At 38.6% G+C, this 144,179-nt stretch overlaps 1 long non-coding RNA gene across 1 annotated transcript; it reads left to right on the top strand.

Annotated features, from left to right (window-relative positions):
- The first annotated feature begins 52,557 nt into the window (after positions 1 to 52,557).
- Positions 52,558 to 121,201, top strand: LOC120530566. Its single transcript, XR_005633992.1, has 2 exons — positions 52,558 to 52,633; positions 120,937 to 121,201. It is a non-coding gene; the product is annotated as an uncharacterized LOC120530566 (long non-coding RNA).
- The last annotated feature ends 22,978 nt before the right edge of the window (positions 121,202 to 144,179 follow it).

Here is a 144,179-nt window from a genome sequence, read left to right as displayed (position 1 = left end):
GTCAGCTATTCCATGTTATCTCTAACACCCTATTCACCTTCATTCTTACACAGTATGGTTTTATGCAGAGATTTTGCACACAAGCTTCACATATAAGCCAAAGTTACTACCAGAAAGAATACTTCCCGTCTGGCTTCTTGCGTCAAAATGTCCTGCCACCATCCAGTAACCTATTGAACCTCTGACACGCAGGAATCACTTGCTCAACAGCTTGTACCAATAACTCCAGCCCTGGCCGTATAAAGTATTTCCGCGTTACTCACTTTTGCACTGCATATTATCTGTGGAGTCATGTTAATGTGAGTCTTTAGCTTCTGACTGTGAACAGAAGAGTAGCAGATTGTACAGGGTGGTCCAGATCTAATTATGCAATTTTCATTACGCTAGAACTTATTAAGTTTATTACATATAGAATTCACAACTGAATGGAGGACAAGTGGGATATTACATGGAAAATCAGTAAATTAATTCAATGTAAGTCCATTTTCATTTATTACAAGATATTTCGAACAATTCTTTTGTCTTGCATTGTTTTCCTGCATTACATTAAAAGTTGCATAATTAGATCTGGACCACCCTATAGTTTGGTGTCCCGAAGAGTGGCCTAAATGCCAATGTTATGCATTTCTCCGACAGTTTGCATTATCTAGCAGTCCCTGTGGAAATCCTGCTTCTGACAAAGTAGTGCATGACTAAAGAGGTCATAGTTTTAGTTTTCATCCTTCTGAAAAAGGGAAATTGTGGCTATTTTTCCTTATGACTGCTTTTTCCGGCTACAAAACACACTTCTATAAAAGCTCTGGTACAAATTGCCTTCCTGCATTGCACTTCATGACTCTCATTTTTCTCTCCTTAGTTACACATACTTTGCTTTCTTCCAGCGCATCTTCTTTTTGTGAGGTGAGTCTCTCCTTTCTATCTACTCGCTATTATGATTTAGGTCTTCTGACCTCATACACATGTTTGGATCCGATTTGGTATTATATTATGTTTTTATAAAATTTTCTCCTCCATTTTAATTAGCACAGACAGCACCATTTTGTCATTGATGATTTCAATGGGATTCTTTGCCATCATGTGACTACTTGAAAGTCTGACATTTGGTATTTAAAGATGACTGAATGCTGCTTATAGCAATCGAGATTCCGGATTCTATTACAGTATGCTTAACTCTATTAGTCTGTAACAACCGTTAACAGAGCAAGATGCAGAAGACAGGAAGATATGGAACAAGATGACCCCTAACAGGAGTAGCCAAAAGAAGAAGTCTGTAACAACTACACTCACCCTCAGTCCGAACTCAAAAACGCCAAACCATACTTACCCTTCAATTTCTCACCCACCCTCCATTCAAGCACCCTGGTAGATGGGCAAAAACAACTAAATAAGTAAAAGGTAAAGGTTAAGTAAATGTAAAATGAATATGTTAGAAAAGATAAAATGTTACACACGCCCCAATTTCCCCCATCCCGATTTAAATGCAAATATTTACAGTGATAGAAAAGAAAAACACGAAATGGACCCTGACATCCTTTGTCTTAACTACGAAGCATAAATAATTACAAAATGAAGAACAAACATCCACACACACACAGTCCAATGTGAAAACACAGTAACTGCAGAGAAATGGATTAAAGTCTGTAAAATCCAAATGTTGAAATGACAGTAGAAACACAGTTCAAAGGAGGCCATTCCAAAACATGAATCAAAACAATCTCACCAGTGAGTCCAGACAGCAGTCCGGCAGCCGTAATGGATGATGAAGTCTAAAATACCTTACTACCATGGGTAACTGGATAAAAAGTGATAATCTGTTGTTCCTTTCAGTGAAATAATAGAAGTGTTTGCTATGTTAAGTCCCAGTCTTTTTTGATGCCTCTTTTTCACCCACTTTTATGAAATGTCTGGCCCTTTCTTCTAATGTATACAACCCAGAAACCTAACAACAGGAAATCCCCCCACTGCCAAGAAGGTCAAGTATCGTCATTGGCGAATGGTGAATGAGAAGAGGGAAACTCTTCTTCGGGTATTTTTGAAATAAAATAATAAAAGGTCAGACAAACACAACACTTCTAAACATTGAACAAGCACAGCTGACATTTTATGTAACCCTGCTACAAGTTTCAAAAGTATCTTTACAGAGGCAGGATGGTGCAAGTTATTATGACTCTGATTTAGATTTTTTTTAACCACTAATTCAGTTCAGGGTCATGAGAAGCCTGTATGATTGAGCATTGGGTAAGAATCAGACCTGAATGGGGTGCCAGACCCTCACTGCTACCACACCCATGCTTGTCCACAGTAGGCAAACTTGGAACAAATTAAGATTTGAAGACAAAAACGCACCCAGAGGCAGATAGCTCAAGCTAAATCCATACAGACAGTGAACGGCAAGAGTTCAAACACTATCACTAGGAGCAGCACTAGGGAGCAATGTGCAGCCCTTTAATTCAATGTAATATTATTACTATTTACGGTATGTGTATGGATAGCTGAATTGAATTATTTTCTAACTAAATGTGTAATAAATAACATAATTGGATGATTTTTTTGAACATTTTTCCTTACAAAAGCCAGTGTCTTCAGGCTGAGAAAAGAGCATAAGATTACCATGGCCCTAGCCCAAGTTCATTTCACTTTCCCTTTTCAGTTAATTCTGCACACTTCATGATTGATGGATTATATCTGGTAAAACCACAAGAGCAGTTTAGTTATAATCATCTGCTTTATGCCAACTAAAACAGCTTTCCTGAATGTGGAATGGTTTGCAAATGTTACACTGTATAGCTTGTAAGTGACACTATATAAAAATACTATAGTGATATAATGAAAGCACAGATTCGGAGTAGTAGATGGCTAAGATTTATTGGATATTTGCTAATAATAGGTTGATAATGTATTTCTTTATACTGAGCCTACAGAATGAATTTTAAGATCATGAAAAAACATTCTTTTCACTGAGGGCAGCAAGGTTTGTTAAGACGCTGTTGTGAGTAAAAATAGTTGGATACAGAATTAGAAGTCATTACCACATTTTATGCCATGTCATATATTAGACAAGCAGTTCAACGTGATATTCTTCAAGGATTTGCAAATATAAAGTCAAAATCTGACACGAAAAACAAAAGTCAGATTTATTTATTGATACCAAACTCAAATGCTGCCTAGAAACACATTAAAGTGACAAGCTCCAGCAGAAAAGTATGCTTGTGCTATGTGGCAGATCCATTTACTTGAAGCAAGAGAATGCAATTCATCCTGCTTTCACCTATCACAGCTATCAACACTGCATTCCTTCTGTGTCCTGCAATGGCAGGAATGGGACTGGCCTGCTATTGTGTTACAACATAACTGTAATTGAAAGCCCCCTGGTTACTGTGATGAGTAGAACCAAATAGCACATAACAGAGGGGCAAATCAGCAGATGAAAGCAAATGTGTCCTTTAAAAATAAATGCACAAATATCATAAAAAGTAGTCAAAAATGACAGTATAAGTAAACATTCACATACAGCATACAGAAAGCAGCTTTATGTTTTAAGCAAGAATAGAAGACATGGATTTCACTTTCCTGTGTTTAGTGAAGCTTTGGAGGGGTCTGAAGGAATAATACAGAGAGAATGTCCCACACTTTGGAAAATTTGCTGATAAAAACAAGCAAGAAGAATGAATGTTTTTGTTAGAGAAGCTTTATTTATTTTTTCCAAAAAATCAGGAGCTGTCACTACCTGAAAATAATAAAAAAATTGACTGATGTTTCCATATTGCACAGAAACAATTAGCTTTGCTCTCCATTTAGTAGCAGCCTAATACACTGAGTGACCACTTTGTTAGTTGCTTTCACTAGAACTCAAACTCAAGTTCCAGAAAGTTCACCCAGGTGGTCCTAACCCATGTCATCACCATAGTGTGTGATGATGTGGGTCTGCTCCATGCTCCCATCACTCTTTCAGAGAGCCTCTTGAACCCGACACCATGAGTAATTTAAATGGATGAGCTGGAAAATGAGGACACCAACGAAGCAAGGGGAAAGGTGCAAAGTGCAGAAGTGCTTTAATTTAAAACAGTCAAAAGCAAAAGTGTTCAAAACAAGTGCAGTGCTTCTAAAAGTCAATAAATAAATAATCCATGAAAAACAGTGAAAATGTGGAGCTGAAAATCCAATAAATAAATCCATTAAAACGAGGTTAAAACCATGGCTGAAAGCAGACCTTTAAAAACAAAACCCAGTGCCTTCTTCTGCTGGTGGCTGCCCTGCTTCTTCTATGCAGGCCTTGCACCAGGGGAGTCGCCCTACCTGCAGCTGACCTTCTCTTTCTAGTCTGGTCGCCTTTCGGTCCTTGGCTCCGTAGGGCTCTTACCAGACCAAAACTTGGGTTCCCTAGAGACCAAGGCGCTCACACTGGGGTTTCCATCTCCCAAGATTTCCAACTCCCTCGGCATTATGTGGTGAGCCAACCACCTTCTGGTCACTCCTGCTCCTCTAAAGCACTCATCAGGAACGACCACTTTTTGCTTCCCCCGAGTGTTGGCCTAACACTCCTGAGCTGCTCACCTCACAGCTGCCTGCTCTTTTCAGTGAGCCTGCCCTTGCTCGCTTGCTCACTCAACTCAGACACCGGCTTTTAGCTTCCAGCTTTCTCTTCTTCCTCCTCTAACCCCCGTTCACTTTTCCAGTCTTTCTTCTCCCTTTTTATTCTTCTCTCCACACTCGCACTCTTACTATATATAGTGGGGACGTGGCACAGATATGGCGATTAGCAGCTCCCAGCATAAATTACGGAAACAGACGATTTCTCACCTGTGCATTTATGCGAGGAAAAGCCCATACCACATCACGTCGAAGAACCGTTCCAGCCACACTACCACGCCACCTCGAGTGCGGTGATTATTTATTTAAAAACTGGCCTTTTCTTCTAAGCTGTGGACCCGCTATACCACACAGTGACTCACAGGTGTCATTGAGTAGGTGCTGCTGGTGGAGCTCTGCTTCTTTTGCTTCTTTCTCTCTCATCCCACAAGAGATGACTGGACAGGCTACCGCTTTAAACTAAATGTATGGTTACGTTCCTGTGACCAATCTAGGTCTTAGCCTTGTGGTAAAAAGACATTCAACTGAAATGGACAATTTGGAGATAGATAACACCACTATGACAAACGTAATGCACCTGAACAGAGGTCTGCAGGGGACCATTTTATCAGTGTTGCTTCCACACAAACCCACAGTTTTACCTGACACACAAGCCTGTTTTGACTCATCAGTTTTACCTAAATGGCCTAAATCCAACGAGAGTCAGAAGTATGACACCATTGACCAGCTTCAGAGTGTCATCGGGGTTGCTAGGAAGAAGGATAATTAAATGCTTTCTTTAAGTAGGAGCCAAATGACGCTGAAAGGGATTGTGGTTACCAGTGTTTGTTCGTTTATGTGCTTCTCACTCCACCACTGGAATACAGCCATTGTTGGATTACAGTTTCATTCTGGATTTATGAGCTTGTCCTGTGACTGCTTGCTTGAGCGATTTCATTGGGGTTGGTAAACATGTTCATTCGGGAATGGCTCCCAACTTCTACAGATCTTCACACAATAACTGGAGCACAGTGGGGCAAAACTTTAATAACATTCTGTTCAATTCATTTTCACCATCAGCGCATCTGAGGAACAGGACTATTTGTGGAATGTATTGTGAGTGTTTCACAATTTGTGCCTCTATTTGTGTCTATGTGTGAGTGTGTGAGCCAGGTCAAGGCTTAGTGCATTCCTAAAGTAAAATAAACAAGTCACTCTTTAAAAACTGAAAATCTGAGCACCTTCGCAACTTTTGCAGACTGACGTTTCAGAACTCTAAATGCATCAGTCATCTGGTAGAGAGAGAAGTGTGCCTGATGGCTGGCAGGACTAGATGTTCTTGGCTCAGGAACTCACTGAAAATAAGGCAATCACACAAGTCCACACAGAGAACACAATCCAACGTGTTCTGATGGAGCAGATGACAGAATAAAGAAAATGGGTCATATCACTGAAGTGAGGCGTTGATCCTATAAACCTATAAACACTATGATTTGGTTACACTGTGGTATAGCGGGTCCGCGGCTTTTTGTTTGGACATTGATGTTTGTTTGTAATAAAAGCACTTATGCACTTTTTGGGAAATATCCCCTGGCTTCATGTTTGAGAATTGTCCTCACTTGTCAGCTCATCTCGGTGACATTATCGATGGTGTTGAGCTTAAGGGCTCCCATAAGGACGTAGGGAGTGTGGAGAGAACCTGCATCGTCACATACACTATCATAAAGATGAATGGAGAGTTTATCTCATTGTTTGTAGCTACAACAAAGTCCCATCCTCTTACTCTTAGTTTACCCTACTTAAAATGAAATGGCTTCACTGTGTAGCTCTTAAACAAACATGAAAAGGCCATGAACCTACTGATGAGTCACTTAAAGCACTATGTCACTTACCAGTGAGGATTTCAACACAGGGCAAGTGTGCGTCTGCTCCAAAATCCTGTCACAGACAGGAACAGTTGCTTTATTCAGACAGATAGATAGATAGATAGATAGATAGATAGATAGATAGATAGATAGATAGATAGATAGATAGATAGATAGATAGATAGATAGATAGATAGATAGATAGATAGATAGATAGATAGATAGATAGATAGATAGATAGATAGATAGATCTTTATTTGTCCCCAGGTGGCAATTTGGCAAAAAATATAGGATTTTCATTTCATTATACACACTGTCACATAAAATATTACATGTGTTACAAACTTTTATAACATTGTATGGCAGTATGTTTAAACGCAAGCAAAACACTCGAAACAAAGGCACCATTGTATATATCCGCTTAAATATATATGCATTGTTATACATGTAGATATTGTTTCTAAAAGATGTAGTATGTTTTAAGGTTGTATAGCAGTTTTATATAGTGTAGAAGCAGGGTCTCACATTCTTCTGCACTCAAGCCTTCCACTTTCATGCTGGATCTTTGCAGGCAAGTCCCAAATGTAAGTCAGTCCTTAAACTGACAGAAACCACAACCCAAACCCCACTGGAACTGCACAAAATTTGTGGCTTAAAGTAGCGCTAAAGTGGAGGTAGGGTATCCACCAGGAAAAATAAATAAATAAATAAAATTAAAAAAAAAATGGAACATTTGTTTTAAACCTTCCTATAGCTTAGCTGTAGACAGAAATTATTCAAATATGCAAGTTTTCAAATATCACACTGTCCCTGGCCAATTTACTGCAATTTTGGGGAAAACCACTGTTGCTTTAACATAACATTAATATACTGTAACATTTTGAGGCTCCGGTGTTGTTACCTACTTATTTTTGGTGAAATACTTTATATTATTATTTTATTTAGGGTCTGGGGCTGGCTGGTCACTCTGCACATATTTATTAATATATTAGTGGTCAGTATGCAAGGCACCCTGTTGTTAAAGGCAGACGTTTAGTAAGACTGAAATTTTGAAATCTTTCTCTGGTGATGTACAACAACTTAAATATGAAGAATGTGGTCAGTGAGGATATGCATTTCATAGACATACAAATTACATTATACACAAATACGCAGTCTGCAAAGTAAAACCAAGACAGTATCACAAGAAAAATCACTTTTTCGTGATACATCAAATCAAAGACCACCTCAAAATTGCTTTGACTGCTTATATAATTTTTTGTGATTTTTTTTTTTATTAAGTGCCCCACGATCTCCCTTCAGCCTCCTTGCATCCATTACATGAATTTCCCTAGGTAGCATTGCCACAGGATCATCCCAATAATGGGCTTGATTATATATAACTATGCACAGTTTCGCTGCATTCTAAGAACCTGATTTTTACAGGTTACAGGAAATACCTTCAAAACTGATATGAACTGGGAACAAGACATGGCTGCCTTACTCTGTGCCCAGTCTGAACCCTATTTCTATTACAGTATGAGCATTCTTTCTCTTAAAGGATGGGCTCCCATTAATAACCATAACCCCATCCATCCAGCCTGTTCCCAGACACTCATCTGACCCCATCCAGACTGTGAAACACTCACAGATCACCATATTTCAATCGTGCCTGTCAAGAGCTTTCTGTACTCTCTTACTTGTTTTCATAAATTTAAGATACTGAGTAACTTATAACGTCATGCAATTCAATATACTAATTTCTCACTGTTTTGTTTAGCCTATAATGCACAAATTATTTATTTCCATTTTATAAAATTGTCTGACTTTATGGAGGTCTGACGAAGGGGCTTGTTGTGTCAGGAGGCCCGCACATTTACATTGCTTATATTGTTGATATCTATTAGGATGACTGCTTAGATTTCAGTAGAAGCAAGACAGAAAGGAGGATTATCATACTAGGCAATGTTTTTGCAGTCTTTCAGTGTTTTTTGTTCCTACCTCACTATAATCACACCTTTGCTAACATAAGTGAAACTCAGTTGATAAGTTGATGTATGAGGTGAACCTTAAACTAATTCTCACAACTTGCTGCCCAAACTCAATCTCACCACATTTTCAACAACAAGGAAGTGTTGGCTTACTTTTATTCAGTAACTTTAAATAATATGGCTCTGCTTTAATCTTGAAAATAACATGCTAGGCCATTGCTATTATTATTAAACAGTAAAATTTACTATCTCAAAAGATTTTTCCAATCTGGCATAGACTAGTTAGCATCATTAGACAATATTAATAAATAAATAATTAATGACTGCATAATGGACAAATGTAAAGAATAAATTAATTTATATTATTTTTAACATCTGCCCTGCGGTGAGCTGGCACTCTGCCTGGGGTTTGTTTCCTGCCTTGTGCCCTGTGTTGGCTTGGATTGGCTCCAGCAGATCCCCATAACCCTGTAGTTAGGATGTAGTGGGTTGGATAATGGATGGATAGATGGATTTTTAACATCATTATGTCCAATTATGCACAATTCAGGATATTGTCATCTGATCTACTGCATTATATGAATCCATTTATATAATAACAATAATAATAATGACATTTATATAGCACTTATACTCAAAATGTTTTACATAGACAGTGGAGAGGTACTACAACCACCACCAATGTATGACATTCAACTGTACGTTGTGACAGCAGCCACTTTTGTGCCAGTATGTTCACCAGACATTAGCTATTAGGTGGTGAAGGGGTGACAAAAATAGCCAATAATGGACAGAGGATGATTAGGGGTCCAGAATGATCGGCATGAGATGGACAAATTACCCAGGATGGCAGGAAACATCCCACTCTTTTCAAAAGATCTCCAGGAATATGTTATGACAATGTAAAGTTTGGACCTCGGTTTTACATCTCATTCAAAGGATGGTGCTGTTTTAACAGCATGGTGTCCCTGTCACTGTACTGGGACATTGGAATCCACAAACAGACCACAAGGTAGGTACCCACGGATGGCCTCAACAACACTTCTTCCAGCAGCAACCCAAGCTGGTCTCCCATCAGAGTACAGTCTGGGCTCCATGCTTAGCTTCAGGTGGAGAATCTTTTCTAAGGTGCAGGTGGTATGGCTGATTGATATCTTGTCAGGGATGCCAAAGGCGACGACCTGGCCGGGACGCCTTGGAGGACCAGAAGAGGGCATGCACCCATCTCGGACCACGTGGGGGCCACCACCCTGGTTGCTTTAGGGGGCCACGGGTAGAGGGCTTGGAAGGCCTGTAAGGGCCCGTGGTCACCGCCAGGGGGCGCCCCAATGCCTTGGAAACCCTTGACCTCAGCACTTCCGCCACACTAGGAAGTGCTGGGGGAAGAGAAGCAGGGACACCCGGAGTGCTTCCAGTACAGCCAACACTTCTGCCACACTGGGGCGTGTCAGCGGGAGATTGCCGGGGAGCACCTGGAGCACATCCGGGTGTGGATAAAAGGGGCTGCACCCGTTAATTCGAGGCTGGAGTCGGGTGAGGAGAGGACGAAGCAGGAGAAGCGAGAGTGGAGGTGGCCTGAAGGAAAGGCAGAGAGTGAGAGAGGCCTGGACTTTTGGGGTTTGTGTGCACCTTTGAACTGTAAATATATTGTAAATAAACGTGTGGTGGTGGAATTGCAACATGTCTGCCTGTCTATGTCCGGGGCTCGTTCACAATCTATAGATCATTACAATATCTCTCTCTCTTTCTAATTGATATCTATATATCGTTATCTCTCTCGTGTAGCTCCCCAAACACCAGACACAAATGCGCTCAACAAAAGGCTTTAATTAATTGGAAAACATTTTCCAACCATTTTCCACCAGCACCAAGCACAGTATAAGCGCAATACAGGATTTTTCTTCTTCCTTTTCCTTCTGTCTTCTTCTGCCTCCACTCCTGTGCTCCAAACCTCCTCTTGCAAGCTTTGTTTCCCTTCCTCTCAACTCCAAATGGAGTGAGGCAGCTCCTTTTATAGAGCACCCGGAAGTGCTACAGGTGTCCAATGATCTCCTTCTGGCAGCACATCCAGGTGTGGTGGCATTCCTGCCCTGAAGGGCACTACCGTTTTTACATGTGCTCCCTGGTGGTAACCACAGGCTCAAACAGGGTTGAGAATCCAAGCTCCAAAACTGAGTTACTGTCCTAAGCCAGGGGGACTGCCCTCTGCCATTCCAAGGGAGGTAATGTCCTGTTTAGTTCCCTCCCCCGGTCCTTCCATTATGCAGAGGTCCTGGCCAGGTAAAACCCCAGCTGTTTGTAACAATATATATATATATATATATATATATATATATATATATATATATACATATACACATGCATATTGTGGCGAGTGGCTAGGGATGGTACCCAGCCGGGACACCTGTAAGGACCGGGAGAGGGACTACGCCTCCTCCAGACCACGAGAGGGCAGACACCCTGGTTGGTATGGGGACCACGGGAACAAAGCATGGAAGCTCAACTCTGTAGGGGCCCGTGGTCACCGCCAGGGGGCACCCAGATGCCTGAAAAGCCCTGGACATCAGCACTTCCGCCACATCTGAAGGTGCTGACAGAATGATCACCAGGGACACCAGAAGTGCTTCCAGGTGCTTGTGTGGCAGTTCTGCCACACCAGGAGGTACCGCAGGAAGCTCATCTGAAGGCACCTGGAGCACGTCCGGGTGGACATACAGCAAAAGGGGCCGCCTCCCTCCATTCGTCGTGGAGTTGGGTGGAAGAGGACAGAGCTCAAAGTAGAGGAGTGTAGGCGGTCGGAGTGAGAGGCATTGTTGGAGGAGGCCTGGACTGAGGGTGCTTGGTGCAGGGGCACTGGGTTGTGCAGTTTAGTAAATAGTTGTGGAAATGTATAATAAACGTGTGTGTGGTTGTAAACCAGCAGTGTCTGCCTGTCTTTGTCCAGGCTGGTCTCCACTATATATATATATATATATATATATATATACTGTATATAAGGGCTGAGAATCAGTTAAAAAATAGCTAATTAAACTCATAATTATATATCTAACATTAAAACATACAATCATAAAATAAATACATAAATCATGAAGTAAATACACACTGAATAACAAAATTAATGTAGAATCAATTCAAAGGAATGTCTAAAAATGTAATGGCATAGTTTAAACTTAAACAATGACCTGAAACCTGACCTTCAAACAAAATACTATCCGAGCAAGTACAACCTAACAACCTAGTAAAATCAAATGATCGAAATGACTATAAACTTGAAATGCACTGCTAAACACTGACTTCATTGAAATAAACATCTCTTAGATGAACATACAATAAACTGTTAAAAGTCCACCAATGCCAGCCTCAGTTGTTCATCACCATTAACGACTTTATAATTATACTCTAAACAAGTGTTTTTCAACTGGTGTGTAATGAGAGTTACCCACATTTGCCACATAGGACTGCTTGTATGAAGCAGCTGAGAAAATGCATCCAAACTGCTCACTAAGTACTGTGTCTGTGAAGGCCAACCTCCAAGCTGCTTTTTTTTTGCCAGCGTCTTTGATAGTCCCAGCACTTCAGATAGTTTAGTGCTTTTGTGATCAGTAGAATTATGGTGTGCCTTGGGATTTTTTGGGTTACATAAAGAGTGCCACCACAGAAAAACAGTTAAAAAACATTGCTCTACCTACACCTTTGCTCCTGCCATACTAAAAAAGTTCTCTGTAGCTGTTATATTATGTAAAAACTGACACTGTGCCTTAATTGGGTGGTTATACTGCGTTCTTTGCATACATTATTAAAGATACTGCAATAATGAGTATGGATAATCACTAAAGTTCTGATTCATAGAATTTTGTCATTATATTAGTGCAATAAGCAATGTATGCTGGCTGGTGAGTTAAATACAGACTAGGGACTAAATACTAGGGACTTAGTCTGGTTTAAAGTGCCACTCAAAGAAAACGTATTTTACACGCATGTGATATGACATTGATTCAGTCTTCTTAAAGAAACATGAAACTTCGCTACTTTTCTTTAAGATTCCTCCAGAACTACCATAAACCCTCCTTCCTCCCACACCCCTGCACCTATGTCACTATGTATGTATAAATTAAGGAAATGAATAACAGTACCACTTACTGACATGTGGCAAGGCATTGTGAAACATGTAATTTGAAACTTTTATATAAAATTTTATTTCTCAAAAATTTTAAAGGTACTGGATGTGTATGTAATTCTTAAGGTTGATGCTTAACTTTTTTGTTTTATTGTTTCTTAATGTTAAAAAAAAAAAAAAATTACATGAAAATCCTGCTCTGAGCAATGCACTGCCTGACGTGTTTGCCTTGTTTCTGGCATTAAATGGGCCACATTAATTGCAGAAATTAATGTGCTAATTTTCACAGGCCTCAAATATATATATATATATATATATATATATATATATATATATATATATATATATATATATATATATATATATATATATATATAAACTGCTCAAAAAAATTAAAGGAACACTTTGAAAACACATCAGATCTCAATTGGAAAAAGAAATCCTCCTGGATGTCTATACTGATATAGACTGGGTAATGTGTTAGGAACGAAAGGATGCCACATCGTTTGATGGAAATGAAAATGATCAACCTACAGAGCCCTGAATTCAAAGACGGCCCAAAAATCAAAGTGAAAAAATTATGTGGCAGGCTAGTCCATTTTGCCAAAATTTAATTGCAGCAACTCAAAATTGTACGCAGCACTTTGTATGGCCCCTGTGTTCTTGTATACATGCCTGACAACATCGGTGCATGCTTCTAATGAGATGACAGATGGTGTTGTGGGGGATCTCCTCCCAGATCTGGAACAGGGCATCACTGAGCTCCTCGGCAGTCTGAGGTGCAACCTGGTGGCATTGGATGGACCAAAACATAATGTCCCAAAGGTGTTCTATTGGATTTAGGTCAGGAAAGTGTGGAGGCCAGTCAATGGTATCAATTCCTTCATCCTCCAGGAACTGCCTGCATACTCTCACCACTGGAGGCCAGGAATTGTCGTGCACCAGGAGCCACTGCACCAGCATAGGGTCTGACAATGGGTCCAAGGATTTCATCCTGATACCTAATAGCAGCCAAGGTGCCTTTGTCAAGCCTGTAGCGGTCTGTGTGACCCTCCATAGATATGCCTCCCCAGACAATCATTAACCCACCACCAAAGTGCTCATGCTGAATGATGTTACAGGCAGCATAATGTTCTCCATGGTTTCTCAAGATCCTTTCACTTCTGTCACATGCTCAGGGTGAACCTTCTCTCATCTGTGAAAAGCACAGGGCACCAGTGGTGCATCTGCCAATTCTTGTATTCTATGGCGAATGCCAATCGAGCTGCATGCTGCTGGGCAGTGAGCTCAGGGCCCAATAGAGGACATGGAGCCCTTGGGTCACCCTCATGAAGTCTTTCTGGTTGTTTGGTCAGAGACATTCACACCAGTGGCCTGCTGGAGGTCATTTTGTAGGGCTCTGACAGTGCTCATCCTGTTCTGCTTTTCCCAAAGGAGCAGATACCGGTCCTGCTAATGGGTTAAGAACCTTCTATGGCCCTGTCTAGCTCTTCTACAGTAACTGCTTGTCTCCTGGAATCTCCTCCATGCCCTTGAGACTGTCCTAGAAGACACAGCAAACCTTCTGGCAATGACACGTATTGATGTGCCATTCTGGAGAAATTGGACTACCTGTGCAACTTCTGTAGGGTCCAGATATCACCTCATGGTACCAGTAGTGACACTGACTGTAGCCAAATGTGAAACTAGTGAAAAACAGTCAGAAAAGATGAGGAGGGAAAAATGTCAGTGGCCTCCACCTGTTAAACCATTCCTGTTTTGGGGGTCCATCTCATTGTTGCCCCTCTACTGCACCTGTTGTTAATTTCATTAACACCAAAGCAGCTGAAACTGATTAACAACCTCCTCTGCTACTTAACTGACCAGATCAGTATCCCAGAAATTTCATTGACTTGATGCTATACTCTCATTAAAAAGTGTTCCTTTAATTTTTTTGAGCAGTATATATATATATACAGTTGTACCTTGGTATACGTCCTTAATCCGTTCCAGATCCTTGGACTTATACCAAACAGGACATACCAAACACATTTTTCCCATAAGAAATAATGGGAAAATGATTAATTTGTTCCCATGAAAAAAATCCTATTGTTATTGGCATATTATACATTGATGGGGTTGTATAAAATAATTTAAACACTGCTTAATACTAAAATACATAAATACAAAAGCAATTAGATGAAATAAATGAAAATGACTTGTCTGATAACAATGAGTTTAATTTTACTGCACAACAAAGGAGAGCGTTATAGCTCTTCCAAAGGAGCCTCTTCAGGCGATTGTGTAGCACTGCTGTTCTTCTTCTGGCAGTCTTCAATCCAAATCCCTAAAGCAGATTCCATCCAGACTACTGCCTTATTACATCCACTTACAGCTCGTTTTGCACCCTGGTTAAAAGGACACTTTCCTACTTTTTAAATAAAAAGAATCGTAGCCTTCAACAAATCCAAAACGTTTACCTTTTCGGCAATCATTAATATCTTCCGTTTGCACTTGGGCACGGCCCCTGAAGCAGTAGCAGATCGTTTTGGAGCCATAATGAAGGGCTTGACTATGCACAAAGATAAACACAAAAGAGCACAAAAGTTAACTCTTTACACAGCAAAACACGTTGATGCTGAATGAACAAGACGAGACTTCCTGGTTAACACTGCATTCAGCACGCAGGAACTTAACTGCGTGCTCTGATTGGTTAGCTTCTCAGTCATCCGCCAATAGTGTCCCTTGTATGAAATCAACTGGGCAAACCAACTGAGGAAGCATGTACAGGAAGTAAAAAGACACATTGTCCACAGAACCTGCGAAGCAGCGAAAAATCCGCGTTATATATTTAGTTATGCTTTCATATAAAATCCATGATAGAGTGAAGCTGCAAAAGTCGAAGCTTAATATAGTGAGGGATTACTGTACAGGTTAAAACTTTTTTGAAGGCGCACGCCCGGTATACCACACGTGTTGTTCTAGCACACAAGTCGTATTCCAAACAAAGGTCGTATACCAAGCAAAATATTTCGCCTCTAAACAGGACGTATACCAAGTTGGACTTATTCCAAAGCAGACGTATACTGAGGTACCACTGTATATGTACATATATAGGGTGGTCCAGATCTAATTATGCAATTTTCATTACGCTATAACTTATTAAGTTTATTACATAGAGAATTCACAAAAAAAATATTTTTGTTGCCGATAGATGGCAGCACCTGCCCTGCATTCCAAAATGGCGGGGAGATGGTTGTCAGTCAAACAGCGGGTGTGATGTGTTCTCCTTTTCATAATTGCATAATTAGATCTGGACCACCCTGTATATATATAAAATACATATATATTGTCCCACACGTGCGATATGGAAGAAGCTAAAGAACTTGAATAAAACTAGTACCACGTCAGACCAGAGCTGCACTGACTTTCTCTCTCAAACCTCTGCACATCATTCCCATGAAATCACACAAGTTTCCGGTGCCATTGATAACATCACTTCCGGTACCAGTGCTATTGATGACATCACTTTCTGGAACTGCTGTCATAATGATGTCACTTCCAGCCCCCGAAGACGTCACTTCCAGTTCTGGAACTATTGATTTTCGGTCCCAATGATGTCACTTCCTGTCCCAGTCTTTCAAGCCGCCATATTCTCACACTGAAATCAGTTCTGTTTTGGACTCAAACTTGTGAAGAGCTGAAACCAAATTACCCATTTGCAGCCAGGGCATAATACATGGGTAGCTGCCCTAAACCTTTTTGATGTCCTGTGACTGTTTTTATATATATATATATATATATATATATACACACACACTCCAGACATAATGCTAAGCTACTCTTTATTTGTCATCAGACACTAACAACCATAAAAGCTTAAAGCTGAGTGGTTCAAAATCTCCTCTTTCACACATTATCCAGTTTATGACTCATGTTAGAATAGCAAGTTCCAGATAAAACTGATTTTGTTTTTTCTTCAGTTTCTGTTTTAAGGAAGTATATACTTTTCCTTTTTCTAATAAAAAATCTTTTACTTAACCATCTAGAACTCACAGATCAAATTAGATATATGTAGTGGAAGCAGACAGTTTTCAGACCTCTTCACTTTCTGCACACTTTATTGTATTGCAGAAAGTGTATTACCTATAAATGTACACTCAATAACCCATGTTTTCTGAACTTTTGCAAATGTTTTAAAAATCAAAAACCAAATCTTTCATTTGTAGTATTCAGAGCCTGTGACCTCCATCCTTTTTGCTTTATTTTTCATTTAGATGTGTAGAGCTTTGGGACAAGTTTCTGACTGTGCTTAGGTGGCCCAAAGCCCAGTCCATAGAACATCTGTGGAGACATCTGAAGATGGCAGTTTATAGACACTTCCCATTCAATCTAATGGAGCTTGACAGGATCTGTCATTTGAGAACTGCCCAAATCTAGGTGTGCAATCTTAACCCAAGAAGATATAAATCTGTAATTTCTTTCAAAAGGGCCACCACAAAGTACTGAATTATGGGAATGAATACTGATATGGCTGAGAGATTTCAGTTTTTAATTTTTAACAAATTTGCAAAAACCTTTCTGGAAACATGATTTCATTTTGTCATTATGGATTATTGAGCATAGACTGATGGGCAAAAATCTACTCAAGATACTGTATATAAAAAGATTAGCGAAATCGTGCAACGTTTTCATGCAACACTCATTTTTCTTCAAAACCGTACCTCATATGGTATATATCTATAATTTTTTTCATCTTCATTAGAATACAGTAAGGGTTCTCTCATGTCAATACAACCAATTTAACACACATTGTCAAACAAAATACCTTATATACATCCGCTCTGCTAAGAACAGTAGTAGTTCAATTGTGTGTTAGCAGTCGACAAATAAAGCCAATGTAATGGCACACAGTTACAAATTGTAAAACTCTATAAACATTCACTTGTGGGCAAAATCATAACTGGTGACTATGCAGGAGAAGTCATATTTCTTCCGTGTATTAACTTAGATACTTCAGCAAGTCGATTACCATTCATGTTTCCAATAGTTTTAGCTTTTGCTTATAACAATAAATCAATTTTAGTGCCAGAGTTTTAACCATGTTGGAATATAACTGTGATTTGAGGGGGTCTGGGCCACCACAGGCAGCTCTTGGGGGGTGGCATACCCCCAGTAAAATCCAAATACAATAAAGTACGCAGTAAGTGAAGGAGTCTGAATACTTTTTAAATCCATTGTATTATTATTGTTATAACAATAATAATCCCTCTCCCACCTGGACAGAGGCAGTGGTGCTGTAAGAATTATGTTTTTGGACTTCTCTAGTGCCTTCAACACCATCCAACCTCTGCTCCTTAGGGACAAGCTGACAGAGATGGGAGTAGATTCACACCTGGTGGCATGAATTGTGGACTATCTTACAGACAGACCTCAGTATATGCGTCTTGGGAACTGCAGGTCTGACATTGAGGTCAGCAACACAGGTGCGCCACAGGGGACTGTACTTTCTCCGGTCCTGTTCAGCCTATATACATCAGACTTCCAATACGATTCAGAGTCCTGCCACGTGCAAAAGTTCGCTGATGACACTGCTATTGTGGGCTGCATCAGAAGTGGGCAGGTGGAGGAGTACAGGAAGCTAATCAAAGACTTTGTTTTTTTTTTTACCTCTTCTACGCGGTGGTGTGCTGGGAAGGCAGCATAAAGAAGAAGGACGTCTCACGCCTGGACAAACTTGTTAAGAAGGCAGGCTCTTTTGTAGGAATAAAGCTGGACAGTTTAACATCTGTAGCAAAGCGACGGGCATTAAGCAAACTCTTGTCAATCATGAAGAATCCACTGCATCCACTTAACAGTGTCATCTCCAGGCAGAGGAGCAGCTTCAGTGACAGACTTTTGTCACTGTCCTGCTCCACTGACAGACTGAGGAGATCATTCCTCCCCCACACTATGTGACTCTTCAATTCCACCCGGGGGAGTAAATGCTAACATTATTCAAAGTTATTGTCTGTTTTTACATGCATTTTTATTACTCTTTAATTTAGTATTTTTTTTTTGTATCAGTATACTGCTGCTGGACTACGTGAATTTCCCCTTGGGATTAATAAAGTATCTATCTATCTAATATAGACCATCAGAGAATTTAATGATCCTGATTCCGGTATTTTGATAACTGCAGACAAAATAATCATAATTGTAATATAATAATAAATAAATAAATAAATAAAACAACAGCAGCAGATTATTGCAGAGTCGGAAAGTGGTAAGTATACCAGCATGGCAACCCAGATTCCCTTCACTTATTTGCCCTTTCACTGTCTCTTACTTGCCTGAGGTCAGCTTTCCAGTTTTATAGTTTAGACCTAAATCAGTATTTAATTGTTTTTTGTTTAAATAGTGTAATTAATGATTACTCAGTATAAAAGCCATGGTCCTCTCACTTTCTAGCTGTACTTTCCCCTAGATGTTATGCCATAAATAAATAAATATACTGAGATATTGATGTCTCTCTAATTCACCCTAACAGCACTCCCGCATGTATCCTGCTGTGAGAAACATGAGCTTTGTTCTGTGCTTGTCTCAGGTCAGTGATCATGCACAGCTCTTAACTTTACTTTGAGAAAGCTCTTCAGTAAAGTCTGATTTTTTTGACATTGTAACTGTCACGCTGCCTCTGGGTATGTGACTCTCCCCTTCTGCTTTCACATCTTTGGGATAAAAGCTTTCTGACAGCTGCTGGATTTTGCAGCTCTTGTAAAGGTGACAGTAGAATGTGGCAAAGAAAATGGAGATGTCATGATATTCATGGTGCATAAATAAGCTTAAAAGCAAAACAATGTACAAGTGAACAAGCAGATTAGGAAACAATGAGGATATCAAAACCAAAGCCATTTGCTAGCAGAGACAATAAAGGAACGCTGTGGTATTTTAAAGGGTTAAAAATACTAAAACACATGAAACGAGAAAAATATTGTCCCAAGCTTTGACATGAAGCAAAACAAAAATGATAGGATGAATGAGCAAAGATGTAATGCAAGCAGTCCTCTTAAAAGTTCATGCTCCTCTGCATCTCATGACTGCCACATAATTAATGTCTTCAGACAAATCAAAGAGTAAGAGAGGCCAAAGGGCAAGTCGCATGTGAAAGGCAAGATCAAAGAAATGCAGCATGAAGGAGGTGTGGCAGTGGCATTCAACAATAGCGGAGGCAAGATAGTAGTCTTCAAAAGCCCATTGGTTATTTTTAGATCTATTTCTGTTTAGTGATAGTTTCAACTAAGGGTGTCTGTCATTTGCCCTTACTGCTCCTGTTGCTCCTATTTTATCAGTCTACAGATGTCCTTCCAAGTGAGTATTTAATTTAGCAATCATGCACCATTCTTAACTCCTTCTTAGGGGTCTGCTTGTTCAGACTGAATAATTACCTGAGTGACATTTTCCTGGAGTACCCTTAGAATGATGCAAAACTCAAAACAGTGATGCATTGCCAATGGAGATTCTCCACACCAGAAGGAGAGAGGAGAGAGAGAGAGAGAGGAGGGTTTAGGTACACATGCTGATACAGCACATTATCACACCAGATTAGGACCTGAGTACTGCCATACAACGGGTGACACCTCAGCACCACACCAGAAGGTGACACCAAAATATTCCCTAAAAAATTCCTATATATATTTTAAGTGCAAAATTCTTTTTTTTTTTTAAGACTATATTGGTAATAGATGTCTCTATCTTTTAACCCTAAAAGCGCTGCATGGGGCTTGTTTTGCTTTGGACGTGCTCTGTCTCTGGGTATGTCAGAGGACTGGGACTGTGTGAAGTGGGTTCTAGCCTTACTTGGGGAGGCAAAAGGGAGGTTGGGGGGTTAAGGGGGGGAGAGAAAGAGAGCAGGCTTGATCTATACCTAATCTATCCTATCTCAATCTTTATAATTATAACTATCAACGTAATAATAAGCTGCATGGCAACAACTCTGGGGAAATAGGAAATTAAGACCTAAACTGTCTCACTTCCAGTTAAGACTATAAAATGACATCAAAAACTCAGAATCAGTGTCTCTATGATGGAACAGTTAACTTCGTAAACTGGAATGTTAAAGGCCTGAATCACAAATTAAAGAGAAAGAAAGTACACTCTCACCTAACAGGTCTAAATGCTAAAATAGTATTTTTACAGGAAACCCACTTACTAAGCAAGGATCAGTTCCGGCTGCAAAAGACTGGACTGGCCAAATGTTCCATTCTAGTTTTACAAAGAAAACTAGAGGGTGGGAATTCTCATACATAGAACAGTACCATTTGTAGCATCAGATGTAGTATTGGATCCTGAAGGGAGATATGTAATGGTCATGGGAGACTTATCTAACTGTAAAATGATTTTGATAAATGTTTATGCACCTAATGTTGATGATAAGGAATTTATACAAAATTTATTTGCATCCATTCCCAATCTGAACACTCATAAAGTTATAATGGCTGGGGACTTTAAATGTGTTCTAAATCCACTTTTAGATAGGACTTCCTCCACAGGGGAGCGGCATCTAACACCGCAAAGATAATTACAAAGTTTATAACTGATCACAACTTATCAGATCCCTGGAGGTTTTAAACCCAAATTCAAGAACATATTCTTTCTACTCACCAGTACATCATTGCTACTCAAGGATTGATTACTTCTTTATAGACAATAACTTCTTGCCTAAGATTAAATCTTGTAAATACGATGCTATTGTTATTTCTGACCATGCACCTATGATCTTGGAGCTGAAATTACTAAGCCCCATACACTCACCCGCAGATGGCCTCAACCGCTTCTATTAGCTGACGAGAATTGTACTGAATTTATATCCAAACAAATCAAATTCTTTCTAGAGACAAATACATCCCCTGAGATCTCTGCAGGAATACTCTGGGAAACTCTTAAGGCCTTCTTAAGATGACAGATTATCTCATATCTTTCCCACAGAAATAAATCCGAAGCCAAGAAAGTAGCAGAAATAAAAAGCGAAATTACTAAAATAGATGAAGAACATGCCAGACTACCAAGCAGACTCTACATAGAGGAGGCAGGCTCTACATTCAGAATTAAACCTCTTGACAACTAAAGAAACTGAACAACTAATTTACAAATCCAGACATCATTATTATGAACATGGAGAGAAAGCTAATAAGCTTTTAGCTCAACAAATTCACAAGCAAGAAGTGCAACGCAATCTCGTAATCACTAACACGAACGGAGATAAAATCATCGAACACAAAAATATAATGCACACTTTCAGAGACTACTATAAATCCCTATATACTACTGAGTTTAAAGAAGACAATACACAATCTAATGCATCTAATGCAATCTGGATACATTACAGATACCACAAATAGTGGGGAGGAACTTGATAAACCTCTGGCGTTATCAGAATTACTAGATGCTATAAAGTCACTCCAAGGCGGGAAAAGCAGCAGGCCCTGATGGCTACCCTGCAGAGTTTTACAAGAAATTCTCCGCTCAGCTAGCTCCCTCCTATTAGCAACATTTACAGAAGCCAGAGATAACCAATCTCTTCCACAAACCTTTCGCCAAGCACTAATCACTGTCTTTCCAAAACAAAATAAGGACTTATTACAATGTGCATCATACAGACCAATTTCACTTCTGAATAACGACGTTAAAATACTCTCTAAAATCATAGCTAGAAGGATGGAGAAAGTGCTCCCTCGTAATATCACAAGACCAAACTGGATTTATTAGGGGCCGACACTTATCTTCAAATTTTTAACACCTGTTTAATGTAATATACTCACCAACTAAATCAATCACCCCAAAAATATTATTATCATTGGATGCAGAAAAGCATTCGACATGATTGAATGGAAATACCTTTTTACTACATTGGAGAAGTTTGGGTTTGGCCCGAACATTTGTGCATGGATTAAATTACTGTATACTAACCCAGAAGCTTCAGTTTGCATCAATAACATTTGCTCAGACTACTTTAAACTAGAACGTGGCACTAGACAAGGATGCCCTTGTCACCACTGCTGTTTGCATTGCCATTGAACCACTGGCAATACATTGTCGAAATACTGATCAGATAAAGGGGATTAGCAGAGAAGGACTGGAACAGAAAATCTCATTATATGCAGATGACATGGTACTGTATATATCGGACCCAGAAAATTCTGTGCCTGCAGTCTTAGCAGCACTCACAGAATTTCAAAAGATCTCTGGTCTCAGAATTAATCTGAATAAAAGTGTACTCTTTCCAGTGAATTCTCAAGCATATAATATTAGATTAGACACCCTACCTTTTATCATTGCAGAACAGTTTAAATACCTAGGGGTAAACATCACAAGTAAACATAAAGCTCTTTATCAACAAAATTTCCTCTGCATGGAAAAAATTAAACAAGACTTGCATAGATGGTCAACCCTTCATCTCACACTAGCTGGAAGAATTAACACTGTTAAGATGAATATTCTTCCTAAGCTCCTTTTTATTTCAAAACATCCAATATACATTAATAAATCATTCTTTAAGCAATTAGATTCAACAATAACCTCATTTATTTGGAATTCAAAACATCCACGCATCAAAAGAGCGACCCTACAAAGACAAAAGGCAGAAGGCGGCATGGCTCTACCTAACTTCCAGTTTTATTACTGGGCAGCAAATATACAGGCGATAAGAACCTGGACACAAATAGAAGAACATACACAGGCTTGGACCGCAATAGAAGTAAAATCCTGCAGTACTTCTTTGTATTCCTTGCTTGTGCTCCAATAAACACACGTTATCGGCAATACACTAATAACCCAATTGTGCTCCACTCACTTAGAATCTGGAACCAATGTAGAAAGCATTTTAAGACGGAGAAGCTTCTATCTGTAGCACCTTTGCAAGAGAACCACCTCTTTCAACCTTCACAAACATATGCAGTTTTAATATCTGGAAAAATTTGGAATTAACTTGCTTAGAGATCTTTATATAGACAACGTCTTTGCATCCTATGAACAATTACATTCCAAATTTAACATTCCAGCTACACATTTCTTTCACTATCTTCAAATCAGGAACTTTGTTAAACAGAACCTTCCAGATTTTCCTCATCTTGCACCCTCATCCATGCTGGAAAAATATTGCTCAATCTCAAGGACTTAGACTCCATCTCTACAATATATAAAATCATTTTACAATCCCTTCCTTTCAAAGATCCAAGAGGACACTGGGAAAAGATCTCTCAATTAATATATCAGAAAAGGAGTGGAAAGTAGCAATGCAGAGAATTCACTCGAGCTCTATATGTGCAAAGCATACAATTATACAACTTTAAATTATATATCGAGCACATCTGCTCTCGACTAAAACTCTCCAAAATGTTTCCAGGGCATGATCCAACCTGTGAACGTTGCAACCAAGTCCCAGCCTCACTAGGTCACATGTTCTGGGCCTGCACCAAATTAACATTATTCTGGACAAAAATTTTTAATTACCTCTCAGACAGCCTTGGACTCACAATCCCTCCTAACCCATTAACAGCTGTGTTTGGGGTTCTTCCAGAGAGGCTTAAAGTGGAGAAAGACAAACAAATTGTGATTGCATTCACTACACTCTTGGCACGCAGACTCATTCTGATAAACTGGAAGAACCCAAACTCTCCTCTTTTAAGTCAGTGGGAAACTGATGTGTTATATTATTTGAAATTGGAAAAAATCAAATACTCAGTTAGAGGATCTGTACAGACTTTTTCAAAACATGGCAGGATCTAATCATTAATATTTTAAAATAAGTTCATGAAGCGCAGAGAATTTATTAATTTAGGTATGTTTACAAGCCTTAAATTTTACGCCGTTTGGCTTGCTCTCTCTCTCAGGGTGGGGATCGATCTGTTCTTAACTCATATTTTCTTTTTGTAAAAACTTGATTGCTTTGCATGGATTGCAATAAAATTAATAATAAAAAAAATCCTATTTGAGACAGGCAAAGTGTAAGAAATCTGGAAGCTACCATGTATATCAGTCTCCTTAAACAGAAAGCGAGGTTGGGATATATAGTAATTTCACTGACCACAAATGAACACTGTGGCCTACTGTCAGTTTTGTAACTGTTTCCGTAAATTCAGAAGTAATTCAGAAGTCTTACAGTGCACTCTCTGTAGGAAGAAATTACAGAGACTTTAATTATAGTATCATCAGAAGGACCATAAGGAAGCCATATCATTTATAAGATTGGGTAGAGCCTTTTCCAATGTCGCAATCGGCTAAACAAACTAGTAAAACAATAAAAATACTTATAAACACCTGTATTTTCACAGAGACAAGGCCAAAAAATATGAAGGAGTAGCACATATTGCAAAACCCTAACAGGTCACATCCTTACCCTGGAGACAAGGCATAATAAAGGCAATATAATATTGACTTTACATGAGCTTTGGTTCAACTCCTGACTCTAAAACATTCATTATGAGTACAATTCTTCATAACTAAGTCCTAAATGGGCATTAAAGCACCATATTGCTGAACAAAAAAACTAAAAAAACTAGTCTTAAACAAACTTTCTAAAGAAAAATAATGCATAAAAGGAAAGAAAAAGATGGAAATAATACTTTCAAAATATTTACAGAATGAAATTCAAAGTGACAGTCTGACTTTCTCCCGCTTAAACAAAAAAAGGAAGGCCTTGTGATCCTGAGAATACTTGTCACTCAGCTCACATACTGTCACAAAATGGCTGCCAAGACCACCAGGACATGCCCTTGGGACATCACATGACCACATCCATCACACCACATGACTGATACATAATGATGTGGTGGTCATCTTTGGTTGCTGGAAATAACAGGAAGATCACTGGCAAGCATAACAAAAATAAATAAATTATAAAAAAGATACACAACACCATTTAAAAAACAAACAAACTGGCACAGTGTATTTTTGTTTATTGCTTTATTTCCTCCTTGTTTTTTTGAATAAATATATCTTTATTATTTTGCTATACATCATATGGTGACATAGTGATTAGCTCTTCTACCTTTAGAACTACATGAGAGGGCTTGAATCCCTGCATAGTCAATAACCCATTCAACACCATGAAGGCCAAGGAGCTCATTGTGGATTACCAGAACACTAGAGGCAGAAGACATGCTGCCTCATCCATATGAATGGGTCTGAGGTGGAGTGTGTTCCCAGCTTCAAATTCCTGGGTGCTCAAATCTCTGAGAACATTTCTTGGACAATAAACACTTCCAGTCTGGCTAAAAAAGCACAACAGCGACTGTACTTTCTACAGAGACTAAAGAAAACCTGTCTGTCTCCTCAGATCCTTTTGAACTTTTACTGTTGCGCTGCCAAGAGCATATTGACTAACTGCATTACGGTGTGGTAGGTGAACTGCTTCACAGGCCCTGCAACCGGTGGTGAAAACTGCCCAGCACATCACTGGCATCCCACTGCCAACTACTGCTAACATGCAGTATACGAGGTGTTTTTGCGACTGGATTAACCTTCGTAGGGTACATATGGATTTTATATATACAGTATATAAATATATGCATTGTTGGGTAAAAATGGCAGATCTATCCATTTAAAATGAAATCTAACTTACAATAAAGTGTGCAGAAAGTAAAAAGGTCTGAACACTTTCTAAATCCACTGCATACATATATATAGTATGCATATTTATTGTGTGTATACCTGTATAGTGTAAATAGACACACATACACGTGTGTATGTGTGTGGGTGTAAAGCGAACATGTTGCCTGGTCCTCCCAAAGAAGTTAAGCTGCGCAACAGACAGCCCCTCACCAGACAGCCAGGAACTTCTGCTAACCTGGCTGAGCAGTTCCCATATTCATGTGGGGCAGAAGCAACCAATATAATCTGTGCAACACCAGATAGCCGGGATTTAAAGTTAAGCTTTAACAGAGTCTACAATGAATAAATCTCCTAAGAGATGCTCTGTTGCTCTTTAGATTGCCTCTTTTCGTCACACTCCCAAGGAGGACTAAGCAGCGTGTCGTGCTTGGAACCAGCTGCCGGACATTCCTGATCCTGATTCTGCAAATGACGTCATTCTACTGAGTCTGGCTGCCTGAGGGAACACACACTGTAGTGTTACTGCCAAGTTTTGCTGTATGGCTGTGTTGAGAATTGAAGTTTCCAGAGCTTATCCTTTCCCTGTCCTTGTGTTTGCAATAAAGTCTGAGACTGCCAACACAGACACTCACAAACAGTATTGCAAGGTGGAACATACTTGCACAACTCTAGTCTCATTAGCTAGAAAATACAACTTTTACACACCATTGTAAACGAATGGTGCATCTTAAAAAAGACGAAGCAAAATATTGAATATAGTTATATAATATATAATTATAACCAGTCACAAATGGAAGATTCTACAATGTGGGTGAGTACACTGTAACTCACTTGAGATTCTTTGAAGGCTTGTCCACTAGCACCCGTACAACATCAGATAGAAAGCTTAAAGAACAAATGTAGATGAAATTTAGTTTTTTTTCCATAATGCAAGTTAGTACAGTTTAACCTTAAAACTGAGTATTGAAAATGTCGCACCAATATTATTAAACAAATGCACATAAGGAAAACACATCTATAAAAGCAAAGGAGATTTTCACAGTTTTACACAAATTCCCCTTTAAAATTGCCCCCCTGAGAGTGGTGTACGAAGAGCTAAACAGGAGCTAGAGATCATCTGTCCAAAGAGGAAGCAAGCATTTCATTTTTTGCATAACTGCTAAAGGAAGCAGTGGTTAAAATGACAGTGCTAAAATTCCAGGCATGCAAATTTTAGAAAGCTTGGATCTAAGATTGATAGGGGCAGATGTCAGTCAGGCAAAGGAAAAACACTCTGCTGAGAGATGGGGAGCTGATGGCATGCTCCGTATAAACTAACTTCACCATATATTTTTATAGAGCCTGATGAATACAAAACACAAGTGTTGTTTGTGAGGGCTGAGGCCAACAGAGGAAAGCAGAGACTGAATTTGTTACTGTCTGGTTTTCTATTTTCCCAAAAGTATTCTTTTTTTTTTTTTTGTTTTAAGATGGAAAAAATCTAATCTTCTGGGGATTTAAACATGTCTCTTCTGACAACCACTGCACTTTAGCATTTGTGTCTGTTTATTCAGCTGAGGAAAGCATTCCAAGGCCTGGCTTTTCATGCTTATGTTATTAAGTAAAAGAGTTAACAGTAAAACAAGTAAATGTTGACTAGGCAACATTCTATTAATATAATCAAGTTTCAAGAGTTTTATTCGGCACACACACAGCTATACAGGTACAACATGCAGTGAAATTGTCCAAGATTGTGCAAAACAAAAGCAAACAAACAACAGAATAAATAATAAAATTAAGAAAAAGATAATAAAATTAAGTAATGTAAATAAAATTAACTAAATTAAGTTAAACTAGATTAAGGTTAAGTTCACTTCACTAATGTGAAAGTATAATGTGACTGTGCAGCAAGTTAAAGTGAGCATGCTACGAGTTTCACTTTCTAAATCAAGTTTGCTTATTGCTTCCAAACCAGTTTGTAATACAAATTATTACATTTTTTGTAATATTATGGAACAATACAATTTCAGCAAAAACTGCATGGTACTTGTGATTAAAAAGCTGTAGCGAGTGGATTACGAAAATGGATGGTGTGGCGACTCTCAGGCCGGTCATCTGAATTAATTGTGTTTTTTTATTTTATTTGTTTTATTTAAGCCACAGGACAGGACGATGACATCTATGCGATCACTTTCCTCTACTGTTAAAAGCAGGTCTGCACAATAATAGTATCGTCATCTCTTTTAATCTTTTGGAATATTTCTACTTGATTGTTTCAAATTTTGAAAAACATATTTCACAAATGCAGTTGTATTTTGTTCCTTAATTTTGTTCTGAACAAGCTGTTGTAATATTTTGTGTTTTTGCTGTTTATTTAAAGTTGTTTTTTCTCTTTGTTTAGCATCTAGTGATGTTTAGATTTGTTTGCTCCTTAGAAGCTAGTGTAAGCTGATGCAGGCACTCGCATAAGGAGTAGGACAGTAGAGCAAATCTATACTAATAAAAGGCAAAGCCCTCACTCACTCACTCACTCACTCACTCACTCACTCACTCATCACTAATTCTCCAACTTCCCGTGAAATTTGACAGGCTTATTCCTTACAGCTTACTTACAAAAGTTAAGCAGGTTTCATTTCGAAATTCTACACATAATGGTCGATAACGGTCGACAACGTCCGCCATGTTGAACTTTCTTATTTATGGCCCCAACTTCACGAAATTTGGTAGGTGGCTTCCCTGCGCTAACCTAAACCGATGTACGTACTTATTTCGATGGTATGACGCCACTGTCGGCCGCCATATTGAACTTTCCAACATCACTAATTCTCCAACTTCCCTTGTAAGTACAAGGCTGAAATTTGGCAGGCTCATTCCTTACAGCTTACTTACAAAAGTTAAGCAGGTTTCATTTCGAAATTCTACACGTAAAGGTCATAACAGTTGACAACGTCCACCATGTTGAACTTTCTTATTTATGGCCCCATCTTCACGAAATTTGGTAGGCGGCTTCCCTGCGCTAACCGAAACAAATGTATGTACTTATTTCAGTGGTATGACGCCACTGTCAGCCGCTATATTGAACTTTCCAACGTCACTAATTCTCCAACTTCCCGTGTAAGTACAACGCTGAAATTTGGCAGGCTCATTCCTTACAGCTTACTTACAAAAGTTAAGCAGGTTTAATTTCGAAATTCTACGCGTAACGGTCATAATGGTCGACAACGTCCGCCATGTTGAACTTTCTTATTTATGGCCCCATCTTCACGAAATTTGGTAGGCAGCTTCCCTGTGCTAACCGAAACCAATGTACGTACTTATTTTGCTGGTATGATGCCACTGTCGGCCGCCATATTGAACTTTTCAACGGTCTTTGTTACTTATGGGCCCATCTTCAAGAAATTTGGTACTCGGGTTCCCAGCACTAACTGAATCCTACTTACGTACATATATACGTTCATAGTCTGCAGCTCAGTCACCGTGTGAGGCGGCGTTGGGTCCCCCATCCCAACGCCTCCCATGTTGTTGGCTGCCTGCCTATATAAAGACGTCGCTCAGGTCTCTACATTCCCTTACTTGCTACGCCATGGGATTCACGTCTCCATGCTGATAACTACAACCTTTTAATTGAATCCACGGCTTCTCCGCTGTTTTATTGTTCATTTATTACGATTATAGTTATTGTGTAGGTATTTTAGACTTACTTTACATTGTTCAGCTACCCATTTCCTTTATCATTCCAACCATACCCCCATTAACATGTCTGTCGAGGTGATCACCATCGATCAAAGAACTGTCACTTACTGAGTGGTTTCCATGCCCGGAGATGGCATCTGCCTTTTCCATTCTCTTTGTTACATATTTCACGGCCATATCAGGCTCACTCTTGATATCTGGAGGAACATTGTGTCTTATGTATTGAATGACTGGGACAGGTTCAAGGTGTGGACTGATGATGGTACAGGAGATAATTATACTACACAGGAGCACTATAAGAGTGAAATGCTTAAGCCTTTCACCTATGGATCTGCATGTGAGTTGATGGCTGCCGCTGAATTGTTTGGTTGTCGCTTTCAAGTGTAACAAAATGGCCAAATATTTTACTCCTATTGACATCCGCCAATGCCTCTTAAACATCTTAGATTCACAGGTGACGATTTCAGTAGTGGACACTTTGATGTTTATGAATGTTTAAACTCTCAAAAGCTGAATGTGAAGTTATCAATGAAACTGGTTCTATACTTACAACGCTTGACAGATGCCGAATGTCTCTTCAACACAAGTCCTACAAATACTGTCTTAATTGAAACAAACCATGAAACTCAAACTGATTATGACGGCAGCAATCCAAGCTGTGAGATTTGAAACAAGATTGCTGTTCACATGGCCAACTGTACTGTACGTTGCATGCTCAAGAGTAACCTCAGTGCAGAGCTTGTCATATTACAACCGGAGGGCCGATTTCACAATGTGGTATACAAAGAGATCCTTAACAAATAATTATTGGTATATTTTCCCTCAGTTTAAAAAGGTTTAATTTTCTTCTTAATAAAAATTTTAAGGCAGTACTTTGCCACTGCTAAGTGTGGGTATTTTGCTAGTGCTTAATAAATTTGCTTAATTCTTCTTGCCTATTAGGACAACTTCATCACATGCTGTTTTCTATATTTTGTCTCCCTAACTGTGTTAAACAACCTTGGACATTCAGCAGAATTTATTAAAAGTTTCCTATTGATTTTAGTAGTGGTATATCTTGCTGACTTACTCCTTCAGGACCAGGGCACGACTTAGTCTGGTTGAATATTATGCTTCTATTTTCTCTCAGTACACTAATTTGTTTGCAGATTTCAGACTTGTTAGGTTCCCTGGTGTATGTGCTTGTGTGAATATTTATTGAGATGAGTGACATCTTGGTCAGGATTGTTTTCTTCCTGAAAAAGTTTCAGCTCACCATAACGATGTAATAAAAATATAATAAGGTCATTTGTTTAACTGAATGAAAAAATAGTATGAACCAAAAGAAACAAAGTCCTCACTGGTAGACTGTGTTAATGAAAAAAATAGTGAAATGAATTAAAAATGTAAAAAAATAACAGACTGGCTTCCATCCAAGAATTATTTTTATTGCTTCAAAATGACCAAATACCTGGAACAAAATCGAGCAAATAAATTAGCATCAGATACCCCTGTAACACCCATAATTAAAAATATTACTCATGTTGATGTAGCCACTGAAGTATCCATGCTTGCACATTTGAATGGAATTTGATTGCAGACAATATTATATTCCATTTTCTTACACTGGGATGGAATATAATTACTTCTTAGAAGAAAACACTTGATGTCTAACCAAAAATCTTTATTTTCCATTAGAGGATAATAGAACAAAAATATCATCCACCCATTAGAAATTTGACATAATTTTAGTTGTGGTATAGATGCATGACATGCTACACATATTGTTAGAAACATTTAGAGCTTATTACTCAAAAATGCATTATTTTATAATGGACACAGTGCACAGTGTGTAATGGGTGCCCATGAGTATTTGCTCTAAAACCACAGTAACATTGTTCATCCAAACAGGCTAACCACCTCTTTAATGACATAAATTTATTGTGGTTGACAGATTTTAAATTTTCAGAAAGCATAGAGACAAGGCGGTTTTATGTATGATGTCTAAAGCTTGGAGACATTACAGCGCCACTTTTGCAGATATTATGAACAAATCCTAACTTCTGACTGCTAATTCTTTGTTTCCACAACCTATTGTTCCACTCAGCTCTGTTTATTAGTACCACATACAGGACACCTCATTTTATTAATGCATTTTTAGTTATAATATTGTATAGTGAAACCTACAAAACAAACTATTATGCAAAAAACATGAAGCATCATGTTTTATATTGTGAGCTGGAGGGCTGATCGCACCCCAAATAGAGACAGACGCCCCTGGGAAAACCACAAACCCTGAAACACTGACTACACATTGCTCCTTATCCTTGCACTATAACGCGTAATACAAGCCTCGCGCGGTACTCCACCGACTTATAAGCCTTGCACAGCGCCTGGCAGTTTTGGAATTGATTGTTTGCTTTTATCTCTCTCTGCTCCTAGCGGAACTGTTATATCTGACTTGTCATGGAGCACGTTTAAGCTCATGTGTTTGCGGTGTCTGAATAAAAATCCTTCTTTTTTTCTACGACCTTCTGTGTCTCTGTGCAAATCTGTGACCCAAGCGTGACAAGTGGTACCAGGAGTGGTTGCACAGATGGATGCCCGAAAACTTATTTCAGAAGTCTAAAACATATGCACTTAAAGACTGGAAACTAAACATGGATGACCCAATCCGTGCGCAAATTCAAGATTTGATACATAAAGTGCACTGTTGGTTTGAAGGAGACGTGATGGAAACAGTTGTCGTGAATATATTACTGGCCGGCATACCTGAAGTTCTTCGAGATGAATTTCTACGCCATGATATTAAATCATTAATGATTATGTCCAGACGATTAGAGGGTTCACAGTCCACTTGGAGAAAGAGCGGTGGATTTCGTGCTGCTTCGCAACCTGTGAACGAACGTCCAGGACATTCTCGCCGCTTCGATCGACAAACTGCAGGAACAGAAAAATCTAATGGGGTCAGGTAGGACCCCGGGAAATCCAGTTGTAGATGGGACGCCTGTTTCTGGGGAGACAGCGGCAACAGCTGGTCGACGAGACCGTGGACACTACAGAGCACGTCGACGTGGATGTCGCCGACCGTAGATGTTTCAGATGTGATCAGCTCGGCCATTTGGCAAGAGAATGTCGCTTGTCTCCAGCTCATTCAATGGAGATTGGACTGGCCGAGATTTGTTGCTCAACTATTACATATCCGGATGGAAAAGATGGCTTGTTGATCCGGTGAAATTGGGGGACAGAGAAATCTCAGCATTGTTAGATTCGGGAAGTGACCTTTGTATTGTGAGACGAGACTGTCTTAATGAACAATGCCTTAGAGACTGTGAGACTGTAAAAATACGCTGTGTACATGGTGATGTTAAAGATTATCAGACTTTACTTCTTCCTTTAACTTATAGGGGGCGCACTTTAAGGTTTGGTCTGCCGTTTCGGACTCGTGCCCTTGGCCATTACTCATAGGACGGAGAAATGCCCTTTTTCGAAACTGATTAATAAATGTAAGGGACCAGTAGTCCAGTCCACTAATGAACTTAGTGGGGGGGGAGAAGAAGAAGAAAACCAAGACGAAGAACTGGTAGCGGCGGGGAAAATCTAGAGCCCAACTTAGATATTGAACCCGATCTCTCCAGCGAGACGGAGGAGGTCACCCCCGACAATCTTCCAGAATGGGCTGCTCCTTCTACATCTTCCCAGATTGCAAACGCCCGAACACAAACCGAGTGTTAACGAACAATCAGATTTTGTGCGTTTGCAGCATACTGATAGCTCATTAGAATATGCATTTAAACAGGCTCGCCCTGCTAATGACTCTTATTACCAAGAGCGTAATTCGGGTGTGAAAACCCCACACTTTATAGAAAAGGACGGTTGCCTTTTCAGAGTGATCTCAGATCATTTGGAGGGGGAATTTATTGAACAACTGGTGGTACCTGGAGCACATAGGGAAACTGTTTTGCATCTGGCACATTCACACATCTTGGGGGGGCACCTCGGTGCCGACAAAACTAGAGACCGGTTATCAAAACGATTTTATTGGCTTAATATGGGAAAAGATGTTGAACGATTTTGTACTTCATGTCCAGACTGCCAGATCGTCTCTGCTTATAAGCCTCCTCGGGCTCCCCTTTGTCCTATGCCCATATTGGAAGTTCCCTTTCAGCGTGTGGGATTAGATATTGTGGGACCATTACCTAAGACTAAGGATGGGTACCAATATTTGCTGGTGTTGGTTGATTATGCGACACGATATCCAGAAATGATTCGCTGAAAAGGCCAACTCTTCGGCTGTAGCCAAAGCACTATGTGAAACTTTTACTCGTATTGGTATCCCTAGAGAAATCTTAACTGATCAGGGCACACCTTTCACTTCTCGTGATGAAACAATTGTGTGACAGCTTTGCTATTAAGAAATTGAGTACTACTGTTTACCATCCTCAAACGAATGGTTTAACCGGCGATTTAACAAAACATTGAAACAGATGATCAGGCGAGTTGCTCATAATGATCCCACAACATGGAACACTGTCCTACCTTTTGTTTTGTATGCGCGTGCGAGAATCACCACAGGCGTCCACTGGCTTGAGTCCCTTCGAAGTTGTTATTCGCAGGCGCGCGAGGCATCCTGGATGTGGTGCGTGAGGAATGGATAGGAAACGAGAGAGCAGCTAAGGTCCAAGCTTTGCAGATCGACTAATTTCGTTGCAAGACAGAATTTCTATGCTTTCCTCTATTGCTGTGGAACACCAACAACGAGAACAGGAAACTCAGAAGCGTCTTTACGATAGGCAGCAAGCTCCGTGAGTTCAAACCTGGCGATCGTGTTTTGGTACTGGTTCCCTCGGATCCACACAAATTCTTAGCTAAATGGCAGGGCCCGCCATTATTGAGGAGCGTATGAGTCCGGTAAATTACAAGGTTAGAATACCGGGCCGGCGCAAACCATTCCAGATTTTACACATTAACCTCTTGAAGGAATGGCACGACCGACAAGAGGTTAACACTTCCTTGGCTGCTGTTTCTCAGACCGATGTTACCATTGGTAACGATCTTACTGACACGCAAAAGACAGAACTGTTATCTTTGATAGAACGGAACACTGATGTCTTTTCAGATTTACCAGGCAAGACTAACATTACAAAACATAAAATTACCACTGACCTGATGTTCGCGTACAGATGCGGCCGTTCGGATACCGGAAGCGCAAATATTGTCTTGAAGAGGTAAAAAAGATGCTGACACTGGGTGTAATTCGTGAAAGTAAAAGTGACTGGTGCAGCCCAGTCGTATTAGTCCCAAAGCAAGACGGTTCGGTTCTGTATCGATTTCAGACGCTTGAATAAGGTCTCTAAATTCGATGCTTATCCCATGCCCCGTGTCGATGAACTGTTGGAAAAACTGGGTCAGGCGAGCTATATCTCCACGCTAGATCTCACGAAGGCTATTGGCAGGTGCCTTTAGAGGCTAGCAGTTGTGAGAAAACGGCATTTCGACTCCTGACGGACTCTATGAATTTACAAGACTCCGTTTGGTCTTCACGGGCACCTCTAACTTTTCAGCGTATGATGGATCAGATCCTACGTCCTCACTCTGAATATGCTGGGGCATACCTTGACGATGTCGTGATTTTTAGCAATGATTGGAAAACACACTTAGAGCGGCTTCAAGCCGTTCTTGAAAGCTTGAGACAGGCTGGCCTTACTGCTAACCCTAAGAAATGTAAACTAGGCATGTCCGAGACTCATTACTTAGGCTATTCTATGGGCAAGGGTTTACTTAGGCCACAATTAAGGAAAATAGAAGAAATGCTTGTTTACCGAGACCTGAGACACAGAAACAAGTACGCCTTTCTGGGACTCGCTGGTTACTACAGAAAATTCATTCCAAATTTTGCACATAGAGCTGCTCCTCTTACAGAACTTACTAGAGGCAGAAAAACCGACCTATCTTGTGGACAGAAAATTGCGAACGTTCTTTCAACGATTTAAAAAAAGCATTGTCTTCTTACCCGGTTCTAAGGAACCCGGATTTCACAAAAGATTTTATCTTGCAAACAGACGCAAGTGCATTTGGTGTGGGCGCAGTCCTGTCACAAATTTTTGATGGAGAAGAACATCCAATCACATATTTGAGTAGGAAATTACTTCCTAGGGAACACAATTATTCTACAATTGAGAAAGAATGCTTGGCAATTAGGTGGGCTGTGGAAGCGCTTGCTATTACTTGTGGGGACGAAACTTCACTTTGGTAACTGATCATGCTTCACTTCAGTGGTTGTACCGACAGAAAGATACAAACTCGTCTAATGAGATGGTTTCTGCGTTTACAACCTTACAGTTTCACAGTAAAGCACCGACCAGGTTCTGAACACGTCAACGCAGACGTGTTATCACGACTAAATGAACCTAGTACAGAGAGTCGCTTGATTCACAGGAATGTGAATAAAGCTGAGGGGGAGGGTGTGAGCTGGAGGGCTGATCGCACCCCAAATAGAGACAGACGCCCCTGGGAAAACCACAAACCCTGAAACACTGACTACACATTGCTCCTTATCCTTACACTATAACGCGTAATACAAACCTCGCGGTACTCCGCCGACTTATAAGCCTTGTGCAGCGCCTGTCAGTTTTGGAATTGATTGTTTGCTTTTATCTCTCTCTGCTCCTAGCGGAACTGTTATATCTGACTTGTCATGGAGCACGTTTAAGCTCATGTGTTTGTGGTGTCTGAATAAAAATCCTTCTTTTTTTCTACGACCTTCTGTGTCTCTGTGCAAATCTGTGACCCAATCGTGACAATATACATTGATATACATCCATGTGTACATATTGTCACCTGGAGGGGGTACACTCACAGGAGACTTCCAGTCCAGAATGATACTAATAAGGTCACAATCAGGAAAACTGGTGTGTGTGTGTGTGTTTTAAATAAAAACACAAAGAAAAGGAGTAAACCAAATGAAAGTTCTTTTCTATCATCTGTCCTATCTTAAAAGGGGTGAACAAAAGGAGAGGACTAATGATAAAAGAAAACTATCTTAAGAACAAACCTTAAGTCTCTCTGGGTCAGTTGCAGTGTGCTATGAGCTTGGGATGAACCCAATGTGCTCTGGACTTAGTATGTATTTACTGTAAGAAGGCTATCTTTTGAGTTTAGTTTTGTAAAAGTGTGCCTCAGACCTGCAGACTTGCCGTGGACTAAGACTAAGTACAGTTGCAGCGTGTTTCTGGAGTTAGAGAAGGTGAATTAAGTAGGGTACCAACTTAGGCCACCTCTTAAGTGTACGGTGGATTATTTTCCAAAATGAATTCCATACAGATCAGAGGGATTGTGATGAACACGGAAAAAGTACATATGTGCCATTTAAACAATATGAAAACCATATTTTATATTTATATTTGGACTGAAGTACAGAGTGATACAGAATCAAATATATTTAACTCAATAGCACATAAAAAAACAATGAAATATTTATATTGCTTGATTTAAGAAATAGAAAAATGTGGATCAACAAATATTTAATCTTTTTTTTTTAGTAAAAAGACACAGAGTTGGTGTCTCTAATTAGGAAATTGCTTGGCCAACATTTCTGGAAGTGTGCATTTAAGGATGCACTGTATTCTTGTGTGTAGTAGAGGCATCTTTGCGAGTGTCCTCTAGATCTGATATAAAAGATCTTTCACAATATTTATTATTTAGATTTTGTGCTCTACTGGACAGTTTGCACTGCAATTAAACATTTTATACAAACAGTGTCCCGCCTCTGACTAGGTATTTTATATCCCTTCATGACTGTTAGAGTAATTCAATTATTAGGAAAAACTAGTCTCATAATGAATAACAAAGATCAACTCTTCTGTATTATTTAAATAACTAGGATATGGTAACTGATTGTAAATTGGGGTCCCTTTCTGAGATTTAAGTAAGTGACCACTCATACATTAAATTGGGAGGGTGCGAGTTACTGAATATGTGTGTTGCCTGGAAATGCACAAGTTACCACTGAAACTGATTTACACATGAGTTAAAGAGACACAATTATTCTTCAGATATGATTCTAGCAACGTGTACCTCTCGTAATCATTATGCTCCATATATGGACTTTCATGTGCTCAAAGTGAATAATGTTTACAGTAAATTATTCAATCTAATTTAGTTTAATGTTGGCAAATATTTTTAATTAGTTCATAATCTTTTAATGGATTGGTAAAAAAAGAATTGGACCATGTAATGCAAAACAGAATGCTTTGATATATAAATGCAGGACCTCAATTCCTTGTGAAAAAATTAATATCCTTCTGAATTAATATTTTGATTTCCTTGATGTGTTTAACAAGAATCTTTCAAGTGAACTTCTCATGCACAGCAAATATGATTGTGCTATTGCTCTTTTACTTAACTCAAATGTAATATCCATGCATTAACCCATTCCAAAATTCCAATTATAGAGTAATTTATAAAAGGAAATTTTATAAATGGATATATTGTTCTTTCTTGCAGGGTTTTACTTCATAGTGCAAAAGTAAGGAGGCTTTAGACTGTGCTTTGACAATCGAGAGCTAAATCAAGTGACAAGAAAAAACAACTACCCTGTTCCACTTCTCTCATCATTTCTCAAACAAGTTACAAATTCCATCATTTTTTTCTAAGTTAGATTTAAGAAGTGTGTATTATTTGACCGGAATAAGGGAAGGAGATGAATGTAAAATCACATTTAACACCACAAATGGGCATTACAAATATAAAGCAATGCCCTATGGGCTTGCCAACAAGACATCGATATTTCAGCTATTTGTCAATGACATATTCAAATACTTTCTTGGGGATTATGTGTTTGTTTACATTAATAACATTTTGATTTTTTTCTAACAATTTTACAAACACACATTCAACATGTTTTTGAGGGACTGAAATGCTTGAGAGCTAATCACTTATTAGTAAAATTCAAACAATGTGAGTTTAATACTGATTGACTTCAGCTTTTTGGTTATGAAATTACACTAAAGGGCACAGCAATGGATCAAGAAAAAGTATCATATTTTAAATTGGAAAAAAACAGAGAGTGTAAAGGAGGTCAAGCAGTTTGTGGGGTTTCATAACTATTACAGAGGGTTTTAAGGAATTTCAGTTTCATTATTTCCCTTATCAGCTTAACAAAGAAGTAAAAAAATGTTTGAATCTTTGAAACGTAAGAAGTGTTTTATAAATTGTAATCCATGTTTTCCACAGTCCCCATTCTGAGATACTCTATAACCTCATACCAGTTTATCCTGGAAATCAATGTGTACATAATCAAGGTCGGAGTTATTCTGACACAAAAGTATTCTAATAAAGATCACGTACATCCCTTTTTCTTCTTTTCTTAAACACTGACATCTGCACAGCTTTTGGCAGTTAAGTTAGATTTAGAAGAACAGAGTCATTGGTTAGAAGTTACTAAACATCTATTTGTTATTAGTACAGATCATAAGAATTTAATGTATTTATAGTCAGTAAAGTGTCTTAATGCACAATAAGCTCACTCTTCTTTGTTTTTCAGTTATTTTAATTTTGTAACTCCTAATCAATCTGGTAAAATGAGTGATAAAGCTAATGCTTTATCTCACATATATGATGAAGTTCAATCAGAGCCAGCAAGTATTATTTCCCCCAGAAACATTTCTTGGAGTGACTGTAAAATCTTCCCTGGACAATTTAGAAAGTCTTATGCCCAAGCTGTGAAGCCTTCAATGTTTAAATTACCTCAGGGTATTTATTTCATTCCCCCTTCCCTGCTCAGTAAGGTATTGGACTGAACTCATGGTACCAATATGTTTGGACACCCAGGAGTGTTAAAAAATCTTGGATGTCTTACAAAGATATTTCTGACGGGATGACATGGAAAAAAACACCACAGACTATACTGCAGCATGTTGGGTCTCCTTGTGGGTTTAGTGCAGTCATTCTTTGCTGTACACTTCCATGCAAGGTGGTTACAATAGATTTTATCACTGACCTCCCTTTTTTAAAAGCATATTCTTTGTGATTGTAGGTCACTTCTCCAAGTATTCACAATTCATTCCACTTAAGAAACTGCCATCAACCAAACGTTACCACAAATCTTTCTGGCACATCTATTATGTCTGCATGGCTTTCCCAGCTCTATCATTTCAGATCCAGGTTCATAGTTTATATCTGGGTTTTGTAATGTGTTCTGTAAATTTGACATCAAGATATCATCCTCAAGTTAAAGGACAGACTGAAAGGGTGAATGGGGACTTAGACAAATTTCTTTGATGTCTGAGTGATTCCAGTCATTAAAATTGGTTTGATTCATTAAGGATGGCAAAATTTGCGACAAACACTCTGTATCATTCCATTTGAGTGCTTATATGGTTTCAGTCCTTGCCTTCTGAAACATCCATCTGTTTCTGCATCAGTACTGAGTGTTACTGAGTATTTTAACTCTTTAACACTAGAATCCCTGAAGCCTACGAAAAAACTCGTAATCCATCAGCATTTATGTATTGTAAATGTGTCGATCAGTGCAAGCAGCCTGCTGTCCCATCCCCTGCCTTGGCGGAGCTCAACTCTCCCAGCTCAAGCCAAGGCTCCTTATCTGCTTGTGAAGTTCCTGGAGTTGTATAGGGTAAATAATACAGTATATCATTATTTGGAATACATGCATTTCATGTGTGTTCTGTTTCTACAAAGATCTGGGAATTGTAGGATGAAAGGAAATGCGAGGCAAGAAATGCTGAATATACACCTAAAGCAGAAACTTTTTCCATGTAAAACTAATAATGACATGAAGAGTGTAATGTGTGAAAACTTTAGTCCAAATATCAAATAAACACATGCGCTTTTATTCAAGAATATTTTTTTGTAGGCTTCAAAGATCCTAGTGTTATAGAGTATGTGATGGCTGGTTAGGAAGAATCTAACGATGATCACCGAGCAATCTGCTTGATAATGTTAGACAGAAAGTTTGGTTGGTCAATCAGTATATCTGCCAAACCTTTCTGTCCCATAAGCTTGGCACCAAGTTATATAGGTCTGTATGTAATTTAGAAGGCAAGTGGGATTAGTCATGTACAGTATCAGTTTGCTTTTCCAGCCCACTTTAAAATTCATTCAATGTTTTATGTTTCCCAATGGAAACTGATGGGTTATTCGATGAAGATTGTTCTTTTCCCAGTCTGTGGATGTTGCTGAAGAATACAAAATTCAGTTCATTTTGGGTCACAGATGCTGGGGCAGGGTTCAAGTATCTAGTGCATTAGAAAGGCTTTGGCCCAGAGGACCACTCTTGGGTCCATTCCAGTAATACTCATGTAGCTGATTTACTTTACAGGTTTCTTAAACAATTCCACTATGACCATGACGGGTGTGTTCAGAGACCACATCCTAGATGGAGGACTCTGTTGTATTTTTTCTTCTGATCTTCACTCTCTGTTTTGGACTAATTTCCCAGTTTTTGTGGTTAGTACAATAAGACTGCTTGGGCATTCTCAAGGCTGCTGTACTTAAAAGGGAGCTATCACACCATCTGTAATGTATTAACTTGGGGGCATATTGGGTGTCAAGAGACACTGGAAAATCACCTGCAAAAAAAAAGGAAACAAGACAAATGAAAAATGAACAAAACATTGCAAAATCTTCTCAAAAACTGAAGGACCTTATAGTTTAGAAACTCAGCTTTAGAAAGTAAGGAGAATGTGATGCAAGTTTTAGTGCTTTGCTGCCACAGTATGTCAAAATCTAAGCCCAGGATTGCTGAAGCCTAGTGTTCAAGTGGACTTCTCCCCTAAAGGGGTAAGCAGGCTTTAGCTTTTGTATGTACAACAAACAAAAAATACCAGCAAAAAAGCAGTCCTTAATAGTCTTCCATACCAAGTATTAACAATAAGGGAGAGAGAAAAACATTAAAAAGGAAAGAAAATATCTTTAAATATAAGCACAAAAAAGAAGAATAACACAGGATTGCAAGACAACAAAATACAGTCCACTATAAAAAAACAAATACCACAAAACAAAGAATAAGAAGCCAGAAAAAAATCTGCAAATTTACTCACGAAAGAATTACACCAACTAACAATGCCAATATGGAGGACCTTCTTCTTCTTCAATTTAATGGTGGTTGACAAACCAACTCATGGTGCATTACTGCCACCAACTGGACTGGAATATAAGACAATCTGGGGAAAAAACACATTAACCATGATTAGAAATGCATAAGCAGACATAATATATATCTTATATTAAATGCTCTCTGATAATCTATAAGACCTGACCCTGTGCCAGAAATATGTAGGCAGAGGGTGGTCCTCCCACTAATCTACATGGTGAACCTGCCTCCTGAAGCTCAATCTTAAGGAGACAGAACACATAACTGAACACATTAATACAACACAAAATGCATGCATAATCAAAAAAAACAATATTCAGAACACAAATTTAAAAAATACATAATTAAGAGCATAATAGACAAAGTAATATTTAAAAATAACAAATCAAATAAGAATTTACTTGATCCAGAACTGTAACAAGAGTAAGTTTCTTCTTGATTCTGGTTTTCATCCTAGGAATAGAAGTTGAGGTGATCCAAGATTCAAGTTAAGAAGGACCTGGGCAAGCACTGCAAACATTTCTACATGTGGTCTACTAGGTGTGTTCTGTTGGTGGTGTGTTTAAAAGTAGAAGCAACAAAAGCATACGATAAGAAGGGTGCATAGGATATTAGTTTTATGAATTTTGAGAATGCCTTCTATAAGGTATCTTATTAAAAGCTAGGAATCAGACTAAAAAAATGGGAATTCAGGGTGTGATGTGTAGATGGGTACAAGATTGCTTTATGTACTGTTAACAAAAGGTTTTACATGATAGAACTTCATTGCATTCAAATTAGTGTCCCTCTAGATCAAAGCTGCTGTTTTGAATATACATAAACCAGTAATGGCGCTCTGCACGATACCCTGCAGTGAATATACTTGACTTGAGTATTCACAGTTTTCATTCTCTTTCTCTGTATGTTTAGCATTCATTTGCTCAGAGGTTGAGGCGCTTGCTGCTTCTTGAGTAGCTCTTCTTTTCTCCACCATAGCAGCCCACTTTTTCTCTTCTTTCGTCGGCATTTTTCGCATTAAAACTAATTAAATCAGTGTTTGTGTTGCAATTACTTAGTACGTTTTCCTTAATTTTTTCACTTAAGATGGAACTTAAGTCTTCAATCTGCCTCACGAATAATTTAAGATATGAAGAGGTAGGGGAAGTGATGGCGAAGGTGGTAGGGATGAGAACAGCGCCTGTACGCATGCGCCGCACGGCCTCCCTGCTGGCCGCAGCTGAGAGTTGAATCTACAATAAAATAAAATAAAAATAAAAAGAAGAATAACCTTGGAGGTCAATCATCACCCTGAAAGTGGATAGTTGACGTTATGTAGTATATGTGTACCAAATTTCAGGTCAATAGTTCAAATGGTTTGCAAGCTACAGATGATTTAAAATCCTGGACACACAAACAGACAGCCACGGTAGCGTATTATATAAGAAGATGATTTGGCATGGAATAAAAAATAACATAATTGATAGGTTTGCAGATTATATTAAACTAGGAGGAAGGGTAGATATCTACAAAACTGGTAAATTATACATTCACAATGTGCACAATGTGTAGAGTACAAATCAAGGGAGGTTATTGGTAAGTTATATAACACACTAGTGAGGGCTTACCTAGATTACTGTGTTCAGTGTTGCAAAATTGGCACAGCAGCTCTAGAGAAAGTCCCAAGAAAAGTGACTAGATGGATTCTGGGACTGAGAGAGGTATGAGCTATGAGGAGAGATTTGAAGGAGTTGAATTTTTCAGTTTAAGCCAATAGTGATTACAAGATAACACAACTGAAGTGTCTAAAATTATGAAAGGAATTATCACAGTACAACCATGCTGTTACTTTAAAATAAATTCTTCCTACAAGAATACTGGGACACAGCTAGAACCTTGTTAAGGGATCTGACTAGTGTATGGCAGAGGGCAATGTTAAAGAAACTGGAAATCATCTCAACTGATGACAGTCATCCATTACATGTAGAACTAAACTTCAGTAAATCAGGAAGGATAGTTGCTTTGAAAACCCACACAAATCACTCCACAAACTCCTTTCTTCCTAGTGCCATAAGACTTTTCAATAAGAAATATCGGAGATAATGATTAAGGTTTTTTTTTTTTTTTGGTGTAAATATGTATTATCTAACTGCTTTACCTTAATCTTTCTTGTTTCTATTTGTCTGTTTTATTTTATTCTGTCTGTTATTAGATGCAACTGATAAGGCAAATGTCATGTTTTCTTGTGTAAAGACGACTAAATAAAGAAACCTTAAACCTTAAGGGTAAATTTTGCATAAATGTTATAAACTCTTCTTCAAACAAAGAGCCATAAACATATATAATAATTACCAAGTAGCGTGGGAGACCTTATGACTTTATGGACATATTCAATTCAGTATAAGTTTGGAGAATCTAGGTTAATAGTTTCTAAATGTATATTGTTCTAATCTGCTCACTGCCTTGAACAATGTCTTGCATCTTCTGCATAGTACTTTGGCACTTTCAGCAAAAACATATTCTACTGTGGTGCTTCACAGAAACTATCACAAGTCTTTTTATGAATGTTATTAAATGATACAAGATATCCTCTGGCTGGATTGTGTTTCTCTGTTATTTTAATGTGTCATTTTTAATTAGATTGTTCATCTTTATTTATCTTACTGTTTTCATATTGAGTGTATTCTGTATAGCTTTTTTGTGTTGGCTATAATACCACATTTTCCCCAGGAGATTAATAAAGAATCTAATTATTTAAGGGTCTTTAATTATGAAAGTCACACTGTTTAAACATTTTCTGGTAATTTCAACAGCCTGTTGTCTGCCTCTTTATGTGGAAAATTTCAGAATTTCTTTATTATAAGCAAAAGATGTTTTCTGATTTGAATTAAACAAGTTCAAAGCAATTCACAGTGGCAGTTCTGTAGCAGTGAGTCACCATGAATCATTTTGGACACACTGCCTGCATGTATTTCAAATGATGCTCCTTTGACTCCAAGATCCTGCAAGTGGAAATATGCAACACTAATCTGCTTGCTAGTCGGTTGCCATGTCCAATTTATTTAGACCGCATCATATCTCTTGTGTTAGATTCATTCTGGTCCCCTCTGATTAACATACAATTGTGTTTATGAATTGAAAAACTTTTTGTTTGAGCATAACTCTCTCCTCGCTAAATTTTGTTTTTTTTTCTGAAAGTGTTCACATTTTGGTTTAGGGAAAAATCTCCAGCTATGACCTCATGTTTTATTTCGTTCTATGATTTTATTTAACATTTACTTACTTGATTTCACTCTCAGTCAAAAATTACTGGTGATTCTGTTATTGTTCAGTTTTTATTTGCCTAGGGGTTTCTTGACAATTGATGGCGGCTTAAGAGAGGATAAAAGATGTATGAAAGGGGTCTGCACCATGTGCTGTTCAGCCTTGGTTTTAGATAAGATAAAGTCCAAATATAAAACAGAAATAAAGCTGTAGAAGTGATGAGGTTGAAGTTACTAAAAATGCTGGGGCATCAGAAGGTTTTAATTGGTTAGCTCATGAAAAAGTAAGCAACAAAATTAGTGTGTATTGTCTTTAAGTTCACAATTCCTAGGAAAAGAATAATTCAAGATGTTTGTTTAGGTATTTAAGTTTTGACTGGTGTCCTTTTTCATGAATCTGACTCTCCGCTTATTTGTGTGCATTGTAGTGAATTACAAAGGAGGAGATTAACATTAGTTTTTGCTATCCTTTTAAGCCAACTATCATTTAGATTGCAAACGAAGACCTGCAACATTTAAGTATTGATTTTCTGCGCCACCACCACCTACTCAAAGCATCATGATGCTCCAACAATGATGGACTGAAAGCCAGAAGTCTACGTGACCATCATCATCAGGTCCTTCCATGAAAATATGATGATTTATGTTAGGTAGAATGCCCAGAGGGGACTGGGCGGTCTCTTGGTCTGGAACCCTACAGATTTTTTTTTTTCTCCAGCTTTTGGAGTTTTTTTTGTTTTTTCTGTCCACCCTGGCCATCGGACCTTACTCTTATTCTATGTTAATTAATGTTGACTTATGTTTATTTTTTATTGTGTCTTCTATTTTTCTATTCATTTTGTAAAGCACTTTGAGCTACATTTTTTTGTATGAATATGTGCTATATAAATAAATGTTGATTGATTGATTAATTGTTATAGAAAGTATAAAAATGTTTAAAATTAATAAACATATACTGTATGTATACTCATTGAGCAATATAAATAACTACAGTTGAGCCTATAGGAATGTGACGCCTATAGGCAGCAATTCAATTAATTCTTGCCATGTCTTGCCTCATTACAATTTAAAATTTTAAAAACAACTGCCACATGGTGAATCACTTTCTGTGAAAACCAAGTATGACAGCAGGCAAACTGTGAGGGATCTTTACATTGTTTTTACAAGAGGTTGACATGTACATGACTTGAAAATCCTTGTGTTCTTACTAGTTGTTTTTTTTTTTTGTCTTAGATACATTTCTTGTGGACTTTAATATTTCAATTGCAAAATTAACAAGCTTCATTTTCGTGTGTGTATTTCTATTTACCATCTTTGTTAGAGAAAGATTTTTATGTATTTCTTGTTCATTCTTAAGTGCGACTTGCTGCCATTTCAGAATTTCAGAAGGTAGTTAATGGGTTGCTAGAAAACTGTGTATGGTTGATAGGGACCATCTCCCAGGAGGCACCACAATTTACATCACAAAAATATAATTAAAAATTGAATCACTTATAAGTTAAACTGCGGAATTATGAAGAAAATTATAAAGAGCTTAGCCTTTTCAGTTTAAGCAAAAGAAGACTAAAAGGTGACATGATCAAGATGTTTAAAATTATGAAGGGATTTATTACAGTGAAGCAAGACTGTTATTTTAAAATTAGTTCATCAAGAACACAGCCACACAGTTGTAAACTTAAGGAAAAATTTAGCACAAACATTAGGAAGTTTCTCTTTACACAGAGAACCATAGACACTTAGAATAAGCTACCAAGTAGCATGGTAGACAGTAAAACTTTAGGAACTTTCAAAACTAGACTTGATGGTTACAACTTATAGCTTTACATATCTTGATCTAATTCTCAGTTTCACCATTTTCCCTCTGGTTGAATTATTGTGCTCTTGTTAACAACTCTTGATAATTCTTTTTTGACTATAATAATGATTAAGCCTTCTGGTTTTTGATAGTAATCCATAATATCTCTCTCTCTATTGTGATGAATGGCTGGGGAGTTCAACCTGGCTGACATATCCAGGATTTTAGATGGCGACTTGCCTGTAGCATAGTGGTGCCCTGGATTCCCACAGTGCACTGTGGGATATGGAGTTTGGCTTCACAGCCCTGCTGGGTGCCGCCAGGTGACGCTGCAGGGAGACACAGGGATTTCTGCTTCCCATAGCCCGGAAGTACTCCCAAGTCAAGGGGATGGAAGGACACAAGTACTTCCGGGCTGAAGAGTAATGCAACTCTCCATCTGACCCGGAAGTGCTAACGAGTCACATGGACAGAAGGACAGAAGCACTTCCGGGTCAAGATCTATATACAGTAAAGGACTGGTGGAGACCCAGCAGGGGAGCTGTAGTTGGGAGTGAGTATGATAGAGCTTGCTGGGAGGAGTGGAGGAGAGAATAATTATGTTAATATTGTGTTTATTGTAGATGTGGTGCTTAGAAGGCACTATTTTGAAGAAGAAAAATTAAAAGTCTTCTTAGTGCTTTAAAACTTGTGTCCAGAGCATCTCTCTGTTGTGTTTCATGGACCAACAGTGCCCTCAAGTGTCCACACTATATGTATATATATATATATATATATATATATATATATATATATATACACACACACACACACAAATATAACGTATGACACTTCTAGCCGATAGTTACTTTTTCACATTCAGTTAATACAAATCAATTTGTGCATGTTGATGTTGCTATGGTTTTTAGATGCTCAAATGTGTGTACATTCATTCAGCTTCACTGCTAGTGATGTGCAAATTAAGCTCAATTCAATCTGCCTTGATTATGGCAAAAATGAAGAAATGTTCAAGGATTTTAGTGAACTCAGTGATATGCATTGAAGTTAATGGGGAAAATGATTGTGCAAATAAAGTAAACTTTATATAAAGCAATTATTTATTATCTAAAATGTTAAGATATATTATTTGTCACTATCATAGTTTTTAAATAAAATAACAATGCCCTACAAATTGGGACGTGTAAATGAATGGGTTGGTACTGCAGACATCTGGGGTCAAATCCCAGCTAGAAAAAGTTCGTATTTGAGAATGAATGATGTTAAGATTATACGGCAGCCTGAGCCACAAAGTGGTACTCAGGATGACATTTTGTAGTTTCCTTGAAAAATCATAATGAACGTTTTGTAGTTTTCTGATACTAACATTATGGCTTCACCACAAAGATAATAATAATACAAGAAAAAATATAAGGAAAACAAAATAGTGTAGGATATTGGGCTAAGCTGCATTTAATTGTTGCCACTTCACAACAACATCATAAATTATATGGTAACGAGCACCCAGACTGAGGCACAAACACCGATTGGAAGCTAGCTCAATATCAGACATGGTTATTTAACAATGAATGATCCCCAGCTATGCTTTCAAAAGAATCACCATCCTGGTGTCAAGGCCATGGAAAGCATCTCATAAAGTCACAGTAATACTGAAACTAGCCACATCAATAAGTTGTTTTCACTCTTTCAATGTACTGTAGTTCTCAGTGATCCGCTTTATTTTTCTGCAAGCCTCTACTTATCCAATGTCCCAGACTTCTGCATCTTCCTTTTGGAACCTTCTTGGGCTTGTAAACTGTAATGTGAATGTTCCAGGGGTTTATGGAATGCAAAGTTACACAGTGTAACTGTGTGACTGTTCACTTGTCAATCACCCGTCTTGCCCCACTTATTTTCAATGTAATATATTGGCTACTACAGTACAGTTTGCATCCATAACCACTGTGTGTTGATACTAGGGCTGGGCGATATGGCAAAAAAAAAAAATCTAGGTTTTTTCATAAAGTTTGACCGATTCACGATTTCAATTTTTTTTATTGTGTAACTAGTCAACTTAAAACATTACAACAACATGACTTAAGTAACATTCTCTTTATAAGTAACTTGAAAAACCATCTGGTTAAGGAACATTGTATTTTTAATGGCCATGCCATACATAAATTGGTCAACAAGGTGTAAATAAATGTAAAACAAATTCACGAGTTAAATATCTTTGCAGAAGATTTGAATGAAATATGAAAGTAAATATTGTGCAATTTGAATTAAACATTAAATACTTCTGAATATATAGTAAGAAAATAACCATTTTAAACAATGTAAACATTACATCAGTCAACTCAAAAAGTTATGCAAATTTTCAACAGTAAACAAAAAAAAAAAAAAAAAAAAAAGATTTGAAATAGCAGTTAATTGTACTTTGACAGAAATATTGTAAAGAGCTTTCTCCTTCATAACTGCAGAATATGAATCTATAACCAACAAACTCATGTTAAGTGATTGGCACTGTTATTACAAAAGCAAAACAATAATAATCATCATCATCATTTCAGCTATTAATGAAATAACATCTGAATAACTGCGATTTTAATGCTTGAATTATTAATCATACTTACCAATGGCATTGTGAAGACGATGTCCAAAGCACTGAAGATGGGTCCAGTCGTTCATCTTCATTGCTTTGATCATGTTCGTTCCACTGTCAGTGGTCACGCACACCTGTCGATCCTCCACAAGCTTCCAAGACGCCAGCGCATCTTTAAGCCCATGACCAATTATTTCCCCAGTATGATCGTCAGGAAAATAACATGTCTGAAGGCAAAATCTTCGCAGTTTCCATTCTGCGCCAACATAATGGGCTGTAAGGCTCATGTAAGGCTGAAGAGTACGACTACTCCACAGGTCAGTCGCCGTAGAAAAAAAAGATGCCCTTTCAAGCTGCTCCGCTACTTTTTCATGTGTTTCAGTGTACATTCGGGGAATAACTAAGTCTTTGAAATATTTGCGGCTCGGCAACTTGTATCTTGGATCAGCAGTGTGTAGCATTTTTATGAACCCTGGCTTTTCGATGGTGTATATGGGAACCATGTCCTTAGCGATATGAAACGCCACAGCATCTGTCATTTCTTTCCATCGGGCCCTTTTGTCGTATGGAACGGAATTGGAAAATGATACCGCTAATGACATCTGGCGTTTTGCAATTTTAGGTGGACTTGGCTTGTTTTCATCTCTTAACTTTGAGCATTCTTCCCATTCAGCTTGGTGCCTTTGTCGCAAATGTTGGAATAAATTAGTGGTGCTGCCACTGCCGGTTGAAACTGACTTTCTGCATATTTTGCATTTGACAAAAGTTTGTTCGACGTCTGAACTCTCAAATCCGAACCATTTCCAAACCACAGAGGAAACGTTACTACCTTTCTTTGGCACAAGGTCATCCTGACGTGAAGAGCCGTCCATCTCTATGATGTTATTTCTGTAGCCTATTACGTTCCTTCATAGAGCACTGTACTCACAGGTGAGAGGTTAATTAGGCGCGCCATCATGTGTTCGGAGTCGGACAAGCCTCATAATTATTCTACCATAGGTGCAATTACAATGTATCTAATTTTTTATTAAAAAATCGCGATACCTCAATTTAATAAAAAAAATGAATCGTCTTAAAACGTAAATTCGAATTAATCGAAAAAATCGCCCAGCCCTAGTTGATACTGTGAAATCGCTTGCAATTTTCATAAGCATGCTCATCCACACTTGAGGCAATGATCTTCACATTTTGCATGGATACAGCTTGCTTTAGCATTACCTCAAATGGAGTCGTATGGAAATGTATAAATGTACGTATTAGCTCACGCATAATAAGGGTGCAGAGTTGGAGAAATAGCTGGTTGTGAAATACCCAAACCATACTTATTGGAAAGCTGCACATTACATGTAACATTGCACTTTCATTTTGACTCAGAGCTCTTGGCTGCTTTACATAGATGATGCAATCACATATAACATATAAAATTTGTTACAAATATTGTTCTATCTTTATAAAATTGCTACATTTGTACGAGTTTATTGTTGTCCAGCAAAACATTTCTCCTTTCTTGAGATTAATATGCCCATTCTGTGCCTGAATGCTCTCGTTTGGCAGCTCCTTGTTAGTAGTTTCCTAAACTAAGCACATTGATAAAATGCTTTTACTCCTACTCCTAGGAGTAGGACCAAATTTGTGTCCTTCTGAGATTTTTAAGTGAGTTAGGACTGATTTTCTACTCTCAGCCACTTGATAAATAGAGGCTACATTTGTACTTATTCCTTCATATCTCTGTGAGAAAACTAATCACTCATACATAATAACACTAACAGCAAACATATATCTTTGAATGCCAGGTACAATCTACAATGACATACAGTAAAAATGTGCCATGAAAATTGTGCTTTGAAGTTTTATTGAATGAAGTGTATAAGACAATTTCTGACTAGCCATCAAGTGAATAACTTAAACAACTGTGTTATCCTTGTATTTGAGGGGAAAACTTTCTTTTATTGTTAAGAGCTGCTGCCTAAATTCTGTGGCATATTGTGTGTTTGTGTGGGAGGCATGATGGTTTTAGTAGTTGCCACTGCCAACTCATGGATTTTCTTTTGAATGAATAGAACATTTATTTATAAATATTTTGCATAATTCTCATTGAAAGCATTTTGTATCACATGACACAAAGCTAGTACATCAGTCAGTGAATGGTGGGGATTGACAGAGTGGGCTGGAAAATTAAACCCTCCAAAGCAAGTACAATAGTAAATTTTTACTATTAAATTAAAACACGCACATAGTTTAATATTAATATCTTACTTCAGAAAAAATGTATATGAGTTTGGAAAATTTGTGTGCCCAGTTGGACAAAGTTTAAATAAGAGAGTGACAGGGATGTGTGGACTGTTTTATATGGCTGCTTGGTAATTTTTAATGTTTATTTGCATTCTCCTGCATTTGCATTGTGTTTTTGCTCAAAAGTTGGCAATTTTTTGAAGTTGCCATGCTGTTGCTAGTGACAATTTCAGAGGTCATGAATTAATTGATGTTAGTGGTATAAAGGTTGGCCCCTTTAAGAGTTTCTAAAAGTACATTCATGCATTTAAAAATTTGTCAAGTTTCACCCTTCACATTGGTTACAACTTTCATTTACATCCATGTCTTTCTCTAGCCTGCATGGCTCTTCATAACAAGTCTTTAACGTGTGGGTTTTATTATATCTTTCTACTGAAAACTAAAACATAAAGCCAGACTTGAAGTCTAAACAGTTTCTCACAGGATCTTTCATACAAGAGGTTTTAAAGTTTGGATACATTTCACTAAGCATGGCTGTCACTTATACATGCTGATGTCATGTGTCATGCAACACAGGGATAATATGAACAGTGATGAAAGCATCCTGGACAACAAAATAGCAATACCAATGAAAGAGCCATACTCACAGAAATCAATCAATTTCACAAAAACCATAATGCAATAATTTTACAACGATATTAATAAAATGTACAGAAAAAGAAAAAAAAAACTTTATAAATATAAAAGCACAACAGGCAGACAATTAACTAGAGCATTCCTGACACATAATATTCTCAAACCCTCTTGATTCATTTCAGGGTTATGGGAGGCTGATCCTATCCTAGCAGCATCCAAGAACAAGGAACCTGCCACATGTCATAGCCAGCCAGAGTACTGATGCTGAGGGTGCTATGGGCCAATTCCATGAGCTCATCTGTAAGTACTTTATCTCAGTTTCTTCTAAGGAATAGTTTAAAAAACTTGAATCTTTTAACTGAAGCAAAACATAGGACTATTACCAAAAACAAAATAAGGAAGGATAAGAGTAAATGAAGACATAACCATTTTCATTGGAGGAGAGGAATTTGAGCCTCCAGGGGATTCCAGAGGAATAATCAAAATGAATGTCTGTGTGACCCAGGCCAAGTTACTGTCTGTCCTGTCCCTGATATCTTACAATAAGATACAGCACATGCTAGTATGCATGATTCTGATGTAATCATGTAATGACCTATTGTTTTGTGATGCCAAGAACTTTTCAGCCCCTCTTACACTTCATCCCATGGTCCATGTAGCTGTAGCGCAAAAGTACTAAGTGAGAACCTGTCACGATGATTATCACAAATGCATTTTAGACAAATAACTAACAGATGTCTTTGCAGTTTGAAAAGCTGAGCAAGCTGCTCTAAAACAGTATACCATGTTCAAGTAATACGTTTTCAGCCTGGATTTAAATGCTGAGGCTGATGGGGAATCCTTTATAGTTGTAGGAAGTTTTTGGAGGTAGTCATTGCTCCCATAATAATGCCATTGTTTTGTGATTGTAATGTACTTTTTGCAGTGTTGTAGTTAATAAGATCTTTTAGCGTTAATGTGTTAAATTCAATGTGATTAGTATTATAACACTATTCTCCTTCTTGAACTTGTTCAAATGTTATCATTTTAAAGTATGACAACTTAACATACAATATGTAACAGATTTGTTTCCTTTTGACAAACACTGAACTGAACACTGACTGCAAAACATTGCAGATGATTGTAAAAAATAATAAAATTTATTTAATGAAAAATTTTAATAAATTTTTATAAAATATTCCGTTGCATTGCTTCTTCAGTTCCATAATATACTGCTCAAAAGAATTAAAGGAACACTTTTTAATCAGAGTATAGCATAAAGTCAATGAAACTTATGGGATATTAATCTGGTCAGTTAAGTAGCAGAGAGGGTTGTTAATCAGTTTCAGCTGCTGTGGTGTTAATGAAATTAACAACAGATGCACTAGAGTGGCAACAATGAGATGACCCCCAAAACAGGAATGGTTTAACAGGTGGAGGCCACTGACATTTTCCCTCCTCATCTTTTCTGACTGTTTCTTCACTAGTTTTGCATTTGGCTACAGTCAGTGTCACTACTGGTAGCATGAGGCGATACCTGGACCCTACAGAGGTTACACAGGTAGTCCAACTTCTCCTGGATGGCACATCAATACGTGTCATTGCCAGAAGGTTTGCTGTGTCTCCCTGCACAGTCTCAAGGGCATGGAGGAGATTCTATGAGACAAGCAGTTACTGTAGGAGAGCTGGAGAGGGCCATAGAAGGTCCATAACCCATCAGCAGGACCAGTATCTGCTCCTTTGGGCAAGGAGGAACAGGATGAGCACTGCCAGAGCCCTACAAAACGACCTCCAGCAGGCCACTGGTGTGAATGTCTCTGACCAAACAACCAGAAAGACTTCATGAGGGTGACCCAAGGGCCCCATGTCCTCTAATGGGCCCTGAGCTTACTGCCCAGCAGCATGCAGCTCGATTGGCATTCGCCATAGAATACCAGAATTGGCAGATGCACCACTGGTGCCCTGTGCTTTTTACAGATGAGAGCAGGTTCACCCTGAGAACGTGACAGAAGTGAAAGGGTATGGAGAAGCCATGGAGAACATTATGCTGCCTGTAACATCATTCAGCATGAGCAGTTTGGTAGTGGGTTAATGATTGTCTACAGGCTTGACAAAGGCACCTTGGCTGCCATTAGGTATCAGGATGAAATCCTTAGAGCCATTGTCAGACCCTATGCTGGTACAGTGGCTCCTGGTGCACGACAATTCCTGGCCTCATGTGGTGAGAGTATGCAGGCAGTTCCTGGAGGATGAAGGAATTGATCCCATTGACTGGCCACCACACTTTCCTGACCTAAATCCAATAGAACACCTCTGGGACATTATGTTTTGGTCCATCCAATGCCACCAGGTTGCACCTCAGACTGTCCAGGAGCTCAGTGATGCCCTGGTCCAGATCTGGGAGGAGATCCCCCACAACACCATCTGTCATCTCATTAGAAGCATGCACCGATGTTGTCAGGCATGTATACAAGAACACAGGGGCCATACAAAGTGCTTCGTACAATTTTGAGTTGCTGCAGTTAAATTTTGGCAAAATGGACTAGCCTGCCACATCATTTTTTCACTCTGATTTTTGGGGTGTCTTTGAATTCAGGGCTCTGTAGGTTGATCATTTTCATTTCCATCAAACGATGTGGCATCCTTTCATTCCTAACACATTACCCAGTCTATATCAGTATAGATATCCAGGAGGATTTCTTTTTCCCATTGAGATCTGATGTGTTTTCAAAGTGTTCCTTTAATTTTTTTGAGCAGTTTATTTATTACAGGTATTTTGGCAAATATTAGAGCCGCGAGTCTTTATGGGTAAAAGTCGCCAGGAATTTTACAAGATGTGCTGTCTCCTGCTTTTTGTTTTCCAATAACTGTGTTAAAAACTTGCAGACACAATGGCATGTTTGTAATCTACTTTCATGCCTAAATGTGTTGGCACATATGCTACAATCTAAACAAGATGTTTCTGCAGGATTTCTCCGTAACCTGAGGAATCCATTTTGTTTTCATAAATTTTCAGACCAAACAGTAAATACTATAAGAGTAGGTATCTTATGATAATATGTGAAGTTTTCAAAATCCTAATAGATGTAAGCCTTGGTCTTATCAAACAATTGCATTTCTTCCACCCTGTCTAAGAGTTTAACATATATCTTTTGACCTTTCCCAACAATGGCGTTCCTTTCACTATTTTCACAAATTTGTTATATAATTCTGTGATACTTTATTACTAGCTATATACGGGGTATGAAGTGGGCTGTCATACAGCAGAATGGAGTACCAGCAATTCTCATTTTTCAGCAGTTGAATATTGGCAGTGAGTGGGGCATATCAGCCTGCATCACAAATTTCCAATGTCCCCTCCTCACTCTTACCATGGAGATCGAAACACAGAGGCTCTTTGATACAATGTTACTGTTGCACTGATGCACACGAAATACCAAGGGGGACACTTTGATTGAATGTTAGTGTACTCTGAGGTACATTCCTTGTTTGAAAACATGCTATAGAAATGAAATGCTGCTCTTGTTGTTGCCCCAGCTGTTCTAAACACACCAAAGTATTGATCGAGTGTAGTTTATCTGAAACAGATAGTATATTCACTTGTGCATATCCACTTCAGGCACTGGCTATATAACATTTCCTTTTGGTGATATGATGAGCTAGAATAGTTTTGAATTTTGATGTCTTCAGTTTTTTTTTTCATTTATTTTGGAGTTTTGATATGTATTGATTTTATTTTTGTTGTCCAAATATTTATTTGGAAAATAGTTAAAGAAATTATATTTATTTCATGTAATTTTTGAATATCATCATTGACTGGTTCACCTCCATTCTGACTGTGCTGCCACAACACTGCAGACAGCTCGATTGACTGTACGTTCACAGCACATGACTTCCTCATTTCTCTACTATAAAGGCCACATTAGGAATTTTTGGGTCAGAGTTTGCAGATAAAGCTCCATGTTGCTTCATGTGGCACATACAGTGCACCCAGAAAGTATTCACAGCGCATCACTTTTTCCACATTTTGTTACGTTACAGCCTTATTCCAAAATGGATTAAATTCATTTTTATCCTCAGAATTCTACACACAACACCCCATAATGACAATGTGAAAAAAGTTTACTTGAGATTTTTGCAAATTTATTAAAAATAAAAAAAATTGAGAAAGCACATGTACATAAGTATTCACAGCCTTTTCCATGAAGCTCAAAATTGAGCTTGGGTGCATCCTGTTTCCCCTGATCATCCTTGAGATGTTTCTGCACTTAATTCAGTTGATTCGACATGATTTGGAAAGGCACACACCTGTCTATATAAGGTCCCACAGTTGACAGTTCATGTCAGAGCACAAACCAAGCATGAAGTGAAAGGATTTGTCTGTAGACCTCCGAGACAGGATTGTCTCGAGGCACAAAGCTGGGAAGGTTACAGAAAAATTAATACACAAAAATTTCTGCTGCTTTGAAGGTCTCAATGAGCACTGTGGCCTCCATCATCCGTAAGTGGAAGAAGTTCGAAATGACCAGGACTCTTCCTAGAGCTGGCCGGCCATCTAAACTGAGTGATCGGGGGAGAAGGGCCTTAGTCAGGGAGGTGACCAAGAACCCGATGGTCACTTTGTCAGAGCTCCAGAGGTCCTCTGTGGAGAGAGGAGAAACTTCCAGAAGGACAACCATCTCTGCAACAATCCGGCCTGTATGGTATAGTGACCAGACGGAAGCCACTCCTTAGTAAAAGGCACATGGCAGCCCGCCTGGAGTTTTTCAAAAGGCACCTGAAGGACTCTCAGATCATAAGAAACAAATTTTTCTCGTCTGATGAGACAAAGATTGAACTCTTTGGTGTGAATGCCAGGCGTCACCTTTGGAAGAAACCAGACACCGCTCATCACCAGGCCAATACCATCCCTACAGTGAAGCATGGAGGTGGCAGCATCATGCTGTGGGGATGTTTTTCAGCGGCAGAAACTGGGAGACTAGTCAGGATAAAGCGAAAGATGACTGCAGCAATGTACAGAGACATCCTGGATGAAAACTTGCTTCAGAGCGCTCTTGACCTCAAGTTCTTGGGTGGCCCAGCCAGAGCCCAGACTTGAATCCAATTGAACACCTCTGGAGAGATCTTAAAATGGCTGTGCACCGAGGCTTCCCATCCAACCTGATGGAGCTTGAGAGGTGCTGCAAAGAGAAATGGGTGAAACTGGTCAAGGAGAGGTGTGCCAAGCTTGTGGCATCATATTCAAAAAGACTTGAGGTTGTAATTGCTGCCAAAGGTGCATCGACAAAGTATTGAGCAAAGGCTGTGAATACTTATGTGCATGTGATTTCTCAGGTTTTTTATTTTAATAAATTTGCAAAAACCTCAAGTAAACTTTTTTCACATTGTCATCATGGGGTGTTGTGTGTAGAATTCTGAAGAAAAAAAGTTATTTAATCCATTTTGGAGTAAGGCTGTAACATAACAAAATGTGGAAAAAGTGATGCGCTGTCAATACTTTCTGGATGCACTGTACTTCTCCAGTTATTGAATTAGAGATTTGCCTCTCAACAGCAAATTAATGTGCAGTTTGTAGTTTTTTTGAGATTAATTTTTTGGTTTAGTCTTTTAGCTTCTAAAACAGCTATGTACCACTTTCCATCTGTATCCCGTCTCACTACATCAGTGTACTACAAGTTAGCCCTATTTTTGCATATACAAAATGATTTTGAAGGATTGATTGTTTATGCAGATACACAGTTATTTCGGTTTTTGTCTTTTCTTTAAAATAATGATACAGATAATCTTTGAATGCTCCTTTCCTTTAATTAGTTTTTTGTTAATCTTCAAAAGATTTTATAGACCCTAACATACAAGTGAGCATTTTCATAGCTGGTCTGGTGCATTGTTATTACATTTCTTTGTTTTGCTAACACCTTATTTTAAGCACTGCAGAAACACATCAATTACTCAAACATTGCTTTGTAACAAGACCTAAATAAAGGCTTCTTTTGGTCTTAATAACACTTAGAAAGAATCAGCAAATTGGAAATTTGTCTTTGTGCAGTGTGACATATTCAAACTTGTGATACACTAGTAAAATGAATTGTAAATAGGACATATTTATAAGTTTTATACTGATGTACACACTATCAAGAGAGGTATGTCTCTTTTAAGCTACCTCTGACCATTCCAAAGTTCAGTTATTTTAGTAGACCACATTGCAGAGATGAAGGTATTGTGCTTTATAACTTCTCCCCACTTCCCTTCTACATATATAACATCAGGCAATTGTATAGAGTAAAAGACAAGCAGGAGTTAATTCACAACTTTAAATAATGTATTATTCATAATATTCATAAAATAATAACAATATGCAAAGTACATTTGAATATTGGCAACCACACAACCTGATAAATGCTGATGTGTAGTTTCAGGAGGCACACAGACTTGTTAGTTACTTAAAATGTCTCTAGTTAAGTCATCATTTTTATCCAGTTTTCTTCAGAACAGGCCACATGCCGGTCTCAATATGGCTGCCAAGCTGTGCTTCTCAATGTGGTCTTCTTTTCAGTCCATGGTGTGTGAGATGCTCCTTCATCATGATGGCGTGTGAGAGAGAGGGAGGGATAAATCAACCTAATTGATTCTTTGTAAAGCTCTTACGCCAATAGGGCATCTAGGTATAGAACGGCCTCTGATTCATACCAATCCCAAACAGCCATACTTCAGACCAACAGGGGCACTCAATACCTTTCACGCCTGCCCCCAAAACCATTTGTTGAGCTGATACTTGCCAGCTAGGTAGTCTGCCTTTCCTGAGGGGGTTAACTGAAAGAGTCCTGTTGAGAATCACTTGCTAAACTGGTTTTAGGCACTTCCCCCAACCTTGTCATAAAATTCACTATTATGGTTAGTTAAACATCAAACCATTGCTGTTCTTATCAATGATATAACACTAATATTACATTGCTTTGTCTAAGTTACAAATAAAGGCATACAAATATTTATCATCTTATATTAAAATTTCACACAGCAGTGAAGAATGAAAAACTTCATGTGAAACTGGATTTTCAACAAAACTCAGTGTTTCATTTTGCAAAGAAAACACACAAAGCAAATGGCATTTCACTTCCACTGAAATTTGTGCTAAGGACACATGAAGAAAAGTGTTTAGTGCCTGCCTAAAAGTGCTCCCTGCACTAATTCTGTATGTGTCTGTCATTTAGTAGTTACAGATCTTTAGTGACTCTTTTCTCGTCACATCTAGACATTTTGTTGAGCCATCAGACCTGTTTTGTAATTGTTGTGGTAGTACACTGCCCTGTTTGCCAGTTATGATGACAAGCCAGATGATCATAATCCTAAAGATGCATCATAGAAAGAAATTAAACTGGATGGTCAGCAACATTCAGCGTGTAGATGTCCTACATTTCCTCTGCAGGAATCAAGAAACAGGAAAGGTAATGACAAGGAGTGTGTTTTGGTGTCATTGTGTAATAAATAAATAGCATCCCATATTTTAAAAAAAAAATGCACTGTGCCTCTGCGATGTGTACAAGAGGTTTTAAAAAAAGTGATTTAACTGGTGTGCTGCAAATTTCCTGTGTTATTCAGCAATGGATAAAAAAAAAAAAAAAAAACAGGAAAAAACAGAATTGTGAACAACGCTGTAAGAGCAGTTGTCCTTGTTTTCCAATATAAAAAAAACTTACAAAACCCCAAAAAATTCTTATTAGTGACTTTTTCATTTTGCAATTTTAAAAATTAGTTGCAAAGAATTGATTTTCGTGTCAAAATTGTAAGCAAAACAAAATTTGGCTGTTTCATTCATCACTAGTTATAACCAACTATGGATCTTCCAGAGTTTGATTTCATCCAGGAATGCTGTTCTCTGGAGTTTTCATTTTTCTCTCCTGTTTTGTCAGTGGATCATATTTAAATCATGCTTACGGATGTTATATTCTCATGATTTGTTTATATTAGCCATTGAAACTGGCAAGTGTTAACATGAGTTTAAAGTAAGTTTTATTTTGATAGATACAAATATAGCATGACTTACTGTTACTGCTTTATAGTTTTTAATACATACATTGTGTTTGAACATATAAAGAATCTATACTAATAAAAGGCAAAGCCCTCACTCACTCACTCATCACTAATTCTCCAACTTCCCGTGTAGGTGGAAGGCTGAAATTTGGCAGGCTCATTCCTTGCAGCTTACTTACAAAAGTTAGGCAGGTTTCATTTCGAAATTCTACGCGTAACGTTCATAACTGGAACCTATTTTCGACCATATACTGTATACGGCCATAGCCTGCAGGTCGATCACCGTGTGAGGCGGAGTTACATCCTGTGTCATCACGCCTCCCACGTAATTGAGTGCCTGCCCATATAACGTCAATATTCGCGTGTGAAGGACTGTGCTTATGCAAACGACCTTCGATGCATGTACTCCGAGCGGCTCACGTGAACTGACTGCGAACACAATACGCATACAAGCATATTCATAAGTGCAGCTACTGTGGAAACAAAGCACACAGTGGAAAAAGTCAAAGTCCAGCTAAAGGAAGACAGTGTAAAAAAACCCATGCATGCAGTGTGTGATGTCTCAGATAAGAGTACCGATTTGGGTAGTGAACACTTCGATGAATGAAACCTGATATCTTTACAACGGTTGACAAACACGGAATGTAACTTGAACACAACACATCCTCCAAATTGTCTTTTTCATAACTTCTTTAACACAGTACGTCTCCGCTACAAAGAGCGGGTATTTTGCTATATATATACACACACACACGCATATATATATATATATATATATATATACATACACATACACATATGTAGTTTTACTGTCAAATAATGCAAAGAGTACGTGACACGTACCTAATTCTGGGCTCATCAGGCGTACACACTCACTGCACCCCCTCTCGGGAATCGAACCCAAGAAAGTCAGAGACAAATCCTCTTACGTTGCGCCATAGCATGTGGTTAATTACATTCAATGCATTCGTAGTCTGAATCACAATCTGATTGTATGGTGTGTACGCCTACTGCAGAAACAAAGCACACGGTGGAAAAAGTCAATGTCCAGCTAAAGGAAGACAGTGTAAAAAAAACCCATGCATGCAGTGTGTGATGTCTCAGACAAGAGTACCGATTTGGGTTGTGAACACTTCGATGAATGAAACCTGTTATCTTTACAATGGTTGACAAACACGGAATGTAACTTGAACACAACACATCCTCCAAATACGAACCTAATTGAAAGAAATAATGATAATCAAATCCTTGATGACAGCAACACTCATAACGGTCACAAAATAATTACATTTACAGTCATGTTACGTTATTTTTAAAATGTTCCCTTTTCTTTTTCATAACTTCTTTAACACACTACTTCTCCGCTGCAAATCGCGGGTATTTTGCTATATATATATATATACACACACACACATACATATATGGTTTTATTGTCAAATAATGCAAACAGTACGCGACACGTGTTTCGCGGTGATTCTGGGCTCATCGGGCATACACACTCACTGCATCCTCTCTTACATTGAGGCACGGCGAGTGATTCATTTATTTGACGGTGTGTAGATCGGGGTAATTACATTCAATGCATTTGTGGTCTGAATCACAATCTGAATGTATGGTGTGTACGCCTGATGAGCCCAGAATCAGGGCAAAATACGTGTCGCGTACTCTTTGCATTATTTGACAGTAAAACTATTTCAACCATTCTATGATCTGCTTCTCGCAACTGAAAGAGGGCACCTTGGCAGATGTTAGCCGACTTGCTGACCAACCACAAGCATTACCAGGTAGGTAACCACCCATACAATCACATTGTGATTCAGACTACGAATGCATTGAATGTAATTACCCCGGTCTACATACTGTCAGATAAACGAACCACACACCATTGCGCAACGTAAGAGGATTCGCCTCTGACGTTCCGAGGTTCGATTAAAGAGAGGGGATATAGTGAGTGTGCACACCTGATGAGCCCAGAATTAGGGCGAAACACGTGTCGCGTACTCTTTGCATTATTTGACAGTACAGTGAACCCTCATTTATCACAGTTAATCCGTTCCAGACTCTACCGTGATAAATGAATTTTCGTGAAGTAGGATTCTTTATTTATAAATCGAATATTTTCAGTTAGATTATAGAAAATAATATAGATAGTTCACGACCTTCTAAATACGTTTTTTTAACATTATTAGAGCCCTCTAGACACGAAATAACACCCTTTAGTCACCATTACACTCGTATTACCCAATATATTAGACAAAATAAGAGAACATAAGACATATTAGACGTTACAAATATATTATTACTAAGCTCACCTGCCTTTTAAGGCGACCGACTTTTATCCTCAATTTTTGTGCGCTCCATGTGTACATCAGGCATGTAAGTGTAGGGAATGAGAACATTAAAGTGCCCATTAATAACATCTCCCGAAAACCTACGTTTTTTTATCGCCTCGAGTGCCTGTCCAAAGTGGTACAATGTCAGCCCAAATCTGTACCGCTAAAGACGGAGTTTCATGCACTAAATAAGCTATAGATGAGAATAAGCAAGCACCATTTCCCCTAATATTTACTACGCGTTGAGGCATTTGTACTCCATCAACATTAATTATTTCCAGAGACATAACTTTGTCTATTTTTCCAGCACATCGCGCACAAAAGCAAGGGAACGATGGGAGCACCAGAACTCTGCTCACATTGCGTAACTTCGTACCGCAAGCCGCAAGTAGTAAGTCTGTGATAAGTGGAATACCGCTACGCTTTGCACTCACAGGAAGGAAGGACAATCCTGACCACTTTTATATAGTAGATTATTGTACTGTACATTTAATTACACACACACACAGTTCTTACACACAGCCACTAACCTATGAAGGCACAACCTCAGTAGGAGAGTCTTAGTCAGGTGGTGCAGTATCCAGCAGGTGCGTTGTTATCTTTTTCTGCTGAAGGAGTACTAGGAGTAGGCAGTGGGTGTCTGTGTGCACAGCTGAAGAACATCTTGATAGGCAGTTGCTGGCGCTGTCTTTTCATATGCGTGAGGAGGCTTTTGTAGGGTATTGCCATCTTTGATCATATCCAAGAGTTTCACCTTCTCCTGGATAGTAAGCATCTTCCTCGGGTGCTTAGTTTTATTGTCAGAAGGCTTAGAAAAAGCAGCACGTTTTGGAGCCATCGTGGGGCTTAGATAAAAGTTCTCAGAAAGCACATGCGTAGTGACGTAAGCGTGTATGAGAAAAAATCGCGATAAAGTGAAGCCGCGAAAGTCGAAGCGTGATATAGCGAGGGATCACTGTAAAACTATTTCAACCATTCTATGATCTGCTTCTCGCAACTGCATTGAATATACATACATACATACATACATATGTATGTCTGTATGTATATATGTATGTGTATATATATATATGTATATATGTATGTGTGTATGTATGTATGTATATATATATATATATGTAGATATGTATATATATGTCTATATATATGTGTAGATATGTATATGTATATACTGTATGTATGTGTTGTGGAACCAACCCGGACACAGACAGGCGGACATGTTGTTTTTCAACCACCACACGTTTATTTACACTATTTACAGGCAATAAACTGGTCACCAAGACCCCAGCCAATGGTCACTAAGACCCAGTTCAGTGCACAATACCCCAATACAAAGCCCTGGCCACAAATGCCTTTCTTCAGGCCGCCTCCACGCCTCCACACCTCCTCTGTGCTTCGTCCTTCCACCTCCCGACTCCAGCCCTGAATGAATGGAGACGGCCCCTTTTATATGGTTCCCGGATGAGCACCAGGTGTTCCCGGCATTCCTCCCTTGGCCACGCCACAGCGTGGCGGAGGTGCCGGCTGTCCTCCCGGCAGCTCCCCGGGTGTCTCCCAAAGTCTTCCCCCCAGCACTTCCTGGTGTGGCGGAAGTGCTGGGGCAACAGGTCCCCAAGGCATTGGGTCGCCGCCTGGCGGTGACCACGGGCCCCTACTGGGTGGAGCTTCCATGCCCTGTACCCGTGGCCCCCAAAGCAACCAGGAAGGCAGCCCCCACGTGGTCCCAGATGGACGCATGCCCACTTCCGGCCTTACAAGGCATCCCGGCCGGGTCATCGCCCCTGGCATCCACGACAGTGTATATATATGTGTATATGTACATATGTAGATATGTATGTATATGTATATATATATTTATATATGTGTTTGTGTGTATATATATATATATATATATATATATATATATATATATATATATATATATATATGACAGCAACACTCATAACAGTGACAAAACAATTACAGTGACAATCATGTTACGTTATTTTTAAAATGTTTCTTTTTCTTTACTTCTTTAACACACTACTTCTCCGCTGCGAAGCACGGGTATTTTGCTAGTGCTATAATAAATTTGAATTGAACTAGTGGATTGTCTCAAAGATAGCTGTGTTTAACCTTAATTAATTTGAAAAACCTCAATTTCACTTTCTGTATGTGTTCGAGAAATCGCAGAATATAGTTTCTTGCACCAGAGCATTATGCTCTGTGATGTGATACGCTAACGAAGGTCAAAACCTAGGAATCACTTTTTACTTTGAAGTTATGTCATTTTTGTGTTGTTCACTCAAAAAAATTACAAGTTTGAAAATTGTGTACATTTATATGTTAAATATTTGCACATTAGTACATGTAAAATTGATTGAACTACAAATATTGGCACTGAATTATAGCATACTATAAACCAGTTTTTCCAACTACATTTAATAATGCAAAATTCGCATAAAAATGAATTCTGTTCCCCTAAAAGAATTACTTTTTCTATTCCAGGATACAAAATATTATTTATGCTCTATAGGGTTTTCTTCGTCTTTTCTTAAGTTTTCAATCCTTTAAGTTGACTTTTTTAGATTCATAAGGAAAAGTCAAAAGAAGTAGAATTTCCACAGTTCCTGGCTGACCAAAAGGTGACTGCGATATGCAATTATCAAGTTACAAAAGTTAAAAACTGTAAAATTAAAATGATACCATAGTGCAGCATTTGGGTCTTTCTTTCACCAGAAATAAAATGTAGACAAGTATCACCATTTGGATATTTTGCTAATACTGTTGAAATTAAGCCAATGCTTGATTCCAATCTGATTTTTAAAAGTTTAATGTACAGCATGTATTTAATTAGAGACTACTGAAATACAAAATGTCTCCTCATTGAAAAAACTGGTTGAACTCCAATAAAAATATTTCATTATAGTGCTTTGTTTTCTTTCTTCTAAGGGTAAATGTATCAGCTTTCACCGCAGAATTAGCTTTGCATGAGTAGATAATGAATGACTTACCATGTGTTTGACTGAACTACAGTTTTTCTTTATACCAAAAAAAGAGAAAAAAAGTATGATTATGGACATAATTTGTAAACTACAAAATTTAAATGGATTAAGAAAAACAAATTGAACAATCACAAACATATTTCTGCTGCAAATCAATTGTAAACATTTCTTGAAATAAGCTTCAAACTTTATTCAAAAACACCAGACGCATAAATAATACACTCTAATATGAACAGGAGGCTATATTTATGCAGCATTTATTTCATAATTTACTGTGATATAAACCAAAACATGACTAATAGTGATGTAGATAAATAAATAAATAGATAGATGGCTAAGCACACAGAGAGTGTTATAATTTTCAGTTATTGAAAATTTTTATCACTATATTATATTATAGCATACAATTTTTCAGTTTTAAGACAATTGTACAGATGATAGTTTGATGAAAAATTCATGTTAGCTTTAGAAATAAATCAGCTCAAAGCATCAATCTGTCCATTTCAGCCTGTACTTTTTCCTAAGGAAGCTAAGACATGTAGTTTTAAATGTTTAATGATCCTGTTCCCAAAAATCATTGAAAATACCAAAAATAACACATGAGATTAGTCTACAAACACACATAAATAGCACCAAAAGTAAAAATGTAACAAAATATTTAAATTATCAAAAACAAAGTTGGCAAAAGAAAAGTTGTAATTTTAAATTATGTTACAGGCACTCTGCCAACTGCATTAAGGACATTGAGGGAGTAAATCGTTGAAGAAGATAATATCTTAAAAGATGGTGATGGAAAACACAAACAGTGTAATACTATAAAACTGGTGAATTTCAACAGACCTTACAGAGAGTGCTCCTCATATACTGTATAAATGGAAACATATAGCATAAGTCCAGGGACTGGAAGACTGCACTCCATACACTGTGGTCCGTCAGCACTGATTTAAACAATCCAGCAGGGCACAATTCTGGAGGGTCCACTGCTGTTGTTTTAGAAGGCCAATAAAAACAAATGATCGCAAAACTTGTCTGTTCCATCTTGGACTGTACGACAAGTTCATGCCTGCTTAGATAAAGATATGTAACAATAGTCCCCATGTGACTGTCTTTATCTCTGAACAATGAAATACAAAATTGTGACTTGGCTATGAAAGTTGGCCATGATTACTTTCTTTGAGTATTTGGAGAATGACTCTAAGTAAGGCGCAGTGGCAGCACTGCTGTCTCATAGTAAGGAGGCCTGGGTTTGCGTCCCGGGTCCTGCCTGTGTGGCGCATGCATGTTCTGCCTGTGTCAGATTAGGTGAATAGGGGACAGTAAACGGACCCTTGTCTGTGGTTGGTGTGTATGTGTTTTCACCCTGCAATAGACTGCTGCCCTAACCAAGGTATTGTCCCTGCCTTACGCACCAGTTTAGCTGGGATAGGCTCCAGCACCCCCATGACCCTGTTCAGGAATAATCAGGTGAGACGATGACATGACATGACTCTAAGTAAGTTTGCTTAAGTGAATAGTGTAGCTTGTCCAGTCTAATGCATTGTCTAGAAGAGTGTTTCCCAACTGCCAATTGAAACTCTATGGCGATCAGACCCACTCTTTAATAAACAGTATATATGTTAATGTTCGAGCCACAAATTTGTTGTGGGGAGGAAAAAAATAAATGCAGAACATTTTATAGTACTTCATAAACTGGAATTCATTTCTCTGAAACAGTAAAATAATTTGGAACAAAAGAATGATAAATTTTAAATTTAATATAATTGAGTCTAATTATTTGTGAATTTTAATTCCAAGTTTTGATAACTTATTGTCTTGATTCTACTTTAGTTTTTGGTAGTCTTTAATAGTTACTTTTGTCAATAAAGGTTATGTAATTAATAATGTAATTATTAGGTGATTTAAAGTATGTTAGAAATAGGATGGGATAGAAAAAGGAACTGTCTCACTCCACTAAACATTTGTACACTCCAAATCTACTAAGAAGAACAGCCAAATCTGTGGATTAGTAATGAACAATATGAATGTGATATCTTCTGTTAAGTAATGAAAATGTAGTTAAAGGAGCCAGGAAAGAAGTTTTCCACAGGCCTCTGCCTTCTTCTGTAATAAACAGGTTGACCTCTTAATTTTTGGTACTAACAACTTTAACTGTTAGAAAGCCTCAATTGAAGATGGCATGGTGATGGTGTTAAATGTGAATTTAGGTCTTACTAATTGGGATGAGTGGATATTCTTTTTTTAAATGAGGCGATAAATGGTTGGATTTATTTAGCTACAGTACCACATTTCCATGAATTGCTTATTTTTTTCTTTGCTAATTGTAACTGAATTTGCAGTACATAGAAAGATCTATATTTCTTTAAAGGCTGTTACATTAAACTGGACATGTAATTCTGTGCAGGTCTCAGGGGGCCATGTCTGCCCTATCAGGACTGCTAGTCTAATCCATTAATCATTTTTTTTAATGAAAAACATACTCTTTTGAATTTAAAAATGAATGTTAAAAATACAAGTGTACTTACAAATGCTTGTGAATGCCCAAAGAATTGAATAGGAAATTTTTCTTGATTGAAACTTACCCAGATGGATTATTTCTTGCAATATGAATTCATTGTTACATTAGGTGTAAGCTTGTGTTCACAATAAAGTTATTTAATATAGTCATTGAATAATACATAGCTGAGCAAAAAGAATTCAAAAAGACCTGAAGAAGCTTCAGATCTGGGCAAACACTTGGAAAATGCAGTTTAATGTAGAAAAATGCAAAGTGCTACATGTGGGCAAAAGTATCATCTATACTAATAAAAGGCAAAGCCCTCACTCACTCACTGACTCACTCACTCACTGACTCATCACTAATTCTCCAACTTCCCGTGTGGGTGGAAGGCTGAAATTTGGCAGGTTCATTCCTTACAGATTCCTTACAAAAGTTGGGCAGGTTTTATATCGAAATTCTACGCGTAATGGCCATAACTGGAAGCAGTTTTTCTCCATTTACTGTAATGGAGATGAGCTTCAACGCCGTGGGGGCGGAGTTTCGTGTGACATCATCACGCCTCCCACGTAATCACGCAGTACATAGAAAACCAGGAAGACCTCAAAAAAGCGCTGAAGAAAACATGCATTATATAATTGAGAAGGCAGCGAAACAATAAGAAGTGAGCGAGTGACATATACAACCATATTCATGAGTTCTGCTACTTCGGAAACAAAGCACGATGTAAACCTACACTTTAAATTAAGTTCATAGACAGGCTGCCGCTGGCGTTTGTAATTTAGTGCCTGCCCATATAAGGCCGTCCGTCAGCGCAATCCAATAGCAAACTGCCACGGGTAAATATTCACGGGTGAAGGACTGTGCTTATGGAGAGGAAGATGAGATGGTCAGGGTGGTGTTTGACACAAACTCAGCGAAACTGCGAGAGAAAGTTTTAAGTGCCAGGACTAAGGTAACATTAAATACAGCTATGGACATAGCACGAGATGGCACCAGCACAGCTGGGAACCTTCGATGCATGTACACCGAGTGGCTCACGGAACTGACGAGTGCACAGATAAAAGCAACAGTTCCAAAAGCGCTGAACAAAACCAATTACACAATTGAAAAGGCAGCAAAAATATGAAGCGCCTGATAAGCATATTCATAAATCCAGCTACGCGGAAACAAAGCACACGGTGGAAAAGTCAATGTCCCGCTAAAGGAAGACAGTGTAAAAACCCGTGCATGCAGTGTGTCAGGTCTCAGATAAAGAAGAAGACGAGCTGTTTATTGATGCAGTAAGAAACGAATCGATGAATGAAACCTGTCATCTTTACAATGATTGACAAACATGGAATGTAACTTGAACACAACACATCCTACAAATACGAACCTGATTGAAAGAAATAATGATAATCAAATCCTTGATGACAGCAACACTCAGTAACACTCACAAAACAAATACTGTATATTGACAGTCATGTTACGTTATTTTTAAAATGTTCCCTTTTCTTTTCTAGCTTTTTAACACACTACTTCTCGCTATGATACGCAGGTACATATATATGTATATATATATCCCAATCTACATACTCGAATAATGGATACTTTATTCGCCATCAATGATTGTTTTGGTAAAGCCATACTCAGTGTATTCATTAGATGAACGGTAAAAAAATAAGAGCGAGGGAGGATGACTCATTGAGGCATGCAGGCTGTAGTGCGTCAACTCTATCTGAATTGCGCGATCACATTTGAAAAATATATCTTTTCAAGTTCTATTTAGTCCATATGTGTCAAACTCAAGGGCGCGGCCACATCCGCCCGGCGTGTAATTATATCCGGCCCGCGAGATCATTTTATATACTGTATTATTGTTATTAATGTCCCAGGTATATGAAGCGCTGGTAACACAATAAACTACAGATCCCATAATGCAGCGCTTCAGCTGCCTTGCCGAACACTTACCGCGTTAATCAAGTCTACCTTATGATGCTGCAAGTTATTGAAGCTAGAGTTATTGCGCACTGAGTTTGCACGGCGCTTTGGTGACTTTGAAGAACAAAAAAAGTCCATCTACATGCGGCTCGAACCTTGTGCATGTTTGGTAGCACATATCTGTGTGAGAAGCTCTTCTCAGTGATAAAGACTAACAAAACAGCACACAGGAGTCGCCTCACTGATGAGCACCTGCAATCCATCCTGAGAATCTCCACAACACAGAACCTCACACCAAACAGAAACGAACTTGTGGCCAAAAAAAGATGCTAGGCGTCCAGCTCTAAAATGACATATGAGCAAAGACAACTTAATGATTTGATTTGTTATTGCACGTAAGAGCGGGAGTCAACCGTTTTAACAAACAGCGTATTGCACTGAAACGAAATAGCTGTGTGTGTATATATGTAGATATGTATGTATATGTATATATATGTTTATATATGTGTGTGTGTATGTATGTATATATATATATATATATGTGTGTGTGTATATTATATATATATTTGTATATATATATATATATATATATATATATATATATATATATATATATATATATATGACAACAACACTCATCACTCACAACAGTGACAAAACAATTACATTGACAATCAGGTTACGTTATTTTCAAAATGTTTCCTTTTCTTTTTCATTGCTTCTTTAACACACTACTTCTCCGCTGCGAAGCGCGGGTATTTTGCTAGTCAATTATAAATGAAAGAGAAAGATGGGAGAATCTGTCAAGCAGGACGCTACCTCTGAAAAGGATTTGGGGTATATGGTGACACAACATTTTCATTGACTAAGCGATGTATGAAAGTTATTAATTAAAATCTTCAGTTATATCATAAAAACTGTTGAATATAAGTCAAGGAATGTTATTCTCAAACTGTATAATACACTAGTAAGACCGCATCTGGGGACTCATGCATAATGCCGTGCGTAGAATTCACACTAAAACATAAGGCGTAAGGACAACTGCGGAAATGTGCGTACACACCAAAAAAATCCAGATGCATAAATCTGTGTGTTCACCAACTTCCACGTTCTTCCGCTTCATAAATCCCAGTCAGTGTGAAAAGTAACGCACGTGCATGCGCCTGTTGCCACTCCCCAAACTCCTCCCAGAATTACACCTCTTTGAATATGCAAATCAATATAAATAGCCCTTAAACTCAGCATTCTGTGAAAAGGCAATGGGAAAAGCACGGGGGAAATAGAAGAATTTCAGCGAATACCAAGTGGAGGCAAGGAAAAACGTACTATTTGTTGGTTTATACAGCTTAGAACGCCAATTCTTCAAATCTTTTAAGGAACATTGAAATATGTTTGTAGTACATGTTTAATGATTCCATCCTTTCAGTGTCGCACCAGCCCCAGCAATACAGCGCAAGGCAGAAACAATGCATGAACGGAGCGTCAGCTCCTTGCTAGCACTGAGACACTGTGTCCTCACGTTTAATTATTAACAATATAGATTATTTAAATGAAGTTAAAGTTTTATCTGTATAATATAATAAACATTTTGCTGCATCTCATCTTAAAAATGATATCGTCATCATATGTAAATATGCGCTTTATAAAGTGGTTCAGATTGTGCAATATTATAACTTTATCGCAAGTTTACAGTGAGCTGATTGTACTAATAAGTACAAACAGTTCTACAAGGAGCACTTGATTGAGTGTGTTTATAGTTCTTGGGATGAGACTGTTTCTAATCCGCGAGGTCTGTATAGGAAAGACTCTGAAGTGTTTGCTGTGTCAGAGCAGTTCAATAGACAGCGTGTACTTGATGCTGTATATCAATAATTCTTTTTCAAATCAGCTGCTGTAAAGCTGTGCTTGCCCACTCAGTGATATAAATACTCCGAGTGGTGCAGTGAGAGTAATATGGAAAAAGATGATCCACTGTGGCAACCCCTAACAGGAGCAGCTGAAAGAAGAAGGTGCAATGAGAGTAACAATTCTAAAGCAGCTATGGTTTGGTATAGTTTGACCATTCTGTGGACCATTATATTGTTACAGGTTAATTACAATCAGATGCATTTAACTAATAAACAATATACGGTTAAATGGTAAATGGCCTGTATTTGATATAGCGCCTAACTAGAGTTCAAGAACCCCCCTAGGCGCTTTACAACACAACAGTCATTCACACACACATTCATACGCTGGTGATGATAAGCTACTATGTAGCCACAGCTGCCGTGGTGCACACTGACAGAAGTGAGGCTGCCGAACACTGGCACCACCAATCCTTCCGACCACCACCAGCAGGCAAGGTAGGTTAAGTGTATTGCCCAAGGACACAACAGCTGCATTCTCATGCCGGGAGCCAGGATCGAACCTGCGACCCTCCGATTGCTGGACAACCCGCTCTACCGACTGAGCTACTGCTGCCCTTAAATTCAGTGTATTTATAAAGCTGCATCAGGGATGTAGATCCTAAAAAGTAAGGGAAATCGCACTGGAACAGTAGCACTGCTTTAATGCTGGGTGCCGTCAGTTTACAAAACTGAGCGGAGAACTTGTGTATACCAGGGTTTGAGCTAACATGAAAATGTGCATGGCTTTACGGCAAGTTTAGGTTTTATAAATCGCGATTTGAGCGTGGAAACAAGCTTATGCAACATTTTGTTTATACATGAGACCCTGGAGTATTGTATGCAGTTCCAGTCACAACAGTATATGAAAGAACCCTCATCCTCATTTGAGTTCGCCTCTGTTATAGAACGTTTTTATTTGAAAACTATCAGTGTCAGATCGGGAAGTGTAAACATGACTGAGAGAATAAAACTGAATTAAAAAAAAACACAAACTTTTACAAGTACCATAAATTTATACTGGCTGTTACAGATTCAAATCAAATGTAAGTTTTTATTATATAACAGTAATAAAAATAGCATCTCACTACTCAGAATGGTAAATGTTGAAGGACCCTGGAATTGAACCAAAAACCTCTTTATTATGAGACAGCAGTTGAAATACCGCTGCACCAACCACGTGGACATATCTACTTTTTACCCTAAGCCAACTTCTTTTTCTACAGTTATATTCTTCAATAAAAGTGCACTTGTTTTGTTATACTTGTACCTTTTGCGAAAGTGTTGGATATTTGGACTTCAGTCTTCACACATTATACACTTCATGTCTAAATTTTGTCAATTAAATTAAAACATGAAAAATGTTTCTGTTTTAGTTATGTGTTCAACAATTCCTGCATCACATTTCCTGCCATCCTACATTTACACAGATTGTTGTAGACACAGAACACACATGAAGTGTATGTATTTCAAATAGCGATATATTATTCACCCTCTACAGTTCTTGGAACCTCACACCCAGATAAACAGACTTGAGCTCTGAAAACCTTCTTTGCGAGTTGAGCTCCATTGGTGGGGGGATGGGATAGTAGGATGCTTGCTGCTTGTGCTGATCAACACATTGCAAAACAACAGACGGTAATGGAGAGGTGCGAAAGAATTTAAGGTGGCCTGGGATTATGAGTTTTTTTGTAGGCTTCAGGGATTCTAGTGTTAAGAAGAATCTGGATGAGGTATTGGGACAGAATAGTTATTAGCTAAAGATATAAGCTTGATGGACTGATTAGTCTCCACTCTTATGTTTCAGAGAGCATTATTTTTCAAAAATGACAGTATGGCTATTAGAAAGTGCACCCCAAGAACTTTGGTTACAAACAAGATTGAAAATAAATCTTATATTGTAGAACACTAATCACAAACTAAGGGAGCTTGGCACACAATGAGTTATCATGTTGTCTCTCACTCTCTCTGCTTTGCTACATGCGTATACATGCTGCACCTGCTGTGGGGTTTGTAGTCCTCAAACTGAGTAATTTTACCACATATAACGTTCAGTTAGTATAATATTTGATCAAAATGTATTTATTATGACTACAGCATAAAACATTAATGTATGTTTTGTCTGTTTGTATATTTGTGTTGTTCATTACTTAACTCTAGTTTTTATATAGGAAATTCATTCAGACAAATGCTGGCCACAGAAATGCAAATGGAATCCTTACGATCTGATTTGGGAAATTGGTCTGGATTAAACTTACAAAAAGCATTTTAAGGAGAAATTAAACATATTTCATAGTAAGGGGAGTATAGGAGTCCCTTTCTTTCCACTTTTGTACCCCCATGTCAGAGTTGTGGTTTTCAGTGATTACAATTCTGATAATTGATACATTATATTTTTCTGTATTCAGGGTTTAAAAAAAAATGCTAGGTATTTATTTTTCCTTACAGAGAAATAATTTTGAGGTTTGAGTGTGATAAGTTTTGCTTTGTGTTTTAAAAAAATTCTTATATTAATTACAAATTGTACTTTTAAATCAATTCCTTATAATTATAGGATATTAGTGTTAAAAATCTGCTTTATTAAGTTTCTCAAAAACACTAAACGTGCATTTTGAAATAACAACAACTTTTATTTATATAGCACATTTTCATACAAACAGTAGCTCAAAGTGCTTTACATAATAAAGAATAGAAAAAATAAAAGACACAACAACAACAAAATAAGTCAACATTAATTAACATAGAATAAGTGTAAGGTCCAATGGCCAGGGGGGACTGAAAAAACAAAAAAAAACTCCAGACGGTTGGAGAAAAAAATAAAATCTGTAGGGATTCCAGACCATTAGACTGCCCAGTCCCCTCTGGGCATTCTACCTAACATAAATGAAACAGTCCTTTTTGGATTTAGGGTTCTCAGAGAAGGACTTGATGATGATGGTCATGTAGACTTCTGCCTTTTAATCCATCCATCATTGTTGGAGCATCATGATGCTTTGAGTAGGTGGAGGTGGCAGAGGCCACCACCACAAAGAAACCAGAAAAAGAAACAGAAGAGAGAGTAGTGGTCAGTACGGATTTTAGAGCCACCATGAATAGTTTTTATGAAGAATTGAATATACAGGTATCAGGATTAAGTTAAATTAAGTTAAATTGAAGTTATAAAAAGGCCATGTTAAAGTAATATGTTTTCAGCAGTGTTTTAAAGTGCTCTACTGTACTAGCCTGGCGAATTCCTATTGGCAGGCTATTCCAGATTTTAGGTGCATAGCAGCAGAAGGCCGCCTCACCACTTCTTTTAAGTTTTGTTCTTGGAATTCTAAGGAGACACTCATTTGAGGATCTAAGGTTATGATTTGGAATATAAGGTGTCAGACATTCCGATATATAAGATGGGGCGAGATTATTTAAGGCTTTATAAACCATAAGCAGAATTTTAAAGTCAATCCTGAATGACACAGGCAACCAGTGTAGTGACATTAAAACTGGAGAAATGTGTTCGGATTTTCTTTTCCTAGTTAGGATTCTAGCAGCTGCATTCTGCACTAGTTGCAACTGAATTATGTCTTTTTTGGGTAGTCCTGAGAGGAGTGTGTTACAGTAATCTAGTCGACTGAAATCAAATGCGTGAACTAATTTCTCAGCATCTTTCAAAGATATAAGAGGTCTAACTTTTGCTATGTTTCTTAGGTGAAAAAAATGCTATCCTAGTGATCTGATTAATATGTGATTTAAAATTCAGATTACAGTCAACAATTACCCCTAAGCTTTTTACCTGCCTTGACTTTTAATCCTAATGTATCCAGTTTATTTCTAATAGCCTCATTGTATCCATTATTGCCAAATTAATTGGAAATAATCTACGGTATGAAGTGTAGACAATATACATTTTAAATTATTCATATACCAATCTTCTTATATAATACGCTACCGTAGCTGCCTGTTTGTTTGTCCAAGATTTTAAATCACATGTAGCTCGCAAACCGTTTGAACTATTTACCTGAAATTTGGCACACATATACTACATGATGTATACTATCCGCTTTCGGGGTGATGATTGACCTCCAAGGTTATTCCTCTTTTAATTTTTTTTTTTTTATTGTAGACTGAACTCTTGGCAGTTGCCAGCAGATTGACTAAGTGGCACATGTGTATGGGCGCCGTTCTCGTACCTACCACCTTTGCCGTCACATCCCCTACCTCTTCATATCTTAAATCATTCTTGAGATAGATTGAAGACTTAAGTGCCAGCATAAGAGAAAAATAAGGAAAATGTACTAAGTAATTGCAACACAAACACTGACTTAATCAGTTTTAACGCAAAAAGATGCCAACGAAAGAATAGAAGAAGCGGACCAGTAGGTGGAGAAAAGAAGAGCAGCTCAGGAAGCAGCAAGCGCATCAACCTCTGAGCAAATGAATGCTAAACGTACAGAGAAAGAGTGTGAATACTATGAATGTTCAAGTCAAATGTATTCTGTGCAGTGTGCCATTACTGGTACCTTATAAATCATGGGGCAACAGCATTTTATACCTTTTGGCTAAGTGAGCACTGGAATATAAATATATTAGAAAATTAAAAAGTCTAACTATAAAATCTTCCCAAAATGTTAATGAAGACATTTAACCAAACCTTGACAAAACACATGTATCATTTGATCACACCAACTAAATTCTGTAGAGTCTCACCTTTCATGTCACAGTGTGCAGCCATCATAGCTACCTGGGAAAAAATAAGAATGAAGATAATTGAGTAGTACAGATCAGTAGAGAAGTCAGAATTAAGGAGATTTTCCTAAGGAATAGTCAGAAATGGGAGTGAAAGCCAGATAGTTCATTAATGAGGAAATTATTAATTGTCAGGACACAAAAGGACTAGGTTGTGGTTGAGGCTGATACAAAATCAAAATCTGAATTGTTTGTGATCTCTTTCCTCTAAAGTTTTAGGAAGTATTAAAGTTTGCATGGTACCTTATGTATACTGCATTCACCTATAGCATGATAATAATACTGTTACAGGTCAAGGGGCACGTGCATTGTTAGTAACCACATAATATCATAATGATTGTATATAGATAATGACAGCACCCATAAAAACAAATACACAAAATGGGGAAACATTTGATAAAGACAATCAAAAAATTGAGACAGATGATGTCACAAAATAAATAACAAAAAGTAAAACTTCTCAAATGACATTAATAAATTCATAACATGTTCCTGACAGGCATGATTATATTGCCTGGCTCAGTTACTGTTTTTATTATTTGTGAAGGTTCTCTGCAGGTTTTCTTCCAAGTCCAAAGAACTACATGTTTGGTTGATTCTAAACTTGAAATTGCTCCAATATAGGTTATTGTGTTTTATGTTGGGCTGCCATTTCATGAAGGTTACTTCATACATTGTGCCAAGTTCTGCCAGGGCCAGATCTAACTTTCATCCTATATTGGAATAGTCAAGCAAAAATAATAATCCAACTAGAATAGCACTAATTGGACATTTTTTTGCAGAAATTCATTTGTTTTATTTTTAATGTGTTTTGTTTTTACTTTAAGATTATTTTTTTTACCGTAAATGCCATTTCCCTGTCAGTTTCATAGTGAGTGAGCTGTAGCTTGTCATACAATTAACAGGCAAAAGGCCAGAATTCTGTGTTGGCTGTGGATTCATGGTAATGTTGCCTATGATATCATGGCAAAGACGGCCATGGAATGGCATTACACACTCACGACGCACCCTGATGATATCATCAACATGAAATGTTGTAAACTCCAAAACATAAACAAAAAAAAAGAAAGGAAGCCAAAATAAATTCTGAAATCAAAAAAGAACATTGGTAATAAATGGCAAAGATACAGCACCCCATAAACCCCGATATCCTGACAAAAACACCATAATATTATTGATGCAAGGATACAGCTAATAATACTATAATTATATGTTCTTTTATATCTCTTTGGGAATTGGCACTGTGCTAGTGATGACAGTCAAATAATTCATCTATATGTGTTTATTAGTGACATTATTATGCTATCTTTTTGTTTTCTTTAGAAAACCGATGCCACTTTTTGGATTTCTGGCACAGAAGCGAAGAGTTATGTCTCATCCTTCATAGAGAAAGATTAAACTGGGATACAAGTCTGACATTTCCCATTTTAAAATTATATTGTAATCTGCTATATGGATTACATTCAGATTTGTCTCCAAACGTATATGAGCGAGTTTAGAATGTAAAAGAAAAATGGATTACCAAGACGTAACCTCACATTTAAACCCCACACTAACCAAAACTGAATCCAAGTCCCAAATGCTTTGCAGACACTGTGCTAACCACTGTGCCATCACATTATCCTGCAATTCAGATAGACTCTTAAAAGTTGACTTTATTCACAAAAGCATGGGAAAGTACCATCACAATCAAAACCAAGCTAAGGTGAAATTATATAAGTAATGAATCCAGAGCTAGTTTTTATACTGTATATTAAAAAAATGTTGAAAGTAAATCATTAAAAGGAATGTCACTTTTTCCTTTAAATATATGTATGTTTAAAAGTTTGGTGGAAGGAAGGTTTCTGAGTTCCTGTTTTTGTACTAAAACAATATGACGGATGGCTATCATAATTTTCTGATGGTTCTGTCATGAAAGTAAGCTTAACACATACAATAAGCAGCTATCTTTAAAATATGAAGATTTATTTCATCCTGTTACTCCATTTGCAAAATACACTTTATTAAGTACACCTTGCTAGTACCACATTGGACCCCCTTTTGCCTTCAGAACTGCCATTATTCTTCATGGCATAGATTCAACAAGGTGTTGGAAACATTTTGATCCATATTAATAAAATGATAACATCACGCACACTCTGAAGGTTTGTCAGCTGAACGTCCATGATGTGTATCTTCTGTTCTACCACAATCCAAAGGTGCTCTATTGAATTAAGATCTGGTGGGTATGTGGAAGCCATTTGAGTGCAGTGAACTCATTGTCATGTTCAAGAAACCAGTGTGAGATGATTTGAGCTTTGTGACATGGCGCGTTATCCTGCATGAAGTAGCCATCAGAAGAAGGGTACACTGTGGTTGTAAAGGGAATGATATGGTCAGTAACAATACTCAGGTAGGCTGTGACATTTAAACTCAGTGGGTACTAAGGAGCCCAAAGTGTAACAAGAAAATGTCCCCCACACCACCACCACTAGCATGAACTGTGGATACAGGATGGATCTATGCTTTCACGTTATTGATGCCAAATTTGACCCTACCATCCGAATGTTGCAGAAGAAATCAAGACTCATCAGACAGAGAGGCAACATTTTTCCATTCTTCTGTTGTCCAATTTTGGTGAGCCTGTGCGAATCGCATCCTCAGTTGCCTGTTCTTTGCTGACGGGACTGGCATTCGGTTCAATGTCTGATGTGTTGTGCATTCAGAGATGCACTTCTGCATTCCTCGGTTGTAATGAGTGGTTATTTGAGTTAATGTTGCCTTTCTAGCAGCTCAAAAAAATCTGATTTCATGAACAAGGCATTTTTCATCTACTGTATACTGTACTGTATATTTTCCCTTTTTTGGACCATTCCCTATAAACCTTTGAGATGGTTGTGTGTGAAAATCCCAGTAAATCAACAGTTTCTGAAATACTCAGATCAGCCCAAACTACGTTCAAAGTCACTTAAATCGAGTTTCTTCCCCATTCTGATGCTTGGTTTGAACTACAGAAGGTCATCTTGACAATGTCTACATTCCAAAATGCATTGAGTTGCTGCCATGTGATTAGATCATTAGATATATATTTGTGTCAAAAATCTGTTGTACATGTGTACTTTATAAAATGGCCAGTTAGTGTATGCAAAGACTCACAATGCCCCAGTTTATGTAAACTAAAGATAAATAGAGGCAACACACAGAAGCATAGCTATAAGATACAAAAAAGGATTGATGACGGTATATGAAGCATTAATGACCAAACACTAATTAAGTTGTTTGAAAGTCAGTCTTCCCATTCATCTTTTACCAGTGAATATCATCGTACATTTTGTTTTCCTCAAAATGACGACATGCTTCTTTAAAATTATTCTATACACGTGTAGCAGGAAAGTTCATGTTTTAGTTTAATTTGCAGTATATACAGTTAAGTATATAAAGTAAATCATTTTAAAAGGCACTACATTGAGTAAATTATTTATTTTTTAGATGTAAAATTTAAAACTGTTAGTGAATGCTATTGATCAGTTGTGTATGTTGGTAATTTTGTCACACCCTTATCATATACACAGTACATTTAAGTACTTAAGTACTTTATTATACCGTATATCAAGCTGTTTATGCTGTCAAAATAATGATTAGTTTTATTTCATTGTACAGGTGACCTATGTCTCAGTAAAAGAAGAATATACAGTATGAAGGGTATAGCTCAATAGGTATTTGCAAAGCTAGTTGAAGTGAATGAAAATAAATAACAATAAAAAGAAAAAAGAAAGAATGTTCAGGAGCACGTTATGTCTTGCATTTCAAGAATCACCCCAAGAATTATTAAGAAATTACAAAGTGTAAATTAATCAGTATTAATAAACCATTAATGTTTGGTTTGGGGAAAAATTCTGTGTTTTTTTAGTGCTGCTGCTTGTTGATTTTGTGTCAAAAATAAATAAATAAATGCACAATTGTATAAAGGATATCAAATCAGCTTTCAAGAATGAAGTTTTAGACAAACATAGTTCAATAAGAGCACTGCTAATATAATCATCTGCATTGCATCCTCACATCAGCTCATAACTGTGGCTAAAGGGCACAAAAGGTGAATATCAAGGGGTCATTTAGATGTTTAAAGAGCTCAGATAGAATTTATATTACAAATAATTGTATAGTATTTAGTTTTATTACAATCTGATATCTTTTTAACTCAATTAAACTTTAATTTTTAAATATAATATGAGTTTAATTTTTAAATATAATAGTTTTTTTAACTCTGTAGGCATTAGTTTTTTCTGCTGTGTAGGATGTCAGAATTTCTTTCTTATATTGCTTGTTAATTCACCTTTATGATTTATGGTGCATTAAAATCATATTTGAATTTCTTCATCCACTTATTTTCTGAAGTTCCCCATAGTGGAGATAAGCAGCACTGTGTACACGGCAGGAGGAAATCATCCTAATTAGAAACGTCCTAATCCTGATTTATCCTATACAGTCAAGATTCATGAAAGGCCACTACTCTCTATTGTTGACACATTACAGCAGGCCAGAAATACCAACATGCCATCTGTGCTCTTCCTGCTGGATATCTCCTCTGCTTTTGACACGGTCAATCATCAGATCCTCTTTGCCACCCTCTTTGACCTTGCCATCACTGGAACTGCCATCAAGTGGTTTGAGTCATACCTCTTGTGCAGATCCTACCATGTGTCCTGGCAAGGAGAGATGTAATGGGTGAATCATGTGAGCACTGTGGTGCCCTAAAGATTGGTACTTGGCCCTTTTCTCCCATCCATATAAACCTCCTAAGCTGTATCATTCCCATGGTTTCTCCTATCATTGCAGTGCTGATGATGTGCATCAGTACCTGTCATTCAAGAGGACCACACAGTATCAGCTAGAATCTCTGCATATTTCACTGATATTGTAGCCTAGATGAAGGCAGACCTTGTTTTCCCAGGTGGTCTGTCCATACAGCACCAAATCTCCATTCAGCTTGGCTTACTATCGCTAACACTCATCAAGTCACTATGCAACTTTGAGCTGGTGGTTGATGACCAGCTATCTTTCGGAGTCCATGTTACTACAGTCTTGCAGATTTATGCTGTACCATATCCACAACAATGCACTGTACCTGACAGAATATGCCGCACAAATGCTGGTCCAGGCTTTTATCTTCCCACGGCTGGAGTAATGCAGACCTCTGCTGGCTGGAGTATGTATTACCTAGCCACTGCAGATGATTCAAAATGCAGTGGCACATCTGATGTTCAACCAGCCAGTTACTCCTCTCTTCAGATCACTACACTTGCTTCTTGTAGAAATATTAAATATCATATTAAATTCAAATCCTTGGTGTTTGCCTACAAATAATCAGTGGGTGTGCACCTATATGTATGGAGAAAGTTCTGAGGTCCTATGCTCTTTTTTAACCAATCAGCTCTGTTGTTGATTGGTGTCTGGTGATGCCACCTCTGCATGATATCAAATCTCACTCCAGTTTCTTTTCATCTGCAGCCTTTAGCTGGGGGAATAAGTTGCCCATCTTCATTCATATAGCTGACTTTCTGAATGTATATAAGAAGCGTTTGAACCTGTGTTTGGTGAATTTCTACCTGATATTAGCTCTTAGATTTTATAATCTGAGAATTACAACCACTTTGTATTTTGTTCTGAGCTCTTCACTTGTGGTGATCAGTTTTGTAACCTTGTCTTGTAACAGTAGTTTCTGAAACAGTCCCCCAGACTGATGTTTACTCAGTTATGTTGACCTCATTTGTAAGTCACCTTGGAAAAAAACATATACTAAGTAAATAAATGTAAATATAAAAGAGGGAACCCTAAATGGAATGACATCACTGAAAGTTGTGAATGTTATTCCTTTGATTAATGGAATAAAAATGATGAGCATTGCTAACATTGAATAATGCTTAATAATAATTCATTTTATTTATAAGACACTTTATATTAACACTTTATATTAGTAGTAAATCTCAAAAGTGATACATACAAATATTTAACAAAGACAAAACAAAATAAAAACAGAGATAAAACAACAATAAATAGTGGAATTTTTTTAATATCCATCCATTATCCAACCCACTGTATCCTAATTACAGGGTCACAGGGGTCTGCTGGAGCCAATTCTAGCTAGCACAGGGTGCAAGGCAGGATCTTGTTAATATGCTTTCCTAAGTAAAAAAGTCTAGCTGTTTTTTAAGACAGCCCACAATCTCTGGTAGGGCATTCCAGAGCCATGGAGTAGCGACTGCAAAGGTTTGGTCACCCATTTTACGAAGTTTGGTCATGGGGGATATTTTCAAAACGGAGGTTTCTTGTAGTAGATTGTGATATAAGGAGTTCCTTAAGATATTGTGGAGCATTTCCATGAATACAATGATGAGTGAGCAAACAGAGTTTGTATTCAGTACGGAGGTGAATAGGGAGCCAATGAAGTGACCGAAGGATTGGTGAAATATGCTCATATTTCCACACCCTCATCAGGATCCTTGCAGCACTATTTTGAATTTGTTGGAGCTTTTGAAGGATCTTGTTGGATATACCGATGAGGAGTGCATTACAATAGTCCAGCCTGGAGGAGACAAAAGCATGAACCAGCTTTACAGCATCACAAAGGGAGAGGCATGGACAGAGTTTGGCTATGTTTCGGAGATAAAAGAATGCAGTTTTACAGAGGTGATGGACATGTGTATCAAATAACAGATGAGAGTCTAATTTGACACCTAAATTTATAACAGAGGGGGAGAGGGTAATGAGTGAGTGAGTGAAGCACAATTGGGTTATTAGTATATTGGCGATAACTTGCATTTATTGGGGCACAAAGCAGGGAATATAGAGAAGTACTGCCGGATTTTATTTCTATTGTGGACCAAGCCTGTGTACGTTCATCTATTTGTGTCCAGGTTTTTACAGCTTGTATGTCTGCTGCCCAGTAATAAAACTGAAAGTTAGGTAGAGCCATGCCACCTTCTGTCTTAGGTCTTTGTAGAGTCGCTCTTTGGATATGTGATGTTTTAGGTTCCAAATAAATGAGGTTATGGTTGAATCTAATTGCTTAAAGAATGATTTATTGATGTATATTGGAATGTTTTGAAATAAAAAAGAAGCTTAGAAAGGATATTCATCTTAACAACGTTAATTCTTCCAGCTAGGGTGAGATGGAGGTTTGACCATCTATGCAAGTCTTGCTTAATGTTTTCCATAATTCCAAAATTTCCAAAATTTTGTTAATAAAGAGCTTTATATTTATTTAGGTGTCTAATCTAATATTGTATGCTTGAGAATTCACTGGAAAGAGCAAGCTTTAATTCAAATTAATTCTGAGACTAGAGATCTTTTGAAATTCTGCAAGTGCTGTTAAGACTGCAGGCACAGTATTTTGTGGGTCCATCTGTTACGGGATGATGTCTGAAGCAGAGATCCGTTGCAGCAGCTTTATTTTTTCTCTTATTTCTTATTATCCCGAAGTATCCTGTATTTACCTTAACGTCTACTGCAGTATATAAACATAAGTAACAAGAAGCGGGGTCAGAAAGAAACGGTAAAGAAACCTAAAACTACACCCAAGTCTAGACAGGCATCAGGCCCAAGTGCAAGTGCAAGGTACGGCCTTTCAGTGACTGACCTGGAACAGGCAGGCGAAAGCACAGACTTTCCAGGGCCCTGCTTCACTGCATCATGTCCAGTTGAGAGCGAAAATGGGAGCGAAGGTGCAAGTGATGCAGGTCACGATAGCTCACTGATTCTAGAAGGTCACTTGAAACTAGAGATGACCTTGTAGTCCGCACATTCATCAACTCCTCATGAGCCGGAAGCATCGGCTGTGATGGGGGTTGCCACTTCACCCACGGAGCACGAAAGCCGAAACGATTTGTCCAAACTGAAGGAAATGATCCCAATGTTGGCCATAGCCATAAGTGAGCTCAAGAAAGACATTCAGAAAGTCATTCAGAAAAATATGAAGAAAGAAATAAATGGTTTGCTCAAGACAAATGAAAAGACAAACAAGAATATATAATTGTTTTGATGCAATCTTTAAAGACATGTTGAGAAAAATTGAGGGACACATTCAGGAAAATGCGTCTAAACTGAGAGAACTTGCCGATCAGCTGGAAGACATTAAGCAGACATTCACGGCTCAAATTGAAACAGTGGAACAATTGGCATCTAACGCCGATGGAAAAGCTACAGCTGTGAATTCCAAATGGAAAAAACTCAGAGACAGACTTGCGGCTCTGGAAGATGGATGCAGAACAGAAGGTCTACCTGAGAACCGTGAAAATCCAAACCCAGTGAAATTCATGGCTGAACTATTCTCAAAAAAAATTGGAGAGGACTGTAAATCAGATACCACGATAGAGGCAGCTTATCGCATACGAGAATCAAATACCTCTATGCCAAGGACTTCAATTGTCCACTTCGAAAGATTACAATTTAAGTTTAATGTATATTTGAAAATAACCACATTCGTATTTTAGCTGATTTCTCACCCTCAACAGCTGCTAAACGTGCAGTTTTTTACAACATTAAACGGTGGTTACGGAAAGCCGATATCAGATACAGCCTGTTGTGTCCTGTCAAACTGAAAGTGGATATTCAAGACAAATATCACATTTTCTCCTCCAAGGAGGAAGCAGACAAGGAGTTAAGAAAGCTGATCCCGACGCTTTTTTGAAGTATGAAAGCGGGTCACATCCTGTCATGGTATTGCAAGAAGATATTACTTGCTATCTGATCTGCTTGCAAAGATATGGGTACCACAATTATACATCTTTTTTAATCTTTTTTCTTCTCAGACATTTTTTGTTTATGTTTTAATTACAATTACACATGTATGTTTGGAAGAAATTAAAGTAGTTCTTTCTTTTTTTTTTTTTAACTATTCTAATGGAGGCTGTTTAACATCATTCCCTTGGTTTATTGTTATTGTTATTATTGCATTAGGGTTTACTATGCTTATTCAGGGCCACTTTTTAACACCATTCCCTGGGTTTACTGTCTTAATATTTCAAGACTGTTGATGAATATATTTTATGCTTATAGTATTTAGACTTTATCGGCAATAGATATGTCTACTTTTTCATCCCTTAAATGCCGCTGCTGGGGGGCTTGTTTTGTTTTGGACGTGCTCTGTCTCTAGTTATGTCAGAGTACCGGGACTTTGTGAAGTGGGGTCCAGCCTTACGTGGGGAGACAAAATCTATCCTTTTAATCCTTAGAATTATAACTTCCAATGTAACAACAGGCTGCATGGCAATAACTCGTGGGAAAATTGGAAATTAAGGTTAAAGCTGTCTCACTTCCAGTTAAGACTACAAAATTACATCAAACATTCAGAACCAATGTCTCCATGATGGGACAGTTAACTTTGTGAGCTGGAATGTTAAAGGCCTGATTCACGAATTAAAGAGAAAGAAAGTATTCTCTCACCTAACAGGTCTAAACGCTAAAATAGTATTTTTACAGGAGGCCCACTTAAGCAAAGATCCGGCTACAAAAAGACTGGACTGGCCAAATGTTCCATTCCAGCTTTACAAAGAAAACTAGAGGTGTGGGAATTCTTATACATAGAACAGTCTCATTTGTAGCATCAGATGTAGTATCTGATCCTGAATCGAGATATGTGATTGTCATGGGCAACTTATTTAACTATAAAGTGATTTTGATAAATGTTTATGCACCCAATGTTGATGATAGGGAATTCATGCAAATGTATTTGCATCTATTCCCAATGTGAATACTCATAGAATTATAATGGCTGGGGACTTTAATTGTGTTTTAAATCCACTTTTAGATAGGTCTTCTGTCACAGGGAGGATGACATCTAACACTGCAAAGACAATTACACAGTTTTTACCTGACCACAACTTATCAGACCCCTGAAGGTTTCTAAACCCAAACTCAAGAACATATTCCTTCTGCTCACCAGTGCATCATTGCTACTCAAGAATTGATTATTTTTTTATAGATAATAATTTCTTGCCTACGATTAAATCTTGCAAATAAAACTCTATTGTTATTTCTGATCATGACCCTCTGATCTTGGAGCTGAAATCATTATGCCTCACATACTCATCTCGCAGATGGCGTCTTAACCCACTTCTATTAGCAGATGAGAACTGTACAGAATTTATATCAAAACAAATCAGTTTCTTCCTAGAGACAAATACATCCTCAGAGGTCTCTGCAGGAATACTGTGGGAAACTCTTAAAGTCTTCTTAAGATGACAGATTATTTCATATCTTTCCCGCAGAAATAAGTTAGAAACCAAGAAGGTATCAGAGCTAACCAGCGAAATTATTAGAATAGATCAAGAACATGCCAGGTGTCCAAGTGAAGCTCTTCATAGGAAAAGACAGGCTCTGCATTCAGAGCTGAACCTCTTAACAACCAAAGAAACTGAACAACTCATTTTTAAATCAAGACATCATTACTAATAAGCTATTAGCTCAACAAATCCACAAGCAAGAAGTTCGCAATACAATCCCAGCAATCACCAATACGAACAGAGATAAAATCATTGGCCATAAAAATATAATGCACACATTTAGAGACTACTGTAAATTCTACTGAGTTCAAAGAAGACAAAACACAATCTAATACATTTGTGGATACATTACAGATACCACTAATAGATACTTCTATTGCAGAGAATTGTAATTAGAATTATTAGATGCTATAAAGTAACTTCAGAGCGGGAAAGCAGCAGGCCCTGATGGCAACCCTGTCAAATTTTATAAGAAACGCTCCACTCAGCTAGCTCCCCTCTTATTAGCAACATTTACAGAAGCTAGAGACAATCAAACTCTACCTCAAACTCTTCGCCAAGCAGTAATCGCCATCTTTCCTAAACAAAACAAGGACTTATTATAATGTGCATCATACAGACCAATTTCACGTCTGAATAATGATGTTAAGATACTCTCCAAAGTCCTAGCTAGAAGGATGGAGAAAGTGCTGCCTTCGGTAATATCACAAGATTAAAGGCAGACAAGGATACAAATCTGAATTTTAATGTAATTCCTCATAGTTTATTACTTTCACTTGTCTAACATATATATGGTAATGATCAGTATACAAAAATAATTAAACTTTAAAGTTGCCATTGTTCATAATAGGAGTTGGTTGCAGTTCCAACAGTCACACTTATTCCCACATGATTAAACCTTCCTTTCTCTGCATTAATGACCATGCTCAATTGACTAAGGGAGACCCCCATATTCAGGCAATCATCAAGGGTACCCCCCACCAAGCAGAACATCCCCCGTGCTCCAATGATCATTCAAAATACACAAATGTCCCCTCTTTGGTAGGTTGTGAAACCACACATATGGGAAAAATTGGGTCACAACACCAAACAGGTTGAGAAACACTGATTACAGTTTATTTTATAATGCACAATCATAAAATGCTCCATAATGAAATTCCTAAAGCTACAAGAGAAAATCAGGAAGAAACATCTGACCAACTGGAAAAAAAAGAAGTGTCATACATTAAAAAGTGTTGGCATTGGAAAGCCAGCAAGAGCTGGACATTCAATGTAAAAGCCAAAACATGATTACCTAGTTTGGACATTGATATTATAGCCATGAATCCAGGTCTATCTTTAACCTTGGTTTATCATTTTTCTAAAGTGCATTTTTCAAAATTTCTAGGGTAGAAGATATTCCAGATAATGTATTGCACATGTTTATAAAATGTCTGTGGTAGCTAAACCAACTGTAATATATGCATTTTTCAACAGTCTAATTTCCTGATACAAAAATTAGGATTGTACATTGGTGATTAATTCTGAAAGGTATATAATAACTTCAGCTTCTTTTCTAAAAAAAAGAGTTAAAATACAGTAATCAAAAGTGATTACTGTTATTGATTGCATATATTATACTTGGAATGTTTTAATACTGTATAAACCCAAGTATACTGTATTGGATCTGATCTTCACATCTAAAGCATTCATTTTTATTAACCACTCTGTTATACTTTTTGTAGTTTAAAAAAATACTTTTCTGTTTCATGGTACATTTTTCAAACTCTAAAATAAATAGTGTAAAATACAGCTTCATTATGTTATTTCTATCAGTGGAATCTGACAGAATGTCTGTCTTTAAAATGAAACATCTGTGAAAAACACAACAGACATGCAAATGCCAAATAAAATATGAAACTGAATGATATTATGTGCCAGGAAAATTTGTTAGTGGGTTTGGGTTAACTGCACGGGTTTAATTTCATTTTAAATGTAATGTGATTATGTTTTTGGCTTAATCAGAGCTCATCACCATATTTATGTTGCTTAGTTATATGTGTTTACAAAATCACAGTATACTAATCCAGTAATTTCTAATCAGGTTAATGTATGAAGTAAATTAAATTGCTTATGAAGAGTCTACTATTTTTGCTTTTTAATGTTTATACGTAATTGCTATGTGTAAATATTGCACCATTTTATGTTGTACAATAACTGCTGGAGGATCACAGACAGCTGATGAGGTTTAGATTAGACATACAACAAAAAAGACCTGTTTTTATTCTCAGCTTCTGTCCTCTTTATTTGATTTGCGCATTGCCCTGTTCAAAAAATTAAGTTTTATATCAGGCTTTTAACAAAATAAGAGGGGCTGTGCTAAAGTTGGTAGTAGAGACAGACAAAAATTTCTATTCATTCATTTTTTAAACTAATTTTATCCAGATCAAGATCTCCACAGACCAGGGCTCAAGGCAGGTACCAACACTGGACTTGAATTTCAACTTTACACAAAATCAAACAGTGCCCAGCCAGCACACAAGTGCTTTCACTGTCCTGTAGAAACTGTTTCAGTTAGTCAGTCAGTCATTATCCAACCTGCTATATCCTAACACAGGGTCACGGGAGTCTGCTGGATCCAATCCCAGCCAACACAGGGTGCAAGGCAGGAACAAATCCCCGGGCAGTGTGCCAGCCCACTGCAGGAAGCTGTTTCATAACATCACTAAATACCAGTTGAGATAAAAACCAGTATGTCTACCTGACACTCAGCTGGAAATTGCTATTATATAAGTGTATGTTTTATTAAAATGTTTTGGTAATGATTATACAATGCAAGTACAATTGCAAATTATAGAATGTTTCGTAAGCAGCCAGTTAAGAAACATCACCAAGTTATAAACATTTAAGATTTATGCATTGTGTAACAAAGCTGAACCAGACAAAAGTAAAACATAAAATGTCCAAGTGTTATAACTTTAAACAGACACAAATTCAGTACTCTGCTTGTATTTCCAGTAAAAGAATGCACTTTACTTATAAGACATTCTGCTTTTAGGTCAAGGTGTCAAAATACAATAGATTTTAAAAATGAAGACAAATAACACAATGCATGAAACCTAAGGAAAAATTAGCTATAATTCTGAAGAACCAAAGAGAATGGTATGATTTGGAGGCAGAGTTCAAGTCAAAATTTCAACGTAAATGATTGCACAAGAATCACAAAACCGAAGTAGAAATTGCAAACAAAAGAAGGGAAAAAAGCAAAACATTGAAGGGGCTCGATAAGGCAAGGCAAGTAGTCAAGTTGTATTTCTATGACCCATATGTCAGGAGGGCAGGTTGCCAAAGATAATGGTAACTGACAAAAGTCATTGCCATAGGCATAACCAAAGGCACAACCTTCCTTTTGGCGTGACTTTATGAACTAAGCTCCTCTTTGTAAACTGTCAAGAGGTAGTAGAACTATACAAAGAAAAGAGGCGGATAAGTAATAGTTCTAAAGTACTCAATCATAAAATCTGTCAAATCAGTTATTTAGACAGTAATACATTCTTACAATTGTCATCAATGAGTTTGTTTTAAAAAAAAAAGCAAAGGTGAATGTAAAAGAGAATGGAGATGTAACAGTAATAGTAGAACCTTTCATCTTGAATAGGTTTAGTTCTAAAAATATAATTAATAACAACACTTACAGGAAAGTTTTTCCCTTAAAATTAGATTTAGATAGGGAATAAGGAGAATTATTTTCCTTAGACAGAACACAGGTATGAAAGTGTATCGAACCAATTTATCTTTGTGATATTTTCCCTGAAGACACAGCATAGCAGCAAAATACAAACTGGAATCTACACTAATTAAAGGCAACGCCCTCACTCACTCACTCACTCACTCATTCACTCACTGACTCACTCATCACTAATTCTCCAACTTCCCGTGTAGGTAGAAGGCTGAACTTTGGCAGGCTCATTCCTTACAGCTTACTTACAAAAGTTGGGCGGGTTTCATTCTGAAATTCTATGCGTAATGGTCATAACTGAAACCTATTTTCGTCCATATACTGTAATAGACTGCAGCTCGATGGCCGTGGGAGGCGGAGTTGCGTCTCGCATCATCACGCCTATCACGTAATTGAGTGCCTGCCCATATAAGGTAAATATTCGTGGGTGAAGGACTCTGCTTAGCATATTCATAAGTAAAAATATCTGAATCACAAACTGATGTTAATTATATTTTGTCCATGAATACTTATTTAATAATTCCAAATAGTCTGTCCGCTTCCTTTCATAGCTTTTCCGATGGTTGTGCTGCTTCCAGGCATGTATTTTCGTATTAAACCATTTAACCAATCACATTTCAGCCATCATTTGTTGCCAGGCAGAGAGGCCTTCACAATCCGTTTTGCAGGCTCTCTAACACAGAATAAATGTTGATTAACCTGTTGCTTCAACCAATCAGATTTTGAGTTGGTGTCAGTAGGGCCCTCTAGCAGGCGTACGGCAACGTCACCGTATTCAGACCCATTGATTGGATAGAAGCCGATATGACAAACTCTACGAGGCCACTGAAGGCACTGAGCGCAAGATCCTTGCGTGCGCTACGGCCAACTCCATGGCAGGATTCTGGACAATATTATTTGCCAGACCCAGACCAGATTTCAAGACCACGAAAACCAGATGTTTGTCACGCTCCTCGAGCCCCAGAAGTTTCGGGAATACAAGAAAAATTTCCTGCATGCAACATTCTCCAGTTTAACACAACAGCCACGGAGTGGTTTTTGATCTGTCTTGGCTAAAAACAGAACTGGCTGTGATGTATGCCATGGATGATTTTGCAGGAAAATCTCCCACTGATCTCCTTGACTTCCTTCATCAGAAAAATCTGAATGAGAGCATGGGGCAGCTGTTTACATTGGTATATTTGGCGGTGACCATTCCCGTGTACATTGCTTCTGTTGAGCGGACATTTTCAGCCCTAAAGCGAATTAAAACTTATGCCAGAAATATGACAGGGCAGGTTCGACTTTCAGCATTAGCTTTGATGGCGATAGAAAGGGACTTTTTGATGGAACTGAAGTGCATGGATAATCCTTACGACAGAGTAATTGAACTGCTTTTGAGGAAAGAGAGGAGGATGGATTTTGTTTACAAATAATCCAAATTTTTGGTGAATAAAATGTTGCGATTTTCCTAAATAATATTGCAAGTTTATGAGTTATTATTGATGTTTTTTATGTGTGTCGCGGCTGTGGTTGCAGTAGAAAGGAACTTGTTCACCCCGGGTGTCTATTCAATAAAGGCATTTATTGTGGCTACAGGAGTTATCTTATATATATATATATATATATATATATATATATATATATATATATATATTGGCCCCGCCGGGGAGCTCGGCCGGGACGCCCAGGAGGACGTGAGGAGGGCTTGTGCATCCTCCAGACCGCGAGGGGGCGTCCGTCCTGGTTCTGTTGGGGGCCACGGGTTGAGGGCATGGAAGCCCTTCCCTGTAGGGGCCCGTGGTCACCGCCAGGCGGCGCCCGATGCCGGTTTATCCCGGCGGTTGCCGGTCGGGCAGGAGCCCGCCGGACGCTTGAGGACCGGAGGAGGGCGAGTGCCTCCTCCAGACAGAGTGGGGCGTCCGTCCTGGTTAGGCAAGGGGCCTCGGGTACAGGGCTTTGAAGCCCAGCCCTGTAGGGACCCGTGGCCACCGCCAGGCGGCGCCCCGGTGCCTGATTATCCCGGAGCCCGGCACTTCCGCCACACCAGGAAGTGCCGGGGGGAAGACTTTGTGTGGCACCCGGAGAGCTGCCAGGAAGACAGCCGACACTTCCGCCACGCTTGGGCGTGGCTAGAGACGGAACACCTGGGGCTCATCCGGGAGCCTTATTTAAGGGGCCGCCTCCCTCCAGTCATGTGTGGAAGTCGGGTGGAAGTGGACTGAGCAAGAGGAAGGACTGGAGGCGGCCAGGAAGGCACAAGAGACTGTGGGCCTGGACTTTGGGGAATTCGGTGCGAGAAGGCACTGGGGGTGCACGTGAGCACAAATTGTAAATAATATAGTGTAAATAAAAGTGTGTTGGGTGAAACAATGTTGTCCGTCTGTCTGTGCCGGGGCCAGGTTTCACAATGGCGCCCAACGTGGGGCCATCCGTCTGGTGCAAGACGGGGGCCCCATAACGATAAATATTTTGTGAACGCCCGGCGCAGCAGCGACCCACACACTGGCAGCGGGAGCGCCCGCATACCCGCTGAGCGCTTTACCCGGAAACCGCCGCCGGACTGAAGAGAGGCCATCCCGGTGCGGAGGAGGAGGGCCTCGCTGGGCGCAGCGGGCTCCGAGACGCGCTGTGGAGATGGACAGCCAGGCCGGCGTTGCCGCTGAAGGCCAAACCGAGGCAGGGGCCTCGCACGCACGGGATTCGGAGGTGAGTACCCTGCCCTGCGGGGTTGGATGTACCTTGTTCTCCGCAGGGAGGGGCGAACCGGATCCGCGTCTGTGGCAGGAGCACGCCGGGCCACGGGCTGTCGACAGCGCGCCGGGCGCCGCGAAATCGGCCGCAGCGCGGTGCGGCGAAGAGGCACGTCTTCGCAGCCAGAACAGGGGAGACAAGATGGCCGCGGGCCGGAGGTCCCGCCCGCTGACAGGCACGGGATTGGCCGGTGTGTCTTGTGTGCCCGCCGATGATTGGATAGAGGCGGGCCCAAGGAATGCCAGTCTCGTGTCAGAGAAGAACCCGATTGGGCCAGAGGGAGTGGCCCAGAGGAGGCAGGCGTCGCGTGGAGCTGATGAACAGGTAAGCCCACCGACGCCTGTCTCTCTCTCTCCACCAGCGGCTCGGCGTGTGTCGGAGGAGCCCCTTCCGCCCGCCAAGCCGCCCTTAGAGGAGCTGCTACGTGTTCTCGCCGCCAGTGTGAGCAGCTGATGGAGATGGCGGTCGGCGTCGAGAAAGACACCGAGTGAGACGGAGGATCGGCGCGGCGCTGGAACCGGAGGCAGGCAGAACACGGCGGGAGTGGTGAGTGTTGCCGTTCCCGTAAGAGGGGGGTTCGCCCGAACATGGCCGTGACCGACACGGGACGACCGGCCCAGTAGGCGACCTCCCAACAGCGGATGCGGCGGTGCAGACAGCTAGCGAGCGAGGAGCTCGAACACGCAAGGGCTGGTAGGATCGGGCTGCTGAGTGCCCTGGGTCCTAGCGCCCTGCGCTCAAGCCTGCAGCTGTCTCCTGTCGCTCTGCCTGGACGCAGACGGGCTGGATTTGAGCTTTGCTGTGCTCAGACCCAGACCGTCAGCGTCAAGAAAAGAAGGAGGAACCGGCGGGTGAATGCCGGTTCCTCCGATAGAGAGGACGCCTGGCGCTGGGTGCGCTGCCCGAGAAGGGCGTCCTCTGGATGGACAGAGGAGATCCCTGGGCGGCTGGGCGAGCTGCCTGCGAGAGCGGTGCCGAGGCCGACGAGCGGACGGGCATGGAACCTGCGGCGGAGGACTTCAGCAGGCAAGTTGGGGGCTGTCGGAGGGGGCAGGAGCACGGTCGATACGGAGACCGACGGGGCACTCGGGGTGAGTGTCCTGGCTGTGCTTCTGGCCCTCTGTTCCTTTATTTTACAGGCCCGAAGCCCGACGAGCGCTGAGGCCGACGCCGACGGGACCTGCCCGCCTGGAACGGGCGCCCGCTGGAGTGCTCCACGCCGGGAGGCCTACAGTGACCCGCTGGGGAACAGCGGGGAGAGCGCGCAGACCACAGGGGACGTTTTGCGGCGAGGGTGCCGAAGACAGATGTCCCAGGGTGCCGTGTTGGACCCTGGGGACATAGTAGGACCCTCGCTGGGGACGTGCTGCCCTTCGGTTGTGCCGCTCGACCCACGCGGTCCTCGCTAGCGGTGGGGCACTGTGGCCCCGGCCGGGCGGAGCCCGCCGGACGCCAGGAGGACGTGAGGAGGGCTTGTGCCTCCTCCAGACCGCGAGGGGCGCCCGTCCTGGTTCTGTTGGGGCCACGGGTTGAGGGCATGGAAGCCCTTCCCTGTAGGGGCCCGTGGTCACCGCCAGGCGGCGCTCGATGCCGGTTTATCCCGTCGCGGTTGCCGGTCGGGCAGGAGCCCGCCGGGACGCTTGAGGACCGGAGGAGGGCGCAGTGCCTCCTCCAGACAGAGTGGGGCGTCCGTCCTGGTTAGGCAGGGGCCTCGGGTACAGGGCTTTGAAGCCCAGCCCTGTAGGGACCCGTGGCCACCGCCAGGCGGCGCCCGTGCCTGATTATCCGGGAGCCCGCACTTCCGCCACACCAGGAAGTGCCGGGGAAGACTTTGTGTGGCACCCGAGAGCTGCCAGGAAGACAGCCGACACTTCCGCCACGCTTGGGCGTGGCTAGAGACGGAACACCTGGGGCTCATCCGGGAGCCTTATTTAGGCACGCCTCCCTCCAGTCATGTGTGGAAGTCGGGTGGAAGTGGACTGAGCAAGAGGAAGGACTGAGGCGCCAGGAAGGCACAAGAGACTGTGGGCCTGGACTTTGGGGAATTCGGGTGCGAGAAGGCACTGGGGGTGCATGTGAGCACAAATTGTAAATAATATAGTGTAAATAAAAGTGTGTTGGGTGAAACAATGTTGTCCGTCTGTCTGTGCCGGGGCCAGGTTTCACATATATATATATATATATATATATATATATATATATATATATATATATATATATATATATATATATATATATATATATATATATATATATATATATATATACCCCGATCTACATACTGTCAAACGAACCACACGCCGTGGCGCAACACAAGTGGCTTTGCCTCTAGCGCTGACGTCCAAGGTTCGATTCCTGAGAGGGGGTGCAGTCAGTGTGTATGCCTGATGAGCCCAGAATTAGGGCGAAACACGTGTCGCATACTCTTTGCATTATTTTACAGTAAAACTATTTCAATATATATATATATATATATATATATATATACACATACTGTATATTATATATACACACACACATACATATATATCATTGCTTCCCGATTCATTTTACCCTCGCACCCCGTGACGGACAATCCCGATTTCGCACCCCCTTGGTTTGAGAAGAAGTATGAAAAAATATGAGGTTAACTCAGAAAAATAGATCACCAATTGAAGCTTTATGAATAATGGATACTTTATTTGCCACCAATAATTGTTTTGGTAAAGCCATACTCAGTGTAATCCTCCTTCCATTTTCTAATTTTTTCATGACTAGCCATGATTAAATGAACGGTAAAAAAGTAAGAGCGAAGAGCACAATAGCATGCAGGGTCGATGTATTACGCGTCAAGTCGATCTAAAATGCGCGATCAGATTAAAAAAAATATATCGTTTCAAGTTCTATTGGGATATGAGTAGGTTCTGTTTAGTCGACAGAAACCTGTTTGGTAGGAATGTAAGTTGAATTTAGTCTTTAAATTTCTATGGTGAAGAAAAATTTATGCAATGATGACTAAATTTAACTTACATTCCTACCAAACATATTTCTGTCGACTAAATAAAAATTACTTACTGCATATTTAAAATTTAAATAGAACTTGAACAGATATGATAGTTCATAATACCAAAGCAACACTAAGTGCACGTAAAAGTGGAAGTCATCTGTTTTAACAAGCGGCGTATTGCACTGATATGAAATAGCCTGCCCATTTAATTATTTAGGAATAGATAGATAGATTAAGATTTTGTACAAATAATGTTTTTCATTTTTCTTCCTCGATGGATTCTGGCACCCCCAGCAACAGCTGCTCGCACCCTAAAGGGTATATATATATATATATATATATATATATATATATATATATATATATATGTATGTGTGTATATATGTAGATATGTATATATATATATGTATATATATATATGTATATGTATATGTATATATGTTTATATGTGTGTGTATATGTATATATATGTAAGTGTGTAGATATGTGTATATATATTGTGACAGATTAGGGCTTCCTCACACCCTTGTACCCTAAGACACCACGTCAGACACCAGATAAAAGTCCAATTATAGGATTTATTATAATAATAAAGTGCACAAAGCACGCTCCTCTTCACAATACTAAATAAAGAAATACACAATAAACAATAAACCAATCCTCCAAATTCCCAGACGCTTAGCCACCCTGCCTCCCAACTCAGCTCTGTGTCTGGGCTTTCCCAGTGTCCTTTAATACCCCATGACCCGGAGGTGTTCCTGCCCCACAGTCCACAAGTCCTTACCACTTCCGGGTCAGGGTAAAGTCTTTCTTTCAACCTGGAAGTACGCCATTCCTCCCGCTCACACGTGACCAGGACGCACTTCCAGGTTATAGGGCATATGAGTCTACGAGCCTCGCCACAGCGACTCCTTGTGGTCCCCAAGGTATCCAGCAGGGCTGTGTATAAAAACTACAAAGTCCATGAGGCCCTGCTGGAACTCGGGGCACGTCCATGCTGTCGGGACATCCATCACAATATGTATATATGTATATATGTGGATGTATGTGTGCATGTATGTATATATATATATATATATATATATATATATATATATATATGTGTATATATATATATATATATGTGTATATGTATATATTTAGATATGTATGTATATGTTTATATGTGTGTGTGTGTGTATATATATATATATATATATATATATATATATATATATATATTGTAATAATAATACACCAAAGACATCATAAAGGTTTGGGGCAGCCACCCATATATTGTTTTTCAAAGCTGCAAAAGGGTTTGTGGTATCAGGGAAAGGTCTGTAGGGAACTGAGAAAGACAGTCAGCGCACTCCGCCACCCACCGGTCAGATGTTTCATTACACTAACTCAGGCCCTTTAGCTGCCTCCTACTCGCACGTGTATGACAAGGCCCCACCCCTCAGCCCAGACCCATCGGGTTGGGCGTCCTGCACCGAATGGTCATGGGCAGTACCTCAACTGCGTAATCGCCCATTTGATCGCAAGGGCTTCCCTTTCCAACGCTGCATACCTGGTCTCCCGATCCAACAGTTTCCGGCTTAGGTACATGACGGGGTGTTCAACACCATCGACGCTTTGACTCAGCACGGCACCCAGGCCTGTGTCCGAAGAGTCCGTCTGGAGAATAAAAGGGAGAGAAAAATTAGGAGCTTTTAATATTGGTGCTGACGTAAGAGCCTGTTTTAAGTCAATAAATGCTGTGTCCACCTTGTCAGTCCATACCACATGATTAGGAGCCCTCTTCTTTGTAAGATCAGTCAAGGGCGCCGCTCTCTCTGAAAACCGAGGTACAAACCGGCGGTAGTACCCGGCCAACCCGAGAAAGGCTTGGACTTGCCTCTTGGTTCACGGACGAGACCATTTTACAATGGCATCTATTTTTGAACACTGTGGTTTCATGGTACCCTGACCCACCAGATAGCCCAAATATTTAGCCTCTTTTAATCCAAAGAAACATTTCTTGAGATTAATACGAAGCCTGGCTTCTCCTAGTGTCCACAATACCGCAGTGACCTGCTGTACGTGTTCCTTCCATGTACTGGAATAGATGACAACGTAATCCAGATAGGCAGCACTATACGCATTATGGGGTTGGAGCACTTTATCCACCAAACGCTGGAAAGTCGCAGGAGCCCAGTGTAACCTGAATGGAAGAACACGATACTGTCAGTGTCCGCTAGGAGTGCTAAACGCGGTCTTGACCTTTGTCCGTTAAAGGAATCTGCCAGTACCCCTTTGTCATGTCAAGCATGGTAAAAAATTCAGCTTGTCCAAGCCTCTTGAGGAGGTCATCCACGCGAGGCATGGGATAAGCATCGAACAGGGAGACCTGGTTAAGCCGACGGACGTCATGGCAAAACCTCCAACTGCTGTCAGGCTTACTAACCAAGACAATTGGGCAGGACCATGGACTATAACTTTCCTCATTCACTCCTAGTTCCAGCATCCGCTTGATTTCCAGCTCCACTTCTGCTTTCTTTGCCTCAGGAAATCTATAGGGGCGCTCTTGGACTATAACCCCTGGTTCAGTCACTATGTCATGCGCAATCAGAGAGGTCCTTCTGGGTTTTTCACTCACCACGTCTGAGACGGACAGGATAGCTGATTTCAGCTCCCGTCTTTGTCTATAAGTTAATTCCTCGCCGAAATTAAGGCTGTCTATGTGAGCAAAGAATGAGCAAGGCAGAGCGGATGAGGGATCTGGTTCCCTTTCCTTCTACGGCTTCAGCAAGTTCACATGATAAACCCGCTCACTTGGTCTACGATTGGGTTGTTTCACCAAATAGTCGACTAATCCTTTTCTCTCCTTAATTTCATAAGGGCCTTGCCAATGGGCGAGCAATTTAGAATGGGAGGTGGGAACTAATACCATGACATGATCCCCCGGATGGAATTCTCAGGGTGTCGTGCCACGGTTATAATAACGGAACTGTGCTGCTTGTGCCTATTCCATATGACTTTTTAAAATAGGTCGCATTTTCCCAAATCTATCGTGTAACTGCGACATATTCCAAAATATTTGTAGAGGGAAGAGCCTCTCCTTCCCAACCTTCTTTTAAAATATCCAATATACCCCGGGGTTGTCGTCCGTATAACAATTCAATAGGAGAGAACCTGCAAAGAGGCTTGTGGGACTGCCCGATAGGCAAAGAGAACGGGGGGGAGGAGTTGATCCCAATTCCTCCCATCCCCGCTGACCACCTTGCGAAGCATCTGCTTGAGAGTCTGATTAAACCTCTCCACTAGACCGTCGGTTTGAGGATGATACACCGGGTCTTTAAGTGCTTTATTTTCAGTAACTTGGCAGTTTCTCTGAACGTCTCCGAGGTAAAAGATGCTGCTTGGTCTGGTAGGACTTCTTTAGGAATACCGACGCGCAAATACTCCCACTAGTTCCCGTGCGATTGCTTTAGATGTAGCTAAGCTCAAGGGAATGGCTTCCGGATATCGGGTCGCATAATCCACGAGGAATAATATATATTTATGTCCTCGGGCTGAGGGCTCTAAGGGTCCTACAATATCGACCCCAATCAACTAAGGGAAGGGGAACGAGAGGAGCCCGGTCCCTCCTAGGAATTTGCCATTGACATTCTGGACAAGAAATACAAAAACGGCGAACCTCCTTGTTAATTCCCGGCCAATAAAATCTGAGCTTGATCCGCTCTAAAGTTTTTTCGGAGCCTAAATGGCCTCCAAGGAGGTGGGCGTGAGCTAATTCACAAACCTGCCACCGGTAGGTTCGTGGGATTAACAACAGTTTCCGAACTTCCGCCCCATATTCGGCGACCCGATATAATAGATCATTTTCTATTACAAAGTGAGGTCCTTGTGGCATGGGCTGGTGTGTGTGTTGGCCGTTGACAAGGACTACTGCATTTTTTGCAAATTTTAGGGAGTCATCATTCCACTGCTCCCTTTTAAAAGAAGCCGGTGTTTGTCTAAACTGAAAGTGAATGTCGGAGAGAGGATCCGGTCTAACCTCAAGGGGAGGGGATTCCTCCCAACTCATCGAGACGCAGGTTGATGATGAATTTGCCTGCGACGGTACAGGATTCTCCCCGTTCCCCTCGTGGGCTTCCGTATCTCTCTCCGCCGGCTGTGTAGAGATAATGGAGACAGCTTGAGACGAGTTATCCTCCTCTATAACTAGGCCTCTATAAGGCCTAAGTTTTTATCGGAAGTAGTCAATAGTTTACCGCTTTTATTTTCCGACCAGTCCCGCCCTAGAATTACTGAAAAGGGAGGATTGGGGTGAACCGCCATGGGAATTCTTTTTAGCGATCCTCCCTGACTTACGAAACACAGGGCGGTATTGTACATCCGGGTGTCTCCGTGAATACATTTAATACTGGTCTTTTCTTTAATTCTTTGTTGCGGTAAGACATAACGGCAATCAACAATGGAAAGGTTGCTGCCGGAATCAAATAAGGCATTGACTTTGTAACCATTAATGACTATGCGTCCCGTATTCGATACCGTCGACAAGTGTGTGACAATATGTGTATATATATATATATACTAGCAAAATACCCGCGCTTCATAGCAGCGAAGTACTGCCATAAAAGTTTTATTAAGAAGAAAATTAAACCTTTTTAAACTGAGGGAAACTATACCAATAATTATTTTTTAAGGATCTCTTTGTATACCACATTTTGAGTTCGGCCCACCGGTTGTAATATGACCAAGCTGTGTGCTGAGCTTACTCTTAAGCATGCTACGTACAGTTGGCAATGTGAACAGTATTCTTGTCTCAAATCTCACAGCTTCATGGTTTGTTTCAATTACGACAGTATTTGTAGGACTTGTGTTGAAGTGACATTCAGCATCTGTCAAGCATTGTAAGTATACAACCAGTTTTATCGATAACTTCACATCCAGCTTTTGAGAGTTTAAACATTCATAAACATCAAAGTGTCCACTACTGAAATCGTCACCTGTGAATCTAAGATGTTTAAGAGGCATTGGCGGTTGTCGAAAGGTGTAAAATATTTGTCCATTTCGGTACACTTGAAAGCGATAACCGAACAATTCAGCAGCAGCCATTAACTCACATGCAGATGCATAGGTGAAGGCCTTTAGCATTTCACTCTTCTAGTGCTCCTGTGTAGTATAATTATCTCCTGTACCATCAGTCCACACCTTGAACCTGTCCCAGTCATTCAATACATAAGACACAATGTTCCTCCGGATATCAAGAGTGAGCCTGATATGGCCGTGCAATATATAACAAAGAGAATGGAAAAGGAAGGTGCTATCTCCGAGCATGGAAACCACTCGGTAAGTGACAGTTGTTTGATCGATGGTGATCACCTTGATAGACATGTTAATACGGGTATGGTTGGAATGATAAAGTAAATGGGTATCTGAACAATGTACAGTAAGTCTAAAATACCTACATAATAACTGTAATCGTAATAAATGAACAATAAAACAGCGGAGAAGCCGTGGATTAAATAAAAAGGCTGTAGTTACCAGCAGGGAGACGTGAATCCCGTGGCGAAGCAAGGAAGGGAATATAGAGACTGGAGTGATGGACGGCCTTATATAGGAAGGCAGCCAACAACGTGGGAGGTGTTGGGATGGGGGACCCAACGCCGCCTCACACGGTGACCGAGCTGCAGGCTATGGACGTATATATGTATGCGTTGGGAACCTGCATACCAAATTTCTTGAAGATGGGCCCATAAGTAACAAAGACTGTTGAAAAGTTCAATATGGCGGCCGACAGTGGCATCATACCACCGAAATAAGTACCAAATTTCAGCCTTCTACCTACACGGGAAGTTGGAAAATTAGTGACGTTAGAAACTTTAATATGGCGGCCGACAGTGGCGTCATACCATCAAAATAAGTACATACATCGGTTTCGGTTAGCACAGGGAAGCAGCCTACCAAATTTTGTGAAGATGGGGCCATAAATAAGAAAGTTCAACATGGCGGACATTGTCGACCATTATGAACGTTACGTGTAGAATTTCGAAATGAAACCTGCTTAACTTTTGTAAGTAAGCTGTAAGGAATAAGCCTGCCAAATTTCAGCCTTCTACCTACACGGGAAGTTGGAGAATTAGTGATGTGTCAGTGAGTCAGTCAGTCAGTCAGTCAGTGAGGGCTTTGCCTTTTATTAGTATAGATGACAGCAACACTCATAACAGTGACAAAACAATTACATTGACAATCATGTTACATTATTTTCAAAATGTTTCCTTTTTTTTTTCATTACTTCTTTAACACACTACTTCTCCGCCGTCTTTGTTACTTATGGGCCCATCGTCAAGAAATTTGGTACGCGAGTTCCCAACGCTAACTGAATCCTACTTATGTACATATATACGTCCATAGCCTGCAGCTCGGTTGCCATGTGAGGCGGCGTTGGGTCCACCATCCCCACGCCTCTCACGTTGTTGGCTGCCTTCCTATGTAAGGCAGTCCGTCGCTCCGGTCTCTTCATTCCCTTCCTTGCTTCGCCACTGGATTCACATCTCCCTGCTGATAACTGCAGCCTTTTTATTTAGTCCACAGCTTCTCCGCTGTTTTATTGTTCGTTTATTAAGATTATAGTTATTGTATAGGTATTTTAGACTTACTTTACATTGTTCAGGTACCCATTTCCTTTATCGTTCCAACCATACCCCCATTAACATGTCTATCGAGGTGATCAACATCGATCAAAGAACTGTCACTTACCGAGTGGTTTCCTTGCCCGGAGATGGCACCTTCCTTTTCCATTCTCTGTGTTACATATTGCACTGCCATATCAGGCTCACTCTTGATATCCGGAGGAACATTGTGTCTTATGTATTGAATGACTGGGACAGGTTCAAGGTGTTGACTGAAGAAGATAATTATACTTCACAGGAGCACTATAAGAGTGAAATGCTTAAGCCCTTCACCTATGGTTCTGTATGTGAGTTGATGGCTGCCGGTGGATTGTTCGGTTGTCGCTTTCAAGTGTACCGAAATGGCCAAATATTTTATACCTTTGGACAACCGCCAATGCCTCTTAAACATCTTAGATTCACAGGTGATAATTTCAGTAGTGGACACTTTGATGTTTATGAATGTTTAAACTCTCAAAAGCTGGATGCGAAGTTATTGATGAAACCAGTTGTATGCTTACAACGCTTCACAGATGCCGACTGTCACTTCAACACAAGTCCTGCAAATACTATCGTAATTAAAACAAACCAAGAAACTCAAACCGATTATGACAGCAGCAATCCAAGCTGTGAGATTTGAGGCAAGATTGTTTTTCACATGGCCAACTGTACGTTACATGCTAAAGAGTAAGCTCAGCGTACAGCTTGGTCATATTACAACCGGAGGGCCAAACTGACAACGTGGTATACAAAGAGATCTTTAACAAATAATTATTGGTATATTTTCCCTCAGTTTAAAAAGGTTTACTTTTCTTCTTAATAAAAATTTTAAGGCAGTACTTCACCGCTGCGAAGCGCGGGTATTTTGCTAGTGTTTAATAAACTGGACAAAAGCAGGAGCAAAAACATTGTAGGCTGAAAGTAGGGTTGGTTCATTTCTTGTATTCGATGTAGCCATTATATTCTCTGACGTCCTGTGAGATTGTAATGGAAAACAAAAATTTGATCAAATGGAATGATATTTTTAAAAGGAAGCAGAAGATGTCATAGTCTTATGATTTAGGCCTGAACATGTAATTATTATACTGAAAATAAAAAGGCATTAAAGTAGAGAATAAAGTAATTTACTGGTAGAACTCCTGGTACTCACAGTACAATGCTTATCACAGTTACTTCACAGATTGAGGAGTCTGGGGAAGAATTTTTGCCTGGTCTTTCATTCTCTTCTCATGTCTGTATGAGTTTTTTGAGGTGCTCTGGTTTTCCTCTTATGATGCCTAGGTTGCCCACACCTGGCACACTCTATTGAACCAGGGACATCTATAAACACAAACCGAGATGAACTGAGCCATGAAGAAACATAATACAGTAAGGGTTGATGCATCAAGTGCTTAGTACTTTTTATTACCAAAAGCGATCCAAAATCAAATAATCCATAATAAAATCCAGTGTCATGGTGAAGGATGAAATCTCAGTCCATAAATAGGATAAAATCGAAGGTAAAAAAACACAGAAACTGTTCTTTAAAATCACCACTGAGCCTCTGTGCTTTCTTTAAAAATCAACGCCTCTTAATCTCACCCTTTACGGGCACCTCAACAGGAGGAGATGTCCTCTGACAGGCGTAGTCAACCCTTTAAATACAGCTAGTTTCCCTGTTGGAACCCCTCAACATCTGAGGGCACAACGCAAGCCCTGCTTTTTTCTTCTGCCACCATCCTTCAGCCACTCGCAACGATTGATTGCTCCAACTCCTTGGGCATTCAACAGGAGTAACCGTACCTGCTCAGGTCACAATTCCTGACTGCCTGCCTTGTCTCTGTAGCAGCAATGGCTAGGGCCATGATCCTATTTCTCTGAATTTTCTGATCATTTCTTTTCCTTTAACCTCTGTCTCTGTCTACTCTATTATACTACTGATCAAGCAGTCAGCTTGCCTCGATCCTAAACCCCCAGCACAAGTCCAGCTCATTAGCCTTGCCCACACTCACAGATCCTGTGTCACACTGGTTTTATTCTAAAACCTGCACACTGCCATGGACACCTAATGTGCAGCACTATGCCTCAACATCCTAAACATATGTGTGTTTGGTTAACTGACATCTCTGACCTTACCCTGTGTAAGTTGGACTGCGGCCTGTGATGGGGTCTATGGTTTGTTTCTGATTTACATCTACTGTTGCCATAATACGTGCCAAACTCACTTCACTGCTGACATTAATTTTGGATTAAATGGGTGTGAAATTTTAAGATTAGTTGGTACTTCACTGTAATTCTGTATTATAAGATTGAATTTGGGACATAAAATATGCATTCAAAATTTGAAACAGCATTGTTGCATTATTAAATATCAAAGTTGCTGGTAACAAAACACCACAATATAAATACAACAGGACAGACTATTTACAAAATCTCTATCCTTGTGTTTTAAGTGTTCTAAAATGTATACAAAAATATTTTTAGCTTACTGCAGTGGGCTGGCGCCATGCCCGAGTTTGTTTCCTGCCTTGCGCCCTGTGTTGGCTGGGATTGACTCCAGCAGACCCCTGTGACCCTGTAGTTAGGATATAGCAGGTTGGGTAATGGATGGATGGATGGATTTTTAGCATAGATGCTATAAGTGTGGCTATTCTACATAACAATACTACCAAAGTTAACACAGATAAGGACATATTTGTATTCATTCTGATTTACTATAAATTATTAAAAATATAAAAACTGAAATTTAAAAATTTCAATAAATGCTGAAAAGGTTTTTTTTTATGCTTGTCCTCATCCAACATTATTGTCTTTTCTCAGTAATTCTGGCCTTTTTCTACAGATGGTCAGCAGCTTGCTTGTTTGTTTTTCTTTCTTCTTGTTCCCCCTCTGTTTTGTGCTTTGAGGCGTTTTATGGAAATCTAAGGTTACACGTTTCCCTCAGTGGCCTTTCATTATGAAGACATTAATTTACCTCTCAACTGCAGATTATCTACGCTGGATTATCTGTATTGATCTTGGCAACACTATTATGTAGGAATTGGAATGAACTGCTGTTTGAAACTAAATATAGATTGTGTTTTGTTTGGTATCACATGTTTGGATAGTAAAAAAGAAGATGAATGTAACAAAGTTTTTTTTGCATTACATTTTTGGTCAAATAAAGCTGCGTTAAAGTAAATGTTCTTCCAGAATACTATAATATTGTGTTAATACTTATATAAGAAGCAAAATGTTACTGCAAAAACTAGTGGTATCTGTAATGAACTGCATAACTTTAAACTATCGCCTGATTTTCTCTCTCTTTCTCCTTCAATTTGTTGTCGTGCAGTGGCTGTCATGGAAAATTGATTCCCTGCTGCAATGCCACGTTGCATTATTTACCACAAAAGTGCTTGTAGTATGTCAGAAATGTACGTAGAAAAGTATTCCAGAAATAATTGCTAAGTGGTGCATAAAGCCTACGTCCTTATTAGTAAGACCAGTAGTATCATGCTGGCCTTCAGTCATTTGGCTCCTGTGTGCTTGTATGCCTTATTGTTAATTTTTTCAGCATTATTGATAAGATAGCATCAGAAGGCTAATGCAATAAAAGACAGCTGGGTGGAAGAGCTGGAAGAATCAATAGAAGATGTAATTGATAGTTCATTATTTTTAGATATTGTGCAGTCTGCATTACAGTGATATCACAGATAACATCCAACATGAATAATGTGCTTGCTTACTGATATTTTAGTTTTCTTATTTTAATACATCATACATGTATGTTACGATAAATATAGCAAAAATAAACAAATGGACTTCTGGAAAATTTTTATTTGTCTGATTGGTGTGATTTTCTGCCCAAATTATACTTCTGTCACAATTCAGGATATTTCTATGGGCCAACTATGTTTCCAAAGTGTTTTTGTGATGTATACGTGCTAATAATTGTGTTCAGTTGGATGGCACACAGAGTTGCAGAAACAGCTGCACAGGACAATGCTAGTTTAGTCACGGTCCTTTAATGTTGTCCACATGTTGTTGTGGGATTTTTGTTCCCATTTATGCTGATTTCCTTTAACATCCTAAGTTTTTATATTCATTGGTAATACTAAACTGACCGTTTTATTAATGAGTTTGTGTTTTCCTGGATGCCCTGCGATGGAGTGATACTTGCAATCAAGGCTGTTTCTCGAGTTGAGTCTGATGCTACCAGGCATGGCTTTGCTTTCCCAAGACCTTAAAATTATGTTCATGGCCTCAGACAGATGGGTATATTCAGCATGAATTCATCCTTGTTTATTGTTGATACAAGTCCGACCAACATGGTGCATGTTGGGTAGACATGTAAGCACTTATCTGTAGTGTGGACCCCGAGAATGCTTCTTCTATTAATATTTATCCTCACAAAAATTTTGTAAATGTTATGCACAATATTTAGAAATATTTCTAAAAAGGGTAAACACATTTTAAACTTTGTTGGCCGTATTACTAATTGGATTTTTAGAATATATAAAACAATTATATTTTCATTGGGAAAACACCATTGGTTTATTTTGTACATGTGTTTTTCAAAAGCATGCATAACTTTTAAACATTGCTAGATTCCAGATATTGCTTACATGTCTTTATTTACTTTGTATTTCAATTTTAAAATCATAAGTTCTTGAAGAAAATGTTTAAGAACAATTGTGCGCAGACACACTAAACTAAAAACGTTGAATCATGCTATTTGCATGAGCATTCAGATCCAACACCTCAACTCCTTATGGCCTTTGGCCAATTACCTCTCTTGAGGTAGATGTGAACCAAGTTTGTACACTGGTTAGTTTGTTCATTCTTGTTTCAAACACAGCACTTGTGGGTCACCTGTTTCTGAACCAGATTTTCCATGGTGTTGATATGTCAGAAGCTCGACGTAGCTACTGAAGGATAGTAGCCTTTTTACTTGATGCTTCATTTAAAGCTACTCACTCTTTCAATTGCTTCCCCTGCAAGTGCGGTTTGACCAGCTCCTAGGTTTTGCTGACATTAAAGATGAGATTATTGTCCTGGCACCCACTAGGTCAGCATGCGGAAAGTGAAATATATCAAACCATGGTCAAAAGAAAACAAAATAATATTATACTTCACAAAATCAATCTTTGGTTAAACTGATCCAACCTTCTGTGTTTGTGTAGCTAAGAAAAAGAAACCACACCACTGTCATAACTGGCATTTTCAAAGCTAAGCTCTAACCAACTGAGCTAAGTGATTTAATAATTAACATACTGGAGTTTGTTTTTTCAGCATTATCTAGAGCCTTTTCCAATAGTCTGCCATAACAGCTTTCTAAAGTGATTTATTATCCATTATGCCATAGTCATGCTGAGTGTTTTGTAAAGCAGAGCAGACCTATCATCTGTGTAATCTACCATTACATCTACATCTAAAGAGGTTTTTTTTTTGTTATTCCAAGTACATTGATAAAATCATCAAAGAAGTCTCCTGGAAGCAAATGTCATAGCATCATTGTTTGGAAAAAGTAAAGAATCTTGGTTTCATTGCTCAGTTTCATCTTCTCAGTATTTATTTTGATATAAAGGGTACTTTTTATAACAGCATATTGTTAGTATTAAATTCATTTTAGAGGTGCTTATGTTCAAACTTTCTGAACTTATGTGTGTATAATCCTCACATGATCTTTTGTTTTGTTTTTTTGAAACAATTTATAGTTCAAATGATTGTTTATTCCAATTTTGTGGCACTTATAAGTTAACCAGAAAAAGCAATAGTTGTCAAAGTATCCAAGAAGTGATATTTTAGATTTTCGCATAATTTACTTTGTCCACAAATGTTTGGGTTGTTTTTTGTTTATTTTTCCCATACCATAGTATAATATGACTGTTATGAAATGGAGTTTTCAGAAACTCATTTGACTAACCTGCCTAGATGAAGCTCACCTAAAGTCAGCCAGGCCCCAAATGTTACCTTCTGGATTCAATTGGAGCAGGCCACAAAAAAGGCGAACTGGCTAAGAAACACAAAAATATGCACAGATATATCAAAATGCTTGTGAACAAAAAGTGAGACAAGGTATGTTTATGAATATGAAAAATACAGGAAATAATAACAGAGCTAAACAAGACAAAAGGAGATACTTATAAGGTAATCCTACAGCAAGCAAATCCAAAGACACCATCCAGAAATCTACAAGAAGCAAGAAAGTCACAAACCCAGAAATTCCAACAAAAACAGCAATACTCACGAATACTTCACAATAAATGAACACTTGATCTTCTTCTCTTGAGCCTTCTCAGCTGACTTAAATAGCCAGAAGAAGGGCTCAGTAGTGGTAATGTCAGGGTGGTTCTACCTCCTTGGGCTCCACCCACAAAGAATAAGAACCATACTGTACTTATGATTAAGCTTAAAGAGAATGTGCACAATTAACCAATAATAAACAAAAATGAATGAAATACCATGAAAAATATCAAAAAAGCACATAAACGTGTTAATACATAACAATGACAACTTTCTCTGTCTATAAGGTTTCCAACAAGAAATTACGAAGCAGACCAGCATTTTATCTGAAACTAAAAGGAAACAGGAAAGGCCAAGGACCAGAAATGCACTGCTAATAGATTAATCAAACCAACATCTTGAAATATTAAAACAGAGTATTGCTATCAGCTCTGAACTTGCAACAACAACATTTATTTATATAGCACATTTTCATACAAACAGTAACTCAAAGTGCTTTACATAATAAAGAAAAATAAGACACAGTAAGAAAATAAAATAAGTCAAAAAAAAAAGAGATAAGATAATAGATAGATTGGTTGTATGTACCACTAATGGCACTGCTTCATTAAAGAGAGATAGAAATGTTATAGACATGTAACATAGTAGTTAAAACTGCCACCCACCTGGATTTACTTTTCTATACTCCTACATCCAAAGGTTTCCCTTTTTATGTGAGTGTTTAAAGGTGCCCTCCTGGCCCCTGTCTTTATATTTGCTTTTTCTTGCACATCCCTAAGACAGGCAAGTATCTTTGATTGGTAACTGTAACTCATCCCAGGGATTTGACTGGGTATAGTAATGGATTCCAATGCTGTCACTGCTTCCCAGAAGTTGCGATTTGTGACATCACCTTGACATGATTATATAAAATAATATTGCATTGTTTTTAATTGTTCAGGATTAGGGATGATATACAGTGGAACCTCGGTTTGAGAGCATAGTTCGTTCCAGAATCATGCTCGCAGTCCAAAGCACTCGTATATCAAAGTGAATTTCCCCATAAGAAATAATGGAAACTCAGATGATTCGTTCCACAACCCAAAACTATTTATATAAAAATGATTAATACAAAATATAAAGTAAAAATACGTAAAACAAATTAACCTGCACTTTACCTTTAAAAAGAATCATGGCTGGTGTGAGTGAGTTTCTAAACTCATGTGGGATTCCATCCAACGGGACGACATGCGGAAGAGTGCCCCAAAGCAATCGCAGTCTCCCAGCGCTGTAGCAGTTCGCCATATAAGCGCATCCAAAAAGATTGCAGACATGGTATAAGCGCCTGCCGTTGATGGGTGATACAAGGAACATTATAAACATCCCGCTACAATAAATAACAGCGCTGTTGCTGTTTCAAGCTGAATAAAGCTGGTGTTGTTAAAGTATTGAGACTCAGCTTTGTGTTCTGGGGCGCAGGATGGGGACTCGCACTTCACAGCACACATGTGCGTGCGCGCACACACACAGTCACAATGCTGTAGTAAACAGTATACGCTCGTACGGATGTTGACTATATGAGTGAGGCACACAGACTCAGACGGAGAATAGGAGATGATTGCCCTCAAGAGAAGAGAGAGAGACATGTGAGCGAGCAAGCAAGATAAGAAGAGATGCACGTGAGTGAGAGAGATAAGGAGAGAGAGAGATGCGCTGCACTCGAGCGAAAGAGATAAGGAGAGAGAGAGAGAGAAGAACCATCGGCTCAGTTGTGATCACATGACGCTCAGCAGACAAAGTGTATCCATACTACTCGTATTGCAAGACATCGCTTGTTTATCAAGTCAAAATTTATTAAAAAATTTTGCTCGTTTTCAAAACACTCGTAAACCAAGTTACTCGTAAACCGAGGTTCCACTGTATAATGCATGTCATGGTGTGTAGTGGGTGTTTTCCCACTTTTAAAAGTTTTTTGAATAGTGTAGGTTCTTTTTATTTATGTTTAGGTCTAAAACATATTGTTAGTCAACTTTCTGATTTTTCTCTCATCTTCTGAACCAAAACCATTCTTTTCTTTTTTGAAAATTTTCCATGCATTGCCAGAATTCTTCCATTCCCTGTACCCCTGTAATGGCATGGGTGATTTCAGAAAATGAATAGATTGAGTAGGATAAGCATAATGTTTCCAGGATGCTTCATTTGTGACCGGAATATACATGTATATAAATATGTTTTTACTCCCACTCACTGAAGTTTGGTGCTGTCATCTTGCATCGGCTCAATTGCATGACATGCTTCAATGCATTTTAGCTTGTTCATCCATCAACATATTTGCCTCCATCACAGAATTTGTGTTATTGTCTTATAGGTGGCAAAATACAGAACTTTATGAACATGTTAGCTTCCAGTTCATGACTGGAGAATTTATTTAATCACTGCACTACTGGGCAATTTTCAATTAATTTTTGCATTTCTTCATTGCATATAAAGCCTCATTATTTGATTTAAGGTAAAGCCTGTATTCTCTGAAAAGGTTGACATCTTTGGGAAGTCATGCAACATCTGTAATATTTAAGCATTAAATGCAATGGAGCAAAATAAGGCAGTGTTTTTCGTAAAGGCCACATACTGTTTTCAACTAGAGCAGACTTGATTGAGAGTGTTTACTGCTTTGAATAGAGTTTTGTGTTAATTTTGGCAGCTAATTTATTCCATACGTTGCTAAGCTGTTTATAAACATTCACTTCTTCTGAATTCCCACAACGTCGACCTCCTACTGTAAAGTCTTGGAGCTGAGATTACTTAATACTGACTAGTTGAAAACAGCAGGTCTGAAGTATCTACTGATACATCCATCCATTATCCAACCCGCTATATCCTAACTACAGGGTCATGGGGGGTCTGCTGCAGCCAATCCCAGCCAACACAGGGCACAAGGCAGGAAACAAACCCCAGGAAGGGCACCAGCCCACCGCAGTCTAATGATACAGTGAATAGTTATTTGCTTCTGCTAAATTTTACTGGTAAGGGGAATGAGCCTTGGTTACTAGAAGACAGACATTTACTAGGACATAGTAAAATTAGTACTTCAGTTAAATAAACAGTATGTAATGTATCTAATTCAAACATTAATATACTTAAATCTAAAGTTTTAAAATTGACCTTGTCTCTTTTACTTTTATGTGCCAACTTGGTGTCCTGTTTCTTCCAAGTCATTGCCAACGGACTAAAGAAATGAGAAAATGTTATTTGCAGTAATTAGTCAGCTCAAGGAACACCTACGCTGCTTTATGCCAACAAATTCTCCAAGCAGCCTGTCAAGGCAGATTTGCATGACAGATAGAAATGTCTTCCAAACCTCAAACATAATTATTCATCTTACCTCTAATCCCCTGGAAGGTGAGAGAAATAATCACTGATCAGTCATCACCTTTTAGACAGCTGCTTGATGATTCTGAAACCAGAAAATAAAACTTATGATGTTATGTTCTCATCCGCCAACATTGCACTTTGTTTATTCTTTGCTATACTGGGTTCCTATAGAGTTGGAAAAAATCTTATTAATCTAGTGTTAATGACAAAATGTGTGTTTATTAATGGAAATATGATAAAGATGTGTTATATGAAAAAAGTGAACTGCATTAAACTAACAAAATGGAAAAACATACTGTAGAGACTCATTTTATATAACCACAGAATGGTTTTGAGGGTAGTGGACATTTTAGTATATGAAGTTGCAATATACTATGCATTTGTAAAAGAATTTTTAATGTTTCTTTTTTTTCTTTTCTTTAATTGTTTATGGTATGCAGACAGTAAAATATTTAAACTGCAAGTTCAAAGCTCCGTATTTCAAAGGCAAGAGTAAAAAATTAAATAAAGTGCTACTTCTTTAAAGACTGAGAAATACAAAATACAATAAAAGTTGGGAGTTCTGGTTAGTATTTTAATTCTGAAGATGGAAGATGCACACAACCGAATGACGCGAGCTATTCGAGTTTTCCTGATAAACTGTTATTTGTAGTATGTAAAAATAATGAGGGACAGTAGTGTTGTACCATAAGAAATACATAAATTGGGGGTTCTTTTCCAGCTTATTTGTGTCAACATGTTCATCTAATTTCTGTAAATGTTTTGTCAGGGTATTTTGTGTTCTTTCAAAATGTAAAAAACTGCATGTTACAGTAGGTTGGTTATCTCTCCATCAATTTTATAAACCTTTGTATCCAGAGCAAAGCAAGAGTGAAGTACTATTATTTCCATTATTTTTCTTTATCTTCTTAATCCAGTTTTGTTCATGGAGAACCAGCTCATTAAAAATTAAATGGTGCAAGGCAGAAATTGATCAGAGAAAGGGTTTGTTAGCTTGAGGGAATATTTTAAATGGGTGTGTTAAAAGTGAGCATAACCTTGCAGTGGAATAGTGGCCAGTCCAGAACTAGCATTTGCCCTATGGTTGATCATGCTGAAATAGGCTCAGCCTTGATGAGATTCTGTAAAGGAAAAAGACAAGGATAAACCTGATATCCTTAATTCATTACTGATATTCTGAAGAAGCTTGTTTCAATATTGTATTGGGAGAAGCCAAGCCTATCTGGGAATCATTCAATATAAAACTCTTTATAACACATACTTTACTCTAAATCACAATAATTTGTTCATTTGAACCCTAAACCAGTATTAGTTAACAACTTCTTTATTATTCATTTCCAGTGTATATTATAATGTAACTTAACACAACCGTGTGCATCCTCTGTCTGTTAGCGCATCTGTAGCTCTCAGTTTTGGAGCATTAACTTGTGTTAAGGCATTCATCCTAACTCGGAAGAAATTACTGTCAAGATTTTTTTAAAGGTACCAAAGAGACAGAGGTCACTTGGTGTGTGTTCCAGGCTATGATGTGGATGTTCCAGCAGCTCCCCCACAGGCACCACAACAATTCACAAGTCATGAGACTTGACTACCAGTACATAGATCTCTATCAAATTGTAACGTATGAAGACAATCACACCTAAAACATGACCACATGACAACAGCTATTGTATTTCTGTTTAGACAGGCCATACAGACATTGGGTTAAAAGGGAGAAGACTTTATGTTACTTTTTTAAATACCCTCATATCAACACTTAGCTCATTTATAGCCACTTCAACTACATAAAAAATCATAGATATAAAAAATCATCAATCCATTTCTAAACCCACTTAATCTAGTTCAACATCACTGAGAAAAAGGAATTTAAAAGTTTTAGTTTACAGCAAGGGGTCCTCAACCCCTGTCCTGGAGGGCCAGAGTGGCTGCAGATTTTTGCTCCAACCCAATTGCTTAATAAGAAGCACTTATTACTCAAGTAACACTTCTGCTTCATTTTAGTTGTCTCGCTCATTAAGATTTTGAACTCTTATTGCTTATTTTATTCTTAAGCAGCTGTATTCTTATTTTTTAATTGCTCCTAATTAGCAATATCATGCAAATGACAAAAGAGACCAGCATTTCTCCATTTAGCTTCTTACCATTTACAGCTGTGTGTATTTATCATGCACTATTGGGTTTAATCAAATATTTGGAAGGAAAGTGAACAGAAAAAAGTGAAGGACTGAGAACTACACATCCATTTTAGTCTTCAAATCATTTGGATGATAACCTTAGAAAGAAGAAGAAGATCTAAGATATGAGAATTACCTGACATGGCACAGTTAAAGCAAAAATAAGCCATGAAATTAAATTATTGGCAAGAATTTCTTTCTAATTAAGCAACTGGGTTAGAACAAAAACTTGCAGCCACTGTGGCCCTCCAGGACTGTGATTGACAGGATATACCGAAGTGTAATATAGCATTAAAAATGAGTACCTATAACCCTTCTTATCATCAACGATTCACAAAAAAATTAATTATCTATATATTTATAGGAATGACTAAGCATTATTCAATATCATGCCTTAGTTACAGCTAAAGATATCTGTTATGTGCATGCTTATTTAGCTAATGCAATACATTAAAGACACAGTAGTTTCCTCAATAAATACACAAGCAAGCACTGATTTATTTAATATTTTAACAAACTCTTTGTTTACCTTGTCTCACACAAGCTCATCTGAGGTTTGCCTTCTGGGCTTATTTGACGTAAGCACTACCTGTTGCGGGAGATGGACGTCTGAAGCTGAGCTCCATTAGCAGCTGTGTTATTTTTTCTATTATTTCTTATTATCCCGAGGTATCCTGTATTTATCCAACCCGAGGGTTCTACTACAATATATGCAAGCATATATAAACATGGTTGGCAAGAAAGGGGCTCAGAAAGAAACGGAAAAGAAAACTAAAGCTACATCCAAGCCTAGACTGGCAAGTCCAAGTTCAAGGTATGGCCTGTTAGAGACTGACCTGGAACAGACGGGAGAAAGCCCAGACTCCTCTGAACCACAGTCTGCTGCATCGTCTGCAGTTGAGAGTGATAATGGAAGCGAATGTGCAAGTGATGCAGGTCACGATAGCTCGCCGATTGGAGAAGATCATTTAAAACTGGAAAAGGCTTTGCAATCCACGCTTTCACCTACTCCTTGCAAGCCGGGAACATCGGCTGTAATACAGCCCGCCGCTTCGTCTACAGTGCACAAAAGCAGAAATGATCTGTCCGAACTGAAGGTGATGATCGCTGAGCTCAAGCAAGAGATAAAGAATAATATAAAGAAAGAAATAAATAGTATGCTCAAGACAAGCAAGAAGATAAACGAGAACACAAGTGAGAAGCTGCGGCGGGAGCTGCAAGACCTGCGGCAGGGTAATAAAGACTTGGAGAAACACGTATATAATCGCTTTGAAGAGGTTTTTTAAATGTATGCTGAAAAAAATTGAGGAGCACATTCAGGAAAATGCGTCTAAACTGAGCACACTTGCCGATCAGCTGGAGGATGTTAAGCAGACATTCATGACTCAAACTGAAACATATGAAAATCTAGCATCCACCTCTGATGGAAAAGCAACAGCTGTCAATTCCGAATGCAAAAAACTCAGAGACAGACTTGCTGCTCTGGAAGATGGATACAGAAGGAATAATAATAGAATTGAAGGTCTACCTGAGAATTGCGAAAGTCCAAACCCAGTGAAATTCGTAGCTGAACTATTCTCCAAAATATTTGGAGAGGATTTTAAATCAGACACCGAGATAGCTGCAGCTTATTGCATACAGAGATTGAACAACTCTATACCTAGGACTTTTATTGTGCGCTTTGATAAGTTACAATTTAAATTAAATGTAATGTCACTTCTCAGACAGAAACAAGAAATTATATTTGAAAATAACCTCATTCGTATTTTCCCTGATTTCTCACCCACAACAGCTGCTAAGCGCGCCTCTTTTTATAATATTAAACAGCGCTTATGAAAAGCCGATATCAGATACAGCCTCTTGTATCCTGCCAAACTGAAAGTGGAGATTCAAGGCAAACATTACGTATATACCAGTATGGAGGAAGCAGATAAAGAGTTAAAAAAGCTGATCCCAACACTTTCCTGAAATACGACAGTAAGTCATACCCTGTCATGGTATCGTAAAGAAGATATCACCGGCTGTCTGATCCGCTTGCAATGACAACTGGTACCATAATTATACATCCTTTTCCCTTCTCGGTCACTATCTGTTTTTGTTTTAATTACAGTTTTACAAGTTTATGTATGTACGCGTGACAGAAATTAAGTTAGTAACCCTTTTTTTTTCTTTCTTATTATTCTAAAGGAGACTGTTAAAGATCATATCCTTTGGTTATTATTGTTGTTATTATTGCACTAGGGTTTATTACGCTTATCCAGGACCATTATTTAACACCATTCTGTGGGTTTACAATCTTAACATTTCAAGAATGTTGAAGATTTTCTTTTCTTTTTTTGTGTTTTTTTTTTTTTTTGTTATGCTTATAGTATTTAGACTGTATTGGCAATAGATATATCAATTTTAATTCACATACACCACCGCTGGGGGCTTGTTTTGTTTTGGACGTGCTCTGTTTCTAGGTATGTCAGAGGACTGGAACCTTGTGAAGTGGGGTTCAGCCTCACGTGGGATGACAAAGGGGTTGGGTGGGTGTAATAGGGAAGGGAAGAAAGACAGCAAGCTATCTCTAATCTATCCTTTTAATCCTTACAATTATAATTACTAACGTAACAATGGACTGCATGGCAATAACCCCTAGGAAAATTAGAAATTAAGATCAACGCTGTCTCACGTTGGTTAAGACTACAAAATGACATGAAAACTTCAGAATCGATGTCTCCAAGACGGGACAGTTAATTTTGTGAGCTGGAATGTTAAAGGCCTGAACCACGAATTAAAACGAAAGAAAGTACTCTCTCTGCTAACAAGTCTAAATGCTAAAACAGTATTTTTACAGGAAACCCACTTATTAATCAAGGATCAGTTCCGGCTGCAAAAAGACTGGACTGATCAAATGTTCCATTCCAGCTTTACAAAAAAAAAACTAGAGGTGTGGGAATTCTAATACATAGAACAGTCTCATTTGTAGTATCAGATGTTGTATCTGATCCTGAAGAGAGATACATGATTGTTATGGGTAATTTATTTATTTTGTAAAGTGAGTTTGATAAATGTTTATGCACCCAATATGGATGATAGGGAATTCATCCAAAATGTATTTGCATCCATTCCCAATGTGAACACTCATAGAATTAAAATGGCTGGGGATTTTAATTGTGTTTTAAATCCAGACCTAGATAGGTCTCCTGTCACAGGGGCAATGACATCTAACACTGCAAAGACAATTATACAATTTTTAACTGACTACAACTTATCAGACCCGTGGAGATTATTAAACCCAAATTCAAGAACATATTCCTACAACTCACCAGTGCATCATTACTACTCAAGAATTGATTATTTTTTGTAGATAACCATTTCTTGCCTATGATTAAATCCTGCAAGTGCGATGCTATTGTTATTTCTTACCATGCCCTCATTTCTGACTGAGAGCTAAAATCATTATGCCCCACATACTCATCTCGCAGATGGTGTCTTAACTCACTTTTATTAGCAGACGAGAACTTTACAGAATTTATATCAAAACAAACCAGTTTTTTTCTAGAGACAAATATATTCTCAGAGGTCTCTGCAGGAATATACTCACCCGCAAAGTCAAACATCCCAGAGATTTTATTATCATTGGTTGCAGAAAAAGCATTTGATATGATTGAATGGAATTACCTTTTCACCACATTGGAGAAATGTGGGTTTTGCCCGAACATTTGTGCATGGATTAAACTACTGTATACCAATCCAGAACCTTTAGTTTGTATTAACAATATTAATTCAGACTACTTTAAACTAGAACGTGGTACCAGACAAGGATGACCCTTGTCACCACTACTTTTTGCAATTGCCATTGAGCCACTGGCAGTTAATTGTCGAAATGCTTATGAGATAAAGGGTAGTATCAGAGAACGACTAGAACAGAAAATTTCTCTATATGCAGATGATATGGTATTGTATACATCAGACCCACAAAATACTGTGCCTGATGTCCAAACTGCACTAACAGAATTTCAAAAGATTTCTGGTCTCAGAATTAATTTGACTAAACGTGTGCTCTTTCCAGTGAATTCTCAAGCACACAATATTAAATTGGACACCTTCCCTTTTATCATCGCAGATCAGTTTAAATATCTAGGGGTAAACATCACAAGTAGACATAAAGCTCTTTATCAACAAAATTTTGCTGTCTGCATGGAAAAAATAAGCAAGACTTACATAGATGGTCAACCCTTCATCTCACTTTAGCTGGATGAGTTAACATTGTTAAGATGAATAAGCTTCTCTTTTTATTTCAAAATATTCCAATATACATCAAAAAATCATTCTTTAAGAAATTAGATGCAACCATAACCACATTTATTTGGAATTCAAAACACCCATGTATCCAAAGAGTGACCCTACAAAGGCCAAAGGCAGACAGTGGCATGGCCCTACCTAACTTTCAATTTTACTACTGGGCAGCAAACATACAGCATATAAAAACCTGGACATTGACACAAATAGATGAACATAGGCTTGGTCTGCAATAGAAATAAAATCCTGTAGTCTCTCTTTATATTCCTTGCTTTGCACCCCAATAAATGCAAATCATTGCCAATATACTAATAAGCCAATAGTGCTTCACCCACTCAGAATATGGAACCAGTGTAGGAAGCATTTTAAGATAGAGAATCTTTTATCGGTGGCACCTCTGCGCAAGAACCACCTTTTTCAACCCTCACAAACATATGCAGTTTTTAATGTCTGGAAAACATTTGGGATTAAATCACTTAGAGATCTGTACATAGACAATGTCTTTGCATTCTGCGAGCAATTATATTCTAAATTTTACTTTCCAGTAACACATTTCTTTCACTATCTTCAGATTAGAAACTTTGTCAAACAGAACCTTTCCGATTTCCCTCATCTCGCACCTTCCTCCATGCTGGACAAAATATTGCTCGTTTGGAGGACTCAGACAGCATTTCTGCAATATATAAAATTATTTTGCAGTCCCTTCCTTGCAAAGATCCAAGATGACAATGGGAAAAGGATCTCTCCCTCAACATATCAGAAAAGGTGTGGAAGGTAGCAATGCAGAGAATTCATTCGAGCTCCATATGCACAAAGCATACAATTATTCAACTCAAAATTATATGCTTAAAATTGTCCAAAATTTTTCCAGGGCAAGATCCAACCTGCAAACGCTGCAATCAAGTTCCAGCCTCACTGGGTCACATGTTTTGGGCCTGCACCAAATTAACATCATTCCGGACCAAAATTTTTAAATGCCTTTCAGACAGCCTTGGTGTCACAATCTCTCCTAACCCATTAACAGCTGTGTTTGGTGTACTCCCAGATGGGCTTAAAGTGGAGAAAGACAAACAAACTGTAATTGCCTTTACTACACTACTGGCACGCAGATTTATCTTGCTCAACTGGAAGAATCCTAACTCTCTCCTTTTAAGTCAAAGGGTAACTGATGTTATATACTATTTGAAATTGGAAAAAATCTAATTCTCACTTAGAGGATCTGTACAGAAATTTTTCAAAACCTGGCAGGATCTAATCAATAACATTTTAGAATAAGCTTTAAAAGCACTGAGGAAGCAGATTTTCTCCCTATTCCTTTTTTTCTTTTTCTTTTCCTATTCATCTATATTCACTTATTAAATTATCTATTTACTTATTTTTGCTAGGTTTAAGTTTTATTCTGCTACCCATGCTGTTTTTCTCAGGGGTGGGGGTTGATTTGTTCTCAATTCTATTCTTGTAAAATTGATCAGTTTGCATGGAATAATGTGTGATTTCAATAAAGTCAATAAAATTAAAAAAATAATAATAATAAAATAAAATAGAAATGAGTACCTACAACCCTTCTTATCAGCAACGATTCACAAAAAATGTAAAAATCTAGGTATTTATAGGAATGACTAAGCATTATTCAATATCATGCCTTAGTTGCAGCTAAAGATGTCTGTTATGTGCATGCCTATTTAGCTAATGTAATACATTAAAGACACAGTAGTTTCCTCAATAAATACACAAACAGGCACTGATTTATTTAATTTTTTTAACAAACTCTTTGTTTACCTTGTGTCACACAAGTTCGTCTGAGGTTTCCCTTCCGGGCTCATTTGAGGTAAGCACTACTACTCCAGGACATGAGTGGGTGCTGTTGCTAATGGTATTGTCTCCTTTTTCTCTCACAGATCACAGAGGGCCACTGACTCCCTTCTGGTCCCACCGGTATAAAACCGAGGCACTCCCAGCAAGTGTCCTGTCATTTTGAAGAGAGCAGATTGCAGAAAGAAGCTCCTGTCCACGTATGGACCAGACTACAGAGCTTTGAACCTGGCTGATTGCTTTATTTTATTACTTAACATTTTGTTATTATTCTGCCATCAAGAGCCTGTTTAAGCTGTTTGGACTTGGAAAAAGATTAAAAGGGACAACCATGTTGGTCCCCCAAAATTTCTTCTGTGATCAGTGTGTTCCCTCGATTGATGACACTTGATACAGTAGTAATGTGATTGGAGTTAAAGGTGATTCACAATATTGCATCTACCACACATCCCAAAGAGAGCATAGTACATTAGTGTCTATTTGGCTATAGTTTTAACTTTGTAAGGCTTTAAGCTGGGTTGAGGTAGTTTGCATTGCACTGCTTTGATACATTAAATGTTTCCTGTGTAATTATTTCTCTGAATCTTATCTAAAATCACCAGGTTCTAAAATTTCTTAAAACAGTTTTACTTTTTTTAATGACAGAAATACAAAGTTTTCATCTACTACCTTTCCTGATCTCTTTAGACTAATAGCTTTCTTTTCAGTCACATTTTCATTTACTTTTTCAATTGCTTTCATTTAATAATTTTAAAAGCTGCTGCTGTGTTTTACAGTTTTTAGCAGGAATGCAGTGTTGCAATTCTTGTTAAAACAAATAAGTCATATAACAAATGATATATTATGTTAAAAAATAACATTTTCGCTATACTAACTATAAGTAGCATTATTAGTTTCAATATATAACATTAATGGATCCACCATAAGGAAATTCAAAAGGAAGAACAACTCACAACCAATCAACTAAGCCTCAACTATTTAAACCTGGCAAAAGCTCCCTCCACATTTGTTTGTCTTTCCTGTAGCCCCCCTTTCAGTTCCATCAAAATTCTGCCAAGGGTTTTCCACAGAGCTAAAAGTTCAAATGGGAGTCTGGTATATTCTGACTTGCCATGTTTCTGAAGTAAATACCTTGTTATTCTTAAAGAAATAACAGGAAGCTAGATGGTCCTAATGTTTCACTTAATTCTGTCCTATTCCAAATTCCAAATTGCATTACTTCACACAGATGTATAACAGGAAAATTTAGAAAACATGAACATAAGAAATTGTAGAAAAGAGGTTAAAGCAAGCAGTCCATCAAGACAGTTTTTAGAAGTTTTCAGCTTTCCGCTACACAACTGAACAATGGGCTCCTCATTGCCACTAGCCTTTGTGTGAGGAAGTGCTTTTTGATTTTTGCCATGAATGCATTTTCCTTTCATTTAGGCTTTTCTCTATTTAGCTGGAAATATTCTGCTGGAACAGCTTTACTATTATTTTTATGAATTCTGAGGATCTGAATTTGATCTGAGCAACACTGTGGTTCCAATTCCGAGCCATAAGGAATTTTCCCATTCATCCAACATTAAAATGGATTTTTCCCTCAGGTATCCTGTCATATCCTAAAGATGTGCATTTTAGTTTAACTGGCAACTTTGAATTGGTCTCATAGACAATGTAGGAGCCAATGAAAGCCTGAAAGAATTGGCAGCAATATTCATGAAAATATGAACTGCAAAATATGCATTTGAAGTAAATGATGTGTCACACTATCTCAAAAGAAATGCCGTTAAGAGAGCTGATAATGAAGGGCTGCAGGAGAAGCAAATTTCAGCACTCAAAATACTATATCAACAAATCTGCCTAGCAACACCAGTAGATGCACAAATGAAGCTGCACAACATCAACCTTCTGACTGCACATCTAAATGAATAATTAAAGAAATGTAACATTACTATCTAAATGGAAATGCAAATGTTCCATGACACAACAGCATTTTAACACATTTTATATCCACACACCAAAATGCTTATTCAAACTCTGTTTGCTGTTATTATGTCATATAGTGATGCAGAAAGATATAGTACCAGACAGCGGCACTTCCAAGAACTTGTGGAGGCCAGTAGATTGTGATTGTGTGTGTGTCTGCATGTCTCCACTGTCGAAGCGCTCATTACAACATGCAAATTAATTAGTAATCTTCAGTTACCTTGTGCTATTAAGCTCCTGAATGGATAACAGCAATTGTAGCTTTATATAAGTCTCTTGTTCAGTATCTTTTTTTCTCTCACCCCAAAACCGCTGTGGTGGTTTAAAACAGACAGAATGGAGGAATTTGGGGGTGGGTGTTTTAGGAAGAAACCCTGTGGGTGTAGCCTCAATGGCACAGAATTTTGCAGCTATTCACAACACACTTTTTAACTAGTTGTCCCCAGATGTGTATTCTTGTTTGAGAATCATGTCTGGTGCCATGGGGTCAGCCTCTTTTTGCAGTGTATGGTACTCAGTTTTTTAAATGCAGAATATGATTAATACTGGTATGTTTTTTTTTAAAAAAAGGTCCTTAATATGTTTTACTGGAAAATGAAGATGGCCCTGAAGATAACATGAATTCCAACAGGTTCTACACTCTATTTGTGCTTGAAGAATCAAGCTTAATTTTCAAAGAGCATATATATTTTATACAAGGATCAAGCAATGCATCAACAGCGTGCTGGTCAGAAAATCTAGGAGAACCTCCACTACTGTTCTATCCAATTCAGACTTGAAGGAGTACATGGTTATCTTGGTACAAATCAACCCTGGACAGGGATCTGGTCTGTCACAGAACAGGTGCACACTTGGGTCAAATTCAGTTTGCCATTAACACACACACAAATGCTAAATTTAGAATGTGGGAAGAAAGCCCACAAAACCATGGAGAGAATGTACAAACCCCTTACAAGCATTGTCCAGGTAGGGCTAACTAAAAGATAGCTGCAACAGACTTTATCTAATTTTATGCTAAAGTTAGCCACTCTTTACTTTTCCATTATTTACACTTTAAATTTTAAACTTGCATAACATACAGAATGCTCAAATGCATCTAAATCATGTCAAGCTAAGGTTTTAGAAATGGTACAATTAATATTTGCTGGCTTGAGAAAAGAAAAAAAGTGCACAGCAGTCACACAAAACATTCAATTATTATCTTCATAATACAAAAGTCAATTATACCAAAAAACTACCATTAGTCTTAAAACAAAAGATTGAGATGGATAATATAGTCCTGAGGGATCAAATGAGATTTGAAAAAAAATTTGACAGTTGCTTTCCAAGAATATCTGTTTTTTTGAAAAGTATTTTTATACTGCCAGTAGGTAAATGTAATATGAGACGGTTGGAACTGTTGCACGACACAACCACACCTTACTGGCAGTAAAGCTGATGTTGTGATCAGTGTTGTAGTTCACCTTGACAGACAATTGAGTTCAGAAACTGGCTTCTAATTTAGGATTACTATTTTGTTAGATGTTAAGAGAACTGTACAGACATGCATTGTAAATAACAAAGGCAAGAAAGAAATAATCTGTTAACTGACAGTTTGTGTCATTTCAGGAGTAAAATCTCTCCCGTGCTTTGCAGGTTCGTTTCCATAACAGAGAGCTCCCCTAAAAGTATTAGGCATAAAAAAGATACAATATATTTACTCTTTAATTAATGGATTTGCTTTTTTCAGTATCTTGTTGTACTTTATCATTAAAGATCAACGTTATGTTATTTGGAACAAAGCTGTCTGTGTACCTGTTGTGTGATTCTGATACTTAAATATAACCAAGTAAGGTGGCTGTTCTAATTTTGGGCTGAGTCTTAAAGGTTTGGATATTGTTTGACTCATGCATCAGGCAAAGTATACTTGGCATTTGTATGATGGGCACTGAATGGGGGCAGGGAGATGGCGTACAGGAGGTTCCAACTCATGAGTGGACACCATGATGCCCATTTAAAGGTGGGAGCTCAGAGGACTGAAAGAAAGTCAGCTGTTTCATGCCAGCCTTTTAGGTGGCATGTGTCTGAGTGCAAGGAGCCAAAAACTTCCCAATGACCTGATTCACACTTTTTTAAAAATGTATTTATAACATATACATTTTTTGATAATATTATTTTTGCTCTTATTTGAAGACCTTTCATTGCATCTCTATTATGGTTTACGGTTGCCAATTGTGATTTGGATATCAAGATGTCTGATGCCATAATGCCTCCAGTATAAAACATGATGGCAGCTTTTGGATTTATTTCTTATGATTCTTACACTTGTTCAGTTACTATGGATTTTGACTCATTACTAACATTCATTGAATCTTGATTTTTTTCATCATAATCAATCTGAATTTCTATCAACAACCTACATTAATGCATTTTGATTACTCTTTCGCTTCATCTTTTGTCCTTGTCCAAATCTGTCTTAATTTTAGTGTTTTTAAGATACCAAAGGCACCTGTCTTTTTAAAGTGCTCATAAACACTAAAGTCAAGTTTGACATTAGAACATTAGAACACTCTAGACAAGAACAGGCCATTAAGCCCAACAAAACTCAACAGCCATCACGTCTTGTCCTACTGTTACCACACTAGTTGGTAACTTATTTCATGCATCTATATTTCTCTGTGTGAAGAAAAACGTCCTAATGTTTGTGCAATATTTACCCATTACAAGTTTCCAACCATATCCCCATGTTCTTGTTGAAGTCATTATCTCAATCCACTGTACTAATTTCCTTCATAATTTTAAGCAATTTATTCATGTCCCCTCTTAATCTTCCTTTTCATAAACTGAAAAGGCTCAGCTCTTTCAATTTTTCCTCATAATCCCCCCCAGTAGTCCTGGAATCAGCCTAGTCATTCTTTTCTGGACTTTTTCCAGCACTGCACAGCACTTTCCTTTTTGTAACCTAGAGTGCAAAACTGCACACAGTATTCCAGATGAGGCCTCACCAGTCTGTTATAAAGCTTGAGCTTTACCTTCTTGGACTTGAACTGTACACATCGTGCTATATAACCTAACATTCTGGACACTGTCTGCCAGTTGATAGTGTAGAGTCCACTACGACTCTTAAATCCTCATCATAAGGTGTACTTTGGATTTTCAGATGCTCCATTGCATATTCAAACCTAATATTTTTACTTCCTACGTGTAATACTTTACATCAGTGCAGTGGTCTCAATGAGTGCCTGCTCTGCCAGGACTGGGGCTAGGGATCACAAGTGGGAAAAAGAGAGACCGGGATAATAAATAAGCGAGAGAAAGATTGTTGGGGAGAGAGACAGAGAAAGGGTAGTTTATTGTATTTGAGAGGCAGTTAACTGGTTAAGCCACTCCACTAAGCAGACACTGTTCAACATTGATTAATTTTAAAGCCATAGAATCTGCAGGTTTTGTTGTTTTTGATTCTCTTAAATTTTTTACCTAGCATATCTTTTACAAAAAATATATATTTGGCCTTGTAGTAGAATGTAAAATGAGTGATATGTAATATATAACTTGATGTCTTTAGATAGATAGATAGATAGATAGATAGATAGATAGATAGATAGATAGATAGATAGATACTTTATTAATCCCAAGGGGAAATTCACATAATCCAGCAGCAGTATACTGATACAAAGAAACAATATTAAATTAAATAGTAATAAAAATGAAAAAAATAAAATTAATGTTAGCATTTACTCCCCCAGGTGGAATTGAAGAGTCGCATAGTGTGGGGGAGGAACGATCTCCTCAGTCTGTCAGTGGAGCAAGACAGTGACAAAAGTCTGTAGCTGAAGCTGCTCCTCTGCCTGGAGATGACACTGTTCAGTGGATGCAGTGGATTATTCATGATTGACAGGAGTTTGCTTAATACCCGTCGCTCTGCCACAGATGTTAAACTGTCAAACTTTACTCCTACAATACAGCCTGCCTTCTTAACAAGTTTGTCCCGGCGTGAGGCGTCTTTCATCTTTATGCTGCCACCCCAGCACACCACTGCGTAGAAGAGGTTTATATGTAATGTTAAAGAGTCAGGAAACTGGACAAAGCAGTTTTCTACCCCCATTGTTACAGTGATGAGGTAAGCACGATCTAGGACACGGCGTATGGCCTAAATGCTTGTTATAACCCTGTGAATTACATTCTATGAGCCTTTCCCTGCGGGGAGGTCATAAACTGCCTAGCTGTTATGAAGGTGATCTTGATGTGACTGTTTATGATTGTCCATTCTGATCCATAACATCCCATTGGTCCAGTCATGCCAGAAAAGGATTGGATAAACCATGGGAGTTACTTAGAACTATTTGGTTCAGGATTTGTGATAGGAATGGTGTAAGTTGATCATTCTGCCTCCCACCCTCACCATCTGGTCTTGAAGAAAAGACCACCTTTCTCTTTCTTACTATTTTTCCATTATGAAGACAACTCTATCTTGGCAAACATATTGAAGCAGGCATGCAGCCTGTTTCAATACCCTATTCAAAGTCCCTTTGGTAACAAAGACCAAACCAGGCAGAACATAAGATTGAAACCCGTCTATGGATAAAGAATGTACTGCTACTTAGGCTTAAAGGTATTTTGAGGCATTTTGGTAAAGTCTACCTTATAAAGAGTATAAAAGTGGAAAGTAGAGTCACATTGGACCCTACACGACAAAACAGGCCTCAATCTGACATTGTTCTGGGTGTAGAGGTTGGCTATGAGAGTGTCTGTGCAGACAAAGTTTCTCTAACAAGAAACGGCTTAGAGAAAGACTTCTTCCTATATAGTATCATTGGTAAGCTCAAAGGAACATATTTGTGAAGCAATGAATGTACACATTTACGACTGTTGTGAAGTCAGTTTTGTTTAAGTATTCATTCACTCCACCATCAGTTATACCTCTGGAAGGACTAGGGCACTAACTGTAAAGCCAGCAGGATAAGTTTTGTTTTGCTGTTGACATCTTTTGAGACAAACCCTGTCTCCCAAGCAGCTCATGTTGAAAGCCCACCACATCAGAGAAAACAGAAATGAAGTAACAATAATACAGTACGACAAAACACAGAATGAATACACTCAACAAACAGGAACTAAAACTGACCATATACTCGGTAAAGTATTATCTGAAAATATGTAGTTGAACTCTTCAAGTGACTGATGCTCTGTTGATAGCCGTTTCCAGCTTTGAACTCAGTGCTGCCATGAAAGGCTCTGGCTCCCCAAAACTGTGAAATGGCAAAGATAAGAATGTTATATACTGTAGCTGTATACAAACATTTTTTTTTCTCTGAAAGTAGGAATTTGCAGCAACTAACAGCCTGTCTTCACAGCACATTACTTGTTTAATAATCTAACCCTTTAAGCGGGTGATTGTATTTTCTGCATGTAATTCAGTATGTTTGTATGTCACTGTTAAATAATCCTATCGATCCTCTTCTGAGTTGGCAAAAGTAACAGTAATATTTAACTTTGACTAATGAATATGCATAAACGTAAACTGAGAAAGCTGGCTAAAGTAGTCAGTCCTAATTCTCTATATGGAATGATCAGTAAAGATAAATATTATTCTTACCACTTCAGTTTGTAACATAAACTTGAATGTCATCCAGAAATTATATATAACAAAGCCTGAACAAAAAGAGAAGTTTAAACAGAGCATATTTTGTAGATTCATTTCACAAACTGTCCTGTCTCTCAACAGCTATAAATTATAGAACTGGTGCTGACAAAGCCTTGTGTAAATCTCACCATTTAAGTCCTTTACCAAATTTGTATCCTTAGAATTTCCAAAGCAGTAAGGACAGCAGAGTAATGTCCATCTCACTTTCAGCACCAGCTAAGTGGAGTTTCTTTTTGTGCTATCTGCAATTATGATTGTGAAAAGTAGTTGAATAGGCAACCAGGTCCACACTAAACAAGAGGTAGGCGTAGTGCCTAATGATCGTGTAAGATAATGTCCAGTTTCTGTAGATTTAAAAGTATACCATAATAAATTCCCTTTTTTATAATTACTTTAAACACTGCAGTCCTTTCTCCCATTTTTGCCAAACAGCAGATAGCTGTAGCCTCTTTGGGATCTGGCTTGAGCAGCACAGAGAGTGAAAATCTAAAACTTATCAGCACAATATTTACAAAACAACTGAAGTACTTCAATCATAAAAAAACATTAAATGGTTTAGACTAGGGGTTATCATCCTTTTGCCATGGACTGCCAACCCAATGAATTTAAATGTTTTGAACTATAGCCATTTTTGGTCCGAAGGTATGTCACACACATAAGGATAGGGAGTTGCTTTGGATATGAGAGTACAGGAAAGAATACAGGAAAGATTTTGGGTGTGACACCACTACTAACGCAGTTTCCATTACTTTTAGAGTGGAAAGAACCCAGCAAAGATTTCTAAAGTCATGTATGGTCTGGAGGTCATTAGCCCCACCCCTTTCCACTTCCGCGCATAAAAAACCAGTGTCCATACAGGAACTTGCAGTTCATTTAGGACCACACTTCTGAAAAAGATACTCTCTTTCATAGTGTACACCTACCCTGTACCTTGTTCAACACCTACTTTGTTTTTATTTTTGTTTCTTGAATTAATGGACATTAAACAGGTTATTCCATGGAGACACCTTTTTCTGGTTATTTTACAGGTGATATTAAAAAATGAATCTTAATTAACACATCTAAAAATTAGAAAGGCAAAAGCTTTCATGCTTTTAAATTACAAAAAAAAAATCAGAGCTTGAATTTCATGTGTGGCAGAGAGGGGGACTTTACCCAAGGTAACAGCAAATGGTTGGACACTTTACTGGCTTAGGGTGACTTCAGCATAGGGTTTATAAGAATAATGTGGTCATCGTGGAATACCTGACTTATCTTATGTGGAATCCAGGGGCGTGTAGAGCCACCCTAGCCCAACACAGGCACGCAGAGACACAGGATTTTACCACACAGCACATGATTTTAGTACTCTTCCTCGTGGGAACCACTCTACCTCATTTCTCATTGTTAGAGCACCAATCTAAATTATAGTTCAATACAGAACAGGTTATCTTCTGCCACTTCCCATCTCCTCTCACTCTCTGGCAAGCTCTGTCCTCTTCCTCCTGACTCTCACTTTCCATTATCAGTGGCAGTCTCCCTTTAAACGGATCCTAGGAGTGTCCCAGGTGATTCATCAGTATTACCTGGAATCACTCCCAGGTGTGATGGAAATCCATTGTCGGCCTCTTCAACTCCCTCTGGTGGCCCCCATGGTAACCAAAAGCACTGCATGAAAGTCTCACTTCCAGTCTGCACTGGAGGAACCTGTGGTGACACAGCTGCCCAGGAGAGCTGTCCTCCAGTATCTCAGGGGAGGTAACGCCCCGCAGGTGTTCTCTCCTAAGGTCCTTACATCCCGCTGGCATCCCAGCCAGACAATGAGCGTGGCCTCTAGTCACACTTATTATTTGCACAACATAAGTTAATTCACTTACAGTATATGTCCAGCAACTGAAAAATATATATCATTCATTTTCCACAGTTTATCCAAGGGTGGGTCACGGGGTAGCAGTTTTAGTAGTGAGACCCCCTACATCCGTTTCCCCAGCCACACTTGCTAACTCATACTGTGGGATCCTAAGGCATTCTCAGGCCATCTGGGAGATATACTCCTCCCAACAAGCTCTGAGTCTTCCTCAGGGTCTTCTCCAAGCTGGTTGTGCCCTATAAAACTCCATAGAGAGGCATCCAGGTGGCATCTGTATCAGACACCTGAACCAACTTAGTTGGCTCCTCTCAAAGCATAGAGTCACTGACTCTCCAAGATGTCTCTAAGGGAGAGCCCAGCCACCCTGCAGAGAAAGCTCACCTCAGCCACTTGTACCTGCAGTCTCATTCTTTCGCTCATTTCCCAAAGCTCATTTCCATAGGTGAGGGTAGGGACATAGATCGGCTGGTAAATCAAGAGCTTCACCTTCTGACTCAGCTCCTTCTTCATCACTACAGATATGTATAGTGACAGCATAATTCTGCTCACCGCCATAATCTGTCTATTGACCTCACCATCTCTTTTATCCTCGTACTCATGAACAACACTCTTCCACTTGAGGCAGTAACTCACCTCCCACTCAGAGAGGACTGTACACCTTATTCCAACTGAAGACCATGTCCTCAAATTTGGAGGTGTTGATCATCATCCCTGCTGCTTCACAGTTGATCACATACCATCGCAATGCATGCTGGACTTCACAGCCCAATGATGCCAACAGGACCATGTCATCAGCAAAAAGACATGATTCTAAGACCACTGAACCAGATCCCTTTTCTTCTCTGGCTGCAACCACATATCCTGTCAATGAAAATCAAAGCCAGCATAGGACACAAATCACAGCTCTGGTGTACTCCCACACCTACTGGAAATCATGTTGATATTTTTCCAAGAATGCAAGCACAGCTCTGACTGTGATTAGACATGGACCAAATAGCCCTTACTAGGTGCTGCAGAACCCCATATTCTCCCAGCTCCCACCACAGAATCCCTTGAGGAACACGGCCATATGCCTTCTCTAAGTCCACAAAACAATGTAGACCAACTGGGCATACTCCCATGCCCCATCCTGAGAATCCTCATAAAGCTGAACAGTGGAGTCCACCGTTCCACGGCCTGGATGGAATCCACATTGTTCCTCCTGGATCTGATTTTCCATGATTGGACAGCGTCTCCTTTCTAGTACCCTGGCATAATCTTTTTCAGGGAGGCTGAGGAGTGTGTTGGAGCACACCCTTCTGTACCCCTTTTTAAAAATGGAGACCACCATCCTGGTCTGCCACTTCAGAGGCATAACTCTCAATGACCACACAACACTGAAAAGTTGTGATAGCCATGACAGCCCAACAATCTAAGGTAGTAGCAATCCTTTTTTTTCCACTTTTGAAATAAAAAAAAAATAAACATTTTGGTCATATCTGAACTAGGCACATCTCAAAGTGCATAAGTCAAATAAAGTGCACCGTATTAGCGATAACATTTGCTTCCCTTATGAAATAAAATAAATGTTTTGGTCATATAATAATTATTCTTTACATCTGTATAGCACTGTTCTCAATACTCAAAGCACTTGCGTGCTAGACAAGGAGAACCTGGGATGCAAACCCATGATCTCCTTACTGCAAGGCAACAGCTCTACCATTGCGCAAATGCTTTTATATGACCCAGTCACATCACAAAGAACATTTAACAGAATAAAAAAAAAAATTAGTGCACAAACCCGTAACAAGTGACAATAGTAACTACCACACATGAATACATCTACTGCACACTGAAGGAACATAGGTTCATTTTAAATCACTACATCTGTGATTAGGCATGGCTTTGTTACACATCCTACATTTTGTTTATATTGTGACATGTCTCGCTGCTGAATAGGCTGGGGAGGGGGTTGAGTCTTGGAGGAAAGCACTTTTGTGAGTGCTCAGGGCACCTCTCTAGAGAGAGCTGAGTGACAGGATCAAGATGACAGGAGAGAGAATGTTAAAAGAGCAGGAAGAGGGAGAAAAGTAGAAGGCATTTTTTTTTGTTTCAAATGTCATTGGGCATTTTGAAAATTTCCTTGGAGAAGCAACTCCTGTGTGTTTTATTCGAATGGTCATCACGGTGTCATAGACTAATACCACCACTTCTAGAAACACAACAAATTGCATTGTGGATTGAATTTTGCTAGGCTATGAGTGTTGACTATAGCTGGGCCACTGAGAGGTTGCTTCTGGGCCAAATGTGGCCCGCTGGCCACCATTTGGATAAGCCATTTCTAGGGTATAGATGCTTAATTAGTTGGGGCTTCATCTTATTTTATCCATGTAGTAGTCTGGTTATCCTTCTCCATTGTACCCTTAATTCTCAACAAAAGAAAACTCCATGATCTGAGCCCTAGGATTAGGTAAGTTTTGTAAAAAACTGTCTAGATAACCCAGTGTAGTGTCCCTTTATGTTGGAGTCTAATTAATTTCTGCCTTTAACCATCAACACTTGTACCGCTCTCAGAACCAGCACGATTATAATACGCGCTGCCCTATTTGAGAGGCAGCAAAAAGAAAAAGAAAACAAATAATCCGGGGCGCGAGTGACCAACACTACTTTCCTACTTCACCACTTCAATTATAGAGATACACCAGAGAAAGCAGGATCAAGCAAAAATGATTATTGGCAGACAATATATAGGATCACTGTAACAACAAAAAACCTTATTTACATAATATCGCGCTGCAGCGCTTTCCTTCACCACACAAATCATAACACCAACACTTGAAAACATACATTACTAAGACTTGAACAAATGGAAACACAACAAAAAACCAATGGATTTATAGTCTTTTAAATCTTATCTGTACGGAGGGTTGAGCTCAGTCTGTAGTGGGGAATGAGAATCCGACCATATCTCTTGTTCTGGGAAACGTTCTGATTAACAGTTCCTTGTGCTGGCCCGTCAAGTCCTCTCCCGTATTCCTTCCTCCCGAAAGAAAAAATAACTTGCTTGGAAATGAACCCGGGTTCACCTGACGATATCCAAGAGGTGTTAATCCTTTCCCTCGTGCCTTTTTCTGTTATGGCCTCCTTCTCTCTCCTAGCTCCTTCTCTTCCCTTTTTTCCCGCCACCTATTTACATTCGGATAGCTCCTCCCCGTACAGTCTGTTGGCCCTCCAAGCCAGGTGCTCCCCTCCCTCTGTATAAAGGGCCGGCCCTAAACATAAAGGCATACCACAAAACCAGGTATGGGAAAAGGTACAAACTAACAGGTACATATCCATATTTCATTTGACCGTTACACACTGTATAAAAACCTCTACCATTTACTACATATAGCTGAGCTAACTTTTTAAACCTTTCGCTTCCCAGTCCAAGTGATCAGAAACAACTTTGTCACAGACATGTCTAAAATCCCTAAAATGATACAAGCTGCAGTAATCATCTCTACTTCACATATGAACCATATACTGCAACATTCCAATACATTGTGGCATGTATTGAGACTATGAAGGTCATACGCTACCTTTAGGATAGTACAACCCTACCAGGCTTCCATATCATTTTGTGCCTGGAAGATTTATTAAAAAAAAGACCTAAATATACAAGATCAAATGGAACTTTCAGTAAGGCTTGAAGGAAGCACTAAGCCCTGCTTCCCTAATTAATTACCCCATAGGAAAGCCTTTTCAGTTCTATCACATCTTTGCCACAAGGCCTACCATAATGAAATCAGTGAATTTAAATGTTCTTCACACGGTCCAAGCTATGGCTGATCTCTTTCATCCACAATTGCTTGACCTTGCTTGTTTAACCTCAATAACAGCTATTTATTTAACTCTACATCTTTTAAGAATTGGATATTACATTTTGGGCGGCACAGTGGCGCAGTGGGTTGCTGCCTTGCAGTTAGGAGACCCGGGTTCACTTCCCGGGTTCTCCCTGCGTGGAATTTGCATGTTTCCTCCCACAGTCCAAAGACATGCAGGTTAGGTGCATTGGCGATCCTAAATTGTCCCTAGTATGTGCTTGGTTTGTGTGTGTGTGTGTGCGTGAGTGCCCTGTGGTGGGCTGGCACCCTGCCCAGGGTTTGTTTCCTGCCTTGCACCCTGTGTTGGCTGGGATTGGCTCCAGCAGACCCCCGTGACCCTGTAGTTAGGATATAGTGGGTTGGATAATGTATGGATGGATGGCACATTTTTCTACTTTAGTGACAGTGCCCTCTACATGCCATTTCAAAGTTTTTCTGCAGCTTTTCTCTTAAAGCACCTGTATAGGTCTACTCTACTCCCATTCAACTTTATATTACAATGCCTCACAAAAAGATAAAACTCTCTTTCATTGCTACAGTTGTTATCTATTGCAGTTGTTAACATAAAGGGAGGAATATCTCTTCATGGTGTGGAATATTCACTGGTTCTTCCAACCTGTACCTGAAAAACTGATCCAAAAGATGGGACATGAGAACCCCCAAAAACTCTATGTTGGGCTGCCCAAACAGAAAGAAAGCACCTGGGTCTGGCATTCTTTTATCTGTCCACATTCATTTTTCCTGGCCCCTTGAGTTCTTGAAATTTCATGTAAAACTCTTCACCACAAAATTAACCTGACATTGCTCATTACTGGGCATGAAGTATCTATTGTTCATAAGACCTGAATTTTTCAAACTGGACTTCCTGCGTCAACACTGTACATACTGAGATGAAAGGAGTCCACACAAACATGAGCTTTACAATAGTCATTGGACTGCCTCTTTTCATTTTAAGCAGATGTGTGATTGTACTAGCACAGCACAAGGAAACTAGAGTTTGCGGTGTTGGTCCTCATTGCATGGAATTTGCATGTTCTCACCATGTCCGCATGGGTTTCCTGTGGATGCTCTGGTTCTATCCCACTGTCCAAAGATATGCAGGTTAGCTAAATTACCCCATGTGTGTTTGTGAGTGTGTTTGCCTTGCAATGGGCTGGCGTCCTGTCTACTATTTGTTCCTGCCTTGTGCTCTGTGGTAGCAGGGGACCCTGGTGTGGATTATGTGGGTTAGAAAATTACATGACATGTCGTGATTGTAGTCACTATGCCAAAAACCTATGATACTTAGACAAAAGTTAGACAATGTGTAAGACATTATTCTCAGTATTAGTAGTACTTTATTTATATAATTTATGATTCACAAGCGTATTAAGCACACATCTACCATTTATCATTGTCATTTGAGAAGCTGCTGTTAATTATTTTTAAAATACAATTCACTAGATTACAAGTTGAAAAATAAAATAGAATTACAGCCAATTGGTTTGATGTATATCAGTGTTACTTAGGTTATACAAATTTAAGACTGCTACTAAATGGAAGTTTTACAGCCATTACATTTTATTTTATATAAGCAATTCTGAATTTGGATCTGAAATGGTGTCAGCTACTTCCATTTTAATAAAGATTTGTGTTTCAATTATGTTTGAACCATCAAGTATACTTTCACTGTTCGGATTTTAGAGAACTGGTACATTTACATCAAATTAGACAAACAGGGTGAAACTTTATAGACTTTCCTGAGTAACTATCAAAAAAAGAGTTTTCTGGATTTTCAACAAAATATGCATTTTATTTATTTGTTTGATTATTTTAATTTCACAATAGGAATATTATTCTAAGTTTATTCAACACATTAGACAGATTTTTTCAGTTACTATTGTGATAGACGGCCGACAGCTCAAACCGGCCAGGACACCTCGAGAATCAAAGGATGTGGGAAGGCAGGTACTTTCGGACATAGTGGAGTATAGTGGTGCCTCGGATTCCCGCCAGGCATCCTGGGACTTGGAGTTCAGATTCGCAGCCCTGTTGGGTGCCGCCAAGGGGAGCTGTCGAAGGACCTAGGGAGTCATACTTTCCCTAAAGCCAAAGAGTAGTAATGGATTAGGCAGATGGGAGCCCAGAAGTACTTCCGGGCTGACTAAAGAACATTGATTCTTCATCTGACCCGGAAGTGCTGGTAAGTCACGTGGGAGAAAGAACAGAAGTAATTCAGGGTCAGCCTCTATTTAAAGGACGGGTTGAAGACCTAGCAATGAGCCGGAGTCGAGAGGTGTAGGACAGAGCTTACTAGCAGGTGTTATGGAAAAAGACAGAATTTATTATTTACTTGGTGTTTCTCTTGCCTGTTTATTTGTGGCTGTGGTGCTTGTGGGCACTTCATAGAAGGAAAAGAAGAAGTTAAACAACTTCTTTGTGTTTTTAACCTGTGTCCTGCATCTGTCTGTTGGGATAAAAGGGGCAACGGCGACCCCTAGTGTCCACACAATTACACTAGATATTATTTAATCTGAAAATGGTGTTTGGGTTATTATATATACATAGGTATTTGTGCTTGATATCCTAGACAGTGAAATATACTGATATTAAAGGATGTCTGTAACTATAAGAAATAAATAAAAGTGAGTAATAATTGTCAATTTGTATGACACGCATGTAGAAGTGCTTCTATAGCTATAATAAATTTAATCTCCTAAGATTAAAGGTGTGAAATATTGTGGGACCCCCAATTAACTCTTTGGACTCCATGATATACTCAACATCAAAATGGTGTTGACCCCAAAAATAAATAGGAGAAGCTAATTCTTACCTTGGTCTCAGTGACACTGAACATGATGGAAACTGGTGATAACTGCAATTCTGACAGTGTTCGAGTTTCAGTGAAACACTGCTTTACCATCAAACTGGTATACTTCTATGATTCTAACTAATTAGAGGTGCAATGTTGGTCTGTAGCATGGTGATCGAATGTATCATGGCATACAGTTACCACAATCTGCATGATGACAATGCCATTGTAGCAATGCACACAAAGCATCTAAGTGCATATGTCTTATGAAACATAACTGTTCTATGTGATGCTGATCAGAAGTACAAAGTCTGATGATTGTGTATCAAACTCTGGAGCACAAGATTCAACCCTCTGTCTATGAAAAAGCTGTGGTTTTTGGGTTTGTAAAATTCTCAAAGGCTTTGTGATTAGTAATCAACCAGTATTTTGGTAAAAATGAGAACTATGAACTTGATGATTTGGGTGCAAAATAAAGGAGAAAGCGTTTAAAACAATAGCAAGAAAACAGTTGAAATATGAAGAAAGTTAAAAGAGGTGGATGAACAAAATAGTATAGTCTGACTTATAAAGTCATTAGCTTTTTAAAATATACTTTTCAGTCACAATTAATCCCTTCCCTCTAATCCCTCTAATGCAGTCCATCAAAACACTTACAAACCAAAGAACAGAAAAGCTTCTCTGCTTGCACTAATGTAGTTCTTTCTCTTCATGGCTTTATACCGCAAATCAATAACAATTATATTTGATCAAAGTGAAGGTCTGCTATTTATGTTGTAGTTTTGCCAGTTCATATATGTGTCTCATCTTGGAAATGCACTGCTTCAGGCCAGCATCACACCCATGCTCATCTACAGCTGTGTTTCCAACTGGGTTTCCATCAGTTTATGCAGTCTTGCCATTTTTAAGCAGTGTTGATCACATCTGCCTGAAATCATGAAATCTGTGCATTTCTGAGTGTAATTTTGAGAAAGATCTAAAAAGCTGCCTACTGTATATTCTTCTTAACAGATTAATCATTTTTTGGTATTTACAGTATGTACATTTTAAAAGGAAGCACATGATAATAAAAGGGTGATTTTGAATGCTCAAGGATAATAGCCAAGTTTACTTGTTCTTCCCATATCTAGCAGTACTAATAATAATAATAATAAAGTACATCTTTTACAGCTCTTATCTTTTTCCCCATGGGCTAACTTTCTGAAATATGAGCTGCTGCTTTTGATGCAGTTTATCTCTTGTATGGTATTGAATGCTTTTTTACCTGCCACACACCAAGTATCCGAAATACTCATTTTTCAGCTGTGCAGGTGTGTTTTGCTATGTGTCATCCAACACAATTCATTACAGTTTGCTTTTATTGTGAAAATTACTTTTGGAAAGAAAAATAAAATATCAGCAGGTCCGTTATTTGCAAACAATGGTGTCTAGAATGATCAAGGACAACTACAGATAGCACACCTACAGAGGTTTTCTGGAATGTTTTTGACACATATCAGTAAAGAACAAAGCCTGGAAAGAAATGCCTCTAGGAATTTTTATTTATACTGTACTGTATGTACAGTTAAAACACAATTGGAATAAGCTCAATAATTGTATCAGTTTAATCACAGATATACTATTTTCCCTACACATAAACTGTTTCTTAATATACATACTTGTAAGTTCTTATTATCTGAACAGTGGGGTCTTTCTTACTCTAAAATTAATCTAAGTAATTGCTATTGCTCCTGTTACACATAATATGGTGGAGTTCAAAATCCACTCCTGTGTCAGCTACCACTAACCTACAATTAGTACTCAATTACTTTCCAACTGCTTTTTCCAATGGAGGGCATGGCAGCAACATGCCAAGATGGGCAAACCAACTTTTCCCAGATCCTCCTGGGGATCTCCCAGATGCTCTCAAGTCTTCTCCCAGCATGCTGTACCTAGTATAACAATCCTTCTCCTCCATGCAAGCAACTTATCTGCATACCAAAAGAACCTTAACCAATTTGTCTTGTCACTATAGGCGAGCACAGTGATGTAAACCAACTGGTATATGATACTTCATTTCAAGACTTAGCTCTGTCTTCACCACATTAGTCAGGTACAATGTTGCACTCTATTTACCTGTCAATCCCAATGAGACTCTTGACCTGTCCTCACTCATAAAACGTGAATATGGTCCTACTTTGACAAGTATGGAAGGATGTGTTGCTTGTATTGGTCTTGTAGCATTTCTAAGGGATCAGCAAAGCTTCTCTGGCTTCACTCTCTCAGTGAGTAGAGACACCCTGAACACAGAAATCCTGGGGGAGTCTCTTCTGGAACATTCTTAGATGCTAGTCTTTCCTGTTATGGTAAACCCATTTGTATATAGCTTACGTAAGTGCCTTTGCTGATGTTACACTCGTTTTCAAGTGTCCATGTTCAGCCTTTACTTTGTTGAATTGAATCATGATTTAGTTACTGGCCCTGGCAACCCTGTTCGAACTGAGAAAAACCCCACAATATAATTAAAGCTTAGGAAGTCCCAAAAAGAAAAATATTCAGCAGGTTATTGCAGGCAGATTTGATTTAAATTGTAAGTTAGACCACGTGTCTGGACAAAGCATTTAAAAATGACATTCCTTACAAATTAGTCTGTGTGAAATTTTAACACTTAAAGTACTTTATTCTGTTTTCACAGTGAAAATAAGAAAATAAAATTTTAAACTGGATTAAATAAAAATATTGACAGTGTAAACTTCTTACAAAATAAACACATTAAATTAAATATCAGCTATAAGCTGTTAAAAGAAGACCATGTTAATAAAATTAAAATATTCAAAAATGAACTAGCATTTACCTTTATGATTTTAGAGTCAAAGAGAATAATCCTTACATTTTACATCTTTCTGTTTGTCAAGCTTTCTCAGAGGTACAGTATAACCATGCAGATTCTGAAATAGATTAAATGTTTATAAAAAGGTTACGTTATGTTAAAAAAGTGCTCAATTGTAATCGGCTAATATAATGTTGTTATAAATAAATTGGATTTCATCCATGATGCACTATATCACCAAGAGTAAACCAGAAAACACATCCATTATCTGATTTAAAGAAAAAAACATATCTCTGAAACTTAAAATATACTTAAACTTGTAGATATTGTATGAACATAATTTGTTGACACAAGTTTAAAATGTGCCAGTGCCACAATATTTGAATTCATAACGTAGCATCACATAACTATTTATAATTAACATAAATTACTAGTGAGAAGACTTTTTGGTTTTTATTAACTGGTAAAAACAAAAGCAAAGAAAATGTTAACATACGAGGTGAGACACAAAAATAACTGGACTAGGCTTGGGGCGTTCCTGGAATGTGAATCATAGAACTATATCCCCTCCTACACACCCTCTCAAACTGCTGACCTGCTAGGTATATCCTGTGAGTAACCCAGTCAGCATTTGCATAACAATCGCTACACGAGTTGCCGCTATAATGTCGGGTGAAAAAAATCTAACTGTGAGTCAACATCAAATTTCTCACGAAATTGAACAAAACAGCCGCAGAAACTTATGAAATGATAAAAACAGTCTATGGTGATATCAGTTTGTCTCGCAAGGTTTTGAGTGGCACAAACGTTTCAAGTAAGGACAAGAAAATGTGGATGGGGGGGTGGGTGCTTCATCGAAACAACGCTCACACGCACAATGCTTTTTCAGTAAAGCAGTTTTTGAATGACAAAATCATTCCTGTCCTCGATCATCCTCCCTATTCGCCCAATTTAGCTACCTATGATTTGTATTTGTTCCAGAAAATCAAAAGTGACCTGAAGGGAACACATTTTTCTTCAAAGGATAAAGTGAAGACAGAAATGGCAAGCCTGTTGAAGAGTCTTAAGCACTGTTTCAATCAATGGAAGATACGTATGAAGTGGTGTAGAGATCGAAAGGGGGAGTATATAGAAGGTGACAATGTTTAGAATGCTGTAATTCATTTATAATTTTTTTTTTACCAATCCAGATATTTTTGTTACAAATACTATTGGCCCTAATATGTAACAGTACAGGCTGCTGTTTTTTATGTATTTTTTTATTTGGAAATTCCATGTTATGTAACCACTAGCAAAATACCCGTGCTTTGCAGCGGAGAAGAAGTGTGTTAAAGAAGTTATGAAAAAGAAAATGAAACATTTTAAAAATAACATAACATTTGCTTTCTATTCGTTTGCATAAGCACAGTCCTTCACCAGCAATTATTTAATGTTAGCTCAGACCAGGCACTTAAAAGTTTCTATCGCACTTTTGCTGAGTTTGTGCCAAACAGTATTCTGTCACCTTGCTTTCCTATTCATTTGTATAAGCACAGTCCTTCACCAGTAAGTTTAACTCCGTTACAACAATTTTAACTCTGTTACAAAGTAATCCAAAGTCTCGTTTATACCCCGCGTCTTCTCATTAAACTTGTATCTCGCCAATATCGTATTCGTCGTAGGCACGACAAACCCCAGCGGCAGCGTGTCTATAAACTTAATTTAAACTTACGGTTTACACCGTGCTTTGTTTCCGCAGTAGCTGCACTTATGAATATGCTTGTATGCATCACTCGCTTCATATTCTTTTGCTGTCTTCTCAATTGTGTAATGCGTTTTTTGTTCAGCGCTCTTTGAAACTCCTCCTTGTTCTCTGCGTACTGCGCTCACAGTCAGTTCACGTGAGCCGCTCGGAGTATATGCATCGAAGGTTCTCAGCTGTGCTTGTGGTATCTCGTGTGATCTTGCGATGTCCACGGCTTTATTTAATGTTAGCTAAGACCCGGCACTTAAGCACTCTTGTATTTTCGCTGAGTTTGTGCCAAACACTAGTCCATCCATGACTATCTCATCTTCATTTGCATAAGCACAGTCCTTCACCCGCGAATATTTACCTTATATGGGCAGGCACTCAATTACGTGGGAGGTGTGATGATTCGGGATGAAACTCCACCTCACATGATTACCGAGCTGCAGGCTATGGCCGTATATATGGTTGAAAGTAGGTTCCAGTTATGACCGTTACACATAACATTTCGAAATGAAACCTGCCTAACTTTTGTAAGTAAGCTGTAAGGAATGAGCCTGCCAAATTTCAGCCTTCTACCTACACGAGAAGTTGGAGAATTAGTGATGAGTCAGTGAGTCAGTCAGTCAGTGAGGGCTTTGTCTTTGATTGGTATAGATTACAATTTGACCTGGTTTAGTATTTGAAACCAATTAAAGCACTCATCTGCAGGGAATAAGTGTGACTTTTCCTACATACACCCCCAATAAACATAAATAAATAAACATGCTTTAATTTGTACAGCTTTTGACTGACCATTGAATAGAATGTATTTTAAGGAACATTTAGGGAAGTTTGCTTATCCACAACCCTTAAAATACAGGTAAATGTCTTCTTATTCTAATGTCAAGATTTTTAGTTAAGTGCCCTAACTTTACAAAAAAACCAAAACTCTTTCCTAATGATAAATTTTTGTACAGCGGTACACATTGTGAACACTCCCATGTCCTTTGGTCAGTTCTGTCCTCAACCATATACTTCAGTGGCTTTTGCATTTATAGTACTTTATATATTTACAAGCCATAAAAACATGCTAAATGCAGTCTGTCTAAAAATGTGGTCAATCTATATTAAATTGATATGGCATCAAAAATCAAAATTGGGTCATTATTTGAAATCATTGTAAAAGTTTTTTGTTCTTCAAGCATAAATGATGTTGACAATTACCAAAGTTTTAATGCAATTGGAGAAAGAAGAAGGTCAAAAAATAACTACATAATATACAAAAATTCTTAGAACCATCTTATCCTATTCATGGTTGTGAGGGGCCCAACAGTATTGGGCAATAGGTAAGAATCAACCTTAAACAAGACACTAGTATATCACAGGGTCCATTCACACAACGACCCACAGTCACGCAGAGCCAGGTTAGTATATTTATTTGCATGGGGTGTATAGTTAGGGAGACAATTTAGGGAGAAAACACTACTGGATGGGCATCCTACACTACCTGTTTAACAGTTTAATAAATGTATTAGTTTATACACAAATGTACTATTTTCCTACACATAAACCATTTCATAATATACATGCTGCTGAGTTATTTTTCTCTGATCAGTGGGGTATTTCTTACTCTAAAATGAATGCCCCCCTGTCAACTGGGAGTGGTGTCCTGACTCATAAAAAGGCAGTGTTCTTTAGCAAAACAAAATTGCATTCTGGTATCATAAAAATAAGAACAAATTCATTGATACTAATTTCAAGAGGCTGTAATTAATAAAAATGAGGAGCCAGAATTGTTTCTGGGTATAAAAACATCCTGAAACCACATAAGCTTTTGGCAAGAAAGTTTATTTCACTTATAATACATTTTTAAAGTATAATGCTCATAACACTGGCACTCTGCTGTTTCATCTTAACAACACCATAAAATTAACATTACTCATAAACAAAAAATTATCAATATACAACATAATATTAATCAAACCATACAGCAAAAATGTTAAATAGGAAACACACTTGGCCCAGGGATAAATCTATGTCTGAACCATGATAAGAGTGACCTGAATAGCCCCATTTAAACCACCTTATTGACACACTCGTTTGGCTCTAGACCTTTTGTTTTTTTTAATGGTGTAGCTGACTTGTTTTGATTATAATTGGAATGCCTTTCTAGTTAATATTTAGCTTTATTATTTTAAAATGTAACGTTTGTTTTTGGAATTTTTTAAATTTTGGAATTTTTTTTAATTAGAAATTATTTAATTTAAATGCAATATATAGGGTTGATTTATTTTGTTAGGAGTTTTCGCAGCTATTCTTTGCATTTATTTGAGCTTTGCCTTTTAAGGACTTTTTGGAGTTTGTAAGCTATAGACCTTTAATTATTGTTTAGAGTTAAAGTCAAATGGCTGTTGCAGGGACGGAATTCAAAATATACCTAACCATTATATATGTTTTTATGTAAAAAAAATGATAAAGGAGAAAGCTTTCAGTTTATTCATGTTTATTTGCAAAATGTTAAATAACAAATAAAAAAAAGGAGGACCAGAGGAGGGCTTGTACCTCCTCCAGACCGCGAGGGGGCGATCGCCCTGGTTGTATCGAGGGCCACGGGTAGAAGGCTTGGAAGCCCAACCCTGTAGGGGCCCGTGGCCACCGCCAGGCGGCGCCCAGGGGCCTGAGGAACCCTGGAGCCCAGCACTTCCGCCACACCAGGAAGTGCTGGGGGGAAGAAGA

Source organism: Polypterus senegalus, chromosome 6 (genome assembly GCF_016835505.1).
Source record: "Polypterus senegalus isolate Bchr_013 chromosome 6, ASM1683550v1, whole genome shotgun sequence".
Lineage (NCBI taxonomy): Eukaryota > Metazoa > Chordata > Cladistia > Polypteriformes > Polypteridae > Polypterus > Polypterus senegalus.
The sequence above is the reverse complement of the archived record's forward strand: the minus strand, read 5'-3'. Positions and strand labels throughout refer to the sequence as shown.